Consider the following 144,179-nt stretch of genomic DNA (forward strand, 5'->3'; position numbering starts at 1 on the left):
CATTCTGGACTTGAATTGAGTGAGGAGGAAGAGAGCAGACGCAGCCAACCTTGGCTGTAGTATATTACTCAAGTTGATGTGGGGCAGAGAAGATTGGATATTTAATGTCAATGATATCATGAGAAGGGGCGAAAAATTCCAAGTTCCACTAGAAAATAAGAAGGTAAAATTTAGGTCCCATAAGCCCTAGCCTATTTTTTATTTCCTTCCCCTCCCCCACTGTCATTCCCCTTGTTTTCTTACCTTCCTCCTTCTCACTCTCCCTCCTTTCCTGCCTGCTTGTCTATTTCCGTGTCCACTGTTGAAGGCCTAGCAAGTTTTTCACAAGGGCCCCATTTTAGGGTTAGTGTCGACATTCTAATATATGCAGAACGCTGGTCTCAAACTTGCTTTTTCACCTGCTCTTGACGTTGTGCATTACATCACAGCGTTCAAACTTAAATCTCTGGAGTGTGCAGAGCTGCCCAGAGCCTACGCAGAATTTGCTTCGTTTGGGCAAATTTGCACATTCAGGGTGGTGTCCCCTCCAGGAGACTCAGCAATCACGGAGAGAAAAGGTCTGTCTGTTAGGGAGTGGAGGAGGCTCCATGTGGCTGGCTGCTAAGTGATGCCAGCTCACTTCACCAAAGCTGTGTTGAGCTCCTACTGTATTCAGACACCGTGCTGGCTGCTAGGGATACAAAGATCCATAAGACATGATCCTGCTCACAAGAAGCCACCATCTGGAGGAGGTGGCTGACGTCCTCCCCCCCAAATTATTTACCCCTTAAGAAAAGCTCTAAATGCTTTAGCACAGTGTTTCCCACTTTAACCTGCACACACACCCTGGGGTTCTTGTGAAAATTTGATTTGGATTCAGCAGATCTGGGAGGAGCCTGAGATTCTGCACATCTGACAAGCTCCTGGGTGAGGCCCACGCTGCAGTTCTGGGGCCACACTGAGTAGGACGGTCCTTGGTTTGGGTGCCAGCTGTGAACAGGAGGCCCACAGCGGGCTGGGTCAGAAAACCCCAGGCAGCCATCAGAGGCTGCTTCTTGCACACTTCAGAAGCAGCGGCTTCCACTCAGGAAGTATAAACAGCAGTATAAACAGGCTTTGCCCAACCTGCCTTGCCCATCCTGCCAAGGTCACCTGCCACCGTGTTGCCACAAACCAAAGGAACAGTTTTCAACTGTGGGCTGAGTGATGGGGCAATTTAGGGAGGCAGATATTTGAAAACGAAGCAGCACACCACTGTTTAGGGTTTAGGGGGAGTAAGGCCTTCCTTTCTCTCTTTTCTGTCTTTCTTGGAAAAAGAAGTTTTTCAGTGCACTGTCAACTCTGCAGCTCTCCATGAAGGCTCTTTTCTCCCATATCCCCTCACCACATAAAGGTTACTGCACTTGTCAGAATTCTTATGGCACTCTGCACACAGTTGGTGTTCAATATATGCTTTAACAATCTTGAGCAGGAAACATATAGAGGTTGTATTCTGCTTTTTGCTTTTTAAAACCTCAAGCCAGACTCTAGGATCTATTTTGTATTTCTGAATCTCTAGAAAAGTTCTCCTTCTTCTTTCTTGTAAGGGATCATGTAAGGGATGCATGATGTACAAAACCTTCGAGAGATCAGTGAGTTTCCAGTCCATGAGATTCTAAATGTGTGCTATTGTATCAGCTATCTATTTCCACAGCTAATGCTGTGTAACAAGCAACAACAAGCCCTCACAAGCAATATGCTCATTGTTCATGCATCTGGTGGTTGGCTAGCAGGCTCTGCTGGGCTGGGCTGGGCTCATTCACACATCTGGAGGTCATCCGGTTGTCAGAAGATCTAGGCTGGTCCTGACTGGACAGCTGGGGCAACTTCGCTCTGCTTCGTGTGTCTTATCTTCCAACAGGCTCTCCCAGGTGTGTTTTCATGGCAATTGTGGAGGGTGCGAGAACACAAGGAGAGACAGGCAAGTGCATTTTTTCAAGCCTATGCCTGCATTTGTCTGCTAAAATCTCTTCTGTCAAAGAAAGTCACACGGCTGGGCCAGAGTCAGGGTGGGAGGGCACTGCAAGGTTACATGGTGAGGACATGGAGTCAGGGAGGGGAGAAACCCTGGGACTATGAATGCAATCCGTCTACCACAGCTTTCACATGTAACAGAGAAACCTTACAGTTCATAGTTAAGCTGATCCAAGCAAGATCTTTGCATGCAGCAAACATCTAGCCTTCTCTGCTCCAGGAAAGACAAAACAGCTGCAGAAAGTCCAGAGAAAACAAAGGCATCTGAGAGGAGGCAGAGCAACCAAGTATTTACTGACAATGCTCTATTCATAATCCACATTTAATTCAAACTCAAAAGGATGTATTTACAATCTGCCAGGTTTTAATATCCCCACCCTAAAGTGGCATCCCGGCAGCAGCAGAAATATCAAGCTTTCTGCCTCTTTCTAAAGCAAGGGCCTGCGCTCACGAGGTAAACAAAGGGTAATGAAACAGCAAATGGCAGAGTGTCAAGTTGTTGGAAGGTGTCTAGCGGGATGCCACGGGGACGCGGCTTCATTCTGGTCTCATTTAACATCTTCATTAATGATCTGGAAGAGGGAGTAAACAGCACATTAATTATAATCACAAGTGATGCTAAATTGGGATTTGTTGCCTGCACCAAAGGAAGGGACTCTGAAAGGACCGGTCAGGAGATGGATCCAGCTTGGAAAAGGCAAATGGCACCTAAGAAAAATATCACAGCACATGGCAGGAGAGACAAGAGGGCATTTGGAACCAAAGAGGCCAAAAGGCAAGGAAGTTGTCTGAAATCCTTTCTGGAACAAACTAAGGTATTCACAAATAAACCCAAAGGGGGAAAAAAGTTTACCTCAAAAAGGTGGCATTAAGAAATTAGATACAAACAAGCTGGAGCAGGAGAGGGGAGAAAGACAACTAAGATTTGGATTATAAATGAAGGAGCAAAGGGTGCTTGACCTCTTCTGCTTCCCAGCTTCCTTTTCCTGCTAGGCTATTAGCTCTGAGGGTGGGGATTTGTGGGGATTTATTTTCTGCTCCATCCCCAGCACCTGGAATTATGCTCGGGAAACAGAAGCCACTTAATAAATATTTGTTAAATGAATGAATGAATGAAGAAGGGAGTGTGACTTCTGAAGAAGGAATCAAAAGAGGCTTTCCCTCCATAAGGCACAAACCACTCAGAGATTGATTTTAAAAACAAAACAAACAAACAAAACAAAACCTGGAGCTGGGGAGGAAATGAACAAAGTGAAAATCAATAAAGCTGCCCAGACAGCAGCGACTCGATGGGTTGTATGATGCAATGCAAATCATAGTCGGAGCCACTGTGGTTGGAGGTGACCGTCACCGTCACCATTCTAAGTGCTTTGCACACATTATCTCAGTCAATCATCACAACAAAACCGGGAGGTACGTTCTGTCTCCGCCCCCACTTTATATAAGAGGTACAGAAAAGTTAAGTAACTTTTCCAAGGTCCCCTCGTGATGGTGGGATTTAAATCTATGCAATCTACTATATAGTTCACTGCCTGCCACACTGGCTTAAAGGAAAGTGGAGAGATGTAAGAGAGGGAGACGGAGGGCTCAGGGGAGAAGGAGGGAAGGTGGGAGGGAGGAAGAAAATGAAAAGGAAAAAGTAAACAGTCAAAATAGGGCAGGCAACTCCTGCCCAGCTCCCACTCAGGGAACCACACCCCCGTGTGAGCAAGAGCCTGAAGACTGAACACAGCCTTTCTCCCTGTAGGGGTTCCATGGTCTTGGCCCTAAATATCATTCTAGTATTGAAAGATAAATTTTTTTGGGGATACAAAATGCCCCCTTACTTCTAAACTGAGTACTTTATCTGGTACTCAATTGAAGAAACCACTTATAGTCTTCTTCTTCTTTACTCTTCTAGTTCTCATCTCTCTTTTATGAAAGTAAAAAGTCTGGAAATTTATATTCTGCATATGTATTCATTATTTTTCTGTATGTTATTCATTATTTTCTGTACATTACTGCACGCCTCTGTCATTTGTACATATCAAGAGCTGAGTATATAAAACCACATAGACTGTACTTTGTAGGTGATTTACGGGATTTTCAAGGGTAATCTTTTACAGGAATTGTTTTTATCCTACACTTTTACTTTAAAACCAAACCCCATTATCCTGGGCTTTTCCTCCTTTGAAACCATTCTATGTTGTTTAACGTTTTTGTTGAAGGTTCTAATTTTAAAATTATTATCTTTTTTTTCTGATGTTTATTATGTGAATACTTGAAGGTCATGAATTTGACTTCTGTAATCGCCAGCATCTATAGAGGCCACGTGGTCCGTGGTGGGACAGATTGAAGCTCAGGCAGAGACAGGCTGTGGTTGGAGAGAGAATTCTGGAAACATCAAGAAACTGGGTCCAGCCCCCTAAGTACCCAAAGGTGCTCTCATTCCCGAAGTTTGTCCCCTGCTTTTATAAGTTTCTTCTCCAAGTTACTTTTTTTTTTTCTGCCTGTTCAAATTGAGTTTCTGTCTCTTACAACCAAACAGTCCCTTAATAATGCAATGACCTTAGGGTCTGTCCAACTTTAGAGAATCTGTGCTTTGATTCTGGGATTCTAATACTAACACTAATGGGGGGGTCAATTTCAAAGTGTTCTGGGGGACAATGGGAAACCATTGTTCCGGGTAATTCTTGTCCTGGGCTCACCTAAAGATTACTAAGAATTGACCCTAAGATTGGTGCCTGAGTAATGAAAATATGCCAGCAGAGAGGAATTCTGAAGGCTGATCTCAGGTGGGTTAATCAGTTGCTCTCCACAAATAAAGATGACCATAGAAAAGCATGTTCCTATTAGAACAGGTTGATCACATAATTTACTCTCCACATCAGTACACTTTGGGGAATGAAAGAGGATGCCTTTGCAATTACGCAAGAACAACCCGTGTAAAACAGGATTGGTCACCCTACGTAAAATATGGCTGGCCCAAAAAGTTTGGAAAGTCTGCATGCTATGGTTCCCTTCTTGAGAGTGACAACATTCACTCTATTAAAAGCTCTGAGTCCTTTAGTAAAGAAACCCGCTAAATGTCATCCAAACCTGCATTTCCCAAACTGATTTGATTATGGAATCTTTACTTGCATTAACGCTACCATCCCAGGGACTCAGTGTTCCATACTTCAGAAAATGTTGACCTTGGATATATCATGTTCAGATACAGTGTAACCTGCTACCTGCATGAATGACCTGAAGCTAGAGGCCTCCAAAACAAAAATATCTTCCCACCAAGCTCCCATTTGCCTGAAATTTCTACCATTATTTCCTCCTTTAACAATCTTTTAAAGGATGGAACATTGTAATGGGGTTATGTATTATGTCATGTGGAAGGAATAACTCATTAGCTAGCAAAACATTAGCGATAATTAGTTTATCTGAATAGCCACTTACCACTTAGAGATTCTGAGCAGAGAATGGGTCCCCCAGGAATTGTCTTCAGGGGAGGAATGGGGAAAAGGGTCTATAGCATGGGATGCTGGCCTGCCCTGTACAGTATTTTAATGGAAAGTTCTGTATTAATATGGTTGCCAACCTTTATTCCACCAAAGATCACTTCTCTTTACCTGCTCCCCTAGTTTTCAAAGACGTTTCCTCCCAAATAAACTGAACTTACTCGGTAGTAGCATTTGTAACTTTATTGTCACCTTTATTTTTTGCCTGCCCTTTACTTTCCTTCTGAAAATTCTCCTTCCCAACTTCAACTGTGAGGTTCCTGATCTTCTGAAACTCCACCTTCCTAGACCTGACCAGACTAGTCTAGGGGTGAGCCCTTGGACCAAGCTGCACTAATCAGAGACCTCCCCTGGGACTTCTGACATTTGGATTGGAACAAGCAAATCTCAGTCCCTCTTGGGCTACCAAAGCTGTTGGATGTGGGCCTGGTTGTTGCTAGCAGCCACGTTTCCAGCCCCATAGAAGTTGGTCTTAGAGCAGAGTTTCTTACTACTATGGACATTTGGGTCAAATAATTCTTTGTTTTAGGGGGGTTGTTTGGTGCATTGTCGGATATTTAGCAGCATCCTTGGCCTCTACCCTCTAGATGCCAGTAGTACCCTCCCCCTGACATGTGACAACCAAAAACATCTCCAGATATTGCTAAATGTCCCCTGGGGGAAAAAAATCTCTCTCCACCTCTGGTGGATAAATACTGGTCTAGAGAATGAAGCTTATACTCAGAGAAGCACACAGTGAAAGCCAAGGAACGAGAGAAGGTCCTGGGGACATTTGAGGCCCCAGTCCTATCTGTCCCTGAGTCTCACACACCCTAGTTCTTCCTGTGGATTGATTTCATGAGCCAATTAATTCCATTTTTTCCCTAAGCTGGCTCAAGTTGAATTTCTCTAGCTGCACACAAGAGTACTGTGTTCATCTATAATTTCCATTTGGATTTTTGACAGACTGAAAATAGCTCACTTCCTTGCTCTCCTCCTCCTGTCCCACGCCCCCACCGCCCCCCACCCCAAGCAGGTCCATGACTACATTCAAAGACCCCTCTGAGGCACAGTCCCCTATCCCTGTACTAGACTCAGAGGACAGAGACAGTAAAAATGAGCCCCGTGCCCCATCTAATGTGCATATAACAAAAACAGTTCTGCTTTCTCCAGCAAGCAGTAGAAGTGGGTCTGCCTAAAGATAATTTTTTTTTTGAGAGGGGTATGGGGGCTGTGGGGGAGGTGGAAGTAGTCTTTCTTCAGTGGTGGGAATAAGCTAAGCGAAAGTTGAAAGGATAGAAAGCTGGTCTCTTGGTGTCAGAGGAAGCCCTTCCATGGGGCTGCTATAGGCTATAAGGAACTTCTGGGCACTGTGCCTGCTGGGGCTGAGGAGAGGCTGTGGCCTGTCCTGCCTGCTCAGAGCTACACGGACTTGCCTTCTTGAGTCATCAGGCCCTAGGCCTCTTCAACAGACCCCTACACTCGTCCTAGGATTGAGTTTACTGACCCACTCATCCCCTTAAAGTGCACAGACCCAACGCAGGGGAGAGTTTTCATAGGCCCAACTGCACCACAGCGCGTTGGAGATTAGGGCAAGGTGTCTGGAAGGGGCAGCGCTTGGCGCTCAGGCAGGACACACCAGGATGGACAAAAGGCTGTTAAAATATCAGAATGCTTCCACACTGGTGGGTAAATAGATGCCATCCTGAGCCCACAGAGTGTACCTTCCTCAATGGAGTCTCTCCCTTGGAACTGACGCTGCAGGAACTAAAGCGCTAATGTCGCCGAACAGCAGGCGGCCCCAGGACCCCGCTTCTGAGCAGGCCCGCCTCTATTCGGATTGGTTAGCGCTGGTGCATCGCTGGTTGTTCCATATTTCGAATGTCACACCTAAAAGGGAAAACAGAATCCTGGAGGAAAAGGATGGGAAGGCGATAGACTTCACTTATTTTCCAATTCTATTGGGAACGACCCGGCATTGTCACCTTCTTTCCGGGTGCATTTGTTCCGAAAGCATTTGGAACTTGCGCTCGGGGTTGAAGCAGCCTTGGCTCCCGCCGAAGACGCTCGCCATCCAGCCGGGGAGAGAAGACGTGCGCGGCGGCACAGTAGAGAGCGCACAGGTGATGGAAAAGGTGCTTTGGCGGGAAGGCTGCTGGGGACTCAGGTGGTGGACACCTTCAATCCCTTTGGAGGTCGCGATGAGTTCCTATGGTTTTTCTGGGAGCTGGGAAGTATGCGTCCGCTCTCTCTTTTGTCCTTCCTAATGGGCGCACATTGGCAAGTCCGCTAGTAGAAATTCAGCCTACCACTGAGGAAGCGCACCCATCATCCGGCCACGTCCAGGCTTTGCTGCCACCCGCTGAGCCACCAAGGCCACGTGTGTACCACGAGACTGAAGCATCAAACGGAGCTAATTTTAGACTGGAGGGGCCCTTCTGTTGTAGCTGTTTCCTTGGGTTACTTTTACTGTTTCTAATTTAGGCATGACAAAGTAAAGATGCTCCAGCGTTCCTCCTTAATTCAACTTATGCTCAGGGCAAAGGGCAACAAACCAACCGTTTTAACACTGCTCCTCTTGAGAAGGCAGAGGAGAGGGCTATGGATAATGGTGAGCAGAGTTCATGCTGGTCAAAATATAAGAAAGACCCCAAAATGACCCCTTCAGTATTCTCCTTCTTCCTGAATCCATTTGCCCTTCCGCAGTTCCACCCCATCCCTCTGCCATTCTGGCCCCATTAGAGCAGGATCCAATGTTCATGCAACAGTCAACTATTAACTGATAAGGCTTAACAACTCCCAGTAGGTATTTGCATTTTAATAGAGAATTATTGAAGACCAAAAAGCTTTCAGAGTCCCAAAGAACAAAGCACAGAATTAGAGGCTGTGAGGTGGATATTTGGGGAAGCAGAAAATTGTCCAGGTTATTCTCTTTTACTGTGTTTATTTTGTCCCCTTCACAAGGGACACCTCTTGTCACACCCTCTTCCCATGTTCTCCTCTCCTACCCCCACTCCCATCCCATCTCTACAAACACATGAGCTGTCAGTGGCTTGTTTGCAGGCTACCTGAGAGAAAGAACAGTCTTTTATTTGGTGAAAATTCTGATGGCCAATCTGGTTATGGAAGGCTAGCCCTCAAGGTGTGGCCTCCCTGGGTTGGAGGCAATAGAGGGAGAGTGAAATACTTGGCTTAGGAAAATATCACAAAGGGAGAGTGGCTGGGTTGGGCGCTGCCTGTTAAAATGCAGGAAGTAAAAAAAAGATGAGAGAAAGAGAAGATTGGAGAATATGAGGGTAGATCATGGTTTTATATAGAAGACTGGCCAGTAAGAAGCTCATGGTACAAGAAAGGCCAATGGGCCTTTAAAATAAGGATGTTTAATTTTAAGTTGGGGTGTGTATGTGTGTGTGCATTTGCTATACTGAGTTAAAAGCAACCCCCCAATAGCCTCAACGTTTCAGGAGAAGTTTGCTTTACCTTATGTCAACATGGAATTTTAGGAAAGTTCATGTATTTGAGTAAGCAACACTAGCTGTGGTAGGAGATAAACCTCAAACAGATAAGCCTTAACTCGACTCAGGTTTATTTCTCAATCTGGTCACAGTCCAATGAAGATTGGGCAGCCATTTTGTGGCTATGCATTTGAAACACATGGCCACCAAGGTCAAAGACCTGTGTGATGTGAAGAATAAAATCAATCGGGCAATGTGGAAAAGGAACAGCATGCCCCAGAAAGACAGTGTATAATGGAGACTGAGAATCAAATGGAAGCAGGAAATTGAAGCCAGAGGTGACTAAGAGGAATTTAAAGCCACAGAGAATAGTAAAAGATGTTGGGAGGGATGCTATTCCCCACCAAAGTGAGATGGGAATTTGAGTTGATCTTTACATCTTACGGGACATAGTGATTGCAGGCTGAGAGAACTGGGGACTTCTAGATAGCTGACATTTAGTCACTCTGAAACAGGATGTTACCTGCCCCTCCCCCAATCCTACTTCCAATATGTGCCTGTTTCAAATATTTGGGTCATCCTTAATGTGGACATGGAAAGAATAAATTAATTTTCCAGGAAAAATGGAAAGCCAAGACTCAAAATTTTCAGTCTTGGATACAAGACCACAAAAGAGCACAGGCTACAAGCCACTGGGCATGAAGTGATCTTGGCAGCATCCTTGAGTGGTGATGCTAGGGTTGACTTCAGTAGCAGGTCACAGAATGTGCCGTAGCATTGTCCTAGCATTGTCCAATGGGGAACTCTGCTTTGAGACCAGGTCCCAAGGGAAAAGAGTCTCTTCCCACCAAAGACGGTTAAAACACTGCTCACATGACGACAGATGCTGTTTGGGAAACAGCACCTAGACCACAGGGAGGGTAAGTGCATGATTAGCACCCCCAGAGGTGCAGCGGCAGAGGAAACATCATCTAATTTGAATACTATGCAGGACTTCAAAGGAATCTGCTCTGACAATAGAGACCACTACTGACCCAGGTCTCTCTAGCAGGAATCATGGACAACAGAGAGACAGAGAGGGCTTAGAATAGAGAGACAGAGTCATAGGCCCAAGAAATTAGACCAAAAATTTACAAAAAAGATAGGAGAGAAGCCAAGTCTCCTTAAATGTAATATATAAAGGGGATTTTTAACATTGCAGATGCAAACACTAAGCACTATTGGCAAATAACAATATGGGCACAGGCCATCCTAAGATCCGTTTTTCACCCTTCCTCTGCTCTGCTCTGCGTCCCACAAGGTGTGTGTGTTAAGAGAGTGAGAGATGGGCTGACCCCTGCGGGCTGCACTTCCAAGGCTGCCCTGTTAGCTGGCTCCTGCTGGGTTCAGCCACTGGGAGGCAGTAGTGGGAGCCTGGAGTGGGAGGAGGGGAGAAGCAGGGACATCATTCTGCTCCTGACAGCTCCTCCAGCAGCGGCTGTGTCCGAGCTGCCAGCTCCTGCCAGACAAGCTTGTGGTGGTTCCTGCGTCCACCAAGGGACCCCAGCCCCTGGGCTCCAGCAACACTTCCTTCTCCCGTCATCCTTCCAGCCTAGGGGTGGCAGTGGCTTTCTGCTGTTGCAAATCTCCAAGTCACCTCACTGTCTCAGTTGTCTTCTCAGCTCTCCCATCACTCTTGTAACCAATTCCCTGCATTAAATTCCCTCTGTTTTATATACTCAGCAGGTTTCCATTGCCCCAGTTAAAGCCTAACTGACATGGCCCTGGAGTGGGAAATACCACTATGTAGAACAATAGCGGATGAGACGTGGACATATCCATGAAGAAGTGGGGCACAGGCAGAGGACCCCACTGGTGAAGGATCCCCACCCATCCTAGAGAGGGTGCTGGGAGGCGATACTGGAAGAGTGGTCATGCTTAAGCACATATTTCGTAAAATGTTCATAATTTTCATTCTAGTGTGTGGATTCAGTTATTCTCACCCAATCTTTTTGTAGTCTTAATGAATGTAAGCTCTGTGGGGTCAGAGATATTTTTTGTATAACTTTTTGTTTGGAAATAATTTCAAACAGAAAAGCGGCAAACATAAGAACAGTACAAAGAACACCCATGAACCCTTTCCCTGATTCACCTGTTAGCATTTTACTCATCAGGTTTAAATTTACTCCTTCCCTCTCATATAGAAAACATGTGATTGTTTTAATTATGTAACCATATTCTATAATTATATACAAGTTTCCCTCATTATCCAAAGGTGGAGAGTTCTTGTGAAATCTTTCGTAAAGCAAAGAAGCAATTACGTTTAATTTATATCAGAAAAATTGAGGGGGGATTCTCTGACCCAAAAAATAACCTACCAAAATAAATGGAGATAAAGCACGGGCGCTCACAGACACTTCAAAGCTGTGGCGGCTTGATGCTGAGATGCTGAGTGTAGTTCTCGGGGAAGGAGCTTGGCGGCGCCACTCCCGCTGCCTTGATAACGGCTCACTGTAAAAGGAACGCTGAATCTGTTTTTGCTTTTAACCTTTTTTGGTAGAAGCAAAAATCCTCTTTGGATTTCTTTCGGTTAGCGAAAGCAGGTACTAAGGTAGGTCTTTTGTAAAAGCAAAGAGGACTAAAATGAACTTTTGGATAGCGGGGGGAACTGCAATACTTTTTCTGACTATTTGAGAGTAGATTGCCTACATCACGGCCCTTTACCTCTAATTATTTCAGTGTGTATTTCCTAAGAATTGGGATATTCTCCTAAATAACCACAGTTATCAACTTCAGTAAATTTAACTCTGATAAAACACTTTTATCTAACCTACTTATTGTATCTCAATTGACAATTGACCCCATAATGTCAATCAACTCAATACTGTCTTTTGTAGCATTTTCCCCCCAGCTCATCCTTTCTTTGTATTTTATGACACTGGCACTTTTGAAGACTATAGTGCTTCTCTCTCTCAGTCTGTTTCTCTCTCTTAATAGGAGGTTCCTATTTGGGGTTGGTCGGATGTGTCTTCATAGTTATGTTACCGAACCTGAAGTGAGTCGCTCACCTGTTGCACAGCAAGCCAATCTCTGACACCAGGTGTGGTGGAAGAAAATAGGAATTTTATTTTTGCACAGCACTGAGCAAGGAGAGAGGGCAGTTAACACTGAAATCCCAAACTCCCCGAGAAGCTAAAAGGAAGGGTTTTTATCTGGGGTTTTAGGTAGGGGAGGGGGAGCATATGGCCTTGCTGGTCGGAGCTTTCCCACCAGCCGGTCTTTGGCCTTGAGACACTTGCAGAGAGGAGGAAGCCTGTGACCTTGCTGGTCAGCAGCTTTCCCACCAGCCTGTATCTCTTTGTGAGGAGGAGATAATCCAGGTGCTTGTCCTTGACGGTGTCTGTCTCCATGGAGGATAGTGGATGTTGGAGCCAGGAAGCCAGAGAGTAAGCAGGGAATAAGTGTTTTGGTTTTAACCCCATATATGCTGGGTTTAATGTGGGAAAACTGATATCAGGGTCGGTATCAGATTCAGGTTATGCACTCCCAACCAGAGTTCACCATAGGTGACATGTGTCCTTCTCAATGAACAACATCTGGAAGCACACAACATCCACCTGCCCCTCATGGGTGTTGTCAGTTTTAATCATCTGGTCAAAGTGATGTCCGATTTCTGCACTCTTTAGGTACTGTTCTTTCCCTTGCAACTGATGACTAGTCTCCAGAGAGACACTTAAGGCCATACAAATCTCTACTCTTCAGGAAAATTACCTCCTAGATTTAGAATCCATTGATGATTCTTGCGTAAGCCAATCTTCACTATGATGGTGGGAAAGTGGTAATTTCCAACTTCAGCCCTCTCCGCCCACTTACCAGTGGGAGCTTGGCATTTTACTGTAAGCAAGAACTTTCACTTCTTGGTTTGTTTGTCTATCTACCTATTATCAAAATGAATGCATCAATTTCTATTTTTTAATGGTTTATAATTCACCATTGTCCTTGAATATTCGGTCCTCAAATTGTCCCAGAGTTTGCTGGTGGGAACCCTTTCAAGCAGGCTCTGGTCCTTGTGACATGCACTCATCAGTTTTTTGAGTACCTCCTTACTCTCTAGTATTCATTAAAAGATGTTCAAGGTTCCCCTTGTGCTCACTCAGGGCAAAGATTTTTGTCTGTTTGTTCATTGCTATATCTCCAGTACCTAGAACCACGCCTGAACACAACGAGTGCTGAATAAATATATGTTGATTGTATGAATAAGGTTCTTAACCAAAAACCTTTTCAGATGCTAAGAGAGATATCTGTGCTGGCAAAACCTAAATGGTAAAGTTAAGATTTCAGAGGCCAAAAGCCTGTGAAAATGTTTAAACCCTGTAACCTACTAATTCTATTTCTAGGAATCATTCCTAAAAGGAATAATCTGAAATTAACATAAAATGTGATTACACAAATATATAAATATATTATTATTTGCACAAAGAAAACTTAGACACAATGTCCAAAAGTGGGGGAATGATTAAGTAAAACCATGGTATAGTCGGGGCTGGCCAGTGGTCTAGTAAAGTTCGCGTGCTCTGTTTTGGTGGCCCAGCGTTCACAGATTAGGCTCCCAGGCACAGACCTACGCACCACTCATCAAGCCATGCTGTGGCAGTGTCCCCCATACAAAATAGAGGAAGACTGACACAGACGTTAGCTTAGCGACAATCTCCCTCAAGCAAAAAAGAGGAAGATTGGCAACAGATGTTAGCTCAGGGCCAATTTTCTTCACCAAAAACAAACAAAAAAAACTATTGTATAGTCACATGATATAATCTAAGGCAGCCGTTAGAAGTTAGATTTCTGAGAATTTGTTAATAATATTATAAAATGCTTTTGATCTGATAATAAGGGGAAAAGGAGAATCCAAAATTGAATATGTAGTCTACATGAAATATATTAAAATATGCATACAAGAAAAACCAAAAGGAAACAGGAAAAAATTTTAGAAGGAGTTGCCTCTGTGTGGTAGGATTATGCATTTTTTCCCTTATTTTTCTCTCTTTTGCATTTCCAATTTTTCTACAATGTTCCTGCATTTCTTTTTTTTTTTAAGATTTTATTTTTTTCCTTTTTCTCCCCAAAGCCCCCCGGTACATAGTTGTGTATTCTTCGTTGTGGGTCCTCCTAGTTGTGGCATGTGGGACGCTGCCTCAGCGTGGTTTGATGAGCAGTGCCATGTCTGCGCCCAGGATTCGAACCAACAAAACACTGGGCCACCTGCAGCTGAGCACGCGAACTTAACCACTTGGCCACGGGGCCAGCCCCCTGCATTTCTTTTACAACTAGAAAAGTTAATTTTTTAAGAAGGAAAAAGAAAATGTTCACATGCGTGATGAGTAACTAGGTAAGCAATACCCCTCCTGTTTGCTTCATGTGTACATGTTACAAAGTCAGTCTCATGTTCTGAAAAGCACTTCTCAATAAACAGAATAGACTGGCATTGTAGGGCTTGAAGACCTGATTCAAGCGAGATCCTCTACCTGGAACACTGCACCAGCCTCCCTCTTTCTGTCAATATCTTATCCATCCTTCAAGCTTTCTTTTCTTAGTTTCATTCCCTGCAAAAACAGACCCTGAGACAAGGGCTTGGGTGCAGGTGGCTTCTTTGACAAAGGAAAACAATAAGATGTGTGTTAATGAGCATGTTACTACCAAGACTAAACTGGGGCTCAGTCCCCAGGGGTAATGTCTGAAAGACTTGGTACAATGTGCCACAGAATTGTCCCAGCATGGGATGGGGAAGCTGGGGTATTGATTCACCAGCTCCTATCCCACCTTGGTTGAGGGCGGCCCCGGGGAGCATGGACACTTGCAGCCTGCCCTGCAAGTAGGCGAGCAAACTTCGATGGCCCTGGAGAAAGCCTCAAGCAAAAGAGCAGAGAGTCCCTTGAGATGAAAAGCTGGCAGGTGGTCCACCATAGCTGCCAGTGAACTCAGAGGTGGTCCTGGTATGAAAGGGGGCAAGGCATCAACAGCAGCTGCTACAGGGCCCAGGTTCCAATTCATCCCCACAGCAAAGAAGCTTTCAAGTCATTTATAAAATCATCAATCTCTCCTTCCTAATACTTCCATAGCCCTTTTGTTATAAATGCCACTACCACCTCCTCCACCTCCTCCTCCTCCTTCTTCTTCTTTTTGTGAGGAAGATTGGCCCTGAGCTAACATCTGTGCCAATCTTCCTCTATTTTGTATGTGGGACACCACTTGATGAGCGGTGTGTAGGTCCACGCCCAGGATCCGAACCAGCAAACCCTGGCTGCCGAAGCAGAGTGCATGAACTTAACCACTACGCCACCAGGCCAGCCCTGCCACTACTTTCTGTGTGAGCTTAGGTACCTCTTTATGGCTCAGTTTCCTCATCTGTAAAATGAGGATGATAATCGCCCCTGTGGTATATTGCAAAAATGGCTACAATGTTTCACCCCTCTGGTATCCACGCTCTTTACAGTATTTCTTTGCAGCTCTTCTCATCAAGAGGTGGAGCCTACTCCCCATTCCCTGAATCTAGGTTACACTTGTAAATTTGCTTTGGGGGAAACACAGCAGAATTGACAGTGCCAGTTTCGAGTTTCGGCCTCTAGAGTTTTATGTGCTCCTTGGAATCCTGTGTCTGCCATGAGAAGAAGCTGGAGCTAGCCTGCTGGAGGAGGAAAGATAGAGCAAAACGGAGGCAAATTGCCTCATCTGAGACCTTCTTAGACAAGCTAGCCTCCAGCTGCCCAGATGCACAAGAGAACCCAGCTGAGATGCCTCAGCCAACAGCCAGCTACCCCAGAAGGAGAAGCCCCCAGCCAATGCACAGATTTGTGAACAACAATACATGTTGTTGCATGCCACTGAGGTTTTATGGTCATTACACAGCATGATTACGGTAATAGATAACTGATAGAGCACCGATTTCACTGAGGATTAAAGAAGCATACAAACACGTGCAGCATTTAGCACAGTGCCAGGACCATGATACCCTTCCCTGAAATGTTAATTATTATTGTTATAATATTATTGCACTGTCATAGTGTGCCATGTTTTCAGATAATTTACATAAATGTCAGTTTCTCCTATGAAACAAGGGTCTCCTGGATAATAGAAAACCAGATCTATTTCATCCTTCATGACATAGCCCTATACTCGGGGGCCCATAATTCAGTAGGGAGACAGATGTGTGCATAAAGTCTGTTGTGGAAACTGGAGATAGCTAACATCCAAAAGTGCTGAACACAGAGCTTAATACAAAGAAGACGCCCAATGATGACAGAGCAAATAATAAAAACCAAGCACCGCCCCCCCCCCCCCCATGTCAGGGCATCTTATGGAAGGCAGAATTGATAAAGGACTGGGCTGGCCATCACCTCTACCTCACAGAAGCACAGCCGGGGGAATGAAGGGCTTATTTGGCGGTTTTATAGCCATAGCTGCTGCTCACGCTTTCAAGCTCTCTCTTCCTCCAGAGACCAACCATCACATGATAAAAAAAACTAATTAGAGCAAGCATGGTGCCCAGAATAAGCAGCCTATTAAGGAAATTTGAGTCAAATGAATGCAAAAGGACATCTATTATAAATATATCCTTAACAAGTATTTATTTTGGGTTTTTTTCCCCCAACTTTCCTAGGGGAATTTGTTGTTTGAGAAATGCCTGGTAAAAATCAGAATATTTTCACGATGTGCCTCCAGGTCCCCATAGAGATCCTCTCTGGGGCAAGCAGGCTGCGTGGAGCCAGCTCCCAGCAGGAACACGTAGGCAGCACAGGTTAAGCCTGGACAGCAGGTTAACAGAGACTCAGATAAATTCATCTTCATTTCGTGTCTTCAGCAGCCTTTGAACTTAGGTCAAGTCCCAGACAAACAAGTGATTTTATTAGAGGCAGGGATAGGCGGTAGAGAGCAGGTGGACTAACTTGGATTCCATTCCCAACTCCTTGACCCACCAGCCGGGAGACCTTGACCTAGTTACTTAGTTGCTCTGAGTCTCAATTCCTTCGTCTGTAAAATAGGGATAGTAAGACATCACCATGCTGGGCCAGTATGAAGACCAAGGGAGAGATGCCAGATGTCTGGCTCATAATGGCAAGTGAGTAGGGGCAGGATAGCCTAGTAGCTAAGCAATTGGGCTCACGAGCCAGATGGCCTGTGTTTATATTCCAGCTTTGCCACTTGCTAATGGTCCTTAACCTCTCTGGGCTTCAGATTCTGTAAAATCTGCAAAGTAGGGAAAATTATTACTAGCTCTTAAGGTTGTCATGAGGATTAAATGAGTTCGCATATGTAAAGTCCTTAGAACAGTATCTGGACGTGCCAAGCACTCAGTAAGTGTTAGCTATTATTGTTCTTGAAATAGAATTATTAATAGAAATCTCTGATGACCAGAGACCTCCTAATCATCTCACTTTAGTCCGGATATCAGCTGCAATACATTAGCTCATACACAAATGGCAAGAGTGGATTTAAGCAAATCATAATTCAGTGAGTCACGATTCCAGTTTATAAGCAGGGAAGCACAATTCAATTTTATAGGCAGCTGGGCTGCTAATTAAGAAGAAGCCCTTAATTACAGCACCTGACATAGGAAACTTGTCTTATGCTCGCTCGCCTTGTTTTTCCTAACTTCTCCTCCTTCAATCTATCACCCATCTATTTCTCTGCATAATACTTATTTCCCTCTCTCTGTAGAGGGTATGTCAGTGGTCTAGAGACCTAAACACTGAAGCTACACCCTGATTCTAGAACTCATACATCTCTGCTTGAAGTAACAACAGTGCTTAACTCTCCAGGCAAGCGTTCTGAGGATAAGGCAGACAGACACGAGTGAGCCACAGGAGTCTAGGGGAGCCACAAAAATGATACATAGGATTTACCCAAGGGAAGTGAAAACCTATGCTCATATGAAAGTCTATATGCAGATGTTCATAGTGGCTTGATTCATAATCACCAAAAAATGGAAACAACCCAAATGTCCTACTGGTGAATGGATAAACAAACTATGGTGTGTGCATACAATGGAATACTGTTCAGCAATAACAAAGAACAAACCCCTGGTACAAGCGCATCGTGGGTGCATCTCAAATGCATTTGCTGAGGAAAAGAAGCCAGACTTGAAAGGCTACATAGTGTATCATTCCATTAATACGACTTATTGGAAAACACAAAATTATAGGGACTGAAAATAAGCCAATGATTCCGAGGACCAGGGAATAGGGGAGGAAGGCTGGCTACAAAGGGCCCTAGGGAATTTGGGGAAGGAATGGAAATGTTCTATACTTTGATTGTGGTAGTTACACAACACATGTGTTTGTCAAAACTCATAGAATCTACTAAAATAGGTAAATTTTACTGCATGCAAATTCTACCTCAGTAAACCTAACTTGCTGCACCATGGTCCCTATGGACCATTTTCTTTTAAAGAAAAGGAGCTTGGACACTTTTCAAAGTCAAACAAATAACCTCTATTTTTTTCCTGTATTTTATTTTTACTTTATACATTTATTGACATCTTTGTTAGCCGTTAAAATATACATTTTTAAAAGCAGAGGACAATTAATCTCATCACACATAGTAACACTAGCATAAGAAAATATTTCTTTTTCCAAGTAAAATTAGTCTTGCAAAAGAATCAGAGAAGAATTCCATTGGGCAAAACATGTTAACAGCCATTACCCATGTCAGATGATACACAGGCTGGGATGCGTGTGTTTCTGATTCTGGAGTAGCAGGGATAAAGGCTGCTAACATGTTTTGCCGAGGTGATTCATATCTGACCTCAATGCACGATGACCTCAACACAGAGGGAAGCTGGTCCTACGAAATTAGGGCAAAGTCAAATATAGACAAACACCATGTGGGTATTTCCAGAAGAATAGCTTTGTCTGAGTGAAAGCATGCCAGCCTGGACAACAATCCAAGGATTCATACTCAGAATGCCTCCAAACTGCCCAGGGTCTAGCATTGCAGAAAGAGACCTGGTGTTCACAGTTCATCACAGAAGTGTAAAAGAAAGTGGATTGATTGTTGTGAGCTTTTTCTACTATTAAGACAATTTTCTCTTAACTTAAAACACACTTTACTGATGAATCAAGTGCCAGCTTTTCAAAGAACATGACAGCTCCAAAAAAGATCTGTGGATAAATGAGTAACCCTAGGCTGGGTGGGGCGAGGTGGCAGCGTGATATGAGCCAGCAAGTGTTGAGTATTTGCTGATCTCAGACATCCGTGACCTGGTCTCTTCCCACCACAACCTACGAGGAGGATGTCATCACTGGGTTACAGACAGGAGATGAAGGCTTAGAGAGGAGAAGCCACTTGCTCTTAACCGCTTTATATTTTTGAATGCAAATGACCTGTGATTCCACAGCAAGTAGAAATGGTGATTTCCGAATTAAAATCAGACAGAGGTGGTGGGGGACAAGAGGAGGAAAAATAAAATCATAAAGAAGCAAGCAGGGGTGTGCTGGTAAATAGTTAACAGGATCTGGGCAGGGACTCTCCCTGGGAACTCTACCATGGCCAAGTTGAAGCTATCTACACGAAGTCAAACAGCTTGCAAGCTTCCTGACAGTGCAACAGTCAGCTATCCTGAGAGTTGTTTAGTGAAAAATATCAGTTCAGAGAAAGCTTTAGGAGATCCCTAGTCAGGAATGGGAACAGGAGGGTGATAGGAAGGGAAAAGGGGACTGAAATATATGGGGGAAATAAAGAGGAAAACAGAATTCTGGGGACAGATTTGAGACCTGCTGATGGTGATGTAGGCTCTCCTGGGAGTTTAATGAAGCCGGGGAAGGCATGGATCTGCCCATGGGTTGACTGGGGAACTGAATGGAAACCTCTGCTTGAGGAAAAGCCAGGAACATAGTAATCGCTGGTCAGGATTTAGAGAAGTGATCTGGAGTACAGAGAAGGGACTGAGTTCCTGAGCAGAGGAAATGCCAATTTCTGGTGACTACGTTGCTTGTTGTTATTGATTTGGTTTGGTTTGGTTTGGTTTGGGTTGGTTTGGTTTGGTTTGGTGAGGAAGATTGGCCCTGAGCTAACTGCTGTTGCCAATCTTCCTCTTTTTGCTTGAGGAAGATTGTCACTGAGCTAGCATCTGTGCTACTCTTCCTCTATTTTTTGTATGTGGGATGCCACCACAGCATGGCTTGATGAGCAATGTGGAGATCTGCAGCCAGGATCTGAACCCATGGACCCTGGGCCACCAAAGTAGAGCGCACAAACTTAAGCACTATGCTACCAGGCTGGCCTATTCTTTTTCCTCCCTGAAGCCCTAGTACATAGTTGTATATTCTAGTTGTAGGCCCTTCTAGTTCTTCAATGTGAGACGCTGCCACAGCATGGCTACCAACAGACAAGTGGTGTGGCTCTGCACCTGGGAACTGAACCTGTGCCACTGAAGCAGAGCCTGCTGAAGTTTAACCAGTAGGCCATCAGGGCTGGCTTGATGGTGACTATGTTGTTAAACTTGCTCAGATGTCCAAGCATAAAGAGGCAATTGTCCTGCCATCTGAGTTCCTCTGATGAGCAATATCACCCCATATAACACACACTAGGCATTGCACCACTTCTAAAGGGAAACTCCAGCATCTCTTGCTGTTCATAGATCTTACTTCTGAATACCTGACACCAACAGTTCCTCCTATCACATAGTTTCTGACTCTTGCTGCTTAGATTCTGACCTTATTGCTTATCCTCCCACTTGCAGCCTCACCCTGCCCTTCAGGTTTGGTGGGCATACAGTCTTTCCCCCTATAAATTTGCCTTCCTGTTGAATTCTCCCCGCCTCCACACTCGTGGCAGTTTTAAAACAAGGCTGCAAATTCTTTGACACTCCTTCCTTGGATAGGTAGGATCTACGTCCCTATTTCTTGAACCTGGGCAGACTTGGGCCAATAGAACATGGTGGAAGTGCCATTACACGATTCTGAGATTGGGTCATAAACAGCCATGAAGCCCTGGATTGACAAGCAAGAAGACAAATTACCCTGATGTCATCACGATAGAAAAGCCATGTGTAGGCACTACAGTGAACAGTCCCAGCTTTCATCCAACTCCCAAGCCACCAGACGCACGAGTAAAGCCAACTTGTACCCTCCTGAGCAGCCCAACCTCCGTCTGAATGCTGCTATGTGATCTTAGGTGATGCTACATGAAGCACTTCTGCTGCCCCTGCCTAAATCTGTTATGCACAAAATCATGAGATATAATAAAATGGTTGTTGGTTTAAGACAATAAGTTTTGGGATAGTTTGTTCAATAGCAATGGATAACAGGAACACCTCACTCCCACCCCCAGGCTTTTCATGCATCCCTCTTTGAATCCCTCTTTGAAGAGCCTCTGGGCAGACAGTACCTCTACTTCTATCTCCTGAACAGTTGAGAAGATTCTTTGAATAATACCGTGAAATACGTAATTCCATCATATGAACCAAGAATAACTTTACTAGCCCATGTACTACATGAGGATGTTTATGCAATAAAGGATCACAGCCTGCAGCACACACTTCCTTAAAAAACCAGCCTCTGGACCTAAGGACTAGCAAATATTTCCAAAACGTCCTGTTAATATTTGTTTGTTACTTGTTTATTCACCTGTTTGTGAACTGTTTGTTCCCTATGAGAGAAGTAGAAGCAGGTTCCAAAGATTCATGGACAATTTAAGTGATAAAATTCTATCCATTTATGTGACTTTTTTCCTCTTGAATTTGAGAAAATCATTCTTCAAATTGAGCAATAAAACGTCTCCATCTCAATTCATGGATCAAGAAGACTAAATTGAGAACCACCCTTCAAACCTATATCAGTCCAGCTAAGTAACTGATACACAAACGTGTCATCAGTTACCTGACAAGCTTGTAGTTTGCATTTACCCACATAGTCCACAGTATTTATTGAGCACATAATACAAACCAAGCACCATACTGGACTCTATGGACACACAAATGAAGTAGAAAAAACAGCAGAACTAAAGAGCTTATAGTCCTACAAAGGAAAACAAACACATAAGTAACTATCTTAATTTTGTGATTGTAAGCACGAATATTTGCTGTTTTGATATTTCTGGGATTGAAATGTGCCTTTACAATCAATGCCAATCCTTACTTTCCTACCCGCAGCCAAGCAGAAGAGTAAGTTGTCACTGCCTGGGGTACCACAGGTGAGAAGGCCTGAATGGAGGAGTATGTAGTGAGGCACAGTGAATATATTTGCCCTTTTCTCACCTCCATGAGTTGTTTATATTGCTGGCAAAATTTTAACTAAACTTTGGATTTTTCAGTTGTTGCTTAAAATGTCTTCCCAAAGATTACATTACAATGCAGCACAAAACAAAAAAAACATTGAGCACCCAGAAAAATTCGTCCCTTCAACAGGCAATGCAATTTAAGGTGGTACAAACCACCAAGTCTCTCAGCAAGAGCTGATAGAGCTTCCAAACCTGGGAGAGACAGGCATGACCAATTCACTCACCATGAAGGATTATCACTCAGGCTCTAGAATTCTCTCTGTTCAAAGCTTCCTGTCACTTAGAAGCCATTTAACTTCCAGCAATATGTCATTCAATTAAGGAATAACCAAGACTCTGAGTTTAACCAAATAAGAAACAGAGACCAAACTCTGATAATCTTTAATATACTGCAGTACTTAATGGTTTTACCCAAAGGTGCTAAAGAGGTCACTGTCGCCTACAGATTACAAACATGGTCATGACATAAACCACGATGCTGTGCAAACTGCTGATGGTGAGATGTGATTCAGAAGGGCCCTTCAATTCTCAATATGTTGACGACTCAAACTCTAATACTAAACAAGAAAAGTAGAATGTAATTAATTATCTGGATAAATTTGGTAGTTTAAAAATTTGATATCTTTTAATAGTCTTTTAAAAAGTTATTACTAAATAAATATGCTATCTTAAAATCAATAGTGTCTCAAAACGAAGGAACTATGGTAATTATATTATACTGTCAAATGTGCCTACGGAGAGCATGATTTAGAGTATATTAATATACTGTAATTATAATATATTGTCAAATGTGCTATGGAGTCTTGATTTAAAGTATTTTATCATTGCCCTCATTAGTATAAATTACATTTATCAGGAAATGTGTTACATTTGTTGATTAGGAAGGTAAGAACACAGGCGATAGGATAAAGGTGAAATGGGGAGTGATTCATTTCCTTTGAAACAGGAGAAGGAGGAAAGAAATTGGCTTTCTGAAATAGTGATTTTTTTTTGTTTGTCTTTAAAGATAGGTAAATTTTTTGTCATAGGAGTGAGAGGAGTTAAAATTATAGGAAAATAACACGATTGAAGCAAAAACACTTGGCTTATTCAGGAAACTCTGAGTAGTTCAGTGGCTAGAGTTTAGGCTTTATGAGAGTGGTGTTGGAAAAAGCATGCTGGCCGGAGTGGCAGGGCCACAGCAGGGTCCCATGTTTCACTTTGTCCTTTATACGGAGGGAGTCACAAGACATTTTCAACAGGGAAGTCTCATGATCAAATGCATGTGTTTAAAGAAACAATAACTGTGATAGCTGTATAGAAAACCAACGGGAAGAGAACAAGGCTGGAGACAGGGACGCAAGCTGAAGGCTCTTAGAATATTCTAGGAGAGAGACGAAGAGGGTCTCAACCAGGGAAGTGGCTGAGCAAATGGATGAGGGAAGCTTCTCCCTGGGGCTTCCTCCCTTTGAATATCCATATTCTTCATGTATTCTTGGGTTCTGTGTGTGGGACCAGAGCAGACACAGGAAGGGGATATATGCACCAAAGCAGAAAATGTATATGAATCGATTTAGTCTTTGGAGAGAAAATGCCCCTTTTTAATTGACTTAATTTTCTGAGGGGGCAAAAGAGAGTTACCAGATATTGATGAGAACTTAGCAGGTGAAGCCTTTTCCTCAGGGATGGTATGGATAGAGGAGTGTCCTTTTTATTACACAATTATATTAAGTCGTATTTATTACACAGTTGTATTGGATTAGGGCCCCCTCCAAAGGTCTCATTTAAACTTAATCACCTCTTTGAAGACTCTATCTCCAAATACAGTCACATTCTGCTGTACTGGGGGTTAGGACTTCAACATATGAATTCAAGGAAGACACTATTCAGCCCATAACAAATGCTGGGGAGGATGCAGAAAAACTGGATTTCTCTGGCCTTGTTGGTGGGAATGTAAGACAGTACAGCTACTCTGGAAAACAGCTTGTCAGTTTCTTAAAAAACTAAACATACAATGACACAGCAATTCAACTCCAGGGCTCTTATTCTAGAGAAATGAAAACTGAGATCTTCCCAAAAGGCTGTATGTGATTTTTCATAGCAGCACTGTCTATAATAGTGAAAAACTGAAAACAATCAAAACGTCTCTCAACAGGTGAATGGGAGAACAAACTCTGGTACATCCACATCCTGGAATACTACTCAGCAATAAAAACGAACAAACTATTGACGCTCGCAACAATTTGGATAGATTTTAAAAGGTCACTATGCTGAGTGAAAAAAAGCCAGTCTCAAAAGGTAACGCACTGTATGATTCCGTTTATATACCGTAATTAAAATGACAACGTTATAGATGTGGAATTTAGGTTACTTTTTGCCAGAGCTTATGGAAGGGGGAGCAGAAGGGATGAGGGTGATGGTAGAGGATAGCATGAGGGAGATTTTTGAGGGGGGAATCTTATCTTGACTGGAGAGGTGATTACATGATCTACAACATGTTAGAAAATGACATACAACTATACGCACATGGCACCAATGTCAAATTCCTAGTTTTGACATTGTACTATGGTTATACAAAATGTAACTGTTGTGGGAAACTAGGTGAAGAATAACACAGGACCTCTCTGTACTATCTTAGCAATTTCCTGTGAATGCGTAATTATTTCAAAATAAGAAGCTTTTAAAAATCAATGATTAATAAGATAACAAAATTTTGAATAAAGACAGGATCCAAGGGGACTAGAATTAGGGTGAGGTAAGTGAGGCAAGCAATGCAATTGCAGGATTTCCTTTAAATTTTTGATAGTATTTTGTTCATCATAGACTTTATTTTTTGCATTAACTTTGATTTTTTTAAAAATATTGTATTAAAATATCACTTATTTTGACTACTGAGTTTTTTAGTGTCCCCTTAAATTTTGTGCCCAGGGCAAGTGCCTCTCTTGCATTACCGAGTCGCAGCCCTGTGGCCCATCATATGTTTGTCCAAAGGATTTGCTTCTAATGACTGCTATGTAAAATATGAGCATTATTTTATAATGTTTTTGAATCTAATTACAAAAAATACTTCATACTCATAAAAAATAAGAGCGTATGGGAAAAAGTAAACGTTTCTCATATCTTTCTCCTCTCAATCTCATTTCCAGAAGTAGCCATTGTTAACTGTGTATCCTCCCAGATAGGTTTTATATAAATACATGTAAAGTCTACACACCACATCTACACTTTAAGAAACAAATGGGATAGAAAACATTATGGAGATGCCTCAAAAAATTGAGAATAGAACTACTATATGATCCAGCTATTCCACTGCTGGATATTTACCCAAAGAACACAAAAACACAAATGCATAAAGATACATGCACCCCTATGCTCATTGCACATTATTCACAATAGCCAAGACTTGGAAACAACCTAAGTGTCCATTAAGGGATGAATGGATAAAGAAGATGTGGTGTATATATACACAACGGAATACTACTCAGCTATAAGAATGAAATCTTGCCATTTGCAACAACATGGATGGACCTTGAGTAACATAAGGATGGACCTTATGCTAAGAGAAATAAGTAAGACAGAGAAAGTCAAATACTGTATGATTTCACTCATAAGTAGAAGATAAAAACAACAAACCCACAGATACAGGGATTGGATTGGTGGTTACTAGAGGGGAAGGGGGCAGGAGGAGGGTGAAAGAGGTGACATGACATGTGTACCATGATGGATGGCAGTTAGTCTTTGGGTGGTAAACATGATGTAGTCTACACAGAAATCAAAATATAATGATATACACCTGAAATTTACATAATGTTATAAACCAATGTTATCTCAATTAAAAAAAAGGAAACCAGATGGGATCATATTCTACCACTGTTCTGAACTTGCTTTTTTCTCAATTAATGATGTAACGGGTACTTTTCCCTTTCCTTCTATTCTAGTGCATTCTATTTGAGCTGCCTAGAAATCCATTGTATAGTTATATCATAATTTAGTTAATCAATTCTCTATTGATAGATATTCAGGTTGCATCTAGCATTTATTGTTTCAAATAAGGATACAACAAAAATCCCTAAACATATTTTTGCATGTTTGTTCTAACTTAAATTTTTAATTAATGTTGCCAAATTGCTTTCCCAAATATTTTGTGTATCTTTTCACCCTTCACCAGTCGTTTCTGGAATGTCTATTTCCCCTCTATGTGGCCGACGTTGTATGGCACCAATATTTTATAAAATAAATTTGCTAATATGATAGGTAAAAAATAGAATTTCATCACTTTATTTTGATACTCTCAACTTTTTATCTATTTGTTAGCATTTCCTGCTATCCTGTGAATTTTGTGTTCAGACCCTTTGTCTCTCTCTCTATTGGATCATTAATCTTTTCCATGTGGATTAGTGTGACTCCGCATATTAAAGAAATTAGTCCTTCATGGATTACAATCATTTTTCTTTCTGATTCTTGTTTGTCTTTTTATTTTATCTATGGAGGGGTTTTTGTTTATTTGTTTTTGTGGTTTTTTTGATGTATGGATATTTCAGGATTAAAAAATTTAAATAATCAATTTTATCATTCGTGGTTCTTGAATCTCATGTCATGCTTAGTATGGCCTTCCCCATTCAAACTTATTTTATTTACCCATATTTTCTTCTAGGGCTTTTGTTGTTGTTGTTGTTATGGCATTTCTTTGAGAGTTTAAGCTGTGGAATTTCCCTTGGAGAAAGAAGTGATGTAGAGATCCAGATGATCTTTGTCAAATGGCTTTCCATTTTTCATGACATACTTTATTGGATAGGACATTTTTCACTACTATTTTATGAGATGCTAACTTTATCTTACAATAATGTTCATACATCCTTCTGATCATTTCTGAATTTCCCTTTCTATTTATTTAATAGAATCTTTCTGTTTCCATATCAGTTCATAGCACATCAAGTACTGTAATTTAATGAAATATTTAAATATTTGATAGGGCTATTTCATTTCATTATTTCTTTTTATCTGCAGATTTTTTTTCTGGGTTTCTTCTCTCATGATTGTTTCTCTAGATGAACTTCAGAATAATTTTGTTAAGTTTTTAAAAACCCTACATTCTGACTGGTATTACACTGAATTTATCAATTAATTTTGGGATAATTTCTGTCTTTTAATATCTTTTTAATAATATTCACATATTTTTTTAATTCTCAGGCAAAAAGAACATGTCCATCAATGTATCAAAGTCTTCTTGAACAAAATAATATTGCCTTATATTGCATATCTTTTATTAAAAGCTTGAGGAAGGAGATCTCTTCTATAATTCTATAAGTACTATAAACATTTGTTTTAATGTGAACTAATTCATTCTGTAAACAATTATGAAGCACCTACTGCATGTACCACACACCATGTTAGACAATGAAAAGACAATGAAACAAAGACACAGTCCCTCCTCTGACACCTTATCAGGTGGTCATTTCTAGTATGAAGGACAGTCATATAAATAATTGCAGAATAATGTAGTGACTGCTATAACAAGGGTGGTACAATGTGTTATGGAGCACAGGATCATAGAGTTTGAAGAGCTTACTTTCCCCAGGGGTTTGCTGGGGGCTTTCAAGACATGACATGTCAACTAGATTTTGAGGAAAAGTGAATGTTCACCAATAAGAGTATTGTCCATTTATGTATTTACTACTAGAGTCTTGATGTTACTTAAAAATATTATTTTAAGTAAAAATAGCAGAAAAGAGAAAAAAGGATACAAACGTGCTCATTAAAATTGGATCTTATATATTAGCAGGTTTTCATACATGTGAGTGAATTATTTAAATAGTGTAGATATGAATTTTTACTGTTATATGTGATACAAATACTTTCCCAACCAGCTTTATTAATTTTCATGGTACAGAAATCCAAACATTTTAGACAGTTAAATCTGTCATTTCCCGTTTAATTTCTCCTATTGTTTCAATCTTTTGAAAGCTACCATCTCCACAAAGATCTGGTAAATGGGGTCCCATTTTGGCCACCACATTTCAATAATCACATGGAATTGCTGAATAGCATCCAAAAATGATGAGAAATGAAAAGTAGGTTTCCATTTTTTCATGAGTAAAAATTAAAATAGAACAGACCAAAGAGAAATCTTGTGCCTTGTCTCCAAGAATAATACAGAGGATGATGAGCAATGATTTTCCATGTCCAATAATTTTGATTAAGAGAAAATGAGTTTACAGCAAAGTAAAAAAGTTTTGGGAGAACTTGTTTACTATCAGGGTGCTGGAACAATGGAATAAACTTTAAAATAAGATGAAGGCCTCCATTCCCATAGATTTTTTAAAGATAATAGAAGCTATTTATACCAATGGTTTACAAACTGGAGTTCCTATTTGGACTATCTTGGAGAAGTTAAGGGAAAGGGATAGGACTTTATCCTTAGCAGAAGGCCAAGGGCATGAGTCTATAGGTTGAACATAAAGACCTGGAAAAACTGGTTTATCCTGTTGACAGATGGAGTGTTGACAGGTGGGGTGCTGACTCAGCTGATAGCTCAAGGTCCCTTCTCAGTATTGGCTGATGGTAGTAGTTAAAGGTCAAATCACATTCTTGAACATAATAATTTTTGCCACAGCTTTGTTATTTTGCAATCCATATTAATTCACATTTAGCCTAGGACAATGGGTTCACAGTGAACATTTCCCGCCCTTCCTCACATCTAACATAGTCATGAAATTACATAAAGGTAAAGAACCAAAAGCATTGAGAATATAAAATTATTTTTAAATAAGGGGATAAAAAGCATGTCTTTCTGTGGTTTATAAATGCTATGCTGGTGGGAAAGTTAGATAAAAATAGTTTAGCACACTCTCAAACTCCCAAATTAACCAAATTTCTTTTCGTAGGGCAGGCATATTCAGCATGTAAATCAATGGTCAAAATCTGGTCTTTAGTGACTTTGAAAACAGACATAAAAATGCATATTTTACATTTTGAAAAGTCTTTAATTGACTAGTAGAGCCATGGTAAAAGGAGATTAGAAATTTTTTCAGCTGCAGAAGATTTTCAATGAGTTCCCTAAGGATGTGGGTGGATATCTTTGATTTTAAGATTGAGTCTATTAGTAGGAAGGAAATGTGGTGTCGGGCATTAGAACCTCATTTTTATTATCTAGTATTTATGCAATTCATTTCCTCTTTGAATTGAAAAAATACTTTATAATATATTGGTTAATGTGAGCAGTGTTACATTTTTTAAAGGGCTGGAGCACGAGATATCAGAAGAAAGCCAGCTGGTGGCCAAGCCAGGCTTCACAAGCCTACTTTGTGTTGATGGGGTCATCTGGGCCCAAAGTTCAGTAACTGAAGTTCATCAGATTCACTCAGACTTGGAGAGACTGACTCATACTAACAAACTCCCAGTTCTCTGAGGTCAAGGAAGTGGGCAGTGAGCACACACAGCTGCCTTTTCTTTCTTACCAAATCATATGAAATCACCATAGAGGTACTTTTAAAAAGAATAAATCTATAACAGTGTGGGGAAACAATAAAAAGCTTCATTAATGAACCAGAAATTTGGAATTATTCCTAAAAGAGCAAAAGCAAAAGGAGTCACATTTAAGAGAAAAAAAAAAATCTTGTAGAACATCATAGCTCAAAACACATGCAAGAGAGGAATCGTAGCATTGGGAGGCTGGTTTTGGGGGAGCTGCATGCTCAGAGCTAATGCAATTCATCAATTCATTCTTTTTTCCACCAATCTGTTAAGCACAGCATATGTGCCAGGCACTGTCCTAGGCATTTGGTTCACATCAGTGAACAAAATAAGATTCTTGTCCTCTTGGAGCTTATGTTCTAGTGGGAAGGGACAAACAATAAAAGGTAAACTTAATAAGCATTTCAGTATGGAGAAGAGGATGAGTGCTATGGAAAATGGAAAAATAGATGGGGCAAAAGAGATTTGCTGTGTGGGGTTAGGAGGCTAGATATTGAATAAAGTAGTCAGGGTAGGCCTCTTTGAGAAGAAGAGGAGAGAATTAGTCAAGCAGTAATCTGGGGGAAGAGCATTCAAAGGGAACAGAGAGTGTGAAGGCCCCAGGGTGGGAGTGGTGTGCCTGTCATGTTCTAGGGATTTCAAGGAAGCCAGAATGGCTGCGGAGGAGTAAGCCAGGAGGAGAGTGGAAGGAGATGAGGTCAAGAGGTCACAGGGAACTGGACTGTGTAGCCCGTATATGGACCTTGGGTTTTAATCTAAATGAAATGGGGGCAGTGGCAGGGGAAAGTGTGTAGCGGGGAGAGGAGAGTGCAGGGTTTTGAGCAAAGCAGTGATGTGATCTAGTGTACATTTAAAAGGGCCTGACTCTGGAATCATGTTGCAAACAGACTGTAGAAGGGCAAGAACAGACACAGGACAGCCAGTCATCCAGGTGAGAGGACAGTGGCTCTGACTAGGATAGAGGCAGTGGAGGTGATGAAAGTGGTCAATTCTGAAGATACTTTGAAGGTAGAAGGAACAGGATTTCCTGAAGCACTGGGTGTAGAGTGTGAGAGAAAGAGAAAAGTCATAGATGACCCACGTTTTCGGGCCAGAGCAACTGGCTAGATGGGCTGGTCCTCACATGAGATAGGGATAGCTGCAGGTAGAAGAGGTCTGGTGGAATTTGGGAGATGCGCGGGTGGTCATGAGTTTCATTTTGGACTGTTGAGTTTGAGATATCAATCAGACCTTCAGGTGGAGATGTCGATAGGCAGTTATTCAGAATTAAGAGTTTGGAAGAGAAGTCTTGGGCTGGAGATATGTAATTTGTGGTTTTTTGGGATATGTGTAAGGTTTAAAGCCATGAGACTGGATAAGAACACTACATGGGAGAGTGTAGAAATGGAAAAGAAAAATGGCATTCATTGATTAAAGGAAAAAAACCAGATGGTCATCTCAATAGACGGCAGAAACAATTTGATAAACGTTAAACACTCATTCCTGATTAAGAAAACAATAACAACAAAATTCTCACCAGGCTAGAAATATAAAAAAACTTTATTTAAGAGAAAAAAAGAAGACTTCAATATATAATGAAAGATATCATAGTCTCTAGATGGAAGACTATATATTTTTTCTTTGTTTTCTCTCCTTGATATTTCTCCAATTACAAAGCAATACAGCCTATTGTAAGAAGAAAACAGTACAGTGATGTGTAAAGAAAAAGTTAACCATCATTTCAACCCCATCTCAACCCCCTTTGAGGTAACAAATGTTAACAACCTGGCATTTATCCCTTCGCATCTTTTTCATGGCTCATTCAGCATTACAAGCACTTATGCAGCTCACAGTTACAGAGGTTTGTTTGTATGTGCTTTGTTTTGACAAAATAGAATCATACCGTACACATTACTAGCTTTAAAAAATTTAACAACATATCATGGACATCCCTGCAAATATGTATATACAGATTCAACTCTAGTTTTTTCCCTTAATATATAACATATATATACACACACACATTATACATATATAGTATGTGTATATATATAATGTATATATGTATTAATGGGTATATATATGTGTGTGTATATATATAATATCGTTATGCTAGTTAAAAAAACATTAAATCAGATTTTTTCTTCTACCCTTCTTCCAGCATCTACCCAAATCTCAGCCCCGACCCCAAACCTGGCATAGCCCTTGTTAACCCCATGTAGAGCATTCCATGCTTTTTCCCCAAGCTTATGTAATCATAAACAAAGAGAAGTTTGCGTACGAACATATACATTGACACACAGACACACACACTCATACATACATACTAGTTTATCACTGGGAATCAAAATATACACAATTCTCAGCATCTTGTCTTTCTCACTCATCATCTTGTAGAAATCCTTCTAATTCATGAGAAGTAGTTCCAATTCCTTCTCCCTAGTAGCTGCATAGTATTTTATGATGGAGATACACACACAATTTATTCAACCATTTCCTTATGGGTCCATATTTACTTTGTTTTTACGTTTTTGCTACTGTAATTCTGCAATAAACAAGTTTGCATGTAGCCTTCTGTACTGGTTCTTTTATTTCTACTGGCTACACTCCCAGGAGTGCAATCATTGGGTCAAAGGGTATATGGATTTTTTATTTTAATAGATGCTGCTAGATTCTTTTTTCTCAAAAGGCGATAACAATTCACATTTTCACAAGCAATACATGAGACTGCAATAGATAATATCATTCTTTTTAGTTTTTGCCAGTCTGATGGGTGTAGAGTAATGTCTCATTATTATTTTAATTTACAGTTCCCTGACTGCTGGTGAGTTTGGGTATCTTTTAATATGTTTATTAGCCACTTAGATTTGCTATTCTGTGAATTGCCTGTTTACACCTTTTGCCCTATTTAAAAATTGGAAGAGTTTATCTTTTTCTCATCATTTTGTAATAATTTGTTGCATAGAAGAAATACTAACCCTTAGTCTTTATCTGCATTGCACATATTTTCTAAATGCAGATTTTGACTCGACTTTGTTTATGGTATCTTTCACCATACAAAAGTTTTAAATTTTTATATAATCAAATATGTCTATCTTTACAATTTCCGGGGTTTTGGTTTTAGTTAAAAAGGTGTTCCGTCCCCTAGGTTTGCATGTAGTCACCTAAATGTTCTTCTAAGATTTATTGTTTACATTTAAGTTTTTAATCCATTTGGATTTTATTTTTGGATTTGTTGTGAAATTAGAATACAAGTTCCTTTTGTTCTAGATGAATAGCCTGTTATGCCAGCACTATTTATTAAATAAACCATTCTTTCCCACAGAATTGAAACACTACCTTTGTCACATATTAAATTATGATGTATACTGAGATCTATTTTTGGATCTGCTCTTCTGTTCCACTGATTTGTCTACTCTTGTGCCAATACCATGTTGGTTGTATTACAGTGATTTTTATTACAGTGGCTTTCAGTTGAAGGTATGTCTCTCATTATTTATCTTCTTCATACTTTTCTTTGTTATTCTGGCATTTTATAGTTCCATATGGCTTTTAAAATAATTTTACCCAACTCCCTCCACCCCCCAAAAAGAAAACTGTTGAGTAATAAATGGAATTGTGTTGTATTTATTTAGGGGAAGGATTGTTATTTTTTTATCTGTAAGAATTTCAGTATTTATTTCTTTACAAAGGAAATACCAATATCATATCTTAAAAATTAACAACAATTTCTTGATATAATTAAATGTATAGTCACTGTTGAAAATTCCCCAATTGTCTCATGATTATTTAGTTTATTTGTTAGACTCAGGATCAAAATAAGGCCATAAATTGCAGTTGGTGGTGATAGGTCTTTAGACCTTTCTTAATCATAGACTCCCCCTCTGTCACACTTTTCTCTTATAATTATTGAAGGAAATGGGTTGTTTGTCCAGTAGCATTTCCTAGCCTGAATTTTAATAATTGTACCTCTGTGGTGTCATTTAATGTATTCCTCTGTCCGCTGTAGTTTCTGTATATTGGTGGTTAGATCTAGAAGTTTGATCAGACTTGGGTTCAATTTTCTGGAAAATACTCCTAATAGAAGGTGGCACAGGATGTCTGATCTCCCTTTGCTGTTCAGCAGTCCTATATCCATTGATTTGTTAGGACTTGCAGAGTGGTGATATTTTGATTCCATCATTTCTTCTTCATTGTTAACTGGAGCAGCTTTAGAAGTTTCTTCTACAAAGATACTGTGTCCTTTTCAACCACCTGGGTACCTGGAGGTACAGGTTATGCAGGAAAACAAAATAAGGGATTGATTTCAGATGAGCTGGTTTTCTAGAATCCCCTAAAGGCAACCACTAAGTTTTTGCTTTGTTTTATTTGCTTTGTTATGAACTCGTGGGCATAAACATAGTGGATGAGCTTTCACCTATTATTTTTATGTTTCAGTGGCCTGTGGGAACCTCTTCAGGTTGGCTAGTGAGTCCTTTGGACATAGCCTGAAAATCTTTGAGGTCACAGAGAGCAGGAAACTCAGAGGCTCCAGGGCAGATGGTGTATTTCCTGCCCTAGACCAGTCAGGGCTGTAATCCCAAGGGCCCTGCTGCCTTCTAGGGCAAATGGAATTAGGGACCACCATCTGGGTGCTTGACTGGCTTAGTCACTGTTTCTAGACTTTCTCAGTGGACAGAGTAGAAAATGGTATTTTCGTATGTCATGAATTTATACTAATATTCCAATTCAAATTAAAGTCTACCAGGTTTTTACTTAACTCACTGATTTCCTTTCTGCCACAATGGAAAATTTTAGTTGTTGACAATCCCAACAGAATTACTCATTTACTTTAGGCCATTCTACACACACTACACACACTACAGTCTCAAAATAACAGTCTCCACACTGCCTCTAAAACATGTGATTTCTCAGAGCGGCTTAAGATATTTTTTGCAATTCTTTTTTTGCCCGTAGTGCATATCCCACTAGGGATGGGCTGTCTTATCACTGTGCTTTGAAAGTCACTTTAAAGAGGTTCTCTCTGCATAGCTGTGCCACCTGATTCCAGTTGGGTTGGGTTTATTTGTTTTACTTTACTTTCAGGGTTTGGGGATTGCTTTTTAAAAATTTAAGTGTCATGTATAACTATTAAAATATATATGGTTTTAAAGTCAAATCTAAAAGTAAGGTACATTAGGAAAAGCGTAGCTTCTGTGTCAGCTTTTTCACTCCTTCTCCCACAGGAAGTCATTTAAAACTGTACTGTAGTTGATTAACTTTGTGTTTTTTAATTTAAGTGGTTACGGATTTATGCACATGTGTATACATACATAGCATGTGCATATGTGTATGTATATTTCCCCTTCCTTAATGGTAGAGAACTATATATATTTCTCTCCACCTTTTTTTCTCATTTAACAAACTATCCCAGAGACCACTCTATCTCCTTAATCTTAGAACATTAATGTTTTCATCCAGTGTAGTTCCTGTATCTTCCAACTTATCAGCTTCAAATTGGCCAACATGTCCTCAGTTGGGTCTTCAGATGCACAGCCCAGTTGTATCATGTATTCTCCTCTTCCAGGCCATTGACAGCATCCACCAGATGAGAAGTGTTATTTCATGATATTAACTTTTCCCATTCAAGGGCAAGGTAGATGCAAATGTAAGGATATCAATTATATCTCATATTACTACATAAATTTAATTCAATCCCAATCCAAATCCTAACAGGACTTTTTCGGGGAATTTAGTAAACTGATTATACAATTCATATGAAAGAGAAAGGGACCTAAATGACCGGGAAAATTCTGAAATAAAAAGAAGAATCAGGGGGCTGGCCCAGTGGCTGAGTGGTTAAGTTCACACGCTCCACTGTATGTGGCCCAGTGTTTCGTTGGTTCGAATCCTGGGCGCGGACATGGCACTGCTCATCAAACCACGCTGAGGCAGCATCCCACATGCCACAACTAGAAGGACCCACAACTAAGAATATACAACTATATACCAGGGGGCTTTGGGGAGAAGAAGAAAAAATAAAATCTTTAAAAAAAAAAAGAAAAATTAAGGAAGACTTTTCCTACTAGATACTGGAGCATACTCTGAGAGTCTATAGTATTGACTTAGTTTACTAACATACTGTAAGACTTCTGCTCCTGGCCATGATGAAACAACAGGGTCCAGATTTAGCCTCCTCCCTATACAACAAAACTACTAGACAAAAGATATAAAACAACAGCTTTCAGGCATTGGACAACAGGCAGCACAGAGAAGGAAAACAAGGTGAACCCAAAGATTGCCGAAGATTCCTGCCTGGAGAGAATTTCTCAGCTGCAGTGCAGGGAAGGGGTACTCAGAGAGATCTCTGACTGGAGGACAGAGTCAGTGTCTGAGGAGGTCAAGGCAGCTAGAATTTGTGGGGCAGGCCAGAGAGCAAAGAGCCACACGGAGAGAGCTCTGAAGATCTACAGAGGGTTCCCCTTGAATAGTCAGCTTAGTACTTATCAGTACTCATCAGTAAATGTGTGTCTTAGACAGCTTGGGCTGCTGTAACAAAACATCATAGATTGGGTGGCTTAAACAACGAACATTTATTTCTCACAGTTCTGGAGGCTTGCAGTCTGAGATCAGGGTGTCTGGTCGGGTTTTTGGTGAGGGCCCTCTTCCTGGTTCCTACACTCACGTGGCCTTCCTTGGTAGAGAGGAGAGAGATCCCATGTCTCCTCTTTTACCAGGACACTAATCCCATCGTGAGGGACCCACCCTCATAATCTAATCTAAACCTAATTATCTCCCAAAGACCTCACCTCCAAATGCCATCACACTAGGGGTTAGGGTTTCAACATATGAATTTGGGTGAACACAAACATTCAGTCCATAGTAATGTATATGAGAAAACAACATGAGGTGAAGGAAAGACCTCCAGAAAGGATCAGACAGAACAATTCCCACAACTAGCCATAGGCTAAATGCCATTCTGGACCCAACTAACAAAGCATAAAGACAAGCTTTGAAACGATAGAATTTCTTCCAAGTAACTGCCCTAGAACAAAGCCCCAAAATATTTAAAGGAACAAAAAATATCTAGTATTGAACAAGACAAAATTCAAAGTATTTGCATGCAGAAAAATTTACCGGGGGGCCGACCTGGTGGCATAGTGGTTAAGTTCATGCGCTCCGCTTCAGTGGCCCAGGGTTTGCCAGTTTGGATCCCAGGCGTGGACCTACATACCACTTATCACTTATTATGTGGTGTCCCACATACAAAATAGAGGAAGATGGGCACAGATGTTAGCTCAGGGACAATCTTTCTCAGCAAAAAAGAGGAGGATTGGTGGCAGAAGTTAGCTCAGGGCTAAAAATTTATCAGGCATGCAAAGAAGCAGAATAATATAACTCATAATGATGAGAAAAATCAATCAATAAAACAGACCCAGAAATAACACAGATGATAAAATTAGTAGACAGTGGCATTAAAAGGATAAACATGAATATGCTCGAGAAGGTGAAGGAAAGCATCAGGATGTTAAGGAGACAAGGAAGATACAGAAAAGACCCACATCAGACTTCTAGTGACTAGGGCTTTGGAGACTGGGCCATTTGATGAATTGGCCTTTGGTGAATTGGCCTTTAGAAAACTGGCTTTTGGAGAACTGACCAAGAACTGTATCTTAGACCTGAGGCTGAAAGTGGGGCTAATATTTCTTCCCTCTTTGAATGGAAATAGCACAACTGGGAAACAGCAGGCCTCCCTCCTTTTGTTGGGGGAACGGCGGGTGAGAAGAGTATGGGTGCTCTGCCTTGGCAAGCTTACTCTGAGGAGAAGGAGTGAAGAAGGAGTGGAGAATGGACTCCATTTGTGGGCATGCAAATCCAAGAGAACAAGAACCAAAAAGCTGGGTCACACAGTGAAATTTATCCCACTCAACTGAGAAACAAGGACCAGTGGAGGTTGGGCTCTCACTGAGTTGGTGAAAATGGTGAAATCTTCCTCCCTGGTACTTTCCCAAGATGTGCCCACAAAGTGTATAAAGCTGGGGAGGGAAAGAGAAGCTGTGTCCATACACCTAGTAAGCTCCAGGCATTGTGCTGAGGATTCAAGTTTGGGTGTGATGTGGCCACTGTTCTCAAGTCTCTCAGTCTGGTGGGCTTGCCTTCCTCACTTTTACTTCCTTTCTTTACAGGCTTCCGTTCTTACTTGTCTCTGAAATAATACAGAGCCTGTATGGGGCTGATAACAAGGCTGCCCTGAGCTTCCTACTGCTCTATTTATACAGTTATCATGATAGGGGGAGAGACTGGAACAAATTACTAGAGCCTACAGCAGGATCTCCCTTGGAACCAGGGAATCAGGGCTCCTGACCGGAGCCCTGGGCTATACAGGGCTCCTCTGGGGCTCTCCTCTGGCCAATGCTAACCCACTTGGCAAAATGTCTACAGGGCCAAGGGAATGTGGCCGCTTGAAGTCTCTGCCCCTGGTAACATGGACCAGGGCCATCACAACTGGGCTGCAGTGTCCATACAGGGAGGGGAGCGAAGGTGTGTATGCCACAGGCCAGGAGCATTTGTTTATATCCTTGCTCCAGACCCCTCAAATGTTAGCAGTAGATTTGTGTGGCAATCCAGAGATGGCCTGACTTCTTACCTGGGGAACCCAATAATATTTTTTATCAGCTTGAACCCTTTCTCTGGGGCCTGGACAGCATATCAGAACTTAGAGATTTACCTATCACTCTGTGTCCTGTCTCTCAGCATGACCAAAAGAAAACTCTTGATTCATTCCCTCCAACCTACCCACCACAATCGTCCCCATCTTAATAAACAGTTCCACCACCCACCCAGTTGCTCAAACATCCTATATTCTTCTCCTTTCTGCTATCCTGAATTTCTGCTGAGACAACCCATTAGCATGTCCTGTTGGCTCTGTCTCTAAAATACATCCCAAATCCAACTACATCCTACCTGCTTTATTGCCACCATCCTAGGTTTAGTCACCATCTTTTCTCACCTGGGCTACTTCAATAGCTTCCACACCAGTTTCTCTGCTCCTACTTTTGCCTTTTCCCCCATAGTTGCTTCTCCAACAGCAACTAAAGTGACTTAACAAGTAAAACAGAGAATATTATCCCCTTGTTTAAAATCCTTCGATGGATTTTCATCCAGATTAAAATAAATCCCAACTCCTTACAATGACCCACAGGCCCTACACAATCTGGCCCCTGCCTACCTCAATGACCTCATCCTAGCCCACTCCCTCTTGCCCACTACCTCCATCCACTCTGGTCTTTTTCCTATTTTTTCATACACTCATACTCATTTCCTTCCTTACACATGCTCTTTTCTCTGCCTGAAATATTCTTCCCCAGCTCTTAAAAGGCTGAGTTCCTCTTACTTGGCTCAAATGCCGTGTTCTAAGAGAAGCCTTTCCTAACCACCTTATCAGTGCAGCCCCTCACGCCTTCAGCACCTCCATAGTACTATGCTGTACTATTTTCTTTATAGCACCCATCAGTATCTGAAATTATCTTACTTGTTTCATGCTTATTGTTTGTTACCCTGCACTAGAATATAAGTGCCACCAGGGCAGGAACCTTTCCTATTTTGTTCATCACTGTAGCATTCGCATTTATAATAGCACTTGATATACAGTTGGTGCCAAATAAATATTTGTTGAATGAATGTATATATGAGACTTGCAAACTTTCTGACATTTCATCCAGAAATTAGAGGTTATTCATATTGAAACTAAAAAAACCAACCCTAGTATCTTAAACTGGGTTTCCTGGGAAGCTGACTCTGACACTAAGATTGGCCTACAGGAAGTTTGTTAGGGATTAATGCCAGTGGAAGGAAAGGGAAGAAAGTAGGATTGAGCAGAGAGAAAATTTGGCTGTGATAGTCCCCAAAAAGGCCTAAGTCGATTCCAGAGAGAACTCCAAAGCTAGGACAGCCCCTCCAGTTTGGTCCAGATTGCAACGAGTGGGACCAAGACCTATACTCCCATCATTATACACAGACTACCCAGGGGAGAAGGTGTGCCACTGAGATCATCCACAGACACCACCACTGCGGTAGGTCTCAGTACTGTAATTAATACTCATTGTCTCCCTCCTCTACTAGCCGTCTGTTTTACTCTCACCCTCAGCCAGAACCTCTAGTTCTCCTGGTGGTTTACCTGGTAGTATGATGCAGATCTTTAACTTTTAAGGATCTGAGTCACTGGTCATTATGCTATTCTCTGGCTATAGCTGCTACACTTGTTAATTACAATTAAAATTGGACAAGAGAGTACCAAGAAGTGCGCAAATGGGGGGGAAAATATATTCATTTTTGCTCCCATTGTGAAATAGCTACCTTACCTCCTCCTGGTGACAAAGGCCAATTACTTCTGCCAGGATGGTGATTCCTCTTCTTGCCTTCTGGTCCCTTGGCATAAGGAACTTAAAGAACCCAGTTGACAGCCATGGTAGAAGTATTCCCTTTTAGGAACCATGACTCTTAACTCTTCAGAATCTAGAGTTTCAAGTATGGGAAGCTCAAATTCCCAAAGTGGATCATTAGAAGTGAAGGAAAGTGAGGGTATTCCTCCCACCTCTTGATTTCCAGACCCATGGATTCTACCTACTGGGGAAATAGCACCATATAAAGGTCATTTATTTAGAATGTGCACTGCATTATGGAGAATGGCATGCCATCTCTGTAAGGTATTGTCTCTGAACTAGTTCTTCTATCAGGCCAGTGGCTTCTGGGTATTGAAGTACGTGGTATGAAAATGGTATCTCATGGTCATGTGCCTGTTCCAGCACTTCCTTTAATGGTAAGTGGGTCCTTTTGTCTGACACAGCAATATGTGGAGTCTCATGCTGGAAGATTAAACATTTTATATGCTCTTGGATAATAGCACTGGCTAAGGCCCTGTGGGCAGAAAAAGAAAATCCATACTTAGAATATGTGTCCATTCTTGTCACAAAGAATGGCAACCCCTTCCAGGGTAGATGGTATCTGATGTAGTCAACTTGTCACCAAGTGGTTGCTTGGTCTTTTCAAGGAATTGTGTCATATTGGGTACTCAGCATTGGTTTCTGTTGCTCGTAGCTTGGAGTTTCAGTGGTGGCAGTAGCTAGATCAGCCTTGTTGATTGGGACCCGTGCTGCTGCATCCATATATAGCCTCCATCCCTGATACCATGGAAACTCTATTCATGTGACTGTTGTGCAAGCATTGGAGTGGCTAATGACAGAGGCTGGCTTGTACCAACTTGATGATATGTGGCTTTTTAGTGCCTCTTCTATGATGGATGCTCTCTGATGATCATTATCATGTGAAATAAAGATCTTTACACTCTATTCCCGCTTCCATATGTTCATCCACATGGCTTTACCCTAGTCTTCACTGTCCCCTAATCTTCCAAGCTTTCTGCTTCCAGACCCTTGACCAGATGGCCAAGCTATGCAGCACTGCTCACGAGTCCCTATGCATTCTAATTTCAGGCCACTTCTCTTTCTAGATAACGTGGCTGACCAGGTGGGAGGATTTCTCCTTACCACTGTCTTTCAAGACCATGCTGAGTGGGACAGCATTGCAGTCATCATACATTTCTAGCTTGCACCAACAAACCAAGTCAAGCTTTTTGTGAATCAAGCTCAAGCTTTTTCTCCTTACATCAACTGATAATTGAGGATCCCCTCATGCAGTAAGAAATGTGAGCTGAGCAGTGGTATACTGGTAAATACTTAATAATCAGCTTTCTGAAAAGGAGAAAAAATATCTGGTTTATACCATTAGCTAATTTTCATGGTGTAAATACTTCCAGTATGGTCAATTTCAAACTACCAATGTGATGTCAACAGGATGTCAGCATTCCTGAAAATTTAACAATGAGCTCTCATGAGCTGGTACAGACTGGCTCCAGCATACCACCAGGGGCTGTGTAACAGTGGTGGGTGATATGAGCTACTTGCATGCCACCTGATCTTGCAGCTTGCTCGTGTCCTCTGGTTTTATTGACAGTCAACCATAGAAATATCACTTCCATCTGGGCCTGTCCACCTTATGGGTTAGAGAGTGTGATAGAACCAAACTCATGAGGGGGAGCCCTGTGTCATGGTCAATTGATGCTCCATGGTGAAGCCCTTGTCTCTAGCACGCCCTGGTAGTACTCCAAGAGCTGTTTTATGAGAGGTGTATAATTCTCCATTGAAGCTGGTATGGCTTTGAATCCTATGGATCCACACTGTGATTCTCTATTGGGGCTTGATATAAAATCCACATGTCATCTTTTCCCACCACTGATACTAGTATTATAGGGTCTTCTAGATTCTGAATAACAACTTATATGGCAGGCTCCTGAATCTTTTAAGGTTTAGCTCCCTCAAGGGTGCATGTGAATTACCGAGGCCTCCAACCTCCTATCCACTTCTTGTTCATTTGGTCCAACTAGCATGATGTCATCAATTTACTGGACCAGTGTGATATTCTGTGAGATGTCCAGCTGGTCCATGTCTCTTCAGACTATGTCATGACAGAGGACAGCAGAGTTAACATAGCTCTGGGGCAAGGCTGTAAATGGATACTATTGCATGTTCCAAAGGAATGTGAATTGTTTCTGATTCTCTTTTGGATAGGGATAAAAAGAGTTGATTTGCCAGATCATTGGCCACATATCATGTACTTGAGTCCATTCTAACCTGCTCTAGCAAAGATAACACACCTGACACAGCAGCACAATTGGGGGATACTGCTTGGTTAGGTTTGTGATAGTCCACTGCCATTATCCAGAATCTGTCTGGATTTTGTACAGGTCAGACAAGAAAATTAAATGGAGGTATGATGGGGACCACCACTATCCACGTTTTAGGCCTTTAAGGGAGGCAATCATTTTTACCTTTTTTCTCTCAGTTTTTTTTAATGTGGTAAAATATATATAACATAAAATTTACCATCTTAGCCATTTGTAAGTACATAGTTCAGTGGCATTAAGTACATTCACATTATTGTGCAACCACCACCATCATTCGCCTCCAGAACTCTCAGCAACTCATTTCACTCAGCATATCTTCAAGGCTCATCTATGTGGTACATGTGTCATATTTTCATTCCTTATTAAAGTTAAATAATATTCCATTCTACCATTCCACCTCCAACATTCACCTCCAGAACTCTCTGCATCTTATTTCACTCAGCATGTCTTCAAGGCTCAACTATGTGGTACATATGTCATATTTTCATTCCTATTAAGGTTAAATAATATTCCATTGTACATGTATATCACATTTTCTTTATCTATTCATTCGTCAATGGACATTTGGGTTGTTTCCACCTTTTGGCTATTGTGAATAATGCTGTAACAAAGTGAATAGTGCTGTTATGAACGTGGGTGTACATATGTCTGTTCAAGTCCCTGCTTTCAATTCTCTTGGGTGTAAACCCAGAAGTGGAATTGCTGAATCATATGATGATTCAATGTTTAGTTTTTTCAGGAATCACAATACTGTTTTCCATAGTGGCTGCACCATTTTACATTCCCAACAGCAATGCATGCAGGTTCCAATTTCTCCACATCTCCACCAACACTTCTTATATTCTGTTTGTTTTTTATAATAGCCATCCTAATGGGGGTAAAATTGGCTTCTCTTCGCGGTCTTGATTTGCATTTTCCTAACAATTAGTGATGTTGAGCATCTTTTCACGTGTGTATTAGTCATCCGTATATCTTCTTCGTTGGAGAAATGTCTATTCAAATCCTTTACCCACTTTTTATTTTTTGTAAAGATTTTATTTTTACTTTTTCTCCCCAAAGCCCCCCAGTATACTGTTGTGTATTTTTAGTTGTGGGTCCTTCCAGTTGTGGCATGTGGGATGCTGTCTCAGCATGGCCTGATACGCGGTACCACATCGGCGTACAGGATTCGAACCAGTGAAACCCTGGGCAGCCAAAGCAGAGAGTGCAAACTTAACCACTTGGCCATGGGGCCAGCCCCTACCCACTTTTTAAGTGAGTTGCTTTTTTGTTGTTTCCCTTGGTTGATTTTTGTAATGGTTTTCTATTCATTGTATTCATTCTTTATTTCTTTTCTCACCTCTTCTTTTTCTGCCGTTTCTAGTTTTAACTATTTTATATGACTTAATCCTATCTCGTCTCTTAGCATATCAATTATACTTTTAAAAAAATTTAGTGGCTGCCTTAGAGTTTTCAGTGTACACTTTAACTTATCTAAGTCCATCTTGAAATAACACTATACTGTTTCATGCATAGTGCAGGTAACTTAGAATGTCCCCAATTCCTCCCTCCCTTAGGACATTACTATCATTCATTTCATTTCTCCATTTGCTATAATCACCCAATACATTGTTACTATCATTAGTTTAAACAAACTGTTATCTGTTAGATCAATTAAGAGTAAGAAAAATAAAAAATTTCATTTTACCTTCATTTATTCCTTCCAATACTCTTCCTTCCTTTATGTAGATCTGAGTTTCTGACCTATATCATTTCCTTTTCCCTGAAGAACTTCTGTTAATATTTTTTGCAAGGCATTCTTCACTTCTGTTGCAGTTTTTGATTTCTAACATTTCCTTTTGATTCTTTTTTCAGAGATTTCATCTCTCTACTTATATTACCCATCTGCTCTCATATCTTATCTCCTTTTTCCATTAGAACCCTTAGCATATTAATCATAGTTATTTTAAATTCCCTGTGTGGTAATTCCCAAATCTGTGTCACATCTGAGTCTGGGTCTATTACTTGCTTTGTCTTTTCAGACCATGTTTTCTCTTGCCTTTTAGCATGCCTTGTAACGTGTTGTTGAAAGCCAGCACAATGTATTGGATAATAGGAACTGAAGTAAACAGTAGGCCTTTAGTGTGAGGTTTAATGTTAATCTGGCTAGAAGTTGGGCTGTGTTTAATGTTTCCAGTGGCCGTAGGTGCTAGTGGTTTCAAATTCCTCTGGTGTCCTTGTTTAGTCTTCCCTGTCTTCTCTGGCTTTCCCTAGAAACTCTTTCTCAGAGTCTGCATCTCGCGGCTCTTTCAGCTGCAATCCACTGCTATTATACTGGAGCCCTGTTGGTGAGGTGGTAAGGAGTCATGAGGGAAAGTGTTCTACAATCTTGTGATTGAAGCTCAGTCTTTTAATGGGCTGTGTTCCTATGCTGTGGCCTTCACAAGCATTTCTTAGGGTTTTTCACCCCGTTAGGCGAGACAGGAAGGCTAGAAGGTGTTGAAGTGGGAGAAGTGCCCTCCCCCCAGTTGGAACAAAGCTCTGGTTATGTCTTGTCTCTTGGAAAGTAAGCCCTTGTTATGGAGGATGTACTCGGCTTATTTCACAATGATTACTCTTCCCCTATCTCTGCCAGAGCTACAAGCATATCTTTCTTGGCTTTTTATTACGAAAATTGGGTGGGATTCCTGGAGGTAAAACCTACGAAAGTGTGGGAGCCCCCCTAAGACCAAGGCCCACAGGAGTTTCTCACTCTCTAGGTAGTCCACACTCAACCTATAGCAATTGGTCAAAATGACCATTTAAGTGCTCCAACCAGTTTATGACTCCAGCGACTTCTGCTCCAGGTAAGCAGATATTTGCTGTGACCCTTTGAACCTGCCTGTCTCTCCAAACTTCAGGATGGCAGTTCATCCTGCAACCTGAGTTTTCTAATGGCTCCAAGAAGTCATTAGTTTTCAGTTTGTTCATCTTTTTCTTCTAAGAATGGAAGTGATAACTTCTACACTCTACAGGCTGGAAGTGTAAGTGGAAATCCCTCCCCAGGTTGTTTTTGATTTAGTATCTTAGCTGGGATGGGTGGGGGCAGTTTCATAAGCTTCCAATTGGATAGCTCTGACGCCTTACAGGCCAAGAATTCAACATGGGGGTTGTGCCAACTACCAAGGATGTCTATTCTAAATGTATATTTATAGATTGGGGACATGACAAATGGGTGGGTTTGAGAACCCATGAAAACTACTACGAGCTGGACCTGGGCCAGACCTCCATTCTAGACTCCCATCTGCCCCCACTAACAGAGAATCCATAACGACACTTTGAGTCTCTTAGTATCAACTTCAGTTCAGATTCTATATCCAATTGTCCCTGAAATGTTTGAGTATTCTCTTTTCCCCACTGCATGGCTATCTAAATAAATGTCTATAAATCACCTAGGGAAAGGACTCAGGGAATTATTACTGTACACATTTGTTATGGTGTTGTACAGTCCTTCTCCTGGGGACATGGCTTTTCCCTTAATCAATATATCCTAGGTCCAAAATATGGTAGTAGAACCAAATGTTGGGGACAAAATGGAATTGACTAATGCACGTGCATTAAAGAAAAATGAAACTTAACCTTACCTAACATAAGTTGCAGGAATTTACAGCTCTTCTCAGAAGTCAGCAGAGGACACTAGCCAATCCCAAACGCCAAGTCTGTTCTTGCCATCTTTGTACTTCCTTGTTTCCCTGACTCAGCTACCCTAATACAAATAGGGAAGAAGACCACCAGGCAACCAATCAGCTGAAAAGGCCAAACTTCTGCATTTATCCCATAAAAACCCTTTAGTCCATGAGCAACTCGGAACTCATTGCTCCCACAGCCTTGAGTTTTCTGGCTTGCAGGTCACAACATTTGTAATAAATTCATCTTTCTTATTTGTTTTACTCAGTGTGCAGAGTTTGGTTTTTGACATGGTTCAAGTCCAGAAACTGGGTAAGTTTTCGTTGGGGCAATTCAACCTCTTGATTTCCCATTCTTGATTCATTTTGGTTGTTCAGATTGAGGACTTTCTTTGATAGATGCCCATCTATTTTGCCCTAGATCCCTTCTTCTATTAACTGTCTCTATACTCTCTGTGAGTCAAGCCCCTTTGATTGCAGTTCTACGTTGTCACATCCACCTGGCTTCTAATGTTTAAATGCCACCATATGATCTACATGTTACAGGGTCCTATTACCTCTACTGCACTCAGGGATCCCAGTTCTGAAATGGCACCTTCTACCTTCAGCCCTGGACTACAGGGAAAGCCACCACCGAACTTCTGAATGGTGTTGATGCCTCTCTTACCAGAAAATTCCTTATTGATTTGGAAAGTGGTATATCCTCTGAACTTTCCTACGGAATATTTTCATCTGTTGTTTTCCACCTTTATGTAAGTATTTTCGCTCTAGCACATTCATTTCTTTGAACTGTTCAATCTCCTCTTACACTGTCAATCACAGCAGTTCTGGCATTTCTACCTAACTTGGTGCACTGTGGGCCATTACTTTTCCCATGCTTCTACATGACATCTTAAGTGTGTTCCCACCATCAATTGGGGTTCTTGAGCGAGTGTTAAATCCTGTACCCTGGAAGAGTACTCCCAAATTGATAAATTCTCCCTTATCTAACTTTATGTTCCACCTCCCACGTCCCTTCTTTATTTAGAACCTTGAGAATTCAGTCCCATGCACACTCTCCTGGCTTCTGCTGGTACCTGTTATCTGGCTCCTGCAGCTTCTTTGGGGTAGGGTCACTTTCCAATATTATCAGCACTAGGATGTCCTTGCAATATCATATGTTGTGACTTAACCCTGATTATTGCCTAGTAGTCAGCAGGAGAAGTGGGGGTGTATACTAGGGGAAGTGCTTAATATCTTGCAGAGAAGAGGCCTCTCATTATCTCACAAGGAAGGGGGACTAGCTTTTAATAGGGAGGAGTGGAGCATTTCAACAGGCTCAGCAGGTCGAAGGGAATTTAGGGATTTTAAGATTTTTTCAGTATGTTAACCTAAATGTCTCCATCCCATGTGTCAGAGTCCCACTCTTTCCCAACCAGCACTCTCACCTTGACATATCATGCCTGCCTAAGTGGAGAGTTTAATCTTCTTTGGAAGTTTCCACTTGGCTTTCTGCTACTGTTATGTTTTGAATCCTGGGACTGGTCCTCAGTTTTCTCTGCCTTCTCACTGCAGGAGATGAGAACCTCTATATATGCTCCCCAGAGGGTCTTCTGGTTTTTGCACTTAGCTTTGAATTGCAGATTAATCACTCTCAGCCTTTCAGTTACCTCTCTCCAATGTTTCAATTCCACATAGCAATAGCTGTCAAATTCCAACCTGCTTGTAGGTGACTATTTTCCCCATACTTTGAGAACAACACCTCCTCTTTTGCTGCACACCACATGCTCTTTCCCAGTACATGACAAGTCAAACTTGTAACAATTGCCCTGCTTTCTTGTGGTAGCTACATTGTACCCGCCACCACTGATTCATTGTGGGCCAGCAACTGGTAGCCAACTCCAAAATCCAATCATAGTGTCTGCTTTCTTGGACCACTTCTGGCACCAAATCTTTTAGGTTGAGTTCCATGAAAAGTACACTCTGAGGCAAAGATTAAGATTCAGGAAGTTTATTAAGGAGTCCACTTGGGGTCAACACCAGTGGAAGGGAAGAGAAGAAAGTAGGATCAGAGGGAAAAATTGTGCTGTGATGCTGTTGTATAATAAATGATTTGACTGGCCTTTGTCCGTGGTTCCTGAGAGGTAACTTTTAAGTGCCTGGAATTTCCCAAATGATAGGAGTGTCTTTGTTACTTATGGTGGGTCCTTGGACCACATCTGAGTTTATGCTAATGAAGTGATTCAGGATGAGGGCTGGTCATGTGAGAAAGACCAACCATGTGATCAAAGGGTTGAGGCTTTGAGCCTCATGATATCAGCTTAACTTCCTGACCTCTAGGGAGGGGAAGGGGGCTGGTGATTAAGTTCAGTCAAAGAGCCAATGATTCAATCAATTATGCCTAGGTAACAAAACCCCAATAAGAACTCTGGACACTGAGGCCCAATGGAGCTTCCTGGTTTGTGAACACATTGATGTGCCAGGAGGGTTCATATACTCCCTGTGGAGAAGTTACAAAAGCTCTGTGTTCAGGACCCTCCCAGATCTCACCCTATGTGTCTCTTCATTTGCCTGGTCCTTATTTGAATCCTTCATAATAAAACCGTAAAAATCATGAGTATAGTGCTTTCCTGAGTTCTGTGAGTCAATCTAGCAGATTAGTGAATCTGAGGGACTTGTGGGAAACCTGAATCTGTAGCCAGCAGGTCAGAGGTACAGATGACCTGAGGACCCCTGAACTTGTGGATGGCATCTGGAGTGCCAGCAGTCTTGTTGGAGACTGTACTCCTAACTTGTGGGGTATGAGATAACTCTGGGTGGTTAGCTACCAAACTGACTTGTAGTACAGAAGATGCCATTATAACAATGGCCTCAGCTGATCCCATAGGGAGCTCTGATGCTCTGAAGCTCACAGTTGTCCCAAGTTTGGGAGAGGGGCAAGGTGCTTATACTTCCACAACGTATCCAGACTGCCCTTGGGCAGCTCTCTTTAGCCAAGGAAATTCTTGAAGGGAGCTGAAGGTTGTCTGCAGGTAGCACTCCCAAAGACTGAGCAATGTTTTTCATTCTTTTTTATTATTATTATTAAGGTTATAAAAGTTAACATCCTTGTGAAATTACAGTTGTACATTATTATTAGTCATGTTGGAGGTACACCACTTCACCCCTAGTGCCCTCCCCCCACCCCCCTTTCCCCTGGCAACCACCGATCAGTTCTCTTTGTCCATATGTTAACTACCACCTATGAGGGGAGTCATACAGAGAGTTCGTCTTTCTCTGTCTGGCTTATTTCACTCAACATAATACTCTCAAGGTCTATCCATGTTGTTGTGAATGGGACGACTTTGTCCTTTTTTATGGCTGAGTAGTATTCCATTGTATATATATACCACAACTTCTTTATCCAATCATCAGTTGCTGGGCACTTAGGTTGGTTCCATGACTTAGCTGTTGTGAATAATGCTGCAATGAAGATAGGCGTGCATGGAACTTCTGGAATTGCTGATTTCAGGTTCTTAGGATAGATACCCAGTAGTGGGATGGCTGGGTCATAAGGTATTTCTATTCTTAACTTTTTGAGGAATCTCCATACTGGAGATTTCCATAGTGGCTGCACCGGTTTGCATTCCCACCAACAGTGTATGAGGGTTCCCTTTTCTCCACAGCCTCTCCAACATTTGTCACTCTTGGTTTTGGATATTTTTGCCATTCTAACAGGTGTAAGGGGATATCTTAGTGTAGTTTTGATTTGCATTTCCCTGATGATTAGTGATGATGAGCATCTTTTAATGTGTCTATTGGCCATCTGTATATCTTCTTTGGAGAAATGTCTGTTCATGTCCCCTGCCCATTTTGTAGTTGGGTTATTTGATTTTTTTATTGTTGAGTTGTGTGAGTTCTTTGCATATTATGGAGATTAACCCTTTGTCGGATAAATAACTTGTGAATATTTTTTCCCAATTAGTGGGCTGTTTTTTTGTTTCAATCCTGTTTTCCTTTGCCTTGAAGAAGCTCTTTAGCCTGATGAAGTCCCATTTATTTATTCTTTCTACTGTTTCCCACATGTGAGGGGTTATGGTGTCCGAAAAGATTCTTTTGAAGCTGATGTCAAAGAGTGTGCTACTGATATTCTCTTCTAGAAGACTTATTGTTTCAGGTCTAATCTTTAGGTCTTTGATCCATTTTGAGTTTATTTTAGTAAATGGTGAAAAAGAATGGTCGATTTTCATTCTTTTACATGTGGCTGTCCAGTTTTCCCAGCACCATTTGTTGAAGAGACTTTCTTTCCTCCATTGTATGCCCTCAGCTCCTTTGTCAAAGATTAGCTGTCCATAGATGTGTGGTTTTATTTCTAGGCTTTCAATTCTGTTCCATTGATCTGTGCATCTGTTTTTGTACCAGTACCATGCTGTTTTGATTACTGTGGCTTTGTAGTATGTTTTGAAGTCAGGGATTGTGATGCCTCCAGCTTTGTTCTTCTTTCTCAGGATTGCTTTAGCAATTCGGGGTCTTTTGTTGCCCCATGTGAATTTTTGGATTCTTTGTTCAGTTTCTGTAAAGAATGACATTGGAATTCTGATTGGGATAGTGTTGAATCTGTAGATTGCTTTAGGTAGTATGGACATTTTAACTATGTTTATTCTTCCAATCCATGTGCATGGAATGTCTTTCCATCTCTTTGTGTCGTCGTCAATTTCTTTCAAGAAGGTCTTGTAGTTTTCGTTGTATAGATCTTTCACTTCCTTAGTTAAATTTATCCCAAGGTATTTTATTCTTTTTGTTGCGATTGTGAATGGGATTGAGTTCTTGAGATCTTTTTCTGTTAGCTCATTGTCAGCATATAGAAATGCTACTGATTTATGTATGTTGATTTTAAACCCTGCAACTTTGCTGTAGTTGTTGATTGTTTCTAATAGCTTTTCTATGGATTCTTTGGGGTTTTCTATATATAAGTTCATGTCATCTGCAAACAGCGAGAGTTTTACTTCTTCGTTGCCTATTTGGATTCCTTTTATTTCTTTTTCCTGCCGAATAGCTCTGGCCAACACCTCCAGTACTATGTTGAATACAAGTGGTGAAAGTGGGCACCCTTGTCTTGTTCCTGTTCTGAAAGGGATGGGTTTCAGTTTTTGTCCGTTGAGTATGATGTTGGCTGTGGGTTTGTCATATATGGCCTTTATTATGTTGAGGTACTTTCCTTCTATACCTATTTTATTGAGGGTTTTTATCATAAATGGATGTTGGATCTTGTCGAATGCTTTCTCTGCATCTATTGAGATGATCATGTGGTTTTTGTTTCTCATATTGTTAATATAGTGAATCACGTTGATTGACTTGCGGATGTTGAACCATTCCTGTGTCCCTGGTATAAATCTCACTTGATCATGGTGTATAATCTTTTTGATCTATTGCTGTATTCGGTTTGCCAAAATTTTGTTGAGGATTTTTGCATCTATGTTCATCAGTGATATTGGCCTGTAGTTTTCCTTCTTTGTGTTGTCCTTGTCAGGTTTGGGGATCAGTGTGATGGTGGCTTCATAGAATGTGTTAGGGAGTGCTGCATCTTCCTCTATTTTCTAGAACAGTTCGAGAAGGATGGGTATTAAATCTTCTTTGAATGTTTGGTAGAATTCTCCAGAGAAGCCGTCTGGTCCTGGACTCTTATTTTTGGGGAGGTTTTTGATTACTGTTTCTATTTCTTTACTTGTGATTGGTCTATTCAGATTCTCTATTTCTTCCTGATTCAGTTTGGGTAGGTTGTATGAGGCTAGGAATTTATCCATTTCTTCTAGGTTGTTCAATTTGTTGGCATATAGTTTTTCATAGTATTCTCTTATGATCCTTTGTATTTCTTCGGTATCTGTTGTGATTTCTCCTCTCTCGTTTCTAATTTTATTTATTTGAGACTTCTCTCTTTTTTTTTTAGTGAGTCTGGCTAAGGGTTTGTCGATTTTGTTAATTTTTTCGAAGAATCAACTCTTTGTTTCATTGATCCTTTCCACTGTCTTTTTTGTTTCAATATCATTTATTTCTGCTCTAATTCTTATTATTTCTCTCCTTCTACTGAGTTTGGCCTTTGTTTGTTCTTCTTTTTCTAATTCCGTTAGGTGTTGTTTGAGGTTGTTTATGTAAGATTTTTCTTGCTTATTGAGGTAAGCCTATATTGCAATGAATTTTCCCCTTAGGACTGCCTTTGCTGCGTCCCAAATAATTTGGTACGGTGTGTTTTCATTTTCATTTGTCTCCCGATAATATTTGATTTCTTCTTTAATTTCTTCAATAATCCATTGTTTGTTCAGTAGCATGTTGTTTAGTCTCCACATTTTTGGCCCTTTCCCAGCTTTATTCTTGTAGTCGATTTCTAGTTTCATAGCATTGTGATCAGAAAAGATGCTTGATATTATTTCAACCCTCTTGAACTTACTGATGCTTGCTTTGTTTCCCAAGATATGGTCTATCCTTGAGAAAGTTCCATGCACACTTGAGAAGAATGTGTAACCTGCTGTTTTTGGATGAAGTGTCCTATATATATCTATTAGGTCCATCTGATCTAATTTTTCATTTAATTCTATAATTTCCTTGTTGATTTTCTGTCTGGATGATCTGTCCATTGGTGTTAATGGGGTGTTGAGGTACCCTACTATTATTGTATTGCTGTTGATGTCTCCTTTTAGTTTTGTTAATAGTTTCTTTACGAATTTTGGTGCTCCTGTGTTAGGTGTGTATATATTTATAACTGTTATCATCTTGGTGGAGCATCTCTTTTATCATTATATACTGCCCCTCTTTGTCTTTCTTTATCTGTTTTGCTTTGAAGTCTACTTTGTCTGATATAAGTATGGCAACACCTGCTTTCTTTTGTTCATTATTGGCTTGGAGTACTGTCTTCCATCCCTTCACTCTGAGTCTGTGTTTGTCTTTGGGGCTGAGGTGTGTTTCCTGGAGGCAGCATATTGTTGGATCTTGTTCTTTGATCCATCCTGCCACTCTGTGCCTTTTGATTGGAGAGATCAATCCATTCACGTTTAGTGTGATTATTGAAATGTGGGGGCCTACTGTTGCAATTTTATCACTTGTTTTCCGGTTCTTTTGCATTTTGTCCTGATGGAGAGCTGTTACTTTGTGTTATTGTCCTTCTGCTTATCTCCTTTGTTCTGGATTTTGTAACCCCTTTCCTTTTCTTGATTTTTCAGGAATGAGTTTCTTCCTGAGCAATTCTTGAAGAGGAGGTTTTATGGTGATGAACTCCCTTAACTTTTGTTTATCTGGGAAAGTTTTTATTTCTCCATCATATTTGAAGGTTATTTTTGCTGGGTAGAGTATTCTTGGCTGCAGGTTTTTGTCCTTCAGAGTTTTGAATATTTCATTCCAATCTCTTCTAGCCTGTAAAGTCTCTCCTGAGAAATCTGCTGATAGCCTTATGGGGTTTCCTTTGTAAGTTATTTTCTTCTGCCTGGCTGCCCTTAGAATTTTCTCTTTGTCATTGACTTTTGCTAGTTTCACTACTGTATGTCTTGGGGTTGGTCTTCTTGCGTTAATAAAGTTTGAAGATCTATTGGCTTCTGTGACATGAAGTTCCATCTCTCTTCCCAAGTTTGGAAAGTTCTCAGCTATTATTTCTTTGAACAGGCCTTCTGCCCCCTTCTCCTTCTCTTCTCCCTCTGGTATACCTATAATCCTTATGTTGCATCTCCTAATTGAGTCGGATAATTCTCAGAGAGTTTCTTCATTTCTTTTTAGTCTTAATTCTCTCTCCTCCTCTGCCTGCAGCATTTCTATATTCCTATCCTCCAAATTGCTAATTCTCTCCTCCATATTATCGACCCTACTGTTCAGAGAGTCCAGATTTTTCTTAATCTCCTCCATTGTGTTCTTCATCTCCAGTATTTCTAATTGGTTCTTCTTTATAGTGTCAAGCTCTTTTGTGACATAGCTCCTGAACTCATTGAGTTGTCTATCTGAATTCTCTTTTAGGTCGTTGAGTTTTTTCATAATGGCAGTTTTGAAATCATCGTCATTCAGGTTGTAGATTTCATTGTCTTTGGGATTGTTTTCTGGGTGCTTATCATTTTCCTTCTGTTCTGGAGATTTAATATATTTTTTCATACTGCTTGATGGCATGGATTTGTCTTCTCATAGACATCGAGTTTAGCTGCTGCTTCCACTTGTTGCGTCTGGTGTGTGTGTGGGGGGGCAGCTGTTTAGACTGCCCCAACCAGGAACCCTGTCAGCTGTTACTGACTGGGCCTGGACCCCTCCTCGTAGTCACAGTGGTCCTGTGGGGTCCCTCGTTGGTTGTGGGGGCAATCGCAAGGGGGCCTCAGGCTGCTGGTGCCTACTGCTGCAGTCCACCTAGATGCGCTCCCTCCTTGTGGTCTGCAGCAGTGTTGTAGGCTTTCCCATCAGCCAGGAGCAGGATCACCTATAATCTCCGATTTGTCCCTTACAGAGCCCACCAGATCACACTTGTCCACTATAGGTCCAAGCAGAGCTATGGGTAACTTCTGCAGTCTGTTGTTAACTCACCTGTGCTGCTTTTGCCCCAGGGCCTTCCTGCCTTGTGATCACCAGTCGGGATCTCTCCATTAGTGCTGTGCAGAGGCTTTTGCTGAGGCTGCTGTAAGAACCTGGAGATCCCCCCTGGGCTACGCAGCCATTTCACCAGAGCTCTACTCTGCCCCACTTCACTCTCACGGGATCTCTGGGAGCCCCTTGCCTTGTCTGGGACACGGCCAGAGTCCGTGAGCCTGGTGGTGGCTTGTAAGCTGCTGCCTTGTGGGGAATTCTGCTCTAGGGAGCTTCCTGGTGTTCTGAATGCTGGGCGGGGCCTCCCTGCCAATGGCAAGCAAAGGCCCTCCCTGCTGGGTGGGTGTGGGACCCTGGAGCGGACCCCGGGCCACAGAGCTGGGTGTTGGAGCTCCACCCAGTCCCCAAGTGTGTCCATGGGAAGTCTGGGCACCCCCTGCACCGACCTGTGTGCAGGAGACCGTGAGCCAAGTGGCAGCTTGCGGCCTGGAGCCGCCCCGGGGGATCTGCCCACCAGGAGCTTCCCTTTGTCCTGGATTCTGGGCGTGGCCTCCCTGCTAGTGGCGAGCAGAGGCTTTCCCTGCCAGGAAGATGTGGGACCCCAGAGCCTTCCCCCGTGCCACAGAGCCAGGCGCTGGAGCTCCAACCGTGTCCCCAAGCATGTCTATGGGAAGTCCGAGTGCCCCCTGCACCGAGCTGTGCGCCGGAGACCGTGAGCTCAGTGGCAGCTTGCGGTCTGGTGCCGTGCCGGGCCCGTCAGGAGCTTCTCTTTGTTCTGGCTTCTGGGTGGGGCCTCCCTGCTAATGGCGAGCAGAGGCCTTCCCTGCCAGTGGGTGTGGGACCCTGGGGATTTCCCCCTGGGCTTAGGTGTGATCGCCAGGGGCTTGGGTAGGGGTGTTGTCACCTGTTTCCACTGTGGCTCCGCTGGTGAGTGCACACTCCTGCCCTTGGTGTGTGGCGATGCTATGGGGGAGTCCACTGGAAGAGAGCCTCCTGCAGGAACTAGGCTGTCCGGGGGTCAGGGGTCGGGGGTCAGAGAGTTTTCACCTATTTCCACCTCCTCCCGGGGGGAAGTCCATCCACCTTCCAATGTGTAGTAGCACGAGACTTTTAGGTGTCTTGAGATGCTATCTGGATATCCTTTGTTAATTGGTGAATGTCCAATTAGTTGTAGATTCGACGGGGGAGAGACAAAGAAGACCTCTCACTCCGCCATCTTGCAATGTTTTTCATTCTTAAAGCAGGATTTCCATGCCAAATCACAGTGCCCACCACACTTTGTAACTATTTCTATCTATTAAATGGTAGAGTGGGAATAGGGTGATTAAAAGCAGTAGTGAAGATTCTTTTGAATTTGTAAGCATTTTTCAGCTGAAGAGAATTCAAAGAGTGAGATTGGCGGGTTGATCCTGGTCAAATCCTCATGAGTGATCACATCGTTTTCCCATTTAAATCTTTTTGATGTCTTATTTGCTCTTGGGAAGGACAAAGTCAACATCCTTAGCAGGACTCCTCAAGCTCTGCATGATATGGCCCCTTCTTGCATCTGAAGGATCATGTCTTCCTCATCTCATTGTACTCATATTGTTCTGTCTATGGATTGCACCTGACATTTTAAAGTTTCAGGGCCTTTGCATAGGCTGTTCCCTCTGCTTGGAATGCTTTTCTCCCTCTTTGCCTTGCTGATTTGTACTTAGTTTTTAGGTTTTTGTTTAAATGTCCCTTTCTCAGAGAGGTCACCCCTAACCTTCACTCTGAATCAGGGCCACTTGTCATATGCTCTCACAGTACCCATCCCTCTTAGATGGTCTTTTTAGCTCTTAGGAGAGTTGTAACAATACAGTTACTTAGGTGTTTATCTGTTTAATGCCTGTCTCTCTCCCTCTGATAAGTGTCATGAAGGCAGGAACTATGGCTATTTTGTTCTTTCCTCTCTCCCCAGCTCTTAACTCAATGCCTGGCATGGGGGTTTAATAAACACTTGTTGAGTGAATAAGTAAGTGAAGTAATTAAGGCATAGATAATAGTGACACATTGTAGTGGTTAATAGTGTTGCTCTGGAGTCAGATTGGGCTCCAATCCTCCAAATCCTGACTTGTCCATCAAGAGCTCTATTAAATGAGCCCTCCCCTTGGACAATGAGGAAACTTCAGTTATCAGTTCACATTGAGTTTATTAGAGTAGGGGAACTTATCCTCTATAACCAAACCCTAGGAGAAAAATGTGGAATAAGAACATCTATTTACCAGCAGCAGCACAGCATAGCACTTAAACACACAAACTATCTGAAATGAATCCCAGAACTGTCATCTTGGTGAGAATACTTGTTCTCTTTGCACATCAGTTTTCTCACCTGTAAACAAGTCTAACTCATAGCACCTTGCTCAAAGATGCCGTAAGAAACAAGCAGGTTAAAATATATAATAAACAGTGTCTTGTAGCCAGTACGTGTTTTACATATGTTTGCCATAATCATTATTGTTTATTAATTTAGGTTGGGAGTCACCTCTGGCTTGACACCTGGAGCTGGTTAGCCGCATAAGACATTCTCTCTATTTGAATAAATTCATGCCACAGACCAACTAACAGACCAGAGGGTTGTCTAGTAGACAAAGAGTAACAGTAAAGGAAATATTCTCTGGCAACATTTCTAGGAAGCTGGAGGGGACCTTGATGAATAGCTCTTCTCTGCCATAGGGACAGTTCAGCCTGAAAATCTAGCATGAGTCATCTAGACCCAGAACTCTGCCTCTCCTCCCAGGGAGTGTTAACATCCTGGCAGATTCTGGCCCTTGGTTCCTCTTGTTGTAGATTCCAGAAAGGGCACCATCCTTTGGTAAATATGGCCGTTCTTCAGTCATTCAGGTAACAGCTTTCTTTAGATATCCCCTAAGCCCAAGGAGGAAGTCTCATCACTTTGATTCCAGTCCTCCTTTACCAAGTGCCCTTGCTAATGCCTCTTAGGGTGGGGGCACTTCTGCAGGTAGAATTCTAACCTTTTCCTTCATTATTTCTCCAAAACTTTAGAGTACTTTACGGAAGCCCTCAGACCAGGAACCTGGAGACTTGGGATTGGCATAGAGTGAAATCTGGATTTTAGTTCTGACTTTGATGGGCTGTGTGAACTTGGGCATGACCTAGGGGCTCAGGTTTCCTCATATGTAAAATGATGCAGAAAGAGAAAACCAGCTGGAAATTCTTTTCCAGGTTTACAACTCAGTGATTATGCATCAGGATCTCTGACAAAAGTCAGTACACGTACTGTTAATGTACATTTAGGGTTGAAAGTTGTACTGAATTTTCTTTTTTCTTGACGAAGATTAGCCCTGAGCTAACTGCTGCCAATCCTCCTCTTTTTGCTGAGGAAGACTGGCCCTGAGCTAACATCCGTGCCCATTTTCCTCCAGTTTATTTGTGGGACACCTACCACAGCATGGCTTCCCAAGCGGTGCCATGTCCACACCGGGAACCAGACCAGCAAACCCGGGGCCAAGGAAGCGAACTTGCGAACTTAACCGTTGTGCCACCGGGCTGGCCCCTGTACTGAATATTTTATGTGAAGGTATTCACTTTTCTTTGCACTGACTTTGGAATGTGGCTTTGGTTAAAAAATAAAAACCCTCTTTATCAGTTGCAATATTAAAGTTGTATTTAATCTTAGCGACTGCAGTTCTGAGGATGCGATAAGACCCTGAACATGGTCTTCCTGGGCATCCAAACAGCCATTTCACCAACTACATAGATCACTGAGCTTGGGTTGGTCCATAGGTCTTTTTCTTGTGCATTTCTTCCGGGAATGCGTGCAACTGAGCAAGCAGATAAGTTCTAGGGGGAGAGATCTACAAAAGTCAAGAGTCATCTTACCCCCTCACTTTGCTATGGCTTTAGAGACAGCCCTAATGGCTGTGTGGCTTCTTAACCTCCCTCAGCCTCAGCGTCCACATTGCTGGGTTACTATAAGAATGAGGACAGAGGTAGGGTCAATGCCGTGAAAGCCTATAATAGGCACACAGAAAAAAAAAAGCTTTTTATAAACTTACTGTCAATTTTTTCTATTCCAGTAAAAACCTCAATGTTGAGCGCATGTTGTCCGTGTTGGGTAAAATAAGGGCAAAAAGGATTATGGCAAATCTCGAGATTTTTCTCACCTGTTTCTTCACTGTAATTGAGAGTGTCTGGTCAGTGGCTGAAAGTTCTAAGATCTGGAGTTACAAAACAGTTGGGTTCCAATCCTGGCTCAGTCCCTTATCAGCTGTATGATCTTGATTCGTTTCTCAACCTCTCTGGGTCTCAGATTCCCCTAAAGCCAGGGTAATACAGATGGATAGGACTTCCTAACCAGGGCTAGACTTTCTCGCCTTTCAATTTCCTATATCAGACGGGTGTGAGGCCATTAGGGCTCACCCCACGAAGCAGGCGCACAGACGGCAGAAAGCGCCCGCACCCGCCGGGCGGAAGGAGGGCGAGCCAAAGAGGCCACAGGCGGGGTTGGAGTTCCCTCCTCCGATGCGTGCGCGCGCACTACGCATGCACGCAGAGCACGCTGCGGAAGCGCGCGCGCAGGCCCAGCCCTCGACGCTGCCGCCATTTTAGCTCCTGGTTCCGGCCGCACGGTGTAAGCTGTTGTAGCGGGAGGGGTAGGGGTCCTCCAGAGTTAAGTAGCTGCCCGCGACTGCGCCCACACAGTCGTCAGCTTCTCTTTGTATCTTTCTTCACAACCGCCCGCTCGAAGAGTCCGAGGATGTCCAAGCGGCACCGGTTGGACCTGGGGGAGGATTACCCCTCCGGCAAGAAGCGTGCGGGGACCGATGGGTAAGCCAGGCCGGGGGCACGCGGCAGCGGCTCGGGCTTTGTTGGGGTCCCGGGGGGGAGCGGGCCAGGACCGGCCTGGACGAGCGGGCCCCGGAGCACGACCCTTTGTTCCCTCTGGGCTCGGCTGGCTGGCGGCGGGTCGTGGGGAGAGCGGCGCCACTCCGGACGTTCGGCTCGGCAAGGGCGCGGGATGTGTGGCGCGGCCGCCGCCCGGCCCAATCGGGAGGCGGGGAGAGGCCTGCCGTGGCCACGAGGCCGCCTCTTCCCCAGGCCGAACCGAGCAGGAGTCACTTCAAGGGGAGCGGGCGGGAGGGAACCGCGGACCGCGTGGCCTGGGTTCCCGGGTAAGGCCTGGAGCCGGGGAGCAGGGTGGGGGAGGGCGCGGCGGGAGTGTTCACTTCCAAGGGCACCAGGTACTCCTCGGCCCGAGGGGGAGAGGGCCCTGGAGGGCGGCTGCGAGCCCGGTACCGGAGAGCCGGAGGGCGGAAAGTGAGAGGCGCGCGTGGATCCTCGTGTAGGCTGGCATGGGGGTGGCGGGAATTTTCGGGGGAAGGGAGAGTCGAGGGCCTGCCAGGAGAAAGGAAAACGTGGAGGACACCTGATGGGCTGGAAGCTGCTGGTTTGGAGCCACCGAGTTTATAGATTGGCGGGAGAACGCGTGCCTCGGTCCATTCAAACACTTCAAAGACGATACTAGGCAAACTTCCGCTCTCTGCCTACGCTCCCGCCATCTCCTTTATTTCCTGCTTTGGCTAAAATAGTGGTTACTGAACATCTCTGGGATAGGCATTAGAAGGCATTCATTTTTTCCAATAAGTTCTCGTTTTTTTTTTTTTTTTTACAACCCCTCCCCCCGGCCCACCTTCATAAGCAGCTTTTGAAACACGATCCTTTTCAAAACCGTTTTTAGTAGTTATGGCAAAATAGCGCCCGTGGGGGAGGTTGTTTGGGAGTTGAAATACTTACACAGACTCGTGGTGTTTCCGATTCCTTTCCCTTAGCGTTTCCTTAAAGGTACAGGGGAATTTAACAATTGGCTTTAGCAGTTGCGTGAAAATCATTTCTTCTCCGGTGTGTGTTTTCATTCCTGAGGTACAGTTTATTTGGATAAGTCAGGCAAAAACACAAAAGTCTGAATATCTAAATGCTTTGCATAATGTTATCATTTTATTGTGTGTTGTACGCGTACAGAATCACTGTGTCGAGTCATCTGTGTAACTTTATGAATTTCTCTTCACCCGAAGTCTTTCTTTTGGATTGATTTCCAGGTATCTGTTCAGTGTTAGTGGAGTATAAGTCAGGATAGGATGTACTTTTTAATACTTTCTCGTGTAGCGAGTATGGAAAGCAGCAGTATGTAACATTTTAATCTTGTAAGGTTTTTTAGTTTACAATGTTAGACGTTAGTTTTCTCTCTTTTAGGCTGCCTCCTCTCCCTCCCCAAAACTTTAGCTCATTTGAGCTACACGTCACAGACTCGTTGGAGCTGGAAATGACTTAGAAATGGAGACCCAGAGTTGTTAAGTTGGCTTGCGCAAACTTACGCGGTTTACAGCTGGGTCTAGAACCTTGATCTTTTCATTTTCACTCTTAGCCTCTTGCTTTTTCCATTACAGCACATAGTCCATGACTGTAGTTAAGAGTCATTACAGCCTATTTTAATGACATTCATAATGGGTTGTTAAAGTAGGGAACACTTGGTTCTCGGTTCCTGTGAAGCAAAAATAAATTGCTTGTCATCTGGCTAAGATGCAACTGATGTCTCTCACAAGAGTTCAGATTGGAACAAAATATACTGGGAGGGAATGAATTTACTTACTCGTAAATGTGTGTATGTGCACCACTTAATTGCTTTTTAGAGATTAGTGGTCCCATAATATGTATATGGGGTTGCTCCCTATCTCTTGCAAAACAGATATCCTGAGTAAAAATGTGGACTTTTTAGGTCTATGACGGTGACCTTATGATTCTCTTGGATGTTATATGGCATCTATCTGTAAGTGAAGGAGAGTTCATCTTTGGAATAAAGCCTAAGTTCTGAGGTTCTGGAGGGAAGTTTCTGTATTCGTTTCTGTGTCACTTGAATGTCATTTCTCTTAGAACTGATTTTCTTTAGCACTGGGTTTACAATGTTTGTTAGTGCTTGTGTTTTTTTCCCTTCATATTTGATAATTTAAAAAGTCACTTTTGCTGACTGCCATGCAGTCTTGCAGATTTTTTTTTTAAGCCCTGCTAGTTAGCAGGTAATTTTTTTCTTAGAGAGTAGGCTTGTCAGTCTTTTGAACTCCACTGCCAAACACGGGTGTCCTGTTTCTGCGATACTGAGAGGGGAAGGTAATTCATTGGGAGATTTCACTCAATATGGCTTTATTTATTCCTGATACGTTTTAATTTGGGAGTCAGGCAGGGAAGTAAAAGGTTTCTGTTACATAATGACTATATTCCTTTTTCCATCCTCCCACAAAAATTTCTGTATAAAATTATTACCAAAAAGACAATTTACTAGCGAAGTATGGAAAAAACTTTCAAAATATACTGTGCTCCCAGAAGTGTTCTAGGTGCTTTATATATATAAGCACATTTTCACGACATTCTTGTGATGTAGGTGATGTTATGTAACTTGCCCTAGGGAACACACGAAATGTCCATACACAAAGATGAAAAGGCAAAAAATTCCCTGAAATCTTTATCCCTATCCTTAATCCCTTGAGGAACATTTTTTTAGATCTCTGCATATTTATTTATTCACAAATGTGAACAATAATAATTACTATCAGTGGATATTTCAATGTGCTTTCATTTTTATTCACTCAGAAATATGTCAAACTATAGAATAGATGTACATTACCCTTTTCATTGGCTGCATTGTATTCCACCCTGTAAAGGGGTATCATAACTTATTTAACCAATATTCTGTTCATTGATGTTTGGGTAGTTTCCCAGTTTTAGTTGTTTTGTAAGTGAAAAGTGTGATGCACATCTTTATATGTACATATTTGCACACTTATATCCTTAGAAGTTCCTGCAAGCGAGATTGCCAGATAAAAAGCAATGTTTATTTAAAATATTCTGATTTTGATGACCAGTTTACATCTTGATTAGTAGTATCTTGTTCCTGTTATTCCATGTAGAATTTTAATAGTGTTTTAAATTTTAAAAGAACCCACTTTAATGATCGGCAATATTGGGCATTTACTGTGTTCCAGGGACTACTTTAAGCACATTACATATAGTAACTCATTTAATGCTTGCAGTACCCCGCAAGACATATGAATAGCCACATTTTATAGAGGAGGAAAGAAATAACTGGTCATATAGTTAGCTTGAGTGCTGAGCCAGGATTGAGCCAGAGTACAGAACCATGTGCTTAACAACTGTGTCATCTTGCATCTCTCTCTCCCAGTGTTGTGGCTAAGTGATTATAAAGCACTGCTTTGGTAATCAGGTGTTTTTTTTAGGCATTATACCTCAATTAGTAAATCTTTTTAACAAACTTCTTTATAATAAAAGTACTTGTTTAAGAAAGAAAACATGCATATGCACAGTAGTCTGTCTGTATTTATAAAGTAGTGGGTTTGAGCCCCCCTTAACTGACCTTTAATTTTTAATCTTCCCTTCTTCCATTAAAGGTAGATAGTTTGAATCATAGGCAACATTTCGAGGTGATTGAATTTGCCTTCTGTGTCCTGCCTGTTGTTTTCTTATTTTAAGCTAAGAGACTATTTCATTAATACTTTTACGCTTTGCAGAGTAGCAAATTGAGGCATATGTCCTACTAGTGGTTACACAACTGTTATTGATGTTAGTGCTCCTTTTACTCTTACATCACAGTCACCCCCTTTGTTGGTTAGCAGCTCATCATTGTCCTCAGAATGTATTTTATGCCTCTTATGCTGAAATTATTTTTGGTAATGAAGTTTCTGATGAAGCGGGTCCTTGAAAAACAAGTTGGTTAGTGTAAGTATTACTGTAACAAAGCAAAATGGTATATGATTTACTTTGTTCATCACTCTCCATTCTCCATATTTTGTTACTCTTGAAAGGTTAGGTCCGTATGTTAAGTACCTGGTACTGTGCTAGAAATGTAGAAGTTCATTAAACTTTGTTGTCTGAACCCCCACCCCCACCCCCTGCCTGCCACAGTAGAGTGAGAACTAGAAATGTGAGTCCTTTTTATTTAGACCAGATGTTTTTTAAGGGTTCTTTTATGTTCCATGATCTTTAAGGTGTTTCATCTTTGAACCATTTGTGCCTACAGTAATTGTCACTTTGCTCGGCACGTTTCTACGTACCGTGTTATAAACTGTTTCTAATTCACGTTTTGGGGCAGTATACATTTTTAATTAATGAGAACCTTCGACCAGAGGCGGAATAAGAGAGGCAAAGAAAGGATGGTTGACGGCATATTTCAAAGATAAGCCAGGAAGGTTTAGTTTTGAATTGTGAAAGCTAATCTTGTATGTTTATTAGGTTATCCTTTGGGTTCTTTTTCTCTTTGATTTACTTTGTCTTTATGGCAGATGGGATGAGAGGCTTCAGTCTTAGCTTGTATGTCCTGTGATTCCATAGAATGTGAACATTGGGATGGGAGAAGGGAGAATCACTTTTCATGTATTTTGTATATACATACATGAAAAGTGATTATATATTTATGAGAAGAATATATATATGAAAAGTGTATGTGTGTAATAAGACTTTTCTCTCATCTTTAAGTAAATTCCTATGGAATAGAATTATACACTTTGGGAAGGACAAGATCAAATATAATTGATCACCTTACCATTTCTGTAATTGAGGAACCATTGCCAGCTCATGCTGGGGTTTTGCCTTTTAGCTGTATTCTACCAAGGAGAGTTACTGTTGCCCAGCTGATGTGCTGTTAGAGAGAATGACTGGTTTTTCCTACTCGGCTACTGATAACTGGGGCATGGGAAATTTGGATGTCGTGTGTGTTATGAATAAGGAACAGTGACATATTTAGTGGCTTGTGTCATAGCTCCATGTTCCCTCACTATTTCAAATCTGGATCCAAACATCTTGTCGCAAGTTTGTCTGCTATAGGACTTGGTCTGAAGTAAACTGGACTAGTAGAATGAATAAGTATAGATAGATTATTTAAAATTACTATTCAATTAGAGATCATCTCTAGTAACTGGAAGTAGATATTAGAATTGACTATTTAAAATTGATATAAGTTTAATATAGTGATCACCTGGATAATTTAAATATTTTAAATGACTTAATAGTATTCAGTGACACTTGTTTTTAATTGGCTGTATTTCACTTTATGATTGCCTAAAGTGTACATAGGTTTAACAAAGTACTTCAATGTTTACTATTGTTATTAAAGCTATCATGCAAGAGTAAACAATGGAAACAAAAGAATAAAAAGTGTTTTAGTTACAGTTTTTCTTATCATAGAGCAGTATATGCTAATTGAACAAAATTGAGAAAGTGTTGGAAAATGTAACTTAAGAAAACAAACTCGGCCAGCCCGGTGACGCAGCAGTTAAGTTCGCACTTCTCGGCGGCCTGGGATTTGCTGGTTCGGATTCCGGGTGCGGACATGGCACCACTTGGCAAAAGCCATGCTGTGGCAGGCATCCCATGTATAAAATAGAGGAAGATGGGCATGGATGTTAGCTCAGGGCCAGTCTTCATCAACAAAAAGAGGAAGATTGGCAGTAGTTAGCTCAGGGTTGATCTTCCTCAAAAAAAAAAAAAAAGAAAGAAAACAAACTCACCTAAAATCCTTGAACTCATATTTATATTTGTATTATTGTAGCTAATGTGAGGTGCAGTTTTCTTTGTGTCCAGTAGCAGTGTTTTTACTAAATTTTGATTATACTTTGAGTGCAAAAAATACCTTTCATATAACTTGAAGGAGAATCTGGGAAAGATTGTGATGCTGTCCTCTTGGCCTGATTTGACCCTACCTTTTCGCCACCTGCACTCAGTCTTTAACTTTTAATGTCTAAGTAGGAAGGGATTTTACCTGCAGAAGTCTTAGTTCTTGTGTTATCTTAGCTGATGGCTAAAGGTTGTGGAAAGAGACTGTCCCCTAACAGAATTTGAGGCTTCATCAAGGAAGGGAAAGATGTTTATGGGTGAGACATGGCAAATCCTTAATTTTAAATTCTTTTTCATTATTTCTGATACTTAATATAATTCATCGAGTTTTGTATCAGTTTATTCATTTGGTTGTTGGACATTTATTTTCTTTGTGACTGTAACACTGCCATGAACATTTTGCATAAAGTTCAGAATCTGAATTCTAAATTTTTATTTTTAGGAAGGATCGAGATCGTGACCGGGATCGTGAAGATCGATCTAAAGATCGAGACCGAGAACGTGATAGAGGAGATAGAGAACGGGAGAGGGAGAAAGAAAAAGAGAAGGAATTGCGAGCTTCTACAAATGCTATGCTTATCAGTGCTGGATTACCACCTCTAAAAGCTTCTCATTCAGCTCACTCAACCCACTCGGCACATTCAACACATTCAACACATTCTGCTCATTCAACACACACTGGACATGCAGGACACACATCACTTCCACAGTGCATTAATCCATTTACCAACTTACCCCATACTCCTCGATACTATGATATTCTAAAGAAGCGGCTTCAGCTCCCTGTTTGGGAATACAAGGATAGGTTTACAGATATCCTAGTTAGACATCAGTCCTTTGTACTGGTTGGTGAGACTGGGTCTGGTAAAACAACACAGGTGAGTTATTGTATACCATGGTACATATTTTATTAATGTTTAAGTTTACTAAATGTTGCTTAATTTGATCCTGGTGATCGTTGCCATTGTTTCGTAGAACATCTTAAAGAATATCTGCTTTGATCTTTAGTACTTCTAAGTGATTTAGAGAGTAGGAATACTGTAGGGAGTACATATCTTCCTGAGTCTGTATGGGGAAATAGCAGTGCTGTTTTTTCCAGTTTTATTACGGTAAGTATGGCAGGGTGGTCCTCTCTCGCTCACTTTGACTCCGGGGTAGTATAGATTTAGGGGTACAAAATTTGTTTTCCGGTGCTTGGATGGAGAGATGTGAACTATTGGAGTGGTTTTTGTCATTCTTGTTCGTTTCTTTGTTTTGCTTTTTTGATTTTTTTGCATTTGTTTTGAACCATGTGAATATTATCTTTCCTTATAAAGTTGAAAGAGCTTAAAGGCTTATAGTAAAATCTCTTTATCCCTGATCTCCATCCATCTAGTTACACCCTATACACACACACACACACACACACACACAGAACTAAATGTTCGTGTCTCGTTAGTAGTATATTTAGGATATTTTTCAAACATGGATGAGCCATTATTTACTAGGTGCTTGTTATAGATATCTAGGCTGCTTCTAATGGTTGTTTTGCATACGCAAGTATGTCTGTAGGGTAAATTCTTAGAAATAGACGTTCCCGGGTCAGAATTGTTTGTAATCATGATATACACAGCAAATAGCCTTCCACAGGGAACATAATCAGTTTACCCTTCCATGAGCAGGTATGAGAGCATATGTGGGAAACCATTAGAATCTACTGTGAACTTAAATTTTTACAAATCTGATAGATGAAAAATGGTACTTCAGTGTAATTTTTAGTTTGCATTTTCTTGTTATGAGTGAGGTTAACCATATTTTCATGTGCTTGAGCCTGACCCATCAGTTAAAAATTTCATAGAGATTACAAAAGTAGCAGTCCCTGGCCATTGTAGGAAAATTTGGAAAATTCAGGAAACTGTTGAAGTGAATTTAATGATTACTCATCTTACTGTGCAGAAATAGTATATTGTTTCACCTGTGGGCCTGTTGTCCATGTTTATGTACCTATGATACATGTTTATAATTGAGCGAACTGCATATACAAGTTATCCTTTTTTTTAAGTTACGTACCCTTTTTTTGTTACTTATGCTACAAGTCTATAAATTTGAATATTTCATGGAGACATTTTGAAGGCTACAATAGCAACCAAAATAATAAACTTTTGTTAGAGACTGAGCCTTAGTACAACTTTTAGTGAGGGAAAACTTAGTGTTAATGTAGGAACTTAAACTGTTGGTTTATCATCATCTTATGGAAATTTAGAGAATTAAATACATGAAAAGATATAACTCTAAATTTCTTAATATCATAGTATTTTTAATATTTCAAATAGTTTGTCCAGTTTGTGTAATATTAACAGCACCCATTTAATTAGCAGTTGGGGAAAGCCAGGCACTGTGTACTTGTATTATGTATTATCTCATTGAAGTTTTTTAACAACCTTGCAAGGAAGTTGCTAATCACCATTTTACTAATGAGCAAAATGAGGCTTAGATTTAATGAGAATCTTAGAGAGGTTTAGTGGGTTGCCTTAGGTTACATAGTTATGGATTTAATTGGGCTCAGTATTTAAAACTTTGTTCTTTTGTTTCATAGCCCAAGTTAGATATATTTCATACTGCTATTCTGTGGTTGTATATGGTTAACCTTATTTCAGAGATGAGTTTATTTAGTAGCACTTAGTGTAGAAGAAGGTCAAGTCACCTCAAAATAAGAGGCTCGTGATTGCTTGGATTAATATTTCGCCTTTCTTTTTTTGGATACTTAAAATACTTGGATACTTAGGATTGCTGAGCATTTCGGGGATTTAAAGGGAAACGGAACAGTTTAAATAGTGAATTTCGCTCAAATGCTTTTTGGCAGACTCTTACTAAACTTTGACTCAAAACCATTAACAGTAGTTAGCCATATTTTTGCTTATCTTTTTGTGCCTGTCAGAAAATGAAATCCCCCAAGTAAAATCTAAAGTAATGACTTTAATTTTTTTTTTCTTAAGATTGGCACCTGAGCTAACAACTGTTGCCAATCTTCTTTTTTTTTTCCTCCCCAAATCCCCCCAGTACACAGTTGTATATTTTAGTTGTGGGTCCTTGTAGTTGTGGGATGGGGGACGCCGCCTCAGCATGGCCTAACGAGCGGTGCCATGTCGGCGCCCAGGATCTGAACCCTGAGCCAGCGAAGCGGAGCATGCGAACCCAGCCACTCGACCACGGGGCCGGCCCCCTAATGACTTTAATTTTTGACTGAGACTCAGTAAATATATTTTACGTTGCAACTTGGTATGCATGTGCTTACACGCATATGTGAGAAACTGAAACTAGTTCAGCCAAAAGGGACAGACAGCGTGAGCAAGGGCACAAATTTTGGAGAAGGGAAAGCATTGTATGTCCTGACCAGAGTAAAGGGTGTGTATGAAGAGTTAGGTAGGATGGGTGAGGCTGGAACAGCAGGTCTTTAATACAGACCTTTCTAATTAGATTGGGGAGTCATCAGAGCTTTTTAATTGGAGGGGAATGACAAAGAATTTTTACAGAAATGTCCTGTCTAGTGAGAATGTTGATGACAGACTAGGTGGGAGGTTGTAACAAAAGTTTGACTCTGTAGGGTGGTAAAAAGGATAAAGGATAGATTGGAGTTATGATGTTATTATAACTGAGTAAGGGACATGGGGAGGAATTAAGTATTTCAAGGAAGGTGAGAAATGGTTTGGGTTTTGAACTTGTCGAATTTGAGATACCAATAAAATATTTATTCTTCAAGTAGAAATGACCACTAGGTTGGGGATGGGATCTAGAGTTAGGATTGACATTGATTTATTATAGGTAGTGTTAGAAGTCAGGAGAATAAATAAGATCACCCAGGATAATGTATAAAACAAGAAGACTAGAGGACTTAGGATCAGTTTTTGGAAGATGGTCTCAAATGGAGGAAGGGTAGAACCTGAAGGGAAGGAGTAGTTTTAGAACTTATCCCTAACTTGAACAAGCCAGGGATTAGCATGTTTCAGGACCTGTTTCCCTTAATGCTGTTCTTAGAAATGTGAATAGATGCATTGACTGAGCCATTCTCCGAATACTGTCTGGGAACCCTTGAAAGTCCCTGAAAACCTTTCAAAGGTCCTGGGATTTTCTTCGTATACTTCAAACAAAACAAATATTGTGACACATTCAAAATAGAAACAGATAAGAGAATCCAGCTATAGTCTATTAAGCTAGACATTAGAGATATGAAAAATGTAAAACAGCGTACTTTTCTTCCTGAAAATTTTTTTTATTTGGGAGATGTAGTTATTTTTCATAGAAAATGTTGTTTATGTTAACATAGAATGGGTGTTTACCGTTAGGAATTAATATTTTAACAATTTTTCAGTTTTAATTTCCTAATATAGTAAGTCTATTAGTTGTTTCGCATCCTTGGTTATTTTAAGAATATAAGCAGGTCCTGAGATAAAACGTTCGAAAACTGCTGAATTAGCCAAAACTGTTTATATCTTATTTTTAAAGTGGGAGTAAGCTATCCCTTTCACTGGAGTGCATTGAAAAATCTGTGAACATTTTTGCTTTGAGAATTCTGAATTAATTTTATATAGCTTTAATTGACCAGTGAATGTTTTGAATTTCCTTTTGGTTGGTCCTTTAAATTAAGTACATTTTGCCTTTGTAAAAGCCTTGCTGAAATGAAGATATGTATAAAGCTTTGCTGGAAAACCACTTAAACTTTGTTCTCTGGGTTTACAGACCCAAGGGGATCCTGCTATTTTAGTTTAGTAGTTTTGTTCATTTTGAATCCTTGTTACCTTCCTAGAGAAGCAGCATAATCACCCTTCTCCCCTTTCGGCTATTTGTGTCGGTGACAACGGTTATCCCAAAATTGCAGAAGTAACCTAACTAAAATGTAGTAATAATGCAGCAGTCAATATTCTTCATCAGATAGCATTGTACAAACAAAAATGAAAGCAAAACGCATTTTCTGTAGCATTAGAGTCTGAGAGGCTTTTGGAGGCTGTGATGGAGACCCTTCATGCCTTTCTTCTAGCAGTGGATTCCCTTTTGATGTAGTGGACACTTAGATTTTTTCCCATGGTTCTTTTCCAGGTAAGTGACTGGAGAAGAACTGTGAAATTAGAGGCTCTATTAGCTTCTGTTGATAACAGAATGGGGAGAAAATGCACTGTCATCATAGCAGCCAACTAACTTGTGCTTATTGGTGTTATTTTCTTCCTTCCTACTTGGCTGCCGTCCTTTCTTCAGGGATGTGCTGCTTCTCTAGATTCTGTTGAATTTGAGATTGGCCATTACTAACATTGACTTTTAAGATGGTATCTAAGGTGTTGCCCTTGTGCATACCTCTCCTGAGGGGAGGAGTTAAGAGTCTCTTGGCTTACAAAGCAAATTGGAATTGAATTAAAAGATACAGCTTTATAACTACAAGGGGATATGATTTCTACTTTTACCTGCATTTTGTTAAGTCCAAGTGTATAGGAATTTATGTTATAGTTTCTTAAAATATATTTGGAGACTAACATTTGTTATAAAGTAGAATTTTTCATGAGTTGGATTTTTTTTACCCCATTGCATAGAGAAATGCTAAATGATGGAACGGTTCGCACTGTATAGCGTATTCGGCAAAGCCTCAGTGGATCTAGCCCACTCAGGAATACAATTATGTCATATCAGTGTTATCTATGACTCTTTGACTTGGAAAGCTCGTGCTGTTATAAGTTTGAGTCATAAATAATAATTTGTAGTGTGCCTAATTTAATTTTGTTTTAAATTATTGGAATGAGATAAAACACTTTATGTGACATATACTTGATGTGCAGGCAGGGTAGAATTAATTTAAATGTGAAATTATTTGATAGATTCCACAGTGGTGTGTGGAGTACATGCGATCATTACCAGGACCCAAGAGAGGAGTTGCCTGTACCCAACCCAGGAGAGTGGCTGCAATGAGTGTGGCTCAGAGAGTTGCTGATGAAATGGATGTGATGTTGGGCCAGGAAGTTGGTTACTCCATTCGATTTGAAGACTGCAGTAGTGCAAAAACCATTCTTAAGTAAGTACTTTCTTTAAAAAGTGGACACTTTCTTTGCTTTTAGTTTTCTGTCCCTAGAATAGGAGACTTTGCTAATGGAGCCTCAAGTCCTCCAAATTTAGAGTAGACCTGAGAGTTACTGGGTGACTTTAATATGGATTCTTTTTCTTGATATCGATATGTATAGCTATTCAGTGGAAACTGAAGTTCAAAGGTCAGCTTTCAGTTCCTTGGTGCTGTATCTTAGGTGAAATGTTCTATCATTTAAATGTGATAGGAAAGTTAAAGTGATAAAGCTTAGTAAAACGCAGTTACTTTCAGAAAAGGAGGATATGTGGGATGGCACCTGGTTTATTTGGGGGAAAGGGCTTTTACTGTTAATTATACAGCTGTTACCATGCATATGTTATGAGCTAAAAGAAGGAATCTTTTGTTCTGTAATATACTCTTAAAGAGTCTCCTCCTTGGAGTCCTTGTTCCTCTTCATTATAGTTGTGCATGTGATTGACTCCCATATTGAGCTTCTTTCTAACATTTTATTTAACTTTCCTAGTTTTTTAATCTTTGTCTTATCCTTGCATTCTGCAGAAGTAGTGCTATATGTGTTGCCTGATGGTAATTCTTTTGAAAATCTTATCCTTTTGTTGCTTCTGTTTATTCTGTATATGTGACATTTAAATCATTAAAAAAACCAATGATTTCTTTGTTGTGATGAAATCTTCTCCCTGAATTTGTTTTTAATTTTAGATGATTTTGGAACAGAATGTTACATGGGCAGTGACATGAGTCTTTGATGGCAGAGATAGATTTATACAGTGTTATGTGTGAAAGCCATGTGTTTTATAGAAATTTTCAAGTGTATTCAGAAGTATAATAGTATAATGAACTCCCATGTATTTGTGCATCTTCAACTATGGCCAGTCTTGTTTCATCCATATCTGAACCTTTTCCTTGTCCTATATTATTTAAAGCAAATCCTGGACGTATAATTTTATCTGTAAATATTTCAAAGTCTCAAAGAGAAGTCTTCTTAAAATATAACTATGATATCACAACTTAAAAAATTTCCTTAAAATATCCAGTCACTCTCCAGGTTTCATGTCAGTTTTTTCTAGTTTTTTGATAAATATTGTATTTTATTAGAACTTTAGATAAATGAATTCAGTATCATTTTTAATAGCAGTTGGACTTAAATATTTAAGTCAGCTTGTCTTTATGACTTTATAAGACATGTTTTTGGCTTAACTCTTAATTTTCATTGAATAAATCCTTTAATGATAATCACATTATTGATCACTTATAGTTATGTTGTAATTGATAAAACAATTACATAAACAAAATCATAACTTGCCATTTTATACTACTTTAAAATGCAGATAATGTCAAGGACTTGAAGATTTAATGAAGGACAGATTTTACTCATTTAGGAGGAATAATATTCTGCCATTTGATTCATTATGCATTAAATTTTTCTTGGTAAACTACAGTTGAGCAGAGAGAACAGAATTTGGAAATTGGGAGATGAGAAAGTTATATGCACTGTTGGGGCAGAGAGAGAGTGTGTGTGTGTGTGTATGTGTATGTAGGAGGAAGTGGTAGGCTTTCAAAAGATGTTTGTGAAAGATTTTGGTTCCATTAATAGGGAGTGATAAGCAACATAAATAGATTTAGTAGCTCAAAGTGAAATTATTTTTGGCATTGTCATGTTTTCTTGTGGAATGGTTTCCAGAGGCTATAACAACTTGTTTTAAAAATCTTACTCCAGACAGGGTAAGCTTATTGGGATTTCTTCTAGAATCTTTTGAAGAGCTAGAAGCCAACCTAGTGTTATATTTAAGTGATGTTTAATCCTATTTAATACTATGAGGCTAGTGGTAGTTTTGACTAATGGGAATGCTTTATTAAACGCAGTGTTTTATGAGTCCCTAAATACGTCTTGTGTAGTCATCTATCAACTCATTTCTTGAGAACCCAGATGTTAAAAAACAGCTAAAGCCTTAACTTAATGAGGATCAGTTACACAGTTAATTGAGTAGGAAGAGTGAATACATCAGATAACTGTTGGTACCCTCCATTAGCTACTTTCACATATGGAAATAAAATGACTCTATCCATTGTGTAGCCAGAAGAAGCCTTTAATTTTCACCACAGAAGAATGATAAAGAGGACTAACTTCTGAAGATTCTGCCTCAGGGACTCAGAATTTAACCACATTGATACTTCCTGATTGATTGTTAGCTGTAAACAAATACTTGTTTACTAGTTAAATAAGTTTGAGACTACTTTAGCTAAATTAGTGTATCTTTAAATCGTCTGTATACAGATTAAGCTTTCAAATATAGTTCCTTCGGTGTTTGGAACAGGTGCATAAATTCTAGTCTCTAGGTCTAATATTGTGCTGTTTTCGGAGGATTGGATCTAGCATAAATTAGTGCACACTCTGTTAGACTAGTCTTAAATAGCTACCTGGTCCGAGTACACAAATTAGTTTTCAAAACCACCAATGCTAAATGGTTTTTATATTTCATTTGTTGTGTCTTTGCCTCCATCTTTTTTTTCCTGCAGTATCTCTTTGCAATATATTTATGTTTCTTTTGCCATCTTGGAATGGGAGTTATGAAAAAACACAGAACCAATGAGGTAGCTAAAGAGCAGACCAGTCAGTGAACTAACTATATGTTGCCAGATTTGTGGCTAGTCAGTGAAAAATATCTTAATATGTTTTAATGTAAGGAGGAAGAGATTGATATACTTTTACAGTGGATTTTAAGAAAAACGTTGGAGTTGTAACAAATTTTAAGAAATCCAATCTTCACTTTTTTTGAGAAAGCTGATAATTTTTTAAGGAGTAAAACAGTTTTATAGTTTTGAACCTTTGGGAAAATGTCCTGTTTGAAGTTGTTATTTTGGTAGCCAGTTTCACTATTATTTTAGGTGATAAGCTTTCTCTTTTTTTTCCCCCCCAAGCTGCAAAATTACTGAGATTTTGATATTGAGGGAATCCAGTAATTTACACAAGTAATGCATAGTCATTCAGTCAGCTACTAATTGAGGACTTTCTGTGTAGTGGGCAGTGTCAGGTATAGTAGTATAAAGTAAATCTAGTCCCTGTCCCCATAAAGCAAATAAAAGTGTAAATAGAAAATTTCAACTTGTGATTAGGCTTCTGAAAGAGAATGTTGGACTTTATATGAAAGCATGATTTGAGGATTCAATTTAGAATGGGAAAGAAGTGAAGTTTAAGTTAAAGCCTGAATCAAAAGTAATGGTTTGCCAGAGTAGGAATTGGGCTACAGGGAACTTAGCTTTCTAGGCAGGTTGAACAGCATTTTTTTAAAACTTGTTTTCTGGAGGGAAAAATGTTATACTTGAGAAGGCACTGTAGTCTGTGTATACTTAAGTATCCAACTGATTTGTGTAGGTCAGCATTTCCATGCCAGATCACTTTTAAGATACTACGGGACTGGTTTATGGACAAGAGTAGGGATAGTCAAAGTTTGGTTTCTCTATCTGCCTTGCCTAACTGGAGCAGAAACTCTGGGAACAGAGTTTGAATCTGTATACTTGCCGTATGCATGGAACCTTTTTTTTTTCATCTGAGAGAGGTGGAAGGGGCGACAAAGGAGTGTGAAATTTGTCACTACAATGTAGACTGTGGGTGAATCTTCAACATACTCATGGAAAAGGGGTAGATTCTTTTCATGGGAAGACATTTTCCCTGATTCGTTAGAACTTCTTTTGGTGGACAGAGTATAGTCATGGGGTGATTTGGTGCACATAGTTTGCCTTTTATTCTGAATCTTTTGCTTTTGAGTGTCAGATTCATTTCAATTTTGGAATCTGTCAAAGCTGAGGACCCAGTCTGGGGTAATGTTCATGAAGCCGAAAGTGTAGCTCTTTCTTGGAGGACATGTTAGTTATGTAAGACTGCACCATCCTGAGAGGTTTATCTTCTGTATAACTTCAGGGCAATCTACTAGAAGATCAAGAACAATTAAAGGCAGAGGATGTGGTTGAAATCTGTAATTGAGCAACAGGGAGAAATGTACAGTCTGGGTTTCAAGGTGTGATAAGCCCCTTGTAAAGCTTGAGAGAGAGAAGTTTTCAACAGACCAGCCGAAGTAATGCCACTTCTCACAATATGGATCAGAAACTTGTAGAATGTTTTAATCTCCAAAGGCAAGAAGATGAAAGAGAATCCAAAAATATTTAACAAAAGAACCCAGTACAAACACTGCTACACTAAGGAGCTGGCTGGTACTTTTCAAGTTGACACGGGATTACCAACTATTGCCATAGCAGATTCTTTGGGGCTCCTGAAAACAAGTTTGAAGCACCGACTGCATAAGGACTACTTAGAGATTCCAGAGTGGGTTTCCAGCAAGGTAACCTCATTTTAAAATGGATAACTTGAGAAGAGAATCAAAAGGAACTAGGCCCTAGAGCATAGACTTGAGGATCACAGTGCCTGAGTTGTGTCCTACCTCTGCCACTTACTAGCTATGATCTTGTCTGTGATACCCTCCCCACACTTACTGCTTTTTCAGAAGATGAAGCTGACAGTAACTAACTCATAGGGTTGCTCTGAGATCAAATACATTAATTTGTATCCAACCCTTAGTGTAATTCCTGGCACCCAGCAAGTGCTAAGTCAACATTGCTACTCTTGCTGCTGCTGATAGTGCGAGAAATTATTGGATCTTATTAACCAGTTAACCAATTAAAAAGGGTCTTATAAGACTAATAAAGTTCCTTTTAACACAACAATTGAACTATAGTTTGGGGGGTTTAACTTGAATTAAACCTTGACATTATTAGTGACTATGAAATGAGTGAGTGAATCCAAATATTCATTTAGGGCTGGAGGTAAGATGTGGAAAAAGGGTTTGGTACTTTAAAGATCATTAATTCTACAAACATTAATTATTAACTAATTTATTGAACATCTGTTATGTGGTAGGCTTTGTTCTAATTCAATTGTGGCACTGAAGTTAGATAAAGGTAGTTTTACTGGACCTTTAGAAAGGGGTGGGTATAAAGAATAAATGTAGTTTATTTACCACTTAAGCAGTTCATACCAGAGAGACTAAAAAATCACTGTTATTCTAGAATTAAAATTCTGTTGGTTTTTGTTAATTCTTGGAAAGCTAATTTGATTTCTTAAAGGTCAGCATATGTTATTATGTTTGACCTTTCTGTTTATACTAAAGCACTTACCCTGGATTAGTTATAGAAGGCTCTCATTGTTTACAGTGCCATCATCTTTCAAAACGTTAAATAGAACCTGCATATTCATTCCAGTTTTCTGTGAGTTCTTTTGGGAGGATGGTAGAGCATTTCCTTCAGAACTTGTGAAAATTTGAGGAATGGGCAGTATATTTTGAAAAAAGGATTTAGTGGCCTTTTTTCCCCTAAATGGAATTTTAACTTCTTCCTTTAGGCCTAGGGTGCCATGAAAAAATTACTGAAGACATTAAAAGCATGCTAGGAATCAAGGCAGCATGTCAACTTCCTCTACTGTACATAAAACCTAGCTCATTTACCTAGTTAATCCACCTATCTGGGTCTCCAGAAATACCTAGATCACTTAAGAGGTAAATAACTTCATTTTAAACAGACTTATATTTACTTTGAATAGATGAACAATTCTTTTTTTTGTACATGGCATACAGAAATAACTGATATTGAAGGAAATTGTTTTAATGGAAGAAGGTAATTTGGTGACTTGTTATCTTTGGCTATTGAATATAATAGCATTCACTGTGAGCATGTTTAAAAATCACTTTTTTTTGATAATTGAGCATTTCATAGTGTTATTGTGAAGATTGGGTAGGTCTTCAGGTTCAGCATATTTAGTAATGAAAAGACTGTATTTTATAAGATCACTAATATGTATGATTCTGTCTTCTGATACAATTCCTGATAAGTGAAAACTGTTTTTGCTTTGTCATTCTTGTATTCCTTACTGTTGTCATTCAAAAAGAGTATTCTGCTGGTAGGGGCTTTAAACAAAAATGGTTATGTGGTAGAGAAAATAAAAATTAATGAACATTTCTTTTGGTCAAAGTCTCGTTCAGAAGTCTCGATCCGTTAAAACTTTAAAGAAATTAACTACACACAAACCCGTTTGTGTAGGCATTTTAATGTGGTTAGCTTTTCTTTAATAGAGGCACTCACGTGTGACTTGACCGAATTGTAGTGGGTTAGTCTAAAAACTTAGTGTAAATAGAAAATTTTTACAAACCTTAAACATTTTATTTTAACTTAACACCTATACGTTCAATCTGTTAATATAGGATCAACACCATTTCCTTGAATATGGGCCCTTTGAAGTTCCATTACACAATAAAATGTCTTATTCCAAAGATGGGCTTTAAACTTTAAATATTTGCAAAATACACAGGTGTTGCTTTTCTGGAATTCAACTCCAGACCCCTTTCACTCTTTTATAGTTATCTCACACATTTGATAGGTTTTTGTGTGTGTGACTCATCTTTTCCCAAGCTTTTCTGGAGCATACAACTTAGGATACATATAAACCATTCTCTTTTCTGTGCTAAGAATTTATTATTTCATGTCAAATATAATTATGTTGACCCAACTGGCAGGGACAGAAATGTGGCTATACTACTTATAGAGGGTTAGGTTGTTTCACAGATTTATTAGTTAAGTGGGGTTAAGAGTGTAGTTTAGAGTTCTGTATTGAATACTTAACAAGTGCCAGGCAGTTGATGTACTAGGTGCTTTATATACATTATTTTGTTTAATTGAAACAGTTGCCACTGTATTCTCATTTTACAAATTGAGCATTAGAGAAGTTGAACTTGTTCAGGTTCAGACACTAATGAGAAAGCAGGGGCTTGAACCTAGGTGTGTCTTGTACATGTTACTACTATTCTCCATCTTCGTTCCACACCTCTCCATGTAATTCTTTATGTGCCTTGGTAAAGCTTTCCTAGGTAGTATGGAAACAGTGAATCTAATTACTCAGATTAGACAATGACAGTCATTTCTAATAGATACCCTTTGAAGCAGATACCAAGAATTTCTTTGGATTATGCTGAGTCAAGTTTTGGATTCTTTAGAAACACAGTTTTGGTTTATCTGTATATTTAGTTTTGCCAGGATAAAGCCTATACTTTGAAAGGTAACCAAATCCTAACAGTATTGGAATAGCACTATATAACTAGTATCTTCAGAACAGGTTAACTTTTTCATTGTTTATACCAGGGCTGCTTCAAGACATGGCTACTGATTTCATTTACAGTGTATCTTGGACATAATGTTCTAGAACAGTAAACATCAAGTTGCCTCGTTTCTTTTAATGGCTGCATAGTTTATCTCACTAAGTCTACTGACGGGCACTCACATTTACAGTTTTTGCTGTTAAAAACAGCTGCTGCCCTTACTACTTTTTTCCCCTTATACACGCATTTTGCACACATGCACAGGTGTATATCTGTGAAATGAGTTCCCTACAAGTGAAATTGATGGGTCGAAGAGTATGTTTGAATTTTATTAGCTGTTTCCAGGTTGCCCTTTGCAGAGTTTTTATCTACTCTGACCAGTAAGGAGGGAGCACATGTGTCTGTTTCTGTACCCTTGCCAACATTGTGTTGTGGAACTTTTTTTTATAATCTTTGTCAATATTTTAAGTGAAAAATAGAATCTCATGGTTTTAATTTGCATTTCTTTTGTAAGAAATTGGCCATCTTGCATGTGTTGGCCATTTGTATTTATTTTTGGAATATGAGACTGGTGCTTTTCTCATCTTTCCAGAAGTATTGCTCCTTGATTGACAGTCATTTGTAAGTTACTATTTTGGAATGCATCCCAATCACAGAGAAGTTAAATTTGAAAAAATGTACAGTATTATCACATTGATGAAATTTGGTATTTGTTCTATTCTTTGCCCGTCTTTATGTGCTTGGTTTGCCTTTTTCTTACTGATTTGTAGAAGTTTTTAACAAAATTGGCACCCTGGATGTAAGTTGCAATTTTTGCTCGGTTTGTTGTTTGTTTCTTTGTATTGTTTATGACACCTCATGCCATGCAGCAACTTGAATTTTATACTATTTAAGTAACCACTTCTTTTTTAGCGTTGGATTTTGCGTCATACCCTGCCCAAGATTGTTTTAAGTAATTTAATCTGTGTATTCTAGTATTTTGGTTTTGTTTTAAACATCTTTGATCAATCTGGAATTTTTTTAGGGGAGTTTAAGGTTCAAGGTGGGGATTCAGGAAGCGTTTCTCTCTCTCTCCCCCTCTGTCACACACACACATGCATACACACCCCCACACCTTTGTCCCAAATAACATGACATTAAGTTGTTGGGGACTGCTTCCCCATAGAGACAGTTTTTCATTAGTAATAACTTGAGCATTAGTTGTTGGCATTCATTAAAGTTATAAAGTAATTTAATATATAGTATATTGCTAAAAATTTCTGGTGTTCATTTTGGAAAACATTTTTTGCCTCTCTGAATCTTTTTTCCTTTCTTCATGATTTTTCTTTGAACCATGTAACTTGAGGTATTTCAAAAAATTAGAAATGTAGGTAAACACAAAACTGTAAACAAATAATACCCTTGCAGTGTATAACGTTTTACCATGATTTGTTCACATCAGAATTGGTGACAATGGGATCAGGGTTGGTGATTGGCTTGTAGTTGTACTCTGCCATCTGTGTTGTGCCCTTTACGGGGAAAAATACCTGAGCTAAGTTGATACTGCTCAGCACTCTGAGTTTTTTGGTTTATTTTACTTAATTAAACAGTCATGGTTGGAAATATGAACTGTTTCTGACTCACCCTGAGGATGTTTTTGCTGCTTTTAGGCATCTTCTTTGCTTAATCTGCTTCTTGTTTAACTTGGTTAATTTAGCCTAGTACTTCTCACACTTTAGCGACCATCAGAATCACATGAAAGCTTGTTAGAACTGAGATTGCTGTGCCTCACCTTCAGAATTTCTGATTAAGTAGGTGTGTGGGGTGAGGCCCAAGTTTCGTATCTCTAACCAGTTCCCAGATCATGCGGATGACTTACTGTCTTTGACCCAAAACAGAAGAACACTGTTGATAATAGGGTACGCAGTAAAATGTAGAGTTTAGCTGTCATATGCAATTTTTGTTTACTAGTCCATTATTAAACCTTCAAAATTATGTCATTGCAGTTTAATTATTGTGAGGCCCTGTTCTTGTGACTCACCCCTTAGCCTGGGTAAAGGTTTTATTACTACTGAAAGGTAGTAAAACTTGGCTTAGGGTGAAGGAAAATGCTGTGGTTTTTATGGGATTATCATACTAGTTCTGCCTTTTCTGCGCTCTGTGTCCAGTTACTTTGTCCTTTTTTAAGCGAAGGGTGTAATCTAGAAGTACAGCAAATCATCAAGCTAGCTTTTTGCTGTAATAAACATATTATATTTATCTGGGACTTTGAGGACAGTGTGTTAATGTAGGAGACCCCCAGGATTGGGAATCAGTACAGTGAAACCTAGTCTTAGAAGCTATTTAACTAGTTTTGAGACCCTGGAAAAGTTAACTGCTAATATTTAGTTTTTGTCACTGGAAAAAACAGTAAATTTGTATCTTTAAGAGACCTTCCAATTTTTAAACTTGTTTTTCCTGAAGCTCTGTCTGTCGAATAAGGGGCGAGCTTCCCATATTAACTGGTGGTGCAGGAGGTACTTAACTGTATCATCTGGTGGAGTTTGATCACTGGGTGATAATCAAATTAATATTGAGGAACTATTGGGAATCTGTCTCTGGAATCTGAAAGTCAGAGGGTTCAGGTTTAGTTAACCATTTCACTTAGTATGTATAATATGCATAGTTGTTAATAAAACGTGGCAAATAATAGCTCCATTATCTAATTTATAATCTGTTATTTCTAACATTTCTCCTCTTAGAAAAATAGAAATGAATGAGTATTTGGGTCATCTCTGCTTTTGAATCCCTCCATGTTGTGCTTGTCTGAAGCTTGAATTTGAGGAGGAAAAAGATCAAAATAAAGAAGGTGGCTTTTTAAAGTGTTTACAGAATTTTCAAGTTAAAGTCTGATACTTTATCAGTTCTGTGACTTTCTTCTCATTTTTTTTTTAAAGATTTTATTTTTTCCTTTTTCTCCCCAAAGCCCCCCAGTACATAGTTGTATATTCTTCGTTGTGGGTCCTTCTAGTTGTGGCATGTGGGATGCTGCCTCAGCGTGGTCTGACAAGCAGTGCCATGTCCACGCCCAGGATTCGAACCAACAAAACACTGGGCCGCTTGCAGCGGAGCGCGCGAACTTAACCACTCGGCCACGGGGCCAGCCCCCCTTCTCATTTTTAATATGTGAAGTTGGGATGTATCTTCCAGTCAATGAGGATCTTATAAACTGCTGGCAGTTTAGTGGTTGGCATTGCCTTTGAATGCTTGAACTTGACCTGGCTGTAGAAATTGTCACTTAATGTGCATTTTTGGAACTGTGTGTTGAGTTTATTTGCTAATTAAAATGCCTTCAAAAATATTACACTAGGATTTCATGTTGAACTGAGTAGGCTTAGAAACTGAGCAGTAGGGTATAAATTTGATAGTATTTAAGGAAATACTTGTTGGCAGAGTGATCAATTTATATTTTTTGCCTTTCAGAGCAACAGACGAGCTTTATTGAATCTAAGGAAGTTACCCACAAGTAGATGAAACTGTATTGTTTTGCTACTGAGATAATATGCAAAAGGATTGCGTATCTCAAGTCAGTAATAACATCTGAAGGCAGGAAGAATTACCAATTGTCCGCAAATAGATCAAAGATATTTCAACGCAGCTAGAGGTTATAGTGTTGCTGATTCATGCATTGTGCTGCACTGTTGTTAAGGCATTGAGTCATAGTTTAATTGGTACTGTTTTTTCTTTCGTGATCTTGATATAAAATAATCTTGCAGGTAGTTCTGTGTCATTCCAGAAATGTAAACATGACCAAAGAAGAGAGAAGCATAAAACATATAAAGGGATGTATTTGCCAAAAGTCTTGATAAGTTTAAAATTAAGTTCAAGTGAAATAACGAGAAGGATTCACTTCTCTTGTACACTGTCAGTTTGCTGAACTTATTGCTCCAACAGATGGCATTAGCTAAAAATATTAGGTTGGTCCGTGAAAGATTAGGTTAGACTAATTTGTGAAAAATAGAGCCAAATATATTTTGTGAAGGCATAAATGATGACTTCAGATTTTTGTACCGATTTTAAATCTGTAAATAAAATCACCGATTTGTATTTAACTGAATGAGCTGTGACTTCAGTATTTACCGGCAGACTTTGTTTTGTCCAGGTGCCAAACTGAGAATAATTGCTTTGTATTAGTGACAGTAGCAGCCAGAATATGGCTGATCCATGCAACCATTCTGCACCCCACTCTTTATCTGAGTGCCTGGATTCCATATTAGCTGACTTCTCTTGAGCCATACCTGATCTAGTTTCCCTCTCTTGGTTCATTGATCAAACTAATGTCATTTGCCTTTTCTCTTCCATTTGCCTTTTCTCTTCCATAAATATTTATCAGCATTTTTATAATGCTGATGCCACCCCTCATTCCATTAATGTTTTTCTTCTTGTGCTGCTTTAAGATCATTTCATTGAATTGGCTGGGGTGGGGGACAGAGATGGTAGAATGCAGTGCTCTCTTCACCCTTTTGAACCAGGAGCCTGTTAGCTTAAATGGGGACTTATTAAGGCTTTAAATAAATGTATATTTGCATGTGGTAACATTTTAGTGAAGTGATATAAAGCAATTTAAAATGATTTCTTAGTTTTATTTTACAGGTTGAATATTTGTATGTTTTAAGTTTTGTTTTTAAGAAATTCATTTATTTAAGTGATGAATTTTGCTTTGGCATTTGTGTGAAGCCATGTGATTATTATATTCCATGCACAGACTTATGTTATTTTCTAAGTGCATTTCAGTATTAACAGTCATACTTGACAAGATTTGATAATGTGTGACTTGTTTGATATATACTCTTAAAAAGTTTTCTTGAAGCTTAATTTTGTAATTATGTATGAAATAATGGCACATTTGTTTTGGGCTAAGGTTTAATTTTGACTTACCTGATGTCTTTGTATTTCATTTTTATGTCATGAAGTTTAGTTTTAAAGTGCCCTAAATGAGCCTTGACCAACGTGTTCTTTGTGAACATAGGTATATGACTGATGGGATGTTACTTCGTGAAGCTATGAATGATCCCCTTCTGGAACGTTATGGTGTAATAATTCTTGATGAGGCTCATGAAAGGACATTGGCTACAGATATTCTCATGGGTGTTCTGAAGGAAGTTGTAAGACAGAGATCAGATTTAAAGGTGAAGTAATTTCTTTTACTCATTTAGTTCATAAAATAGATATATATGTATACATAAAAACCTGGGAACATCACTAATCAACTATAAAAAATAACCAACTGTAAAGGAAGCAACAGTGAGTACCCACATTGGTGTCTTTCTTTCTGATCTGCTTTGCTGTGTCTTTGTTTGAGATTTAAGTATACTTCCACTTTTTAGTAATGTATTTTTGAGCTGAATCTTTTCAGTTTCTAATCCACCCAGTCTTTTGTTTGTTTTTTATGATCTGTTAGCATGGTGTAACCGTGCTGCTCACCCTACCTTTTATTAAGTACAGAGGTCTCCTCCTTTAAGGATCAAATCTTTGTCCTTGTCCCAACACAAACACACCCATTATCACTCATAATGCTGGAGGGGGAATAACTGTACCCAAAACACAAACTGTCCCTCAGAAGTGCATTCACTTAACCTAGTGTCTTGTTTTTTTTCCTGTCTGTTATACCACTTATACCCTGGCCAGTGTCACTGTATTGATGGTAAGGGCTTAAAACTGACTAAATATTCTGACATTTTTGTCTCCTAAAGTTTATGAAGTTCCCCTTTTTCATTGTGTGTGTGTGTGCTTACTGTCCTTTGAACCTTAGACTCACTATCCTGTGTTAGCATATGTGTTATAGAGGGACAGAATGATGCTGCATCTTCAAAAAAATTGATATGAGTATGTTTTTGCTTATAAAAATTAAATTTGTGTTTTTAAAGAATATATTTGAAGAACTATATGAGTACTATCATTATTGATTAAACCTTATGAGCTATTGAGGTTTTAGGGAGAAACTCAAAGTAGAAATTAAGAACTCTGTAGTAGAATGTTTTATGGGGGAACATTCTATTTCAGTAAATTTTTAATGGATTATATATGTATGATTTACATAGAGGGAGGGTGACTGCACAATCACTGCAGCCGTGTATCTGAACAACCTTTTGTAGCTGTGGCTTTTTACAACAGTACAGAAAACCCATGCTTACTTTAGGAATTTTTCTAAAGTCCTACTTGTTAAAGATGGTTTGGAAGCAGGGAGAAAATTTATATTGGCCACTGATTTTTTTTTTTGCACTTCCTGTTTTTCCCTATGGGTGAAGTTGTGGTGTTCTGTTTTAATAAACTTAGTAGTAATCATGCTACCTTCTAATGTCTTTTACCAATCTCTTTTACATATTATGGAATTTTATAAACTTTGATTTTGAAGGTATTGTTTCATGAAGATATTATAGTTTATTTATTGGATGTCAGGTTTATTTCTAATTTTGTTAAATATGAATAACTTACTATAGCTCAGCCTTTTTGTAATTGATTTTTGTTGTTTTTTCTTTTTTCTTTTCTTTTTTTTTGTTTTTTTGGTGAGGAAGATTGTCAGTGAGCTAACATCTGTGCCAGTCTTCCTCTATTTTGTATATGGGACACCATCACAGCGTGGCTTGATGAGCAGTGTGTGGTCCACACCTAGGATCCGAACCTGTGAACTCTAGGCTGCTGAAGTGGAGTGTGTGAATTTAACCACCGTGCCATTGGGCTGGCCCCCTGTATTTGGTTTTTTAATCACAATTATATGAAGATTTTTGTAGGCTTCTTTATAATTAATAAATTTAGTAATCATTACTGTATTTGTCTATTTTAAGAATCCTTGAAGATAATTTCAGATAATTTACTCTTTTCTTTTCAGGTTATAGTTATGAGCGCTACTCTAGATGCAGGAAAATTCCAGATTTACTTTGATAACTGTCCTCTCTTAACTATTCCTGGGCGTACACATCCTGTCGAGATCTTTTATACTCCCGAACCAGAGAGAGATTATCTTGAAGCAGCGATTCGAACAGTGATCCAAATTCATATGTGTGAAGAGGAGGAGGGAGATCTTCTCCTTTTCTTAACTGGTCAAGAGGTATGGTCATTACTTGCTTCATTATTTAACCTTTGGCATGTTATTTTTGTTATGCAACAGCTTTCAGCTTAAGAACTTGGCATGTATTAACCATATGTTTCTTAGCTCAGTGTTTAAAATTTGTCTTTAACTTGATTGTATTTATATATGACCCCTTTTATGTATGTGTTTCATATAACCCCTTTTATCTGTGTACTCTAGGAATACCTTTTTTACCACTAGTGTTTGTGTTTTAGTTAATTATCTTAAGAGTGTTGAATGCTTTTAGAATGTCAAGATTTAGCAATGGTTGTCCCAACTTTGGAGAGACCTGGGTGGTAAGTGGTGTGTGGTAATTTGCAGTTTTTCTGAGGCATAAATTTGAATCACAGCTGCTGTGAAATCAGGCTGTTATAGTCAGTTATTTAGCTTGTGAGTGAACTCGGCTGCCCTTCCCCCATTGAAACATGTTTGTGTTTTGTTTTTGTCTTCTTCCATGTGCTCTCTGAGGATTGGAAGGTATCACTGAAATTCCTTATTTAGAATTTACCTTCCTTTAAGATAAGAATGTTATTCTCAGATGCAGCATTTTCTAAACTCGTTTCCAATGGGACTTTTGTAGGTGTGCTGTAAAATTTAGTGGCTAATTAAGCTCAGGAAAAGTTGTCTGGATAAAACAGTTTTAGAAAGCCATTTACCCGATTTTTTCGTAGAGCTTATTATTTGCTCTAATCAGCCTTATGAATTTTCTAGAATGTGCTTCTCAAACTAATATACATGCAGATCATTTAGACACTTTTGCAGATTCTGATTCAGTAGGTCAGGTGGGGTGTGAGATTCTGTATTTCTAACAAGCTTTCAAGTAATGCTGAAGAGCTGAAGGGTTTACTTAGCAAGGTTCTAGAGCAGGGCTGCCCCGTTAGAACTTTCTTCAATGCTGAAAATGTTCTGTCTGTCTGCTATTCAATATGGTGCCACCAACAACATACAGCTTTTGAGTATTTGAAATGTGGCTAGTGAGAGGAGGGACTAAATTTTGATTTTATGGAATTTTAATTAACTTTAAATAGCTACGTGTGCTGACCCTCCTTCTGTTTTAGTTTTTCTGTGGCTCAGTGGTTAAGAATTGTTTTTACATTTTTAAAGGATTATAAATAAAAACAAAGAGGATGCAACTAGATGGGTATATGGATGCAAAACCTAAAATATTTTGGCCCTTTGTAGTAAAACATCTGACCCCTGCTCCAGAACATTTTTTCTCAAGTGTGGTCAGTGGATTACCTGCCTAGGGGAAGAGAGTTTGTTAAACAAAGCAGGTTCTTGGCTCTGTCCCAGACTTGCTGAAACGGGAAAATTGAGAGTGAAATATAGGAATCTGCATCTTCAACAAGCTCCTCAGGCCATTTTTATATTCCCTTAGGTTTAAAGGTCACTGCTCCAGAGGAATATTTTAGCCAGCATAATGCCTGTGGTACATTAATGAGACCACCCTAACAGTGTTGTGGGGAATTGCCCTAGTTCTCTCAGATAGCAAAATCGGAGGTCTCCTCTGTGACCACCTGCCTCCACTAGAATGTGAACTATCTTATTTGTGTTCTTTTTCTACAAGGAGGCTTAGTATATAGTATTTGAGCAAATGCTGTTGCATTTAGAGCTATAAATGTTCAGTAATTTTTAAATTTTTAAAATTTTTTTGTGAGGAAGATTGACCCTGAGCTAATAACATGTGTTGCCAATCTTCCTCTTTTTGCTTGAGGAAGATTGTGCCTGAGCTAACATAAATGTTAAGTAATGTTTTTTTAATCTTTGTATTGTATTGTCCATATAGTGTATGATTTGTGCCCCATTGGCCAAAGTTTCTTTTCGATAGAGCAGGGTTTTTCAACCTCAGCACTATTTTCATTGTAGGCCGATTAGTTCTTTGTTGTGGGTTGCTCTGTGCATTGCAGGATGTTTAGTAGTATCTCTGGCCTCTGCCCACTAGATGCAGTGACACTTCCTCTCCCAGTTGTGAGAACCAAAAATGTCTGGAGATATTGCCAGATGTCCCCTGAGGGATGCAAAATCATTCCCAATAGAGAATCATACTTGTTCTTTTGGGAAATAAGATGTGTTGCAAATTCAGTTTTACAGATAAACCTTTGTTTGTACTAGTTTTCCTTTTTATGCATTTTGAATGAAGGATTTCTGTATATTTTGTAAGCAGGAGTACCAAATGCTTTTTTGATGGCGTATAGACAGTATTTATTCTGTAATACAGTGTTGAGGCCGTAGAGGTTTGCATTTTCTCCTTTTGTGTCTGGTCTTGATAGTTTCTCACTTCCTCCAAAGTGCATAGCATGTTTTCTTAAATGATTATTTAAAACAGTCATTATGTTCAAATAACCAACCATATCAGAAGTATCACATGGCCTCATGGTGAGGACCTGAAAGGCTTTCTTTTCTATGAGTTTATTTCGTGCAGTTCTTATTTTGGCAACTGTCCCGTATCTGGGGAAAGGGGAGTGGGGGGTAAGCTCCGTGGTTTTGAAATGTGTGCTGGGGGAGTTTCTTTCTTTCAGGAAAGTGTTCCTGTGGCTGTGAACTGGGTTTAAATGTGTCCTGTTAAATTTTTAAGTTCTCTTTAGATGACTAGTCTTGAATTTGAAGACCCGGAGAGAAGATAGCAGAGTACCTAAAGTGTTTTGTATCATTGATTGTGTTTAGTAGAACTGATTTAAAGATATGTAAAATATTATTCATCATGTCTGTGAACCTTTGTTATTTTTACTTGCTCAATTAAATGGTAGATTCTGGGAATTCACTACTCCTGTTGGCATATGAATAGCATCCATAAAATTTAGTTATCTCGTGAAATTTTAAAATTTTAGTATTATTGTTTTGACCATTTAAACAGTAGTCATCTGAGTTAATTTGGAAGTTGGAGAGACTAGTTTTATTTGGTGAGAGTTGGGAAAAATTTGACTTCTGGAAGGTTTTTTGTGTTATGTTAATGCGTGAACTCTGGACCTATGATTAAAATTAAATGTTGCCTAGTGGAAGTCCTTAGTAGAGCTATACTACTGAATTAGATAAGAATGATTATAATTGAAATATCAATTGTTTGTAAATAGATACTTGAAAATGTTGAAACCCTTCATTCTATAAACTGCACATTCTTTTATCTTTAATTTTGCTGAGTCAAATGACTTTTCTACATTGAGTTCAACCTCTTTAAATTATTAGGGTCCAAATTAATTTACTAACGTATTGGAGTTGAAAGTTTCTTCAAATCAGAAACTCGTGAACTCCTGTCTCACTTCTCAATATTGCTCATGACTAAGCTGATGGTTGCTTTGTGCTGATGCATGTCAGTGAGTTTCCTGGTCTTCTAAACTGACAGTGTTGATTTTATGGCAGTTTGGTAAATCTTAGGGAAAATTTTTGTTTCCGAGTTTTACAACTTAGTGTTTAGAACCTTGTTTATATGAAAACATTAGTGATGTGGAGATTTCCCCCCCTCTTTAGAGATATCTTTATATCCCATGCAGTAGTGATTTTATTTTAGCTCCATACGTGGTTAGCAGATTGGAGAGTCTAGTCCCAAGTAAAGTTGGTACCTTGTTAAAATTCTGGAGTATGCAAATGTATGATTTGGGGCACTTAGATTTTTCTAATAAGTGAAATCTGAATGTTTAGTGACTTCTGACCATACATTTTCTAGTCAGATATGTGGTTAAATTAACAAAATTGCAAATATTCTGAGTATTAGAGTTGGTTTTCCCTTATTTTTTTATTTTAGAAAAATCTAGTTTTGGATTTATATTTATGTCTTTTGGTTATTTGGAAGAGATCTCATTTTGTATTTGCATACCAGCAGGGGGCATTCTAATCTAGATACAGCATTTGAAAGCATTTTTTTTCTAAAAATATTTGTGTTAAATTTTTTTCTTTCTGTGAATAGGGTTCTTTCATTTTTTTTTTTTAAAGAAACTTTAGGTCTCAAAGGGAATTATTAAGATTGAATCCTTAATAGTAATTTTCTGTTACAATTTTTAAGATGTTATCTGTCATTGAAGAAAACTAGTATGTTTGAAATAAATGGAAAAAAATTTTTGTTCTTGAGTATCCAAGAACATTGTATTCTTTAACACGGAAACAAAGCGCTTTGACTTAACATTTCAAAGAGATTTATTCTAGTTTACCTGATAAACTTTTTCCTGTGTTTTTTTTAATCATTCTGTCTTTTGAATAAGAGATTATTTGTATTGATAAGGGTAGTTTCTGATTGGCTCTCTCTTTGGACAGGCTGCCAAGTCATTGTTTAACATAATTCTGAGTTTAACTGAATGAATGCTTCAGTAAAATTTAAAATATGTCCCCCTCTTCGTTTTTTAAGTCCCTTTGCCACACCCTAGAGCGTCCACATGCCTGTCTCTCCCACTTTCTCAATAGTCATTGTCCTCTCCTTAAACCTGGGTTTGAATGCAAATGCACTGAAGGAGTTTTCAGTGGTAGTGAAATTTTTGAAGGTGCTGTAAGATATTTGAGTCAACCTAGTTTTGAATATCTGTGTTGATAATGTAGAAGTGTTTGTCCTCAGCAGGCACAATGAAGCAAGTCTTCCATATAATTGTCTTTGTGATTTGTGACCTTAAGCCTAATTGGCTTATTTAAAATATCTGGCACATCAGTTTGTTTTAGATTCTGAAAATTGAAAAGGTTATGATTACAGTTAAATATTCCTGGGTGAGAAATTCCGATTTTAGTACACTTTAGAGAATTAATTGGGACACCCTACTCTAAAAAGAAAGATGTGGAATGCCAGTAAGGCTGTTGTATGTTTATTTGACTGCAGAAATCAAAGTTTCTTGGATTATTTTGAAAATCCAGATGAAATTTGCTAAATTAATTTTGATTACTAAATTGAAAATAAGCCACATAGAACTAGAAGTATGATAAATACTTAAAATATTTCAGTGTGTATTCGTTTTGTTTTCAGACTCAAACTTTTATTTTGTAGGAAATTGATGAAGCCTGTAAGAGAATAAAACGTGAGGTTGATGATTTGGGCCCGGAAGTTGGTGACATTAAAATCATTCCATTGTACTCTACACTCCCACCTCAGCAGCAGCAACGGATTTTTGAACCTCCGCCTCCAAAAAAGCAGAATGGAGCAATTGGAAGAAAGGTAGCATAGAAATATTCTCTGTAAACATTTCATTAATACTGAAAGAATTGTCTCTGAGATATCAAACTATATTGAATTAAAAAGGACTAAGTTAGAGGTGGTTGTGAACTGGATTGTACACTACAAAATAATCTGAATTTCAAAAGTAAATAGGAAAAAAGTGTGTTTTTGGTGGAGTTTTGTATATCTTTTGACCTTAGAGAAAGAGCAGGTGCTGCTTATGCCCCCATGGGAGGTCCCTCCTTAGCAAATGAGAGGTTGGTTTTGGTGGGTTAAGAAAAAGGAAGGATGGCTTAGTGCTGTCTGTCTTTCCATTAAATCACTTGGCAAAATCTAAGCACTTTTTTGTTCAGTGTCTTGGCGTCTGCCTAGAATTTCCTTGAAGACCCAGCAAATGTCATGTCTATTAGGTATGAAACGTTGACTGCACAAATGTCTGATTAAAAACGTGGGTTCCCAAGGGCTGGAACTGTGGATCCCTTTGTGGCTCCCTTTGGTGTGCCTGGTTGCAGGGAGGGAGGAAGGGTTTTTCAACCCGGTTTCTGGGTATTGTGTTGAGGGGATAGGAAAGGAGATCTGAATTCTAGTTTGGAACAGAGCAGCTGTGCTTTTATTTTTTAAGAGATGTAGGTTCTAATAGATTCTCTGAAAGTGATTGCATTTTTTTTAAAAAGGTCTGAAAACTACTAGAACAGTGGAGTCAAACTTGACTTTTTTAAAGCCCAGCCATTTATTAGGCAGTATAATAGCTGCATGTTAATTTTGCTAAGACTCTTAATCTCTGGTTTTAAAGTTTTCATTTTTTAAAGTGGATATAATTTATTACCTATCCCTGCTGGTCTAGTGGTTAAGATGCGGTGCTCTCACTGCTGCAGTCTGGTTTCATCTCCCAGTCAGGGAACCACACCGCCTGTCTGTTGGTTGTCATACTGTGGTGGCTGCATGTTGCTGTGATGCTCAAAGCTATGCTACCAGTATTTCAAATACCAGCAGGTTTCAGTGGAATTTCCAGACTAAGACAGACTGGAAAGAAGGGCTTGGCCACCCACTTCCAAAAAAATTGGCTATGCAAACCCTATGAATAGCAGTGGAGCAGTGTCTGGTATCGTGCCTGAAGGTGTGAAAGGGTGGTGCCAAAAAGACCTAGCAGACTTCTCCTGTGCTGTACACAGGGTCGCTAGGAGTCAGAGTCAACTTGACAGCATTAACAGCAATTTATTACCTTCGTCACCATGGGAGATGATTGTCAAGGATTAAGCTTGGTGGTGTATACAGAGTACTAACATCTGGAGCAAACTATGCTCTCATGGTAACCACCATGAATTTCTGGAGTTGATTCGTAGGAAAGAAGTCTTACCTGAAATGCTACTCACTTATGATTTGCTTGTCAAATTTGGAACCAGTTGCTTTTTTATTTCCATATTCAAGACCAACAGATTCAAAACTTCTTTTGCTATATTTTTTTCAATCTGTATACTAATAATATTTTTGATGGTGGTTGAAAAATTACAAATTATAAAGATATTTAACTATATCATGGCTAATTATTTCTTCACATGGTTTTGTAAAAGTTAAATGAACCAGATACGTTTTTCAAATTGAAAGAATTTTTGAATGGGTATACAATACCAGCCTAGTGGAATATAAATTAACAGGAGATTGATAGGGAAAAAATCAGCTTTTTAATTTTTCATAGATCAGCAAGAATAGTGTCTGTGACTTAAAAAATAGTCTGATCATAGCTTCATTATGCTGAACTTTCCAATCATTTTTGTCATTGTGCTATCTCTAGAACATGTTAAAACATTTTTCTCTTGTTACTTTATGTACATTGTGAACTTTGGAGGAAAACTTGGAGTTTAAATGATAACTTTAGTATATAGTTTGAAGTTGATTTATTGACTGAAAAGTACTTATTCTCTGGAGGTTTTAGCTTGATTCTGTATCAACAGATGTATAAAGTAATGTAGCTATTTCTTAAACATTTCTAAAGAGAAGTGAATGCATTTTCCAGGCAGAGTATTTAGTTTTTCTTGAAATCATGCATTTTGTTTATCTCCATTTGTTTTAATTTTAAAAGTGTTTTTATTTACCGTTGAGCAAAATTGGCATACAGCAAGATTTATCTTGTTTGTCTATCTTTTCATGTAGTTCTCTTCATTCCATTTTGAGTTACTTTGAGAAGTATTGGGCCTACATTTATTAAAACTTACTTTACATCTGAGCCCTTCTTTGTTCTGTTAACTTTTAGTGTTTTGGAAATTTGGGTTTAGTCTGGTGCCAGTCCAATACATGATACATTTTATAGAATCTACAACTTAAGCCCGTGGAGTAGAAATAGTTCTTGTTTTTAACTATTGCTTTTTGTGTTCTTGTAAATTCTAAGGATATTGAGAATTTTGTCTTACTGCAAAGAGTGGTTGAACAGCAGTTGGATGTATGTTTGATGGTGGCCACAGATTATGAGGGACCGTTGGGTTCCCCAAGGCTTGAGCTCACCTTGGGATCCCATTTTGAGCTTTTAATTCAGAATGAAAACTAAGGGTCACAATGCCTCTTCATCATCCATTGATGGTGTTTGATTTAGCTAACGCTATAGGACCTCTTGCTGGGAACTCATGTTATCTCTTGGCATGAGTCTGCTTCATTTTAGAGGTTGAGAAGAGCACTGTAATAGTCTCCCTGGATGATCTCATTGGAAGGGAGGGAGGGTTTCCTTGGCAATTGATGCATCATTCTCATTTTGAGGAAAAACACTTCGTTGAAGCGCAGCGTATTTAAGGGAAAATGAAAAATTTTTATAGAAGCCTAGTTTATAGAGGGGGATTCGCTTATCAAATCATGTATTTTTGATTCTGGGCTAGGAAGCTGCCTAGGAGGAGGTAGGAGCTCCCTCTGAAACCCTGAGATACCTGAAACACACTCTGGCCAAGCTCTGACTGGCATGCCAGATGAGCAGGTGACCATCAGACCCAGGGCCTGGCCCGCCCAGTTAGTGTGGGAGAGAGTATTGGTGGGATTGTGGGGAAGGAGGAAGGGTGAGAATTAAGGTGCATACAGGTTATGAGGGGAAGTGAGTGGATACTGGGACAGGAACAGGAAGAACTGGTATTCAATTGCTGTTTTCCTATTCCCTGTAAAAAATGCCACAACTTTGATAAAATTCTGTTTACCTCATAAAATAAAGGTTGAGGCCAGAGCTTGGTTCTTTCTTCTGTCCTGAATTCATTAAACATTATTGTGCCAGTTACTAGAATGGGACTTTCATTCAAGAGTAACTGTCACTGATATTCACAAATAATTTAAAATTACGTAGGAACACAGGGATTTACTCTCTGCTTCCAGTTATGTAAAACAAAGTACAATTTGATTCATTTTTTGTTGTTTACTTTGTTCTACTGTAAGGATAATAGCATAGAGTAGAATATAATAAGTATTGAAAGGTTTAGAACAAAGAGAATGTTTAATACAATTTTTTAAATTCCACCAAAATAATTATAGTTCTGCTTTACTCTATATTTTGGTACTTTCTGTAAGGTAGTGCTTTATTTATTATCTTAATTCTCATTGTATTTATTTATGCAAAACAATTTATAATTTCATTGTGGTAAAACTAACAAGAAAGCTTTTTGGTATTAAATTTTTTAAATGTAGGCTATATTAAAGGTAAAGATTTATGGGCACCTGGGGACTTAACTAGCATTCCTTTTACAAATAGTTACTTAGTTCCTTTTATGTGGACTTCTAACAGCGCTAATGGTGAACTATTTCAAGTTTTTAATGATCAAGAAAAGTTGCGAATGCAATCCATCTATTTATGTGAAGGTAGATATTTTTACCTGTTTTGATAATGCTTGCCGTTTATTCAAGGGTTTGACTTTAAGCTCAAGCAGTATTTTTGTATATGCATTCGGGTTTACTCATCAGTAAATCACTTCTGTGCATCTTTTGACTAAGGCTTATAATTGCTGTTTTGTAGATTTGGTGTTACTAAAATTCAGCAACTACTCTTTGATTTTATTTATTTTTCATTAAGTTTATCCATACAAATAACTGGTTTTTCTGTAGCTTATCTTACATTTTACTAGTTAACATGGCTCAGAGCATACTTTGCTTAGTGAAAAAAGAGAAATGGTCCTCGTGGAGATAATTGTGTAGTTTTAAAGAGAGACTTAATGATCCACTGTCTGAAGATAACTTAGTGTGGTGCTGCTGGGATGTTTACAAACAAATAAGTTAATGTTCTTACTGAGTTGGAGACCCACAGAGTTCCCTTGGGACTGAAATTCCAAACTAGTTTAACCTAAATGCATTATTGTGTCCAAATAGAATTCAAGTAGAGCAAATCAAGTACTCTGAGTTCTACTACTTTGAAATGGAATTATTGCAATAAATCAAAGTGGTTTTCATTAGAAGACATAGTATTGAAGGGGGAGGGGATAAATCTAGATGAAAGTTTACTCTTAGCACACTGAATTTAAAAAAGATAAAATTGGCAGCAGTGTCAAACTTTCTATCATAGGATTTATTCTTTATAGTATTTGGGGTTACTTACCTGGAATAGTTACTTGGTCAGTTAGGTTTGAACACTTTTTAAGGCTCTGACTACTTATTGCCAAGATATAGCCTAGAAAACTTATATATATTCCCATTGGTCATATATAAGTCCCTTGACAAATTCAGGATCACTTTGTGTTCTGACCAATTGCTAATAAGATCATGTGCCACTTAATTCTGGAACATACTTAGTTAGGGCTTGTCTCATCTCCACTGCTAAGGTTCCAGGGCAGTTAGATAACTTGTTATCATCTCATTTATTTGTCTTTTCTTTTGCATTTTGTGTGTGTGTGTGTTTCATTTAACCTTAGCTGGTATTATTTCTCCAGCTCTCGTGGTAGTCAGTAGAAGTACCTCCAGTGTTGTACAGTTGTTTACATGATTTTTAGTTTTAGAGTTTGGCTTTTAGATGGCAGTAGACTGTCAGTAATGACGTGGGACTTGCCAAATGGGCATAATCATCTGATTTTTAAACACTTGTGGAATCACAAATCCATATCTCCTTACAAGTATTGTATAATATGTCACACACACAAAACACATGTGCATCAAATCAAATTATTTTGTGGCGAAAAATTATTTTTAAATAATTATATAAGGAGCTGTAAACTTGGATCACATCAAAGTTTATCTCATTGCCTGTATTCTGTTCTAGAAGAAATATGTGAAATGTATTTTTTTCCAAAATAACTTTTTTTTTAAAGTAATTTCCTCCACTGTCCTAAATATCTATCCAGGATACAATAATTTTCACCCCAGAATTTCGGAAAACCAGGAGACCTCTTATATAATCACAGGCATGTAGTCAGTTCTGGATAGTTTATACGGCCTTTCCATATCCATTGTCTAATTTTATTTCTTAAAGCCCCCATCTTGCTAGACTAATAAGCAAGAGTTATAAAAGGAAATTGAAGTTTGGGATATTAAAACCTTTCCATCATTGCGTAACTACTTAGGTTTGGTTTTTAGCTCTACCACCCACCCCCAAATGCGTGGCTTCTTTCACTACAATACACTGACTTTCTGGAAGAATATTAAACTCACGTTATATTTATTCAAGTTCACTTGTCAATCTTATATACCTTGTTTATATTTGCTTTTGTTCTGATTATTGAATGTGCGGATCATCTAAATGTCCTGAAAAATGTACTTCAGTAATGTCAAGCCACCTCTGGTTTTCTTATCCATTTGCTAGTTAGCAGTCTTTTTAACTGACCATGCAAAAAGGAAGTATTTTGGTTTTAGACATGTAAATGATTCTAAAATATTACCCTGTTAGTGATTCTCTAGTAAAGTTTTTAAATAGGAGTCCTTTCATTTCTTATCTTTGCCTGTGACCATTCTCACCTGCATGCCCTTGTTTAAGCTGAATCTTCTCTTGCTCTTCCCTTCTCTCTTGTGGTTAGATCCCACCTTGCCTTCAGCAACTGTCCTAAATGCCATTTTCTCAGTAAGCTTTCCTTGTCTTTGCTGTGGAAGTAAACCTTTTTTAAATCTCACAGCACATCTTTGGTGTCATTTACTCTTTCTATCCATATCTAATCTTCCTTTACAAACTGTAAAAACTATAAGAGCAGACTCTATATCTGATTCATCATCTGTGTCAACTGCTTGCATATACAGGCATCTCCCTCTTAATGGCAATAATCTGTTCCTGAAAATCAGATGTTCTGGGTAAAAACACTAATGAAGACCGCATTTTCCTGTTTAAAAAAGGAAAAATTATGTAATATGTCATTCTTGAGCCCCTAACCAATTTCCTGAAACATCCTTTAAAATACAGTAAAACACCTACATTTAAAAAAGGTATCGTATTAATTTGTAAATGCTTTAAACATTTTTCCGTCAGTGAAAAGTTGAAATGATTCTCAACAGTTAGTTTATATGCAGTGACATAGTACATGTCATCCCCTTTGAGACTGCATACTTTCCAAAACATCTATATTTGATTCTGATGATCTGCCAGTTCTTCTTGGATTATAACTTGAGAATTTTTTTCCCCATGTGTCATTTTGTTTAAAATTTTGATTTTTGGTGATAAAAAATTTTCCTTTGTAAATATTGCCTGAAAAGATTGAACAATGTACGTGTTGTGTGGAGTTTGGTTGTTAACCAAGGAGTGTTCTATTAGGGAGACATCTGTAAGGTATGCCTTATATTGCTTCATTGATATTTTTCTTTTGATGTTATCCTTTTGTTTGAGGAATCAGAATGTAATGTGGTTGAGTGATAACCTGAAGTAAATAGCTTTTGTTGAAAAAGGAAGTTATGATGAAGTAAATGAAATATTGAATTCTTAAATGTTGTGTCTGTAAGGCATTGGCCACTGAAAATCAAACCTTATTTCTAGTTTAATTACTGGTTTGAAATTTTTTAGTGAAAGTTAGTGACTAATCTGATTGTCATTTGAATTTTACTTGACTTGTAATATAATTTGTATGCTGTTAATTTCTTAACAGGTAGTTGTATCAACTAACATTGCAGAGACGTCTTTGACAATAGATGGTGTGGTATTTGTGATTGATCCTGGATTTGCGAAACAAAAGGTATATATTTTAGTAGTTTAGTTGTATATTTTATAAATTATTGTTAGCTTAACAGTACTTACTGCCTACTCACTCAATGGCTGAAATTTAGATTTTGGAATTACTTTCCTTTTTTCTTGTGGTTCATTTTCTGACTTCTGTGATATGAGCCCTTTGTGATACAGCTGGCTCTCACATATTAAGCCCACGTTTAATGTTTCAGCCTAGGCTTTTTTCTTTTAAGCTTGCATTGGTTTCTTTGTTTCTGTGTAGTGATGGTGAGTGTTTTGGTTTGTATGTTCATTTAAAGAATATAGGGCTAGTAATAAGAGTACAAGATTGTCATCCCTGCAGATCAGTTATCCAACTAAATTAGAGTTTCTCTTACATACTAGGCATAGTATTTGAGAAAAGATAGTACATTAAGTGCTACTTTATCAATAGTGAATACCAAGCACTTTTGCCAAACGAAGTGACTACTCAATAAATACAGTACATGTTGTGTTATTCAAAGATCTTTGATTATATTTTTATAGGTATAATGGAGAGAATTTGTTATGCATAGTATTCATGTGGTTCTTTTAGTTTGTTTGCTTTCTTTTTTTTTTCCTTCCTCCTGAGGAAGATTCACCTTGAGCTAACTTCTGTTGCCAGTCTGCCTCTTTTTTCTTTTTTGTATGTGAGCTGCTGCCACAGCATGGCCGCTGACAGTTGGTGTAGGTCTATGCCCAGGAACCGAACCTGAGCCACCAAGGTGGAGCACACCAAACTTAATCACTAGGCCACCAGGGCTGACCCTAGTATTCATGATTTTTATGGCAAAATTTTCTTTAAACTGAAAGCGTGTAGCTGACTTCTGGACTAAGTTCAAAAGATTTTTGTTGTTGCCCAGTGAGAACATCAGGTGTTAAAATTGATAGGTTCTTTTCAGGCAGAAAGTCTTCAGCTCTGTCCACTATGTAAAAGCAAGATGAAGCTGGTATAACTGAAATTACTTAAAATTAGGAAGAGTAAAGATGATGTAAGCTGTCTGGATGTTGGATAAGAACTTTTTCATGTTAGCTTGAGTCTTTCAGAATGATAGAGTCAGAACACCTGAAAGAAAGTTAAGGCAAAAGGATGACGGGTTCTGTTTCTTTGGCAGCATGATTCGTAGCAGTCATCAATACCACTTTGTTTACTTGGGGATTATCTGTGAGCTTTGGCTACTTCTGTTAGATCACAGTTTTGTGTTTAGCAGAAGAAAGAATCATTCGTGTATTATTTCCATTCCAATAGGTGTACAATCCTCGAATCAGAGTTGAGTCCCTTTTGGTGACAGCTATTAGTAAAGCTTCAGCTCAACAAAGGGCTGGTCGAGCTGGACGTACCAGACCTGGGAAGTGCTTCAGACTTTACACAGAGAAAGCTTATAAAACAGAAATGCAGGTAAGAGGTTTTGCTGTACCCTTCTATGTGTTTGGAAGGTTAAGTTGAATTTGTTACCAGAAGAAAATTGCTTCATTTGCTTGATCTTGCCTTTGGCACCATAACCTCCTTAATTTTTCCCTGAGTGAGATTTACGGTGTAATCTACCAATACACTCTCTTCTTACAGTTCTGAGTTGAGGTGGACAGCAGCAGAAACACTTAGAACGCTATAAAGATAGTTCAAAGAAAGTGTCTGATTCCTTTTTAGTCCATTCCACAACTATTTTTCTCATCTGAGTCAGTGATGTAGAAGTAATGCCAAAGTAAATAGCTAAGGAGGCAGAGAACAGATATGTTTTATCCTCTGGAGCAAGAGGATTAAGGAATGTTTAACAGAACAAACAATTTTGTTTTTTCCTAGGATAACACCTATCCTGAGATTTTACGTTCTAATTTAGGATCAGTTGTGTTACAGTTGAAGAAACTTGGTATTGATGATTTGGTGCATTTTGATTTTATGGATCCACCAGGTATGAATTCTCAAAGCAGGTTTTATGAAATCTTTTAACCAAAATTGACTCTTTTTCTCTGCATCGTATTCATTTTATATATTAAGTACATTTTACCTCCTTCTTCCAGTATGCATCAAGATAAGTCCTGTGTGTTAGTGTTAAAACTAAAAGCTGACAATTATATGAGCAAATCCCCCCCCTCGAATAACTAAATTATTCTGGGAATTATTGACTGGGCATGAAAATTTCCTAATTTTGTTTTAGAAAAAAATTGTTGGTAAACACATTGTTGAGTTAACAGTTACTTAATTTACTTAGGAAGTTGACAGTTTTAACTACTATACAGGAAAATTTTGCAGTTTCATTTGATTCGTTGTTTGTTAGATCCCTGTGATTGAATTTGATGACAGTTTGAGTTCTGAGTTTAGTCTGCTGTAGCATGAAAAATGAGATTGCTAATAATAGTTTGTACTTTGTCACATTTTTGCTTGCTAAAGGCAGCTTGTCTAATAGATTGCCGTTTCCCCCCAGCTCCTGAAACTCTGATGAGAGCCCTAGAACTTTTGAATTATCTGGCTGCTTTAAATGATGATGGAGATCTGACTGAATTGGGATCCATGATGGCAGAGTTTCCTCTAGATCCACAGCTCGCTAAAATGGTTATTGCAAGTTGTGACTACAACTGTTCTAATGAGGTCCTATCTATTACTGCTATGTTGTCAGGTAATAGAGGGAAAGGAACTAAAAAAAGCCCCGCTCTTCAAAATTTGGGTGGACTTCACTTATGGTTTTGTTTTTTAGTATTTAGTATGATAGTGGATTTTATAGATGGTTTTAAGGAACTCATTTTGTTTTCTACATATCTTGTAAATAGCTTCATAATGGCATAGTATATCGAAAAGTAAAGTAAGTCATTGTGCGCAAAATAGAGTAAAAATATTGGCTCTCTTGAGTGCACACACAAATTGCGATAAGGGAAGAATAAGTCTGAACACAGTTGTAACTGAGTTCTTTGGAAGGTGCGTTGGTTTTGCAGTTTATTACTGAAAGTACGAGAAGAACTTTGTTCTAGTACTTGTCACTATTAAGTGAGCCTGAGAGAAACCCAAACTATCATTTAAAGTAGCTTTTTCTATATATATATGCATTACAGTGGCAAACAGATGAATTTCAAACTTAGTGTCAAATAAATAGAAGTAGTGTTTAATTTTAGGTTTAAAATGTAATCTGATGGTAATTCTTTTACAGTGGCAGAAAAACACTTGATAAAAGAAATAAACCTAATAGATAAAATTGCTTATTTTGAAAATTGAAAGCTAAACAAATTGAAATTAAGCTAAACAAGTAGTTCTGGTTTTAGTAGCAGTAAAATTTAATCCACAAATGAATTTTAAGTTGGAAATTAGATTTTCCAAAAAGAAGAAATATTGATGATATACAGAGGTACACTGATTATTACAGCCAAAAATAGAAGATGTCTTAAATTTTGACTGACCATCAGAGTGCTCTGTGATACCAGCTTCGGTACTGGAGAGAATTGACTTCCAATTGTAGAGTGATTTATTGGTCTTAATTATAATTTAATGCCTCAAATAATTCAGAATCTTTTGGAATTAAAGGATAAATTGAAAAAAGTTTCTAAATATAAAATTTTGGCTTAGTTTAGATGTATGGTATATTTTAATGGTGTGAATTTTTATTTAAGAACTAGCTAAAATGTTGTTTTTGCAGAGTTATGACTGATCAGACTCAGAGCAGATGGGCAGGGCAGTAGTGAATAATTTTAATTAAATTGTAGTCTCACTTGCGGAGGTGGTGGTAGGTTGTTGTCTGCCTTTCTTATGTATTGTTTTTGTTAGATTTTCCCTGTTGTACTTATCCCAAGATTTTAGTTTTTAGAGAAAATGTAGGGCAAGAGTTAACAGATTATTTGTGTATTTAGTTGTTATCTGCCCAGTTTTTATTCTTCCAGGTTCTCTTATCAGGCATACTATATAATTACCATTGTTTGAGTTTAGAATATTAGCCCTTTAAAAAACTGGTCATTGTGATGCAGTTGAAAATCTTGCAACTACATGTCTCATTTGTAACAGGAGTTCTGCAAAACATAGGGTTTACTGGTTGTCATTCTTAGCACATTAAGAGAATGAACATTTGTATGTAGCAGTCATTAAGCCTGACATTTGTGGGGGACAATGTTAAAGGGTGAGGACGAAGGCACGGAACAAAAACAGTTTGCTGAGGTTGTAATGCTTTGTTTTTCATTTAAATAGCTTCTGAAGTTTTCAGGTCCTGATATAAATAGTGCAAATCAGGGGCCTTATGGAGTGCTACTTATTCCCACTATTAACTCTGGTAGCTAGTTCACATTAACTTTCACAGCTTTGAGAGGTTTCTGTACTTTTATAAATTGCCTTGCTTCAATTACATTAAGCAAGACTTCTAAGATTTACTGTGATCGCGTGTCATTTTCTCTGTTTGGCTTCTTTGGCATCTTTTTAAAGGGGAAACTGTATGGGAAAGAGTAATTTGGTACTGTATTTGATCTCATTGTCGATTATTCCCATTATCTTCTTTCTGAACTGATAATTTACAATTTTTTTAATTGACAAGGTTTTAACAGCTTTAAAAATGTGTTGACAAAGTCCCAAGCTGTTAAGTATTTTTGTTTTCATATTGCTTTTATGACTATGGAATTGCTAAAGTGAATTAAGGAAAGTTGTATTTCAAAAAATGTAGTGCACCCTTTGTAACAACTTAAAGTTTTATGTGAATTAATATTGAGGCTCTAAACAAATACTGTAGTTACATATTTTGATGACCCTTGAAATAATGACTGTTTCAGACTAATTGTCAACTTTTTAAATATTGGATTTTGCTTTTATGTTCAGGTTTTGATTTAAATAATTTTTTTAAACTTGGGACTTTATTAATCTTTTTATTAAAATGCTGGAAAACTAGGCTGAATATTCCCAGCCTTTTTGAATTTTCTTAATTCAGAGGCGGTTTAACCTTCCACCACTACTGCTATCTTAAAACCCAAGATTTCATGATATATTTTATGTTACATATGCTTCTGCTCACCGGTGCTAATAGTGATACCCACCAGTTGGTAATAGCCACAGTACTAGGGGAAAAATTACAGTAGAATTGTGGCAGTAGACTGGTTAGAAAGTTGTTTTTAGCCCTGCAGTGGGCAAGTACAGCTTCATATCTTTCATAGCCATTCAGTGGATTCAGTGAATGGCGTTTTGAAAAATTACGTTTAGCTAAAAGCCTATTGACACCATAATTCTGGATATTGGTAGAGCTATCAGCACTGGTTTTTGAAATAAGTTGAGCTTTCTAGTATCTTGATGGCCTTCAGAATAGCTGTTTTGATGCCTACTTTTAGATCTAGTTAACATAATCAGGTACTCTGTAGCTTTGAAATCCTCTTGTCTTACAGATGTGGTTAGGTGTTGATGTACCAAATCAAGGTAGTAAACAGTCCAAGATGCAGTTGGAGGCCATCCTGCCCTGCCCTATGCTCTGTGAACTGACCTAGCTAGGCCTTGTTCCTCTATCTGTGAATGCGTGACTCATCGATATGGGCGTTTGTGTTGGGCCCATACCAACCTTGTTTAGTCCCACAGTGTTTTGTTCGCCCCACGGAGGCCAAGAAAGCTGCAGATGAGGCCAAGATGAGATTTGCCCACATAGATGGAGATCATCTGACACTGCTGAATGTCTACCACGCTTTTAAACAAAGTAAGTGTAAATTAGATTGAAGGCACTCTTTTGTCTAAATGTCACTTGCAGCACATAAAATGTTTTTTCATCTCACTTTCATTTATTATCTGTGACAACTTTACATTAGAAACCCAGAGGTACTTTTGGAAAAACTCCTGACTAGCATTCAACATAGAAATTGCTGATCTTTTTCAAAGTTGTTTGCTTTTATAATCAGGAAGGAAGCACTGATTATAGAAAGCTGGGTAATACAGGGTGATAAAAATGAAATACTTGTATAAAATTTACCACTAACATACAGATTTTGATTTACTTTCTTCTATTTATTTCCATATATTCAGCTTTGGTTTTTTTTGCTGAGGAAGATTCACCATGAGCTAACATCCGTGCTGGTCTTCCTCTACTTTTTACTATGTGGGCCACCAGCACAGCATGGCCACTAACAGCCATGTAGGTCCACTCCTGGGACCCAAACCCAGGGCTGCCGAAGTGGAGCGTGCTCAGCTTAATCACTAGGCCATAGGGGCTGCTCCATTCTGCATTTTTAATGACTAGTTTTGTATCGCTTATAGAATCATTACTGTATTATTTTACTAATAGCTCTTACATGAAAGTAAGACTGGGAAATAGAAAAATGGGCTACAGATTTGACTGTTCTCAGTCAGGCTACAAGTGGTCTGTAAACGTGGGGGGAAATTCAGCTCTACTTTTTCGTTCAAGAAATGCATTATTATTGAGAGGTAGCATTTTCTCACCTATAAAATTGGCAAAGGCTAAAGAAAAATAGTTCTTAGCTGTATAGGAGAGGGTTTAGGGAACAATCGTACACCAGAGGTGGGAATATAGATTCATGTTGTCTTTGTGAAAAGCAGTAGATTTTATGTTACCAAGAACCTTAAGAAATTCATACCCTTGAACCCAGAAATAATGTGTGAAATTATCTTTTAGTATTCTGTGAACACAGACATGATTAAGATTTCCTCCCAGCGTTATTTATGATTCTGAAAAACAAACAAAAAAAACCTACCTAAATGTCCACCAGTAGAAGGATGGCTCAGTGATTTATGCTACAGCCACATGATGAAATATTGTTCTAGCTTTAAATCATGTTTTCAGAGAATATTTAGTGACATGGAAAACATTTTCCAGTTACTTGAAAACAAGGAAACAAAGTAATAATCAGGTTATATGCTGTTGGAATGCACTGTTTATAAAAACAAGGCGAGAGCAAAACTTAAAAGAGAAAAAATGCAGAAATAACTGCAACAGGTTTTGAAAATGTTTGATTTCTACATGCCAGTAATTTGGATGATATGTAATCAAAGACTCATAGTCGCACATCATCACTCTTTACCAAAAATGTGGGGTTCTCAATCGTTCTGTTTGTGGTTTATGCTAAGAAGTAGTTATTTTCCTAACATCAACATTAAAATTTTTCACCCCTTATTTTATTTGTAACTCATTTTTATTATCTTCTAGAAATTCTGTTTACATTCCTAAAACAGTCTGCTGATTTTGGCACATCTCTGTTAGGGGTGAGGGTGAATTTGTTCATCTCAAGGTCCAAAAGTACTAGAGGGCCAGTATGTAGAACAAAGCATAGCAACCGAAGTACTGCACATGTATGTCATGCATATGAACCCTGGTATGAGTTTAGTAGAAGTGATGACTGTCAGGTAAAAAAAAAGTATGGAAGATTTCTCTGCCCAGGTCTAGCAGATTTGGGGCAGAAAAGGGAGGTAAATGAAAAGTGATTGAGAAACCAAGAGATGAAGGCCAGTACACAGTTTACTTCAGAGCATTTATTTTCTCTTTGTTTGTGGCTAACATATTGGTAATGCATGATGTTAATGACTTTATCCCTGAGAGGATAGGTCAATTCAAGAAATCTACTGTATTCCTGCTGTGTGCCAAACTGTACCATACCGGGTGGTACTGTGTGATCACCAGATGGATCACCTTTTAGCAGACTGATAACTGCTATAAAGGGAAGACCTTGAGAAGGAGCGGATTCCCATCCACCTTGGTTCTTAGAATCCTTTGTTATTATTAAGAGATCGTGGAAGTGAAAAGATTTCTAAAGGAGCAATTTTTTTTTTATTAATACTTTATTACTCTCTAAGACATTTTAATTCTTTAAAAATTAGGAGATTGTGTTATTTTGCCATTTAAGTTTTTGATAACTAAGTAGCACAGCATTGTATTTGGATTTCATAATTGTGCTGTGAAATGAAATTTAGAATTGGTATTTGAACTACGTGTTTTGATTTTAAATACAATTGTAAAATGCAATATTTGAAATTAATGGAATTTAAGATTTAAAAGTAAAATTACTAAATAATGCTTGTTCTTTATTCACATATTTGATAGTTGAGACCTTTCTGTTAAAATATTGAAGAGTAGATATCTACAAAAGGTTTAATCCTACCCCTTCTAAGTAGGACTAGCGGTTAGAGGGAGTGTTATGAGTTAGAGTGGTAGCATTCACTCACTAGTAGAGGAGCCTTTTCTACTAAATGCTCCTCACTGCCATAGGACTGGTAAGCTGTTGGTTGGTTTTAGACCTTTTGCTCTTTACATTTGTCTGAATAAGGTCAAAGGAAACAGAAGGACTGGACATTTGATAGAATTGTCCCCATTAATCAAAGGATTTAGCTTTTAATCACACACTGCCACCTTTTCAGATAAGGAGAGCCATTTAATACTAAGCTTCTAGACCTCCACATAATATTTGAACATTTCATGTCCATTTATTGAATTTAATGATTTTTAAATGATGCTGTGTTATTAATTGAGACACTAAGTATATTGAAAAAATAGAAGATGTATTTCAGATATTAGTCAAGAGAGTCTGTTTCATTAGAGAACAATGGTTGATTGCGTGGTAAACTTATCTTAATACTTAAGTAAACTTATCTTAATACTTAATACTAAAACTTATCTTAATACTGTTTGAGAAAGAAAACTAGATTTAAATTCTTTTGCAACACCTTAATTTCTGTGTGTGTATGTGTGATTTCACTCTGAAGTGGTTTGGTTTTAGATCTTAAGAGTAGTTTACTGTATTGGTGAGAAATACATAGCTAGAATTGTTTTAATCAAATGTTACCATGTTTAGAGTCTGTCCTTCCCATTTATCAAATTATTTCTCACAAATTTAGCTATACAGTAGAATCATCATCTATCATTTATCTTGACAACTTAAAATTGCCATTTTATTACTCTGTAGTGTATGAATTCTAAAAGTTTAGAACCTCAGAAACCTACATTCCAGATCAGTGCAAATCAACAACCCTTCTCAAAATTGCCCTTTTTTATCTTGGTTTCGAAATTTCCGTTGCCTTTCAGCTTGTTACAGAGCATCACCATAAGCAAAAATACCTCTAAAGCATACTTTCTTTCTGTTTATCTCCTGAAGATATTCAGTGCTTTTTTTTTTTGTCCCCCTTTTTTCTCCCCAAAGCCCCCCAGTATATAGTTGTGTATTTTTAGTTGTGGGTCCTTCCAGTTGTGGCATGTGGGATGCTGCCTGGGCATGGCCTGATGAGCGGTACCATGTCCTCGCCCAGGATTTGAACCAGCGAAACCCTGGGCCACCGAAGCAGAGCATGTGAACTTAATCACTTGGCCACGGGGCTGGCCCCCAGTGCTTTGTTTTAAATGTCAGTAAGTTCAGATGGTTACCTTTTATTTCTAGATAAAAATTAATTAATAAATTAATTAATGGATATTACAACATGTTAATTTTTCAGTTTAAACATCCATTTACTACCCCACCTACTTACCCACTGTTTCTGAGATGTGGCTGAATTTTGTAATGAGTGAATGTTTATTAATATATCTGTTGTTCCTCTGAAAAGCTATTAAGAAACTGTTATACATTTTAGTTGATAGAATCCTGAAACCAAGGGGAAAAGAATATACCAGGGGCCGGCCCCGTGGCCAAGTGGTTAAGTCCGTGCTCTCCGCTTTGGCGGCCCAGGGTTCGGATCCTGGGCGTGGACATGGCACCGCTCATTAGGCCATGTTGAGGTGGTGTCCCACATGCCACAGCTAGAAGATCCCACAACTAAAATATACAACTATGTACTGGGGGGTTTTGGGGGGGAAAGGGCCAGGAAAAAAAAAAAGATTGGCAACAGTTGTTAGCTCAGGTGCCAATCTTTAAAAAAAAAAAATTGCAAAGAATAATGTATATCACAGCTGGAGCAGGATCAACACAGTTCGACTTTTAAGGTTTTTTTTTTTTTACCCCCATTTCATGATAACCCTCTTAGGTTTATTTATCAAAAGGGGGACCTCCTTGTGACTGTCTTTGGGATATAAAGATGTCACTATAGTGCCAGCCTCGATGGTCTACTGGTTAAAAGTTCCTCATTCTCTGCCTTGGCAGCCCGGGTTCGCTTCCTGGTCCTGGTCAAGGAACCACACCACCTCTCTGTCAATTGCCATGCTTGCGGCAGCTCACATAGAAGAACTAGGAGGACTTAGAACTGGGATATACAACTGTGCACTGGGGCTTTGGGGGAAAGGAGGAAAAAAAGAAGATTGGCAACAGATGATAGCTCAGGGTGAAGCCTTGTCTGCAAAAAAAAAAAAAGTCACTGTATAATATTTTACATTATGCTACATTTTGAGCTCTTAGATGAGCAACACTAGGTTAGTTGGAAGCTTGTCAAAGATTCATCAGTGGAGAAGTACCCCTTTGATAATAAATACGTGTAATTCAGTTACTTGAAGTGCTTAGATATAAGCCTTGTTTATTAACATGTGGGTGGGCCTTCCTGATATCCTTGTAAAACTGTTATCACTTGTATTTTAAACCTTGATGGTCCATGGTTAAGAGACACGATCACAATAAAATTTTTAACACTTCAGGTTTAGGGTGCTCTAGCTGAGGAATAATTAAAGAAAAATACACAATAGTCATTTGAAATTCACTTTTATAACTTTTAAATTGTATTTGAAAATCTAAGCCTGTCTTTTCTTTGAAAATGAGAAAGACTTGGCATTTTACCAAATTCTCTCATCCCACCCCTGTGTGTTGTTGGAAACAACCAGGTGGATGTTCAGAGGGAAAATAATTCATTAAAAATAGTTTATTCAAATCATTGTCATCCCTTTGCCAAAATCCTTAGTGCTGTTTCTGATTTTGAGTTTCACTACGTATTTTTAGGAAAATTGATAATATTGTGATTCATTTATAAAAATGATATGAGTAAATTCCCTTTCTGGATTATTTTGCTTGCTGGTTATAATGATTTTCTTTTTAATTATATAATATTCCTATTTGGATGATTCATGTCCTCCCTTTTTTCCCCCTCCTTCCAACTTTGTAGATCATGAATCAGTTCAGTGGTGTTATGACAACTTCATTAACTACAGGTCCCTGATGTCAGCAGATAATGTACGCCAGCAGCTATCACGAATTATGGACAGATTTAATTTGCCTCGTCGAAGTACTGACTTTACAAGCAGGGACTATTATATTAATATAAGAAAAGCTTTGGTTACTGGGTATTTTATGCAGGTATGTGGATAATACAGGAATGTGTAATTAAATGTTTACGTGATATTGTTTGCTTTCTGATAGCCTTTTGAATCCCCTTAAACACAGGTCATTTTAGGACTGTCTATGAATATTGATCTTGAATGTTCTGTCCAGATTCTCAAGTGAACTAATATACTAAGAAATTTTATGTGCCTGATGAGTAACAAATTCCCTAAATATCGAAATTAGTAATCCAGTTAGGTAGAAATCAATTTTAGAATTACTTTTTTATTATTGGAGTGTTTTTTATACCAAATGGATATGGTAGCCATTTTTCCGGTGGAATTAGCAGCTGTTTCTTCAATGTAAATTTCAGCCCTTGACATTTTGATAATGTGTTAAAGAGTTCCTTTGAATCTAGATCTTCATTGGAGACATGTAATCGTAACAGAGTACTGAAAGAAATCAGTCGTCTGGGTGGATCCAGAAGTACAGTTTACTTTCCTCTTTATGTAGAAACCATTCACCCCAAATTCAAGTAATCAACTATATTTCATTACAGTGCTATAGGTGATCGTTGATATTTATAACTAAGACAGGTGTGCCACAAAAACCAAAAATGTCTTTTGAGTTAAGTAATAAAGATGAAAAATAATTTAAACTGTTTCATTTAGTTTTAAGTGTGTTGTATTGGAGGCTTTACAAACTGAAGTACAACTTGTCAGGTAAATTTAGTGAACATTTATTTTAAAAGGTTTAAAACAAATTATGTTTTGAAAAACTCAAATTTCTGGTGATAAAATTAGAAACAAATCATTCCATTACTTGAGATAGGGTTGATTTTAATTATCTTGTCTGTCTCTTGCTTGCTTGTTCGTTCGTTCTTCTGGCTATGTCTCCTAAGCAAGAGGTGGCCTGCCTTAAGGCCGGATGAGCTCAATAAATAGAATGGATCTAAATGCACTGAGTCAAAACACAAGTAGATTGGTGCATTGTCTGTCTTTGAAATCAAAGTAACAATAAGAATGTTTATTGTGGCATTTTATTGGAAGATCTTAAGCTTATTAGAGTTAGGTGAATAATAGAGTTAGACATGAGAATTCTTTTTCCAGAATCTTAACTGTATTCTCAATATTTATTTAGTATGTACTAGTGTACACTAGCTTCCTTTAGACGTGTTGTTAAATTTTCTTTTAATAATTCAAAAAGGATTCCCAAAGCCATAGTGAAGCATTATGGATTCCTGATTCTCTCTTAAGATAAAAATTTGTTAGAAACAGCGTATACAGTATGGTACCTGTCACCCAGTAGGTGCGTCGTAAATATTTATTAATTGAAATTGATTTTCTATTATTAATAATTATTCATTTCTTTTCACACATTCTTTATGCTACTGGAGTTCTAGAATTTGAAAGGACGTATAGTCATTTACTTCAGTATTTGTTAATGAAGTATTAGATGAGTGCCACCAAAGTGTTTGATTATAGATAGAAGAAATATAACCAAGAAGCACATGCACCTTCTCTGTCTTTTTTTCCTCATTCTTTTTCTTACTATCTTTTCTTTTTAGGTTACTTTTTGCTTCTCCTTTTTGCTCTCTTTATTTTTCTGTCTTAAAATGTGAATCTTCTCGTAGTTGTTCATCTACTACATAATTGTCCCTTGGTGCTAAAGAACCCCCTCTAGTTGGTGTAAGGCAGGGGAACGACCTGATAGTATGTATTAGGCTCTGTGGGCCCAGTAGGTCCCCAGTGAAACTACCAAACTGCCAGCTCTTAGAGCGTTAAAGCAGCCATGGACAAATGGGCATGCCTTTGTTCTAATAAAACTTGACTCATGGACACTGAAATTTGAATTTCATGTGATTTTTTACGTGTCAACAAATGTTTTTCTTTTGATCCCCCCCACCCCAATCATTTAAAGATGTATAAACAATTTTTGGCTGACAGGCCTTAACAAACACAGGCAGTGAGTTGGATTTGGCCTGTAGTAGTTTGCTGATCCCTGCTTTTATCAGGCAGTGATAAATAAGTGTAGCCATGGAATAAAAAGCAAAAGGTGAGGCCTGCCTGTTCCTAATTATGTAGGTAGCTTTATATCACTCTTTTGTTTTGGTAACTAGTACATCAGAAGCATTGTATTAATTTACTGAGTTTTGGTTTCAGGTGGCACATTTAGAACGAACAGGGCATTACTTAACTGTGAAAGATAACCAGGTGGTTCAGTTGCATCCCTCTACTGTTCTTGACCACAAGCCCGAATGGGTGCTTTATAATGAGTTTGTTCTTACAACAAAGAATTACATCCGGACGTGTACAGATATCAAGCCAGAATGGTAAGCAACACCTTTTTTGTTGTAATAGTTTTTGTTAACGTTTTGCTTAGAATGGAATCTGCTTTGTTATGGAAGTCCTGTCCTTCTTTTCACTCATAGGGGAAATTGGTGTTCCCACCAGTTAGGGATATATATTCCATTGTTAGAGGGCTTTGGATATGGTTGATCTCTTACACTCTTTGCTAAGAGGACAGTGAGATTGTTGGTATGGACATGGGCAGGATTTGGAGCCAAATATAAAGTTACAGTTGACTAGTACCAACAATGTCTTTGGAGCCATTCTCTTGCTGTTGTGATTAATTCAATTTTCCTGGTTCCAGAAGTCAGTCAGTCTTTGTATTTTATCTATGCCATTATAATTAACTCTCAACTATGTATTATTTATAAGTTGGTCCTTTAGGCACTAAGCAAGCATAAAAACTACGTCTCTTTGTATCAGCATATTTAATTTACAAAATGTAATCAGAATTGATTGTGTTATTTTAAGTAAACTTACTCCACCCCCCATTTGTGTGTGTGTGTGTGTGTCTGTGGTATGTGTTTGCCAGAGTCCATTCTAAACTTGTGATGGGAAACGTCATCCAAGAATGGTGGAACTGAAAGCACTTATTTTAGTTGATGTCACTTGCTATATATTGTGAGGCTTCTTTCCTACATTGCTTGATGACTTTGACACTTAAATTCTGTAGGACATTACCATTTTATCTTAAATGCTTTGTTGAGAAAAAATTGGATGGCTAAACTTTAAAAAAGATTGCAGTCAAGTCTATTCTTTGGGGTATAAAGTTATATTTATAGTTGTTAAAACTTTGAAAATGAGAAGGTCTTCATTTGAATACTAAGATGTTTCTTATGTAGAACCTGTTTTACTGTAACCTTGCAGGAGTTGGTCAGAATAATGTTCTAGAGCGAAGAAATGAATGACCTATGTTAATATCTTTATATTAACGTAAAGAAAGGGTTTTTTAAAGAATTTATCTTTTTTTTTCTTTTAAGTTTATGAAAAGTCCAACGTTGGAAAATTTACAGCTTACTAAAATAACGCATTTCTAAAAGTGATATAAGGATTAGGCATTTGTAATTTTAACATTGATTTGGATTCGTAGATTTGCCTTTGTTCATCAATATATTAATGAATAATGCCTATCCTATTAGCAACTCTAGTACTTTAATTAAATGTTAATTTGGTAATTTTTCCCCCCCTCTGGACAGGTTGGTGAAAATTGCCCCTCAATATTATGACATGAGCAATTTCCCACAGTGTGAAGCAAAGAGACAGTTGGACCGCATCATTGCCAAACTTCAATCCAAGGAATATTCACAGTACTGAATTCAATGCTTAGAACTGAAGTTATTCAGAGGACAGCTTTAAAAGATGAATGAACTCAAAAGTTCAAGTTGTGCTCTTCACGTTGGTTCAATAATGGCCTTTATTTGAAAGCTTTTTAATTTTTCTTTACAGTAAATATTCCATTCTGATTTCATAAATTAAACATTTATGCCTCCCTTTTGTGTTGACACTGTAGCTCATACTGGAAAAGTCGATCAATGTTTTGCAGTTTATTGAAAGTAGTTCTATATATAACAATGTTATAAGCATTTCTTTAGAAATGGTTGAAAATGCTTCTAAAATGTGATTATCGACCATGGTATGCATGATCGTTGTAATTGTTGACATTCCTTTTAGAAGTTGTGAAATGTTACAACTTGTGCTTATGTAGACACAATCTTCTGTCTCAGTACAGAGGCACTGACTTCAATAAAGTCTATTTATACTAATTTCGGCCAAAGCACTTTGATATCTTTGTTCTAGTCTCTGTAAGTATGGCTTCTCTGCGTAAGTGTGGGGTTTCTTTTTTTGTAAGTATAATGTGATTACATATTTAGCATCTTTCCACAAGGACCACTCCTCAGATAAAGTAGTCATTACAGCAGTGTTTTTAAGAACATAGCTTAGCAGTTTGTTAGGTTAATCAGGATGTGATTTAATGGGATAAAGTATATAGTTTTTATTCAAAATTGGATCCCAAAAAAACAATAATCAAAGGAGAGTTTTCTCTTCACCTTAAAGCTTATTTCATAAGGCTGATACTTTGTTATTTTGTTACCACGTTTTTAGTAGATCTTTTTGTTATACTTGGAGAAACCTTCTAAGCACTCTGGCCTCTGAAACAAATGTTTATTTGTATTAGATAGGGAATGAAATGATATTGTAGATCTTGGTCAGTTTTACTGAATTGTCAGTGTTGGATGTTTTAGGCAATGTTGAAAGTAATTAGTATGGTGTATTACAATGTGAATTTGACTTTCCATTTCCTGTAACAGGCAGTAGACAAGTTAACAACCTTTTCTTAACCACAAATGAAGTGCTTGGTGTGACTCATCAAAGGGTCTGTAATAAATCGCTTCCTTTCACTTGAAGACTAAATACTGTACTCATTTATGTCTGGACTCTCCTCTTCTCCCCCTTCCCCTTTAAAAACTAAATGTTAAAGGAAATGTGTAGGTGTGCCTAGTTGGAATTTAAGCATACTTTGAAACATATTTCTAGTATGTGGTTTAAGGGAGTTAATTGGGCAAATTGAGTTTTTCAGGCTACTGGGATACTTTTTAGTGTAGGTAGCTCTTGTTACTGAATGATGCCTAGTGGCTTGAAAGAGTTAATATACTTCTAAGTGCCTAATTTTGTTCCCATGGAATAATTTACATGCTGATATTTCAGATTACATTTAAGTTGGTTAAAATTTTATTGTACGTTAAGTATTGGCAAGGTTATCTGCTGGAATTTTTTTAGATTATGTTCAAGTCTAGGCAGTTGATCAGACTTCACTAAAAAGGCAGCTCTTGCCAAAGAAATATGCCGTCTGTCAAATTTATGCCACAAGCATACAGTTTGTAAATCAGTTGCATATCTTTATAATCTGACCATCTATCCAAGTTTAAATAGGTCTCAATCTAGTGTATGTATTGTTCAGTATTGTGCTCTTTTAAATGTGAAGATAGACCATTAGGTTTTCTTGTAGAGAAACTTAAGTTACAGAGCTCCTGATACGTGGAACAAAGTTTGGTATTTGGCAGAGTTTCTGGGAATGACAAGTGCTCTTTCCATCTTGTAAATGTTGAATGTGCATTGAGAGTGGCTCCGTGGAAAGAGTAGAGTGAGGTGAGTTTTTATTTCCTATTATTCCTACCCTAGTGTCGACAGTTTGAGGAGGCTGGCCACATCTGATCAAAGCTGAGAGTTTCTTAGTCATTGATGTTACTGACAAAGGTAGAGTTTTTAACACTTGTGTTTTCCAACCCCTTTCTTTTATAGATTTGGCAACTGAATACCAAAGTGGTTACAATTTCCCTTGTTTACATAGGTAGTTACAACTATCAAATGAATCCTCTGTGGTATAGAGCAAGAAAATTAAAATTTAAAATTTTCTCCATAATATTCAGAAAATCTTTTTTGAAGGTTTTCTGAAGAGGTCTCCTTGTCTCTCACTTAAAGTAGTAGAGCTGCTTTTTGTTGTGAGTATGGCGTACAGAAAGAAGGCCATCAGCAAATAAGAACCTTTGAGTGTAAAAGTTGAGGAAATGAACACAACTTAGGAAGAAGAGGACAGGAAAAAATATACCCTATAATCAACCCATTTAGCCGAATCCAAAAAACCAGAAAGCGTTCTGTGCTGAACTATTTTATATAGCATATAATGTAGTCCTCAAATTTTAGGTTAATAAAGTATCTACAAACACTTGGGATTCTCTTCTGAATTATTTTAATGGCCATCCCTTCTCTTCAGGTACTTTAAAGAAAGCCACTACTTTTTAAGACAGCTTAATGGATCTGTTAGAGATGCTCTAATTGTTGGTAATTTTTCCTTCTAGAGCAAAGTTGGGTAAATAAGGCTGTTTGTTCTACTGCATGATGCCATGTGAGTTGACTGTCAGCTCCCTTTACTCTTATTTAGGCTATTTCCCCCTCATCCTTCCTGTTTGACATGGTTCTAGGTATCCCAGACATTCCTGATTAACTTCTGCCAGGTATGCTTTGGATTGCATTCAGTACTATGGTCTAGACTGGGCCGAGTACAGTGGAACTTGAAACTTGTATTTCCCAGGGCACCAGCCATGCCCTCGCTTCTGATAACGCAACTTAGGATTACATCAATCCTGTAAGCAACCCCAGCATACTTCGGGCTCTTATTAATCTTACTATAAATTGAAGGTATCTAATTATTACATGATAGTTTTGGATGTGGCTCAGGGCTGAGGAAAAACCCTTACAGACTTGGGCAGTGTTAATCTTTGGAGACTTCATTCATTTAAATGCATCCCATAGCTCATCAAATAGCATTTTAAAAATTAAAGATTTTAAAAATTGCTTCTTAAATAATTGTAATAGGAATCTTTTACTTATACATGTTTTCTAATAGTTCCAGGGTTCTTGTACTGAGAAACTAACCTAACATTGTTTTCAAATGCAGTTTTTATCAATACTGAATTTAAAAGTTGACAGGTTTGGTATTTACTTATTTAAACATTGATTTGTATTTCACAGTTTCTTTTTACGTTGGAGAAAGTAGGAGAGGGGATTATGTGCTGGTCTCGGCATTTTTAGTGGTACCCTAGTACCAAGCCTATGGATAAAATGTCCCTGTAGGGGGCTGGCCCTGTGGCGTACTGGTTAAGTTTGCGCCCTCTGCCTCAGCAGCCTGTGGTTCATGGGTCGGATCCCGGGCATGGGCCTACACACTGCTCATCAAGCCGTACTGTGGCAACATCCCACATACAGAATAGGAAGATGGGCACAGATTAGTTCAGTGACAATTTTCCTCAAGCGAAAAAGAGGAAGGTTGGCAACAAATGTTAGCTCAGGGCCATCTTCCTCACCAAAAAAAAAATGTCCCTGTAGATAACCATTGCACAAGCGGTCAAGTAGTTTATCTTGCCATTGCCAAGGCAAACGTGTTTATTGAGAGTTTCTTGCTGCAGTGACTTTTAATTACTTCTATTGATAGACACTGGTGAGATTATGGGAACTTGCCTATTTTGCTTACTATGACTTCTCTAGTTTAGACTTGATAGTTGCTTGTTTCTAGGGTATTTGAACTTAACCTAGCAAAAACAGCTCTCTGTAGCCTCCTCTATTACTAGTTTAGCCCAACCGTGAGATTTACTTATGTTTGGCAGGTTTGTTATGTATATTTTTTAATATGTGGGCATATTTTATTCTGAAAGTATGCTGTTCTTTGTAGAGTCTTCATTTGTAATTAATAGTAGAGTAGTAAATGGAACTGGATTAAGAACTCAAGTCATAAATGTAGGAAAACCACATTTATAAAACCTTGGTTTTGTTTTTAACATTTCTCCCTGATAGCAGTTTTATTTTATTTGTTATAGTAGTCTTCCTTTATAGAATTTCTGTATAAATTGCTTAGTGGTACTGATCATTGTTCACTTTATTAAGCACCAATTCTGGAAGACACTGTGTGAGGCTATAAAAATATATTGATAATTCAGAGACTGTCTCGATTTATGGTCTGGTTGGGGTTTAAAAATGTACAAAGATCTATATTACAAAGCAGGGTATAATGGTGTAGTAAAAAAGTTCAAAGAGCTTTTTGTATCACAAGGAAAAGATGGGTTAAAATTAGGCAAATATTGAGGAAAGTGATGTAAGTAAGTAGCCAAGTCAGTTAAATGGCTAAGTGTGAGCCATTGGAAGTAGTAAGGGCTAGGACAAGCACACATCCCTGGCTCTGGCCGGTTGTCATGTCACAGTGCCTGGTGATATTTCAAACAAAGCCGGAAATCCAATTTTCTATGTAAAATCTCCCTATTAGAAACTTTAGATTTTTTCTTAACTCTTAAATTCTGGGCAGCCATTTGTAACTTACGGGTGAAGTAATCAGAAAATTTTGTGGAGGAGCCTTAGTTGGACCTCAAACAAATATGAGGATTTCAACAGGCACTGCACGTTTCTTAGATGGTTAACAGCATTTCAGCCCAAGAGTCATGGTTCAGAGACAGTTTTTAAAGTTCTGCTTTAATTGAGGTATAATTTACACTAAACTATACCTTAAGGTTTAAGTCTATGGTTTGATGAATTTTGACAGATTTATGAAGTTGTGTAGTCATCAACACAGTTGATACACAACATTTTCCTTGCCCCAAAGGGTTCCCTCCATCCCTTGGTAACTAGTTCACTTCCCTCATTCCAAGTGCTTAGCAACCACTGAACCTTCTCTCCTTTTAGTTTTGCCTTTTCCAGAAGCTCATACATGCAGTCATACTGTGTAGTGTTTTGTGTCCGGTTTCATTCATTGGGCATAATGCTTTTAAGATTCATCCATATTGCACATATTATTATTTTCCTTTTTATTATTGAATAGTAGTTCATTATGTATGTACCATATCGTTCATGCATTCACTGGTTGCTAGAAAGTTGGGTTATTTCCAGCCTTTGGCTATTATGAGTAAAGCTATTTGCATACATGCCTTTGTGTGCATATAGGTTTTTATTTCTCTTGGAGGAATACCTAGAAATCAGATTGCTAGTTTGTATGATAAGGGCAGTTTAATTGTTTTCCTTCTTCTCCCCAAAGTCCCCCAGTACACAGTTGCATGCTCTAGTTGTGAGTGCCTCTGGCTCTGCTCTGTGGGACGCCACCTCAGCATGGCCTGATGAGCGGTGCCATGTCTGCGCCCACGATCTGAACCGGCAAAACCCTGGGCCGCCAAAGCAGAGCGCGTGAACTTAACCACTCGGCCATGGGGCCAGCCCCGGGCACGTTTAATTTTATGAGAAATTGCTAAACAGTTTTTCAGAGTGCTGTCCCACTGGCAATGTACAAGTGTCTCAGTTGCTCTACATCCTTGCCGTTTTGTAATTATCCATTTTTATTTTAAATTTTAGCCATTTTATTAGGTATATAGTTGTACCTCATTGTGGTTTAAGTTTGCCTTTCACTAATGACTAGTCGTCAGTGGTGTTGAACATCTTTTCATGTGCCTATTTGCCCTTTATATCTCTTTGGTGAAGCAACTGGTCACATCCTTACTCCTTTTTATAATTAGTTTTATTGTTGAGTTTGAGTTCTTTATGTATTCTGGATCCAGTCCTTAATGAGATATATGTTTTGCAAATGTCTTCCCAGTCTGTTGGCTTTCTTGTACTTTTCTTAAGAGTATCTTTCAAATAGCAGAACTTTTAAATATTGGTGAAAGCCGTTTTTTCCTTTTTCTTTCTTTGATGGGTTTATACTTCTGGTGTTCAGGGCCAGTTTTGAAGGTGTGTTAAGGGAGCACCAAGGAGTCCAGTTTGGCTGGAGCATGATGCCTAAACTGTTTAAAAACAAAAAAGCTTAAAGAAGACAGTATAAGTGATACATAACAAACTTTATTTAACACTTCATGAAGTGGCCAGTCTTCGGAGAGCTGCAAAAGGGCGCAGAAGGCAAGAAGCTTTTATAGCCTAAGAACAGAGAAACAAGGAACAGACACATAGAAAGTATCTGATTGTCTAGGGCCACATAGTCACCCTTGTTTGGTGTGAAAAGGCCCACAGTTGGCTTGGCATTTGGGGCTTCATTGACTGGATATACTGCAATTCTGGTCAAGTGGAGCATTTCCAGGGACAGGAAAGCTATCTGAGTTTCGGTTTGCTTGCATGGCACCCCAGGCAGGAGTGGCTCCATCTTGGGCATAGAGATTTATTTCAGTAGTATTTAGCGTGAGGACAGATGAGGCTGTGAGGTTAGGTTGGGATTGAGTTGTACAGGGTTTTGAAGGCTAGGTTAAGAGTGATCTGCGTTGAATATAAAAGATAGATTGTAAGTGGGGAGAACACTGAAGCAACTTAGAAAACATGTTATAATAACTCAGGTAATGGGATTGAACTTGAACAGAAGAATAAGCGTGAAGGAGCAAGAGATGAAGTAGTGATATAAAGCAAAGGAGTCATCACAGATAGCTGGTTTAGGGAATAAGTCAATAGCTTGGGGTGCCAATTTGAATCTAGGCTTCAGATCATTTTATTGAGATCCTGTTTGCTACCTAGAGCGAAAAATGGCAGACATTCCAAGTGTAAAATCTTGAATAAGGGACTGAGAGGGGTGAAAGAGAAACCAAGAAATAAAACAATTTAGATAGTGCAGTTTCATGTTACAGAAAGGTATGAAGGATGAGAATTATGAATCTAGAAAGCCGTTGGATTTGCTAGTTTGGTCTTTATCCAGCTTATGTAAGTTTAAGGTAGAGGCTGCAAGCAGCCTGCTCATTTGCTTTATGTGACCCTCATGGGTGTTTCAGATCAGTTAGAGCCTTTGTTTAGAAATGGAGAGATAATCACGTACAGTTTTCAAAATATCCACAGATCTGGCAAGGACAGGCCTACCTGATATTTAGCACGGCACTCAGTCATCTGCTGCGTTTGAGTTTTCGCTGTCCCCTGTAGTTGGGCACATACTCTTCAGTTTGCCAGAGCCCCTTGCATGCCTTCATTTACTCTTTCTACCTGGCCTTATGTAGGCATTATTGAGTGAGAAAGGGCTTTGAAGTGGAAAAAACTTGCAACGGCTGCTTTTTAGAAGTTGCATGGTTAGGAGTGAGATCAAGAGAAGCGCTGCTTTTTTAAAGAAAGGGACCACCTTAACATATTTTTCGGCAAGACTTTCACCAGTGTCTTAGGAGAGACTCTCGGAGTTGAGGCTAGACTTGGTGGTGTTAGCCTTGGAATGAGGAGAAAAATTCCTTAGAAAGACTAGGGTGAGGATAGAAGGGAGGGTTAAGGGACCTCAACTCAAATGGTCTCTTTTATGGGGAGGGGGGTATCTGTTGATCTGAATGTGAGGTGGATCAAGATAAGGCTTGAGGGAGGGGAGTAATGTACGAAAGAGACTTATCAAGTGGTTTGATTGTGAGTAAGCCTGGGCTCATCATGGGGGGGTGGGTTTAGATAATTTCATAGTGAATCCACTTTCCCCATGTTCCTCTTCTCTTATCTATAGCCTGGGAACTGAAAGCAGGAGGAGAAGGCTGCCTCGGGTTGAGGATGTCTGTAGAATAGGCACGGAGAAAAGTGCTGAAGTCTTTACGATCTTGCCGTTTAAAAAAATCGTTAGACAAAGCAAATGTTCTTTTTTTTATGCTTAAGGTTTAATGGATTCTGTGTATTTAGATTTGGATCACAACTAAACCCGTGAACTCGTCTAGTATCAATGAATTTTCCTTATGCTTTGTGCTCCTCTGGTTTTTGGTTAGTGGCATAGGTGAACACATTCTTCATTCGGTAATAGATATGACGTCTTTGCTGAGAGGTGTCTTCGTTTCAGCACATAGTTTTGTTATTCATATGAAGAACTGTTGAGCAATTGAAAGGAATTTTGACTTAGCCAAATCTGAGGCACGATCAGAGGGTAATGAAGCATGCTATCAATTTTAGGGAGTGACTTATTTAAAATTCATAATGAATGGAAATTTATTTTAATGCTTACAGAGGTATGTGTTGTTTTATTTTAGATTATATAAGGAAGTAAAATTGCTAAGATTAGGTGCTTGGGAATATTTCAGCTCTATGACGCTAGCACTCTTTAGTGCCTTATCAGAGAACCTAGTGTTCAATTGACAGGATTTCCCGGTGCTTACGTTCTTCTTTAAAAGGGAAACATTTTAATTTTCAAGGGATGATAAACTTGTGCAGTAAATTATAAAAGAAATGATGAGAATTTCATGTCTGAGTTGCAGTAGTGAGTGTGTGGCATTAGAGTATTTGCTTTTATTGTATAGTCAGTTCTGCTTAGTGCAAAACATACAGAAGACTATTTTCTAAAATATTTACTTAAAAATTCTTAAAGCTTTATATTTGGCTGTTTTGTGTAATCATTACTTCCCAAGATTAATTATATTAATGAATTCTTTTTTGTAATTTAAAATATAGTTTACATATTGTTTGCCTTTTTACAATTAGGGGCTGAACTGATGATGTTAGATGTATTTTTAAGCTTTGAATGTGTGAGTCTGCTTTCCTTGCCTTTTAGAGCCATTTAGTTACCTTGGAGAAACAGGAATTTGTAGGGAAAGTGATGCTGCTTTAGAGATGTCTCCTTAAAGTAATGTAATGATCTGGATTTGCTCGTGTCAATTTTGGTAAAAGGTATTTTGTTTATTAGGGATAAGAACAGTCTTTGAAGCCTGAATTTCCCCCAATTTTTGTTTATTACTATAAAGAAATATAATATTGGGTATCTTGTAGTATAGAGGACGTTTAAGTGAATAGATAGGCTCTTGAACAGTTACAGTCATGTTTTCACCAAGAAACAGTAAGATAGACTGAAGGCAATAGAAGTGATTGGGCATGTTGGAGGAAAAGAGAAAGCAATCAACAGCAACTTTTAAAATAATTTATAGGAACTGTTTAGAGTCCTTGATCAGAATAGAATCTCATAACTCTAGGGTAGATTGCATCATTTCCTTTTTTTCCCCCAGAAGAAGTGAGGTCCAACGTCATGTGGCCATTTATCAGCCAAGCTGGCTCTTCCCTACTCTGCCGAGCTAAGGGCCCCCTGTACTATGAGATTCATTTTCCTGAGCTGTGTACCAGGGAGCTTGAATGTATAAGGCTTGGTTGGAGTCCTTGATTTGCTGCATGATTCTAAGATTGTGATGCTCATTGTAAGTTTAGAGCAGTATCCCCATTATATATTAGGTACCTGTGTGAGCAAGGTGGGTCTAGTTTTCCAGTGGCCAATTTCCAGTGGCCATTTACTACATCCCTGGTTCTCCTCTTCCTTGAGTGTACTACAAGGGTCTGATGCAGACATCTGTTTTTACTGGTGACTTGCTGCTTTATTATAGTTTGGATTTTCATTGCAACCATTTGTTGATTATGTTTTTAGAGTGGATCAGTGATATTCTAGTCTGAAGTGAACATAATCCAAAAGTCACTTGTTTAGTTTTGCAATTAAAAATATTTCCAAACCAATGTTAGTCACATTCCCTCCTTATTCACACGAAACTTCTTTTCCCCATGACTTGGAGCCATCATGATTGATTGTCTTTCCCCTTTCTGTCCTTGCAGTCTTAGTATTATATATGGCTGTTTTCCTCTGCTAGGCTATGGGTTCCTTAAGGGCCGGAGCCATGTCACATGTCACTGTGTTCCTAGTACCTAACAGTAGGCCAGGTATGCAGTAACTCTTCAGCAGATATTTTAAAAATGTAATGCTGTGGCTTTCCTGTGTTTCCTTTTTTATAGCGCAGTTCCCTTCCTCACTGGTGGTGGTGGTGGAATTTCTTCTTAGACTTCTTACTGTTTTTTACTCACTAGGATAGAAACCAGCTTGTCCAAGGGTATGGAATGGAATGGGGTAGTAATATGATGTAATGAGCTTTTTGTAAACAGACTGATCGGGTTTTAAATCCCAGCTCTGCCCTTCTCTAGCTGTGAGATTGTGGATTTGTGACTTACAAACTGCTTCTGTGTTTGTAAAACGGTTTGGTTCACTAAATGAAGTAATGGTTAACTAACACCCAGTCCAGTGGATGCCCATAGGTGGCAGCTTTTCCTCTTCCACTGTTACAAATACGGTTAAATAGGTATTTCATGAGCCTGAAGAAAGCGCCATTCTCTACATGGTCTTTGAAATAATTATTGTGACCTCCTTCTAGAGGTTGGTCCTGCTTAATCCTTGACTCTTAGTTGAAGTCACCTGAAAAGAGAATCCCATTTGTAAACAATGATACTGCTGTGAATATGACAAGAAGATTTAAGTAACCTGAATGATTTCCTTCCCTGATTATATGCCAGGGGATGCTTGCAGGGAAATATCAAGAAAAAAATGTATTGAAAGGAATCACAAGCATTTCATGAATAATCCACACGGTGTTCCTGAATTGACAGAGTGCCGTGTCTGTGACTGTTTGTAGATGCTGTGCTGTAATCTGCTAAAGTCAGTATGTGATTACAAATAAATGACCAGAAGTATTTGTCTACAAAGGAGACTCAGGGTGTTGTGCACTCAGTAAAGATCTAGTGTAAGTTTCCAGGGAAAGGGCTTGCTTGTTTGCCCCTTCCGTTTTAGTCTGGTGATGGTTTAGGTGCAGCGAGGCACGCAGGGGCGGATGCTTGGACGTAAAGACCACCTTTTGAATTGTTTGGCATAAACAACCGTTGTTTTTCTTCTGCAGCATCTTTTTTTCCAGTCCCATAAGCGAAGAGGGAAAAATATTTAAATTGCATAATTAAGGAATTTAGATTGTTATATTTCATATTAAAAAGTAATACTAATAGCTTTTGTAAAGGTATATCAAGAGAATCATTTTTTAAAAACTCATTTTCATTGAGTTTTTCCTAGGTGTCTTTTGCCAAATTTATCTAGTTCGTAAATATAAACACTTGTCATATGTTAATCTTTATTATATCTGAATAATACAAAGACTTACTAATAGTGATCTAAAAGTTTTCCATGGCCATTGAATTTCCAACAATTTTTAGGCCTGCTGGATTTATTTTTTAAGTTAGTGTTTCAGTTTAAAGTTTTGCTCTTTGTTAAAAAATAGGAAACTTAGAAAAACAGGTAAGTGGCAGTTCATCATGTCCCAGGGCCCTTCACACAGCTCGCCACCCCTGCATTCCAAGTCATTATCTAGTTTCTGAATATGGCATTGCAACCCTGATTGATTTATTTTTTTTACTGTTCTGCACTAAAGCGTTTGAGATAAGTTCTTAGTGTTGAGGAAATCCTGAATCCTAGTGCCAGGGGGTTAAAAGAAATACAGCGACAGGCTATGAAATAGGGTTGTCATAACTTATCAGTGGCTAGTAAATAGGGTAGTTGCCTTCTGACACCATTTTGAGTGAAGGCAGTTTAATTGCATTGCCTCTGTTAAGATAAGCATTTGGGATCCATAGTCAAATGTGTGAATGCTGTGGTTAAAGTATTTCCATTATATAAGATCTGATTTCTTAAGTGATTTTTCTTTCTAAGTTCCACTTTACATCAAGTTATTTGGACAGTGTCTTTCACTGTGTGTGTGCATGGAGAAACGTCACCTACAAATGTATGTAAATTCAGTGACTGTGAAAAATTGGAAATTTGCAAACACATGATTGACAGTTGGAGATTTACCCCCATGTGTCACTACCTCCCTCACCCCCAAAGCCTGTGAAAACAATTAAACAGTTCTGATTAAGAATTGGTAATTTTTTAGTTGTGTTATTTTTCCTTGAAGAAGACTCCTTCCTGTTGAATGAGTATTCTGGTTTCTGGGCATGTCACATTCATGCTTCCAACCTCATTGCTTCCTGCAGCATAAACAGTAAACACTTAAACCGCCAAGCATTTATCATGATCCTCATAGAGGACGGCTGTGGCTATTTGAGCTAATTTTTGCATGCTTTGTCAATTCAAATTTTCTACTAGGTTGAAATCCACTTTGGTTTGCAGTGGTGATCAGTTTTATCCTCTGATGATTCAACCTTTTTGATTTTTGAAAGAGAAGTGTTAACCTTAGCAGTCATGTAGCACTTTAAATTCAAAACAAGAACTTGACTCTGACTCTTAAAATGATACTGTGTTTTCTTTTTGTGGAATGGGAGAGCTAAATGGATAGTTTCTGTCACAGTTGCAACAACTGTCATAAAATCAGAGAAAGTGCTGCAAGGGAAGCATTGATTTCAAACCCTCATTTTCAGAGAACACCAAGGCCCTTGAGATAACCAAGTTCTCTTCAGGGTCATTTGGTTTGTTATTTTGTCTCCATTCCAGGCAAGGGCTTTTCCCCCTATGCAGTTAAATACATGGTGGCTTTTATTTATAATCCTATTTGATTTCCCACATTCCCCAAATAAACAAAAACTGTTTCTGAACTATGTTAGTGGCATTAAGAGAACTTGGATAATAGTTACCAAAACATTGTGTGTGTGGTTTTAGGGATTTAACTGTGGAGGAAGTTTTAAACCTTTGCTAATTTCAGACTGTGTGAGAGGAAGATTGGCCCTGAGCTAACATCTGTTGCCAGTCTTCTCTTTGTGCTTGAGGAAGATTGTAACTGAGCTGACATGTTGTGCTCATCTTCCTATGTTTTATGTGGGATGCTGCCACAGTGTGGCTTGACCAGCAGTGCTGGGTCCGTGCCCAGGATCCGAACCTGCGAACTCCAGGCTGCCGAAGAGGAGCTCTGGAACGTAACCCCTACGCCACTGGACTGGTCCCTCACCCTTTTCTTTTTCTAATCATTTGATTAGCATCTGATACGGCTATGAAATCTTGGTCCTTTACAACTGAAGATGAAGTTAATTTTTTTTCCTTTAAATTTTCAGATAATGCATACCATTTCTTGACTTTCTTGAGGAAAAATCTGTTGAACTCTGGAAGAAAAACACATTTCATATACATTTTGATTTGGCCTACCATTTTTTGAACACTTTTTATGTATCAGGTACTGTGCTAGTTAAGCACTTAACATGCACTAAATTTATCAATTCTTCACAACAGCCCAGCCAAGGGAAGTGAGGTGCTTTGAGGTTTTGTGACTTGCCCAAGGTCTAGGACTAGTCAGTAAGAGCTGGGCTTCAGACCTTGAAGTGGAGGGTAGAGAGACAGCCCATTAACTTAGCCATGCAGCCGTTACTTCCCTCAATCCACTTTACCCGACCCCTACCCGGTGTAAAGCTGCACGTCATTGTCATGTCTTGTGTCATGTCATTGTGTGACTTGGACATGCTTTTTGGAAGGCCCAGGCTTTATGTAGAAATCGAAGCTCTAGTCCACCCCTTACTCCCATTCCGCCTGTCCCTGTTTTGCCAAATTTGGCAAATGTCAAAGCATATCCAGTCACATCATCCTTATTTGAATTTTCAGTTCCTTATTTCCGTGCCCGTCCAGGGGTGTTCTCCTCTTTCCTGGTATGCTCTACTGTGCATTTAATCTTGATAAATTTATTTTCTGCATCTCCAGGTGTTTTGTGGCAGGTTATCTGTCTCTAGAATTGCTGAATATAGAAGCTGGACACTCCCCCTTAATCTTTAAATCAAGAGAAAGGCTTGAGATCACATCACTGTGCCATCTAACGAATTATTTGTACAGATGTAGAAAAGATATTTATTGATGTAATCAGATGAGTGAAAGTTTAGTAAGCTTTTCCTGACATATTGACATACTTGGGCCAGCCGATTTTCTATCCTTAGCAAATCTCACTTAAGTTCTATTGGCATAATTAAGTGGGGTTGGATAAACCATCTCTTTTACTTCTCCATGAAGCCTGACACCCAGGGGTCAGGCTTTGAAACCAATACACCTCTTTCTTGGGGTTAAGTAAGAAAAGTAGAGACTGTTCTTAGGTTCCTGCATAACATTTTCATCTTGGCTGTGGAAGAGGCAGCTGAAGAGGTAGCTGAGCCAAGGCCAGCCTGAAGAGGCGCACAGTTCTGGAGATGGATCTAAGCTGTTCCTTCTCAGGGCACCTGCCTTGAGGAGATGGGGATCTTGAGCCACTTCCTTGCTCAGTGTGCTTGCCACTGGACTGCCGAGTCTTTGGTCATTCCCTCACTTCAGAGAGGGGTAAAGTGGAGTCTTGTCTTCCACCCAGGGTCAGAGTAAAGTCAGTCCTTCAGGCAAAAATATGGTCCAAATTCAATCTACCCAAGAAGGTGCTGTGTTAGAGATGCATCCTGGGCTACTTCAACAAAAAGGAAATGGCCAGTTTTTCCTCCAATGTTGAAAGATCACAGTGTTTAAGCCGAGATTCAATATAGTTGGCTTTCATTCAGAGGCCATTTACAAAAAAGGAATATCTATCAAAATGAGAATCCCACTTATTATAGAAGACACTTCAAGAGGCAGACAAGTCTTGAGATGGGCAAACAGCAGATTCATACCTCCCGTTTCATACACTTTCACTCTTCCAACTGTAACCACTATGTCACAGTTGGAGCATGTGAACTTAACCACTATGCCACTTGCTTTCACTCAGAATAGTGGGCAGAACTGCCCAAATTTTGTGTATATTGCGTTTTCTGTTTTGTTGGTGTTTGCTGATGACTTATAATTGAATTATCACATTTAATTAATAAGTATTTGGATATTGTGAGAATTCAGTTGGGTAATCATGACACATGCTTTGTAAACTGTAAGATCGCTGTGATAGGCATTGATGTGATTCTCTAAATATTTCTGGTTCCAGGCATGTGGTAGGTTTTCACATCCCTCTTGAAGTTAAGTATGGCCATGTGACTTGCGTAGGCCAGTGGGATGGAGCAAAAGATGGACATGATCACATCTGAGTGAAGCTGAAAGAGCACATTCAGTGTGCAATTCCTGTGCTCCCTCTCCCTCTGCCACAGCAATGTTCCTGGTGAGGTGACACAGAGCAGAGTTCCCAACTGACCCCAGAGGGAGATGAGCAAGAAGTAATACTGTGTTGTAGAAGCCACTGAGGTGTGGGGACCATTTGTTATTACAATATATCTTAGCCTGTCCTGACTCATGTACACACAACACATACAGCTCTTTTGTGATATTGTGCTATTTCACACATAGGCCTAACCCAATCTACAAGGCTCTGGGAAAAGTATGGTTGTGAATTTTATTTAAAACTAAAACTTTTGAACTCTTAGCAGAAAAAGATAGCTCTAAGATCCTTCAAGGATATGTTTGAGTCGTGCCCTCTTTCCACTAACCTGGCATGAACCTTCATAGATAAGGTGGAGAATTGCTGTTTAGTCAGCCCCTTCTCTGTTCCTCTGACCTACTTACACAGGTAAGTTCATTCAGTCCTAACGGCAACAATGGGAAGAACCCTGGGTATTCCTCCTTTGCTTGGTGTAGAAGGTAAGGCTGAGAGGTATTCAGTGTCCCAGGTCCCATAGCTAGCTAATAAGCAGATGAGGAAATTATTTTAGAGAGTGCAAAATGCTACTTTGATGTACAGTGACAATTTCAGCTTAAACCTAGAAATTGGCTGCGAGTACCTGCTTGCTGCAGATTAGTTGCCCAGCTTAAGGGTTAATAACTCTCGTTCTGGGTTTAAAAGGGAAAATGTAAGTCTCCCCACTGCACCTTGATCTTTCTCAATGACCTTTTTGTTTGTTTGTTTGTTTTTGGTGAGGAAGATTGGCCCTGAGCTAACATCTGTGCCAGTCTTCCTCTATTTTGTATGTGGGATACCACCACAGCATGGCTTGATGAGTAGTGTGTAGGTCCATGCCCAGGATCTGAACCCTCGAACCCCAGGCCGCCCAGTTGGAGCATGTGAACTTAACCACTATGTCATCAGGCGGGCCCTCAGTGACCTGGCAAAAAGTCACCCTGATAGAAACTTCAACATAACAAAGCCCTCACTCCTTAGTGGGCCACTCCTAGCCATTTGGAGGAGGTTAAGTTACTCCTGTTTGGATGAGAGTGTAGACTGGACTCTTACCAGAGCTCTCTGTTTTGTTACTTGATTCATTTTCCTGATTTATATTGTATCTTCTCATAAAAAAAAGAAAAAACCCTCCAGCAACCTAAACTGATGTGTTGTCAGAATGCTACACCTTTCAAATTCAGATTTTAAATTGCAAAGTCAAATATATTCATTTGCATTTAGTGTAAAATAGTATTAATAACTGAGAGCAACATTTAATTGCTTGAGTATCATCATTTACCACACGTTCTTATTTTCATTTGTTCTTCAGCTGTGTTAATTCACCTTCGTGCATTTCTACGCTTGGACATGGAATAGGTGAACAGTTTGCCAGTCTTTGATGGGTGCTGCTTTATAATACAATTGAAATAGAGGTTCTCAACCTGGCCCCCACCTCAACCCAATGAAGTCAAAATTTCTACATTTAAGGGCCCAAACATCAGTATTTTTTTTTTTTTTTCGAAACTTCCTATTTGGTTCTATTGTGAATCTAGGGTTTAGAACCATTGGGTTAGAGTCGTGGGCTCTTGTTGGTCAGACAGATTTGGATTCAAAATCTGGGTTCACTGAGGAAGTTATCTACCCTTTTAGTTTTGCCACCTGTAAAATGAGGATAGTATTAAGTATAAAAGGATGTGTAGTAGGTAAAGGAGCATCATCCCTATCTAAGATCAAGTACCCAGGAGATTATGATTACTGTGGTTTCTTTTTAAATGAATGGGGACTACGTGTCAGGGAGAGTAGGAAGGAATGTCTCCATTTGCAATGAAGCAAACCCACCTGGACAGCGTTTGAGAAGCGACTTGCCCAAGTTCTCATGATAGGATCCTGTTTCCTCCAAATCTGATTTCATTGTCGTCATTCTGTGCTGCGTCTCCTTTAAATTTCAGCTCCTTAGTTACATCTGATAGCATTCCCTTAAACCAGCCAACAGAAAGGAGTTGGGCGCCTTTAGGAAGGGAATGTGGGCTGCCAAGAACCTTGCACAGTTCTGCCTCCAGCTGCACCCAGTCTGCTTTGTTCCTTCTTAGAATATTCTGCTGGACATGGCTCAGGGCTTGGGGAAGTGCAGGCACTTTTCTAGTAAGTGGGTATCTGGGCCCTGGGGTCTCAGGGAGGCATAATGGTTGGTGCAGTGGTGAAAGGGTGGGACATTGGAGTCGTTATGCTTGAGGCCCTGGCTCCAAGACTTGGAGCTGTGTGACTTCACACCTCTTCAGTGGTGATGATAATACCTTTTAGAGTTGTAAGAAGGGCTGAATAAATGGATTTTGCCACTTCTGGATGTGTGACCCTGGATTAATTACTTAACCTTTGATATCCTCAATATTCTCATCTGTCAAATGGGGTGATAATAATAGTGCTTACCTTGTAGGGTACTTGCGGTAATTAAATAAGATTATGTGAAGTGTTTAGCATATACCTGCTACATGCTCAGCGCCTAAGCAATTGTATATATTGTACCTTGTTATGGGAAATTACCTATAGAAAACACCATCCGGCTACATGAGATGTGATGAGGTACATTACCCTCATGAAGTCTGCTCCCTCTTATGAGGCCTGGTGGACGGTGGCCACAAAGTCGGGCCCATTGCACACACCCCTGCGTGGAAAACCCCACTCCTCTTTGCTCCTCTTGCTGAGCTTTTCCAGTTTCATCCCAGCTTGCTTCCCATTTGTGGATCCCTTTGGTCTGCAGCGTGCCCTCTCTTTGTCTTGCCTTCTGGTTACTTCCTTATCATTGACTTTTCCATGGAGGATGGGCAAGGAAAATAAAGGCTAAGACACCGTTAGTAAGAAGTGTGGGGAGAAGACGTCACTGGGTTATGGGAGGATACATATTTGCAATACCATTCCCACCTCATTAGTCTGAGAATAAGAAACCTGCACATTGGAAGAGCCATTTATAATCAACAAGGCACTTACAGGTCTATTGTTTCTAAAATGGATATTACCCCATTTTAACAGTCTTCACAATTGAGACACAAGCAGGAAAAGTGATTTCCCGAGACTGTTAGCTGGTAAGAACTCAAGCCTAGATTTTCTTACCACCTTTTTCTTTTTACCTCAGGTGCAGAGGTTTGAGTCAGCTCTTTAGTGTATGGCATATTGTCATCATTTGTGCAGATGAAGTTCCCCTGACAATATGTAAACAAATATCTGAGATTGTGTTCCAAGAAAACATTATTTATACAAATAGGGTCAGAGTGGATTTGACCTGGGAGCCGTAGTTTGTTGATCTCTGCTCTTAGATAACCATTCTGCATTTCATATGAATTTTCTTGTTTATATGTGTCTTTCCAAGTGAATATTTTGTTCAGTGGGACTGTATTTTGAATTTACATTTTATGTATCATTTGTTTCTTATTTTTTAATTTTTCCCTAACTGGATGCCTTTAAGGTCCCTTTAGCCATGGGTCCATCTGATCCGTTGCTTCTTACTACTCATCCTGTTACTTGGGTTCCCTCCCCATGGTTCACCCACCATGGCTCTCCCTGTGACAGACACACAGGTTGTCTCCAGCTCTCACTGCCATCCATGAAGCTGCAGGGAACACGTCCTTGCACCTTGTCCCTGTGCACCTGTCTGAGAACCTGCTGCCTCCCAGGTCGTGGAGTGGGCTGATTTAAGCAAGTGGGCCACCTGGCTCCTCGGGATGGCTGCACTGTACACTTCCTCCATCTCTGCTGGCAGTTGGTGTTCCACTTTCTCCTGTTCGCCTATTTAATATCTCATTGTTTCAATTTGCATTTCTCTGATTACTAATGAGTTAGAACATGTCTTCATGTGCAAATAAGTCTTAAGTTTTCTAATTCAAAAGCCAAGTTCTTTTTCAAACCTTAGTGGTTCCTTCTTAAAGACGTCAGATCTTTTAATGGGACTTTTCAGACGTGCAAAAAAGTTATAGATGTTTTGTAATGGACTCCCATGTATCTACCTCCTGCATCACAGTTAACATTTTGTCATCTTCCTTTCAGCTTTTATCCTGTACTTTTTTAGTTGTTGTCACTGGAAGGTTTTGAAGCCAATCCCAGATCTCGTGGCATTTCACTCATAAGTCAGTTTGCAGCTCTGCCTGATCAGGATGTTTTTAAAAACATTATCACTATGCCATTATCCCAAATAACAAAACTGACAATTCTCCCTTAATATCCATATTCAGATGTCTTGAGTTGTCTCCATCTGGCTGATTGTTTCCTCATGGTGTCACTTGTTCCTCTGCTGCCTTCCTGGCTGCTGACTTACAGGCATATTTGCGCCTCCTCCTCCCTGTGGGAGCCCCACCTGCAGGCCGCTGATGGCCCAAAGCTGCCTTAGATCTCTCTCTGCCTGTCTGTTACCAGCCTCCTCAGTGCTCACGCTGTCACCCACGTCTGCGTCCTTCCCTGTCCACCTGCTCCAGGCCAGTGGAATATGAAGACTTGGGGTTCCAGCATCATGACCAATCGCGTGTTGGCTGTACGCTAGTGTAATAGGCTGAAAAGTGACCCCTCACCTCCAAGTTGTCCATGTCCTAACCCCTGGAACCTGTGAATATATGACTTTACGTTCCACGAGGGTCTTTGCAGCTGTGATTCACGTAAGGATTTGGAGATGAGAAGATTCTTCTGGATTGTTCAGTCGGTCCATTGTAACCGTAAGGGTCCTTATAAGAAGGATACAGGAGGGTCACAGAGTAGGAGATGTGATGACCGAAGCAGAGAGAGGTTGGAGTGATTTGAGGAAGGGGCCACGAGCCAAGGAATGCAGGCAGCTTCTGGAAACTAGAAAAGGCAAGGGAACAGGTTCTTCTCCAGAGCCTAGAGAAGGAATGCAGATCTGTTGTCACCTTGATTTTAGCCTGTATGACCCACTTTCAACCTCTGACCTCCAGAACTGTAAGATAATAAATTTGTTTTGTTTTGTGCCACTAAATTTGTGAGGATTTGTTACAGCAGCAATAGGAAATAAATACTCCCTATATCATGTGCTTTATGCAAAAGCTATAAACCAATATGGTAATGCCTTCTGGTTCCCTCTTCCTCAAATACCCACGTGGCTTCCTCCCTCACCTCCTTCACCTTCCTAGGTTTCTCTCTACTCATATGCCACCTACTCAGAGAGGCTTATTTCAAATAACACACACACTCCCATCACCTTATTTTCCCCTTACCCTGCTTTATTTTTCTTCATAGCACTGATTACAACCACAATATCCATATGTAGATGTATGTTTCTTTTTATATATGAGAGCAGACTCTTGGTTTGGGTTGCTTTGCCTGGCACAAAGTAGGGGCTTCATTAAATATTTGTTGACTGTGTGAAGGAAGGAGAGATCTTGCTTGTGGTGCGAATCCTCTACCCTAAGGGCTCCCTAAATGACATTCCCACTTACCTGTATTCTTACTGTAGTTTGTGTATTTCTTCCTTGAGTCTTTCAATAAAACAAGGGCACTCTGCTTAAATCATGGAATGCCTCAAACACACAGCGGGTTGCCAACAAGAGATGGCATTAATTCTACACTGCAAATGAGAAAAACAAAAGCGCCTGATCCGAGGCCAGCAGCTTTTTAAAACCATAATGGTGGGGATTTGGGCTGCTGTGCCGGGCAGAGGGCAGAGGTGAGTCGGATGACTCTGATGGAATGGCTCACCTGGCTTTCCAGGGGGAGATTTATTTCATCCTAATTCACTGTCAAAGAGCAGCAGAGCTGGGAGGGAACTGAACTGGGGAGCTATCGGGCTTCACTCCCTGCCTTTGCCTTGTGACTATAGAAACATTCCCTGGGCTCCAGGGTTAAAAAAAATAGATACCCCATTCCCCAGCATCATCCCTTCTCCCATTCTTGTCTGGCCCCAAGCTTCCCAGGCTTCAGCAAGACACTTGACAGGTTTTATGATACTGTTGGGGACAGAAATCCTGGCTCAATGCGAAGGCAGTCAGGCGGACTGGTAACTGTCGCAGGCCTGGGGGACTAACACTTGTGCCTGGCTGCTCGAGGCTTTGCCTGGGTTTCCAGCAGTGCGCAGGCTTGAAGAGTCAATGGCCCCAGGAGCAGCCTTGAGCCAGTGTGGGGTGGGGAAGTTTGTGGATAAATACCTCCTTCTCCCCTTCTGCTGGGATGATTCTCCAGCACATTCTATACTGTCTCCGTCTCCTGTCATTTCCCATCAGCATGGAGCTCCAGTGCCCTCAGCAGAAGGGAGCTTGACAATGTCCCTTTCATTGGCTTCCTTTCCTTCCCTGCCCCCACTTTCCTGCCAGTATTTCCAGGGATCATCTCCCCCCAGAATGCATGCTCTGCATTGTTGTCTCAGGACCTGCTTCTGGGGGAACTCGAACTGGAAATCAGCCCCCAGCTCCACCTTAACCAGTTGGTTCACTTCCTGGATTCTCTCCATGCTGGTATCTGAGCGGCTGCTCATGCCATGCCCCTCCTCGAGAAAATCACTTCTGTTCCTTTCTGCCTAAGTCCTACCCACCTTTTAGCAGCATCTTCCCTGTCCTCCAAGTCCCACCCTTATCTTTTCAGATCCCTCTGTCTGATTCATCAGTTAATGTCCCTCTTTGCCTTTGGCACCTATTCACTGCCTTGTGACAGCCTCACTCCTTCGCCACCGCACCCCTTCCAGCCTCCGTCCTGCCCCCACAGACCACATCCTGCCCTCTTTCCTCCTTGAGAGGTTCCCTTACTTCCCTGCCTGTACTGTCCTCCCCAACACCTTACGCTGGATGTTAAAAGGCCTGGTAGAGTTTGTCTTTGCTGATTTCTACCTAAATAGCCTTTGGGGACCTTGAGGACCAGACAATATTTTAAATGCATCTTTTTTTTTCCTTAGTGCCGGTTTTGATGACTTACCCTGTGCTGTCTCTTCTTCATCCTCATCTTCCAGCTCTGCACCCTCTGCAGTGACCTCTTCCTTCTCCTCTTCATAGCTTTTGCTTTTGGGAGTTAACAATGTATCAGCCACTATGAGAGACGCGCATTATCTCATTTTATCCTCCGTAACTCTATGGAAGTAAGTAAGAGACTCTCCATTCAGAAAGGTTAAGTACCTGGCCCATGGTCACAAGGTCAGGAATGTAACAAAGACTGGGTGATTCCACAGGTCTTAATTACTCTTAACTGCTTAACTGTACATACAGTCTTTCCATCCATCCATCCGTCCATCCTTCCCACCAGCGGCACTTGCCTACTCTGCCCCAAGCACTGCACTTAGGCTCTTGGTATGCAAGAGAAGCTTCTAGACTTATGAGGGAAATATGTACAAGCCATTACAATACAAACTGTTAAGTAAGAAATCAGAAGGGAATAAATGAGCCGGGGGGAGGGGGAAACAAGGAAGGGTCACATTTTTCAATCACATAGGTGGTGTCTGATAAATATGAATTATTTGTTGATTAATTTGGCTCTGTTTGCTCCCCGGGACAAGCATCTGCTCTCCTGATGAAACGAGCATGTGCGTAAACGTAGTTTGTAAATTCAGAAGCACTTAGAAATGTAAGGAGATGTGCTGGCGGTTACTGACAGGTGCGACAGCTGTGGAGATGCCTGACACGTAGTAGGTGCTGAATCGTGAGAGCTGCTGACGATGAATGTCAAGGGCACAGTGGCTCTGCTAGCCTTGCTAATTTAAAGGAAGAAAGCTTTGCCATTGTGAAAATACCCCCTCCTTCCATTTTCCCCTTCAGTCCTGTAGCAGTGATAGGACTGCAGCCAGAAGGGGAGCGCATTTTCATGAAAATTCTCCAGGGCCTACAACGTTTTTTTTCTTTTAGACCAGAGTCTGAGGTGCATTCTCTCACACCCACACAGACTCACCATTCACTCTACTTTCCCCCCACCTATATCATCCCTAGCATAGTTTGTGAGTTCTTCTCCTAATGGGTCTCCTAGTCATTAAAGATATACTGTGTGACTTTGGGTGAGTTTCTTAATTTGCCCAGGTCCAAAGCCTTAATTCTCACATGTGGGCAATTAAATACCTCCTCATGGAGGCTCTTATGAAGATGATAGGAGATAACATAGCACCTCCTTTGGTGCCTGTGATATAGTAGTAGCTCAATAAAACTGTGTTCCATGTCTATTGCTCTTGAACAAATAACCTCAAATTTTAGTGGCTTAGAACAACCATCTTACTATATTCCTTGAGTGTAGGATCAGGTTATTCAGGGAGGGCTTGGCTGGATGGGTTGTTGGTATTCCGTGGCTGAGCTGGCTCCTCTGGGCTGGCAGATCCACTTCCAAGATGGCTCACTCACATGGCTGGCAAGATGGTACTGGCTGTTAGCCAGAGCGCCACGTGGCCTCTTCACAGGGCTGCTTGGTCTTCCTCAAAGAAGAGAGGCTGGGTTCCAAGAATGTCTTCCAAGAGACAGAAGCTGCAAGGCCTCTTATGATCTAGCCTCAAAAGTCCCAGAACATTATTGCTGCCACATTTTCATGGTCAAGGGAGTCCCTAGGACCAGCTCATATTCAAGGGGAGGGAAATGAGACTACGCCTATTGACAGGAGGAGTGTCAAAGGATTTGCCCCTCTCTTGAACCCGCCAGGAGCAGCGAGTGGTGGTGTTATTCAGTGTCATCCTGAGGCACCGGGGCAGCACAGCTGCTGGGCTCCTGTGCTGAGCAGGCACTCTCAGGGGCAGTCCTGCAGCTGTTCCAGGTGTGGAGTAGCAGCTGGTTCCTTCCTTGTCTCTGCTGGCCTCTCACTGAACTGGAGAACACACATTTCAGAGCCAGCCATGGCTTTTATTTATTTTAATTTCTCTTGAATTTATTTCACTAAGTAATTCTTTAAGTACTGGTTTAAATTCTTTTTTTTTCAATTTTATTGCGATATAATTGACATACAGCCCTGTATAAGTTTAAGGTATACAGCATAATGACTTGGCTTACATATATTGTGAAATGATTACCGCAATAAGTTTAGTTAACATCCATCACCTCATACAGTTACCAAAAAACATGTCTTTTTCTTTGTGATGGAAACATTTAGGATTGTCTCTTTTAGCGACCTTCAGATAGACCATACACAGTGTTAGCTATAGTCATTATGTTGTACATTACATCCCCAGTACTTATCTGTCTTATAACTGGAAGTTTGCACCTTTAACCACCCTCACCCAACCCCCCCACCCCCAGCTCTGGTAACCACAAAACTGACCTCTTTTTTCTATCAGCTTAGGTTCTTTTAGATTCCAATTATAAGTGAGATCATAAAGTATTTGTCTTTCTCTGTCTGCCTTACTTCACTTAGCACGATGCCCTCGATGTCCATCCATGTTGTTGCAGATGGCAGGATTTCCTTTTTATGGCTGAATAGTATTCCATTACATATGTATTCCATCTCTTGCCCTACTGTGAATAATGCTGCATGGATTGTACTAAACCGTCAAAATGCAGAGTCATAGCAGAACCTCTGCTCATGCTGGTGAACATAGCAACTTCATGAATAAACTCTCCTTCCACACTAAGATCTTAGCTCTGAGCATGAACTAATAAAACACATTTTGTACCCCATAGTGTGAAACAACTTGGTTGCCATTTTATTTTGTCTTCTGGATTATATTTGGGAGTCACCCTGAATGCTGAAATGCTTTTTCATGTTGTAAAGACTTGGTTTCTTTATGGTTCTGGTTCTGTTTTTGTTTCCTAGTTCAGACTTTCCAGAAGTGTCTTACTTGAACAAATTTTCCTCCGTCCTTGAGATATCTGTGTCAATTCATTATTCAAGTGTGTAAAGTCCTATTCTTCACTTTCATTATGTTCCTTATTTGCCAAAACCAGCATTTCTCAAAGTGAACACTAATAGGTGTCATGTGTAGATAAAAACCCTGCTGTCAAGTAGGCCGTGGAAATGCTGACTGGCTTCAACAAAGACAAGCAAACAGATTTCTTTACTGCAGGACTTCTCAGAACCTTTAACAAACTAATGTGTACTTTGTATTTCAGAGAGAACAGTGAAGGCCACATTTCACAGTCTTAGACCCCTTTTACAGAGCACCTCCCAGAACTTAAGTTCCATGGGACGCACTTTGGGACATGTAGGCCTAAAACTATGCTGCTTTTTTGGGTGAGATGCATGTGACCCCCCATTTCGTCAGTGTCTGCTTTCAAGGGTCTGCTCACCTTCCCTTCCTCCTGGCAAAGTTGAGTGCTGCTCTCCTCTCCAGGGACCCTGGGGGCAGCCCGGTGCGATAAGAGGAATCTGGGTTCCATCGCAGTTTCTCCTCTTAGCTCTCTGATCCTGGGCAGGTTAGCCTCAGATTTCTCGGGTCTAATGTGGAGTTAACACAACCACCTGAGCTAGGGCAAAGGGAGGATTATAAACGGCTGTGCACCCAGAGATGGGGCTGGAGGAGGTGCCAGGTGCCCCGTGTATGCTGGCTTTCCCTTCCGAGTTCTGGGACCGATCCACCACGGGGAACAATGAATGAACGCACTCGCCCCCTAGTGGACATTCCTGCCTCTGCCACCTGAGTCGACCCATCCTTACAGAGGACTCCCTCACTGTAAGGCTTCTATTGTTGGCTTGTTGGCAGCTGTTCTGAATTGGTGTGTAGCACTTCCTTTTAGACTAACGAGTCAAGAAATTATTTACAGGAAGATGATAGGTTTGAGAACAGGGATGGTGGGTTCGTTCTCCAGTAAGAGTAACGATGTGCCATCCCCATTTTAGAGATGCTGGCCTTGAGGTTACACAGAAGTGACAAGGGGACGCTAGGACTCACGGATGGGCCATTGCCATACATCTGACTGTTTGTGTAGACAACCAGGAGTGAGCTCTTCTTATTACCTTTATCGGTTCTTCATTTTGAGAGGAGGGGAGAGGTATGATTTGCCCCATTCTATCTGCGATTCAGGATAATCTCTAATATCTAAAAGTCTTGCAAACAGTAGGTAGGTAGGCAGGGATAACAAAAGTTATATTTATTGAGAGCTTTCTGTGCCAGGAACCCTCCTGAGTGCTTTGCTTACTTAAGCCTTGCAACAAACCTTGGAAGATGGAAGGAGGAGTTTCATCCCCATTTTAGAGCTGAGGAAACTGAAGCACAGAGCATTTGAGTAACTTGCTTGAGGTCACACAGCTAATGTGGGTTAAAAGCAGCATTCAAACCCACACGATCTGATTTCATACCTATGTACTTGACCAGTCCACCTCCCCACCTTTCCAAAAATTGCTTGCTGACCACCTGGGTCAACCAACAAGTATTTATGGTGGCCCTGCTGTGTGCCCACCCTGGTGCCAGGAGCCGCAGAGGATACAAAAGATTCATGAGACTATTTGGTATCTATGATTGCTCCAAAATTGGTTTTGACTTCTTAATAAAGGGTAAAATCCCCGAGGAAAAAACTGAATGATGAAATTTAAAAGAGCAAGTTTTTCAAAGGAGGAAGAAACTGGTTAATAGCAGGCTGAAGGGCAAACATGTTTAAAAAAAGAGCCAACACCGGGAAAACCAACGCTGTGTTAGTGACACGTATGATTTGTATGCCTGTGAGCAGGAAAACGTAAAAGGGGGAGCGAGCTGTCTTCTCAAGTAAATGAGGCATGGAAGTTCATTAGGACTATAAAGAAAGTGTTAAGAGCGACCCCTGCCCGAAGAGCATGAATGGACTGTAAGAGAAACCATGTTAGGTAGGTGCAAATTAGAAACTGCAGATGCAAAGGCATGATCTGAAGAATACAGTTACAAAAATATCAGATAAATAATAAATTATTAAATATGTTAAAAGCTTAAAGGATCTTTGTGTCTGCAAGGCTCTTAAATTCAAGAGAAGAAAATACCCGGTTGGTCTGGTCCGAGAGGGTGAAGGGAGGGGATGGAGACGGTCTGGCTGGATTCGTCCTCTCTCTGAAGATGCAGGCAAACATCCCCAGTAGAGCTTTCACAGGAAATCATTAGGTCCAGGCCACGTGCAAGTCCCCTGGGGAAATGAAGGAACAAGTTAAAAACACCAGAGCGCTAGAGAGACGGGAGGTGCCCCATGCTCATTCCGCGCGCGGGAGCCCGAGGCCTGGCCAGAGATCCTGCTGCCCCGGACAGGGAGGTCTGGGCCCACCGAGGCCCCTCTCCCATCCCAGGAATTCCCTTCAGCCCCTCTGCTGCCATCTTTGTTTACGGCTGCTCAGGACAGCAGGGCAGAGTGAAAATCTGCAGGCCCCTGGGCCCGGCGCTGGGCAAAGCCCGTGAAGATGCACCTACCTGGGGATATTTCCTCCTAGGCCTCTGCAACCCCCCTGCCACCTCTCCCGCCTGGACCACAGATGGGAAGGAAAGACCTGGTGGCCAGCAGCATGGCAAAGTGGGCATAAGCAGAGGATTTGGGGCCAGTCTCAGCTGGGTGACCTTGGGCAAGCAACTCAGCTGTTGGTCTGTAAAACGCGAATGATGATCATAGTAGTACTTCAGTGAGTTCTACGGATAATTGGGGCATGCGTGCTCTGCCAGGCACAGAGCCCAGCACAGTCTGACCAGGTGGAGGTTACAGAGTAGGGGGGTCGTCCTTCTGCCCCTCCTCGCCTGTCGCGTGCTACCTGATGGGGCATTTCCCCAAGCGCATTAGCTACGTAAGTTTATTTCATCGTTGCCACCATCTTCATGTTACAGACCAGGAGACTGAGGCAGAGAGAGGCTAGGGAACTTGCCCAAACTCGCTCAGCTAGAAAGAGGTGGCACTTGCCGCAATCCCATGTGCCTGCTGTCTGAGCTGTGCTCTCAACCCCTACTTTATACAGGAAGCCAATAATTGCACGGACAGCTGTGCAATTGTAGCTGTGACAGGCGGATGAAGGAGAATGCAGAGCGTGGCGAGCCCACCGTATGGGCATTTCATTGAAGAAGTGACATCACTGGGATCTGAAGATGAGGCTGGCGTTAACCAGAGAAAAATAGAAGGGGATATGGTCCCTGTGGCAGAAATCAGCCTGATGCACTGCTATGAGGACCAAGCATACAGGCGTAGAAAGGACCTGGCGCAGAGCTAGCCGCCTAACTGGCTGTGTGAACTTAGCCAAGCTCCTTAACTCCTTGGAACCTCAGTCCCCACATCTGTGAAATGGAGAGAACAGGAGGTCAGAGGATGAAGTTAGATGATGAATGTAAAGTGCTTAGCCCACTGCCTGGCACACATGGGAGCCACTGTTAATATTATTTATTGTCATGAACAAAGATTCGTGAGGAAGGATTTTTCCCTCCAAAGCCTCTACCTCAGCAGTGACACCACCTGAGAGTTGAGAGGTCAGAGGTGGCCCATTTAGCTCTCTTCCTCAGTTTACTGGAGTAAACAGATGAAATGAGCAGCCAAAAATCATTACTCAGAATTTTCTAAGCTTCCCTGGTGATGAGACTTAGCAAATGACGTGCGAAGTATTATCTGGGTCTTGATCATGATACGGTGACAATGCCCAACGGGCTCATAAATACATGTCATTTGTGAGGTCTCAGGAATCTCCTTATTCTACTATTGATTAATATTGATGCCCTAATATCCCAGATTTGACCCTTCTGCAGCCAGGCCAACCAAACAGTGAGTGTCAAAGTCAACAGCAGCTGAAGCACTCCATGTCCCACATGGGCCGGTGCCCAACATGCTTATTCCATTTCATGCTCACACCAGCCCTGCCCTAAGATAAGTGTTACCAGCCCATTTGGCAGACAAGGTGACTGAGACCCTGTCTAAGGCCACACAGAGGACAGCCAGGATCGCCCCCTCCAGCCTCCGGCTCCGAGGCTTGCTCTTCCCCTCTCTCACATGTTCTGTATGAGAATTTTGTAGGTAAATGATACTTCTGGGTGCCATTCCCTAGGGCTACCATTAAGCTTTTGTTTTATGTTGAGAGATTTAAATAAATCTGACTCTAGATTACTGTGTGATTACCTCCTTCTTGTCATTTGGGTATCGCTTCAAATCTTACCTCCTCAGTCTTCCTAAATGACCCCTGCCACCTCCATTCCTCATAGCACAGGTGGAAATCAAAATCTCACATCATCTTGTTTTGCATTTGCTTACTTACTTTTTGCATGGCTCAACTCACTGGACAGCAAGTTCCACAGCAGTAAGAATAGTGTCTGTCATCCATTCTCCAGCAAATACCCTGCGCACAGTAGGTGCTCAGCGTCTCTGTGTCTGAGATGGTGTTGTCAGGTGACAGAGCCGAGGTGCCCAGGTGGGTCATGGTGTTCCCCTTACTGCCCACCAATCTCATGAGCATCCAAGCCTTGCTTTCTCATCTGTAAAATGGAGGTAATCATAGGCAACAGGACACCACACAGTCCCCCAAAATCATGTGCAAAAATATGGAATGGCGTGGACTGATATTCATGATATGGTGAGTGGGAAAAAACCAGGCAATGAAACAGCGTGTCGGGATGATCTGCAAAGGATACGGAACACAGACATTCAAGGCCTAGGCTCTGCGTCCAGGCGGCCTGGTTTCCAACGTGAATTCTCCCTGTCCTCGTTGTGCGACCTTAGGTCAATTACACTCTCTGTGCCTCAGTTTCTTAAAGTCTGTAAAACGAGGACGGTAAGAGTCTGTGTCAAAGTGTCATTGTGAAAGTTAATGAGTTAAGGCACCTACTGTGTGTGAGAAGGGTGTTTGGCACACAGTGAGAGCCTAATGAAGACGCACTGTTGTTATTGTTGATGAAACAACTATCGTGTCCATTGTTCCTGTGATGTATCAAGTGAAAATAAAAGATTGAAAAATGGTACGTACACTATAATTCCACTATTTAAAATATGTGCGACTATTTGACTAGAGGCACGTAGGCCACAGTGTCACATGATCTCTCTGGGAGAGATGTTTTTCTTATTTTATTTTGTTCTTTCCTCCTTCTCTCCCTCTTTATCTCTCTTCCTGTCTTCCTCCCTTTCTTTCTTTCTGTAAACAAACATGTATTACTTTGCATGATGAGAAAATAAAACGAAGAAAAGTCATTTAAACTCAAAAATAATAAAACGGACAAGGCACCCTTTCTGGGGCGTGGGGGAGGTGGGTTCTGGTCTCAATTCTGAAGCAGGTAACAGAAAGCAACACTTACCAAATGCTTTTATAACGTGCCAGGCATTACACTCCACCCCTCACATGCATTACACAATTTAATCCTCTCGTCAGACACAGACAAGGAATCCAGGGCCCAGAGAGGTCAAGTAATTTGCCCAAGAGTGCCCAGCTACCAAGGATGCAGTTCCTAGCCAGGCCATTCTGACTCCGAGCCTGAGGTCTGAAGCCTTGTCTATTGAATTGTGGGGCCCTGGCCAGCAGCAGCAGCATTGCCCAGGAACTTGCTAGAAACTGCAGACTCTCATGCTCCAACCCAGCCCTACCAAGCCAGAATCTGCACTGTGACGAGATCCCCAGTGGTTCATGTGCATGGTCAAGCTGGAGAAACTCTGGCTGAACCACAGGCTGGGCCCTGTCTCTCAGGCTTCCCTACCACCTGCCTTCCGTCTTGGCTCGCCCTGACACCCTCTCACTCTCCAGACCTCAGCATGGGAAGCTGGTAGAAGCCGCCTGCAAACCATCCTCTCTAGTGACTGCTTAGCTCTGAGACAAAGGTTTGAAGAAAAACAGATGTCTGAATCCATAGACCTGATGCAGGAGTCATCTACCGAGTGTCTATATCCATGTTATCCCTTTCCAAATAGTGGACCATAAATAGGATTTTTTCGTTAAAGAAAAATAAATACTGCAGGCTTCATAAGCAGAGGCCCTTCTGCTATGCTTAAATGCGGTTCTGGAGATAGAACAGCAAAGGTAAATTATCCCGGCCTGTGGGTGTTTAGATATGATGATAGAATGCAAACAAGCGTTGTTTGGCTCTGAAAGCAGAACCAGAGAAAACTTCATCTAGGTATTTAATTATCCAGGGCAGAGTAGAAATGGTCTTTGTCTCCTTGCTGCCCCATGTTTGGAAACCCATAGGTCACTCTAAATCAAAAGGCATTACCGTGTGTAGAAGGAACTGGAACACAACATTTAGCAGAAGTTTTCTGCATTTCTGGTTGTGTTCTTCACTGCTAAGGCTGTTTGCACTGTGTAATTCATGTATGGAGCTGAATAATGTGGTTGGTGCCTGTACATGCACACACACACACAGGTCCTTTAGGGTTTATGTGAGAAAACAAAACGATCAAATATGGTAATTTGGTGTTTAATTCTGCCGAGGTAAAGGGAGGATTGGAAATGAATGGTTCTCCTGTGTTTGTGGATATATGAGTTATACAACCAGATAAAGTTAAGGTATTGGGCTGTAGCTTTTGTCAGTTTCTTATGAAATATCAGGGCTATTTCACTAGTGTTAGAGCAAAGGCAGAGAACTAGAAAGATAAATGATTTAATTCGGGCTGTCAGGTTCTGTTGGTTTGGAAGCAAGGATTCAGGAGGAGAAAAGCACATTAATTGAGGTCCCAAGGTGGTCGTAGAGCACATTTGATTACTGCTTTCTGTGTAGGGGGATTGCCTTTTTTTTATTTTTAAGTTTATTTGGTCCTGTTCAGTCAACTTTCATCGAGTAGGTGCTACGTGGGGAAAATCAAAGTGAATAAGACCAGCTCGTGGGAAATGGGTCGTGGGAGTGTGGAAACAGGGGGAGGAGAGATGCAAGGAGTTTCCTCTGGGGCAGTTACAAAGGGCTTTCCCCAAAACGGTGACTTCCAAGCTAGATCTGGAGAAGGTCTCTCTGCCAGGCAG

General features: G+C 39.7%; 1 protein-coding gene across 1 annotated transcript; it reads left to right on the top strand.

The window, feature by feature from the left end:
• Window positions 1-59,041: 59,041 nt before the first annotated feature.
• Window positions 59,042-113,519, top strand: DHX15 (DEAH-box helicase 15). Its single transcript, XM_046656293.1, has 14 exons — window positions 59,042-59,278; window positions 65,571-66,006; window positions 70,969-71,162; window positions 83,316-83,475; window positions 85,176-85,394; window positions 90,376-90,543; window positions 97,560-97,646; window positions 98,904-99,053; window positions 99,456-99,564; window positions 100,078-100,269; window positions 103,174-103,296; window positions 108,618-108,808; window positions 110,935-111,104; window positions 112,317-113,519. The coding sequence occupies exons 1-14, from the start codon at window positions 59,208-59,210 to the stop codon at window positions 112,432-112,434; spliced, it is 2,388 nt and encodes a 795-aa protein (XP_046512249.1). The 5' UTR covers window positions 59,042-59,207; the 3' UTR covers window positions 112,435-113,519.
• The last annotated feature ends 30,660 nt before the right edge of the window (window positions 113,520-144,179 follow it).

The sequence above is a fragment of the Equus quagga genome, chromosome 3 (assembly GCF_021613505.1).
Source record: "Equus quagga isolate Etosha38 chromosome 3, UCLA_HA_Equagga_1.0, whole genome shotgun sequence".
Lineage (NCBI taxonomy): Eukaryota > Metazoa > Chordata > Mammalia > Perissodactyla > Equidae > Equus > Equus quagga.

Excerpts from the sequence above, each read along its gene's own strand:
- DHX15 (XM_046656293.1), top strand. The coding sequence starts at position 59,208 with ATGTCCAAGCGGCACCGGTTGGACCTGGGGGAGGATTACCCCTCCGGC. Across the intron at positions 100,270-103,173 it reads TATTACTGCTATGTTGTCAG|TCCCACAGTGTTTTGTTCGC; the intron begins GTAATAGAGGGA and ends AACCTTGTTTAG. Across the intron at positions 103,297-108,617 it reads CTACCACGCTTTTAAACAAA|ATCATGAATCAGTTCAGTGG; the intron begins GTAAGTGTAAAT and ends CCAACTTTGTAG.